Source organism: Plecotus auritus (genome assembly GCF_963455305.1).
Source record: "Plecotus auritus genome assembly, chromosome: 2".
In the NCBI taxonomy this organism is placed as follows: Eukaryota; Metazoa; Chordata; class Mammalia; order Chiroptera; family Vespertilionidae; genus Plecotus; species Plecotus auritus.
In genome coordinates, this window is record NC_137771.1 from 3035578 (window position 1) to 3166654 (window position 131077).

General features: G+C 61.4%; 6 protein-coding genes across 21 annotated transcripts; 2 read left to right on the top strand and 4 right to left on the bottom strand.

Annotated features, from left to right (window-relative positions):
* The first annotated feature begins 1705 nt into the window (after positions 1 to 1705).
* On the top strand, positions 1706 to 33985 carry ESPN (espin). Of its 2 annotated transcripts, XM_080656760.1 has the most exons (15): positions 1706 to 2168; positions 6356 to 6549; positions 15395 to 15581; positions 15702 to 15884; positions 16011 to 16142; positions 18730 to 18931; positions 20551 to 20819; positions 23305 to 23463; positions 23554 to 23749; positions 24914 to 24940; positions 26049 to 26194; positions 26291 to 26554; positions 31156 to 31235; positions 31317 to 31328; positions 32857 to 33985. In XM_080656760.1, exons 1-15 carry the CDS (start codon positions 1875 to 1877, stop codon positions 33002 to 33004), a joined length of 2493 nt encoding a protein of 830 aa, XP_080512886.1. In that variant the 5' UTR covers positions 1706 to 1874; the 3' UTR covers positions 33005 to 33985. The 2 variants fall into 2 exon arrangements, with proteins under 2 accessions (XP_080512886.1, XP_080512885.1); XM_080656759.1 differs by lacking the exon at positions 32857 to 33985 and having other exon boundaries at positions 31317 to 31763.
* On the bottom strand, positions 33976 to 39171 carry TNFRSF25 (TNF receptor superfamily member 25). Of its 3 annotated transcripts, XM_080656781.1 has the most exons (10): positions 38603 to 39171; positions 37995 to 38115; positions 37734 to 37868; positions 37216 to 37383; positions 36761 to 36839; positions 36072 to 36127; positions 35869 to 35976; positions 35300 to 35337; positions 34714 to 34894; positions 33984 to 34555 (listed from the first exon to the last, which is right to left on the bottom strand). In XM_080656781.1, the coding sequence occupies exons 1-10, from the start codon at positions 38642 to 38644 to the stop codon at positions 34245 to 34247; spliced, it is 1239 nt and encodes a 412-aa protein (XP_080512907.1). In that variant the 5' UTR covers positions 38645 to 39171; the 3' UTR covers positions 33984 to 34244. The 3 variants fall into 3 exon arrangements, with proteins under 3 accessions (XP_080512906.1, XP_080512907.1, XP_080512905.1); XM_080656780.1 differs by lacking the exon at positions 36072 to 36127 and having other exon boundaries at positions 33976 to 34555; positions 35300 to 35334; positions 36777 to 36839; XM_080656779.1 differs by lacking the exon at positions 36072 to 36127 and having other exon boundaries at positions 36777 to 36839.
* Positions 39172 to 39349: 178 nt separating this feature from the next.
* PLEKHG5 (pleckstrin homology and RhoGEF domain containing G5) lies at positions 39350 to 85963 on the bottom strand (the record flags this gene model as incomplete). Of its 10 annotated transcripts, none has more annotated exons than XM_080656755.1 (22): positions 85857 to 85963; positions 63274 to 63347; positions 50185 to 50314; positions 48478 to 48580; positions 48046 to 48106; positions 47627 to 47718; positions 47100 to 47236; positions 46694 to 46761; positions 45984 to 46178; positions 45713 to 45901; positions 45279 to 45374; positions 44652 to 44702; positions 44187 to 44336; positions 43727 to 43837; positions 43441 to 43590; positions 43222 to 43359; positions 42952 to 43071; positions 41757 to 41889; positions 41546 to 41661; positions 41262 to 41455; positions 40089 to 40865; positions 39350 to 39828 (listed from the first exon to the last, which is right to left on the bottom strand). In XM_080656755.1, exons 1-22 carry the CDS (start codon positions 85921 to 85923, stop codon positions 39819 to 39821), a joined length of 3162 nt encoding a protein of 1053 aa, XP_080512881.1. In that variant the 5' UTR covers positions 85924 to 85963. The 10 variants fall into 10 exon arrangements, with proteins under 10 accessions (XP_080512881.1, XP_080512875.1, XP_080512880.1 ...); XM_080656749.1 differs by having other exon boundaries at positions 46694 to 46839; positions 85857 to 85962; XM_080656754.1 differs by lacking the exon at positions 85857 to 85963 and adding an exon at positions 64182 to 64287 and having other exon boundaries at positions 46694 to 46839.
* Positions 85964 to 86886: 923 nt separating this feature from the next.
* NOL9 (nucleolar protein 9) lies at positions 86887 to 101530 on the bottom strand. Its single transcript, XM_080656761.1, has 12 exons — positions 100966 to 101530; positions 99965 to 100184; positions 99013 to 99140; positions 97176 to 97311; positions 96971 to 97067; positions 96138 to 96235; positions 95062 to 95223; positions 94609 to 94906; positions 94169 to 94280; positions 91955 to 92132; positions 90610 to 90743; positions 86887 to 90053 (listed from the first exon to the last, which is right to left on the bottom strand). The coding sequence occupies exons 1-12, from the start codon at positions 101416 to 101418 to the stop codon at positions 89904 to 89906; spliced, it is 2166 nt and encodes a 721-aa protein (XP_080512887.1). The 5' UTR covers positions 101419 to 101530; the 3' UTR covers positions 86887 to 89903.
* Positions 101531 to 102028: 498 nt separating this feature from the next.
* ZBTB48 (zinc finger and BTB domain containing 48) lies at positions 102029 to 109635 on the top strand. Of its 3 annotated transcripts, none has more exons than XM_080656762.1 (11): positions 102029 to 102165; positions 102682 to 103375; positions 103827 to 104068; positions 106274 to 106385; positions 106941 to 107033; positions 107539 to 107625; positions 107802 to 107956; positions 108355 to 108491; positions 108569 to 108733; positions 109139 to 109227; positions 109299 to 109635. In XM_080656762.1, exons 2-11 carry the CDS (start codon positions 102689 to 102691, stop codon positions 109587 to 109589), a joined length of 2058 nt encoding a protein of 685 aa, XP_080512888.1. In that variant the 5' UTR covers positions 102029 to 102165; positions 102682 to 102688; the 3' UTR covers positions 109590 to 109635. The 3 variants fall into 3 exon arrangements, with proteins under 3 accessions (XP_080512888.1, XP_080512889.1, XP_080512890.1); XM_080656763.1 differs by having other exon boundaries at positions 102686 to 103375; XM_080656764.1 differs by having other exon boundaries at positions 102042 to 102165; positions 107560 to 107625.
* Positions 109636 to 111147: 1512 nt separating this feature from the next.
* On the bottom strand, positions 111148 to 121181 carry KLHL21 (kelch like family member 21). 2 transcript variants are annotated; one of them, XR_013959954.1, is made up of 5 exons: positions 120049 to 121181; positions 117433 to 117838; positions 114035 to 114107; positions 112545 to 113184; positions 111148 to 112502 (listed from the first exon to the last, which is right to left on the bottom strand). XR_013959954.1 is itself a non-coding variant. In XM_080656766.1 (4 exons), exons 1-4 carry the CDS (start codon positions 121067 to 121069, stop codon positions 112888 to 112890), a joined length of 1797 nt encoding a protein of 598 aa, XP_080512892.1. In that variant the 5' UTR covers positions 121070 to 121150; the 3' UTR covers positions 111148 to 112887. The 2 variants fall into 2 exon arrangements, 1 of the variants encoding a protein (XP_080512892.1); XM_080656766.1 differs by having other exon boundaries at positions 111148 to 113184; positions 120049 to 121150.
* Between the last annotated feature and the right edge of the window lie 9896 nt (positions 121182 to 131077).

The window sequence follows — 131077 nt, forward strand, 5'->3', positions numbered from 1 at the left end:
CTCTCTATCCCACTCCCTTCCTCTCTGTAAAAAAATCAATATAATATATTTTTTTAAAAAGAAAATAAATGTACACTTGAAACCTATTGATTTTATTAACCAACTAGAGGCCTGGTGCATGAAATCGTGCATGGGTGGGGTCCAGCCAGCCCACCCCGATCGGGACCCAGAGGCAGGGACCTCAGGCGGTTGGCAGGCCAGCCCTGCCCCCTGGTCAAACTCCCAGTCAAGGGGGCAATTTGCATATTAGCCTTTTATTATATAGGATGCCACCCCAATCGATAATAATAAAAGTGTAATATGCTAATTAGACTGGACGTCCTTTCAGACGACCTTCCGGACGAAGCCAGGGCTGGGAGGGAAGCCTGGGTCCCGGGTGCCAGAGGGAAGCTGGTCCTGGCAGCGGGGGGAAGGAAGGCTTAGGCCTACTCTTGCACACATGTCATGCATCGGGCCTCTAGTAGGTTTAATAAAAAACAAAGGCAAGCCATGCGACTCAAAATAAACTAAAATAAAAGCACAATGCAGCAACTTGTTCTAAGAAAAAAAAAAATAAAATGTGCCAACATTAAAAAAAAAAAAAAAGACTCCTGGCTTCCCTTGTCCACAAAGCAGAGCGGCCACAGGTCCCATGGAGGGAGCAAGGCCGGTCTGGCCAGGTGGACGTCCCTGGAAACCCATCCCCACACGGGCACAGCGCCTCTGGGGTACTGGGCTCCTTGGAGCTCCGAAGTCATCGCACAGCGCCACCAGGTGGCGGCCCCGGGCATGTACGCGTGGCCGCCGCAGAATCCCACGCTCGGACTCCCGCGGTTCCTGAAAGCAGCTGGACTCGACACTGGAGCGCTGACCCGAGCCGCTGGCTGGGCGCTGCGGGGGACAGCCCAGGGCCAGGCCCCTTGGGGCGGCAGCGAGGAGGCGGGGGAGGGGAAAGACAGGGCACAGACTGTTTCAAAGTCACAGGACGTGCCGGCTCACTCCCACGGCTGCGCAGCCCCCGCCTTCTGGAGCTCTTCCGCGTGTCCAGCCGGCCGTGCCTCCCTCCAGCTCCGGGAAAGGGCTTCTGGCCACGCAGGCGGGATGGTTTGGTCCACGTGCTCCCCTGGCCAGCTGCCCTCCTGGCGCTTCCGGCGCCCTCTGTGAGGGTCCTGCCCCCCTTCCCTGGTGACTGCCCTGTGCACCTCCCCACGCCCTCAGCCCCTGCATCCCCGCTTTCCCTTCTCTCCACGTGGCAGCCACGGGCCCTCAAGCTCTGGGTTAACTCCCCACCCAGACAGCAGCTCCTGGTGCTCCCTGAACCCACCCTCTGATCAGCACCCTGAGCGCACCAGGCCCTGTCCCGCCCTGCTGCCGGCTCTGGGAGCACCTCTTGGGGTCTGGTGGGCTCCGGGGCCTGAGGGCCCAGCACCAGTTGCACCCACTGGGGCCTGGGCCCAGAGCCCAGGGAATTGGGGCCTGCTCCTGCCTCGGGCTCTGCCCTTGTGGTCCCCCTGCCTGGACACTCCTGTTACCCCAAACCCAGCCCAGGACACTCCTCAGGGGGACCTTTAGGAGTCAAGTCCCTGCTGCCTGTCTCCTCCGCCAGGCCAGCCAGCCGCGGGGCGGGGCGCGGGGCAGGTGGGCGGGACGGAGGCGGTGCGGGGGGCGGGCCCCAGGCTTAAGCCCGGGCCGCGGGGGCCGGGACCCAGAGCGCCGCGGAGGCGGAGCGGAGCGAGCGAGGTACCGCGGAGCAGGAGTCGGGCCGGCCGCCGCTCCGCCTCCCAACCCGCTGGGCCCCCGACGGCCGCGCCACGGACTCTCCCGGTGCCCCAGGACAGGCGCATGGCGCCCAGGGGAGCGCGCTGAGCGCGGGGCGCGGCGCCGCGGGCGGCACGATGGCCCTGGAGCAGGCGCTGCAGGCGGCGCGGCAGGGCGAGCTGGACGTGCTGAGGGCCCTGCACGCCGCGGGCCGCCTGGGGCCCTCGCTGCGGGACCCGCTGGACGCCCTGCCCGTGCACCACGCGGCCCGCGCCGGCAAGCTGCACTGTCTGCGCTTCCTGGTGGAGGAGGCCGCCCTGCCCGCCGCGGCCCGCGCGCGGAACGGCGCCACCCCGGCCCACGACGCCGCCGCCACCGGCCACCTCGCCTGCCTGCAGTGGCTGCTCTCGCAGGGCGGCTGCAGGGTGCAGGTGGGTCCTCGCGCCCCCGGGCTGCCCAGGCTTCCTCCCCTAGAGAGTCTGGCCTGGAGCCCCTCTAGGCTCAAGCGTGGGTGGGGCTGGCACCTCCCCACTGAACCTGCGTCCAGCTCCTCCCCAGGGCCAGGGCGAGGTGGCTCCTGGGTTTAGTAAGCACCAGGGCAGATGCCCGTCAGGTCTTGGCCGCTGCTGGGTGAGCACCCAGTTGGTGAGGAACCAGAGGGGCTGGGGCAAACCACTGACTCAGGGGGGCCGGGAGGGTCGGGGTGGGGGCACGAGGGCCTGGACACAGAATCATAAGCCCATGTGGGCCCCCCCATCAGGTCTGGGGGGTGGGCCACGTCTTACAGCCCACTCCAGGCTGAGAGGCGGGTGTCCCCAAGGCTAGGGCGTCTTCCTGCCCCAAGGCCCCCCCTGGTCTCTGGTCCCCAGCTGGTGGGAGCCTGGCTCCTTCTGAGCTGGGGGAGGAGGCCGCTCAGGCCCTGCTGTGACTCTCCCGCTGGCCATAGAGCACCAACAGGTACTAGGCCCGGGGCTCAGGGGCGCTCCCGCACCCCCTGGAGCTGCCAGTCTGTGGGGCAACACACAGCAGACCCACAGGCTAAAAAGTAAGTGAGGTACCACCAGGCACTGCAGGGTCACGCGATGGAGAGCCTCGGGGAGCTGTTTGGGCGAGGTGGCCGGGAAGGCCCCTCTGAGGAGTGACTGAGGAGGAGGAGGAGGCAGTGGCCAGGTGATGATCAGACAGCTCCCACCCAGCGCAAGGAACAAGAAGTGCCCAGCTCTGCGGCTCACACGTCCCGTCCTGGGAGGAGCAGCAGGAAGGCCAGGTCGGGAGTAGGTGAGGGTGCAGAGGCCACCAGGGCCCAGAGGGTCTCAGAGGCTGGAGTCAGGAACCTGGAAGGTGTTCCGGCCGCTGGGACCACTGGAGGGAGGAACCAGACCTTTGGGCTAGACCACTGGGTTCCCTGGATGTGGAAGAAGAGGCAGAAGCAACTGAGCTGGAGGGCTGTGCCCTGAGGGTGGCCAGACCCCTGCCCCCCTTTTGCCCTCAGCATGGCACCCCCCCACTTCCGCCCTTCCTGGGAGATGGCCCGGCCTTATCTCCGGCTCTGTTATCGGAGTTCCTGGCACGTGGTCCCTGCCCACTCTTTGGGGAGGTGGCGTGCCTCCCTGGTCCCGGTGTCCAGCCCTGGCCGGAAGCCTGCCTCGCCTCTGCAGAGGAGGCGGAAGAGCAGGTGGCCTTGTGCCCGGCTTATCGCGGCTCCGGCCCTCGAGCCCCCGGGGGCGGAAGTGTGGGGGGAGGATGACCTCCATCCTGGACCTGCTCAGCCCAGAGAGATAAGCAGATTTAGGGTGCCGGCCACAGCACACGAGGCCGGAGCTTCAGGGACAGGCCAGAGCCCCTAAGCCCGGGTCCTCTTCTTACTGCTACCCCCACCCAGAGGCCAGAGCCAACAGGACCCCCTGGAACTTCAGCCCCCCGGCCCCCAAGGCCAGGAGGAACCGAGGGCCTTTCTCAAGAGCAGGGCTCGGCGCATACCTCACCGTGGTCCTGCCTGGGTCACCTCTAGCCAGCCCTGTCCCCTGGGCTCAAGGGACACACTGAGCCAGACTGGTCCCCCCTGGGCATTCCAGCACCCAGAGGGTCTCAGCGTCACCCTCTACTCCTGGCGTTCACTCCTGCCCCCTCTGCCTTCCTCACTGCCCACCTCCCTCCCCACCTCCCTCCTGGCCACAGCCAGTCCACCTGCGCTGCCCCTCAGCCTCGAGGACTACCAGCCAGCCCTGGGCTCCGTTCCCTCCAGCCCTCGCTGCCGTTCACCTTTCTCACAGGAGCCTCTCCTCCCGCTGCTCAGCCACACCTGTGCCCACACCTGTGCCCACACCTGGGCAGAGGGGCCCCACTTCCCCGATTCTAGTAAACCATGCCCACGGCTCACTACTGCCCAGCCCAGCGCCCTCTCCCCTCCGTTGTCCCACATCCTTGGCGTTGGGAGCGCGCTCTGTTCCAGAGCCCATGTGCACCCTCCCAGCCGCCAGCCAGCCTCGGCGTCTCGGAGATTGTCCTCCTCACCCAGTCACGTGTGCAGCACCTGCCACCCCCTCCCACGGCAGGCACACACCTGGATGTTCACAAGGACTCATGGGCACGTCTGACCATTGCCCCACTCCCTCCGGGGTGCCTGGGAGCGGGCTACCGCCATTGGCTGACTGCCCAGGCCCTGCCCACTGCCCCACAGGGAAGAAGGCAGCCTGGGGGCAGGGCGTGGGCTGGGCTGGGTGTTAGAGGGGCACCAATTGGAGAGCCTTCCCATGTGACACCCGGGGGGTGGCGGGGCAAGCGTTGGATGCAAAAGGTGCCCCTGATCCCGATGCCAACCTGGTGCAGCCCCCACAGCCCACCTGCCTGGCCCAGCAACTGTCGCTCCCTCACCCACGTGTTCCTGAGCATCTGGGCGCCAGGCACGGGTCTCGGCCAGACCCTGGAGCGCCTGCGGGGACAAGGGTGCCGCGTCCTGAAAGCCTGCGTTGTGCGGGCATCTCAGTCATGGCCTGCAGTTCTCAGAAAGCCCACGGGGCGTGGCTTCATGGCGCCACTTTGGACCGCTAGGTGCCCGAGGACAGAGCTGCCCCAGGGCCGGAGGGATGCGGGAAGGGCCTGAGCCAGAGATGGGGCAGGACAAGCCTGTGAGATGCCCTAGCTGGTGTGGCTCAGTGGACAGAGCGTTGGCCTGCGAACTGAAAGGTCCCAGGTTCAATTCTGGTCAAGGGCACAGGCCCAGGTTGTGGGCTCCATCCCCAGTGGGGACTTGCAGGAGGCAGCCATGATTCTCTCTCATCGTGGATGTTTCTATCTCTCCCTCTTCCTTCCTCTCTCTCTCTTCCTCTTCCTCTGTCTCTCTCTCTCTCTCTTCCTTCCTCTCTGAAATCAATAATATATATATATATATATATATATATATATATATATATATCCTATCTAATAAAGAGGGAAAATGCTAATTGACCATCACTCCATCACAAAGATGGCTGCACCCACAGCTGAGGCCAAGTTCCCATAAGGAGCCTTAGCGAGCAATCAGCAGGGACCTGAGGCTATGCCCTCCCCCGCCCCTGTGGGGCTTGACAGGGGACCTCAGGCCATGTCCCCCACCTGGCAGGGCTTGACAGAGGACCTCAGGTGGCGCCCCCCACCCGGCAGGGCTTGACAGGGGACCTCAAGGTGCGCTTCCCGTCCTGGTACTGGGCTAGGGGACCTCAGGCTGCTCACCCTGCCCCGGTGCCAGGCCGGGGGACCTCAGGCCTTGGCCCCTGCCCTGGCGCCAGGCCAGGGGACCTGAGGCCACACCCCCTGCCTGGCAGGGCTTGATGGGGGACATCAAGGTGTTCTTCCTATCCTGGTGCTGGGCTAGGGGACCTCAGGCTGCACCCCCCACCCCAGCACCAGCCCAGGGGACCTGAGGCTGCGCCCCCCTGCCTGGCAGGGCTTGACAGGGGACCTCAGGCCATGCTCCCCACCCAGCGGGGCTTGACAGGGGACCTCAAGGTGCACCCCCAGTGCTGGGTCAGGGGAACTCAGGCCGTGCCCCCCGCCCAGCAGGGCTTGATGGGGGACCTGAGGCTGTGCCCCCCTGCCGGTGGGGCTTGATGGGGGACCTCAGGCCATGCCCCCCACTCAGCGGGGCTTAACAGGGGATCTCAGGCCATGTCCCCCACCTGGCGGGACTTGATGGGGGACCTCAAGGCATGCCCCCACCCCAGTCTGGGCTGGAGGACTGCAGGCTACACCCCCCGTCCTGGTTCTGAGCCAGGGGACCTGAGGCCATGTCCCCTGCCCAGTGGGGCTTGACAAGAGTGGGACTAGCCATGGTCTGGATCTATCCCAATGGGGTGGAGGGCGGCCGGGTCTGGGTCTCACGCGATTTTGAGGCGCATGTGGGTGGGCGGGGACTTGATTCTGGGTCCCGTGGTGGGCTCCAGACTCTGACAGGAGGAAGGTTTTCATAGACATTTTACTAATTTTCTTTCATCTCTGACACTTCTATTATAGAGAAAGGGCAAATAGCAATATTAGATTATTTCCTCTAATTAATCCCTTTTAATGTGCACGAATTTCGTGCACCGGGCCACTAGTATATATATAAAGACTGTGGGACTAACAGGCCCTCCTTCCACAGGACAAAGACAATTCTGGTGCCACAGTCCTGCACCTGGCTGCCCGCTTCGGCCACCCCGAAGTGGTGGACTGGCTGCTGCGTCACGGTGGTGGGGATCCCACCGCAGCCACAGACACCGGCGCCCTGCCCGTCCACTACGCCGCCGCCAAAGGAGACTTCCCCTCCCTGAGGCTTCTCATCGGGCACTACCCTGAGTAAGGACGCCCCTCCCGGGGTCTCGGGGTGGGGCCGCCGGGGCTCGGGTGCTTGAAGTTTGCCATCCCCTCCGGCATCTGGGGGAGTGGCCGCTCCTGGGTCCAGAGGGCCAGGCCAGAGGCAGCTCCTGCCCAGCCAGGATGCCTCCCCTCCTGGCAGGCTCCCTGCCACTTGCCCCAGGCCCTGCAAGCCCCGGGCATCCAGCCCAAGGTCCCTTGCTCCCCGGGGTGCTCCCAGGCTGCAGGGTGCTCCCTCCAGCCCCAGCCTCATTGGCTGCTGTGCTCATTGGCAAGGCTGTTGTAAATGGGGGGTGGAGGGGCGGGGTAAGAGCATCTCCCAAACCCGAGTCAGGAAGGCGATGGAGGAGGAGCCATGGCACTTACCCAGAGGTGGAGGGAGCGGGCTGCCCACCCAGACGCCACCTCCCAGCCCCACAGTCCCACAGCCCCCGCGCCAGGCCATCCACAGAGCAGCTGCTCATTTCCTGTGGCCCCTCAGCCCAATCCCGATACTGAGGTGCTGGGGTCCCCCTCCGCAGGGGCCTCTGCTGAGCAGTGGGCTGGGACTCCGCGGGGCAGGTGGGGCAGGTGGAAGAATGGGGCTCAATGCACAGCAGGGGAGGCGGGGGCGGTCCTAGGGAGGAAGGGGGCCAGGTCTTCAGCAACTGGGGGAGACAAGGGGAAAGCCACCCAGACACGGTCTGAGGGGGGCCCCAGTGGCCCTGGGCCCTGACAGGTGGGGTGACCTCTGTCAGTCCAAGTGGGTGCCTAGGATGTGAGCAGCCTCGGAGGACCCGGCCTAAGCACAGCCACCAGGCGGGAGGGTCACCCCTGGCTCACTCCTGAGGCACCTGCAGGGCCGCCGGCCACCTGCTGCCCCTGGGCCGTGGGCAGGGTGGCCGTAGCAGCAGCCTCGGGCCCAGGCACGTTGGCGTGGGTGTGGGCAGCCCTCAGGCCCGGCTGGGTGCGGTGACCTGGCCAAGCAGGAGGTTCCCTGGTCTGGTCAGTGGGGGACCAGCAGGTGTGCCCTCGGACCAGGGGCCACGCGGGCACGGGTCTGCGCCACTGTCGCGTGAACTCTGCTTCTGGACAAGCTGGGGTTCGGGCCAAGTCGAAGGTGGTGGGATTGAGGGCAGGAGGCCCCAGAGACTCATGAGAACGGCTCCCGGCCTGGCACCATCAGCACCCGGGGGTGGGGGGCTGGGAGCAGCCCTGCGACATGGCCCCACCGAGGCGACTCCGATGCTCCTTCCCCTCCCCCCAAGTAACAAAGAGGACACGGTGCCCTAACTGGTTTGGCTCAGTGGATAGAGCGTCGGCCTGCGGACTAAAGGGTCCCAGGTTCGATTCCGATCAAGGGCATGTACCTGGGTTGCGGGCACATCCCCAGTGGGAGGTGTGCAGGAGGCAGCTGATCGATGTCTCTCTCTCATCGATGTTTCTAACTCTCTATCCCTCTCTCTTCCTCTCTGTAACAAATCAATAAAATATATATATATAAAAAAAAAACAAAACAAAGAGGACACGGGGTCCTGTGAGCGGAGGGACGGCTATGGCCACCCTCCTGCACCCACCAGCCTCCCCCTCGCACATAACGGGACCCAAAAGTCAGGCTGGCGGCGACGCCAACCTAGCCCAGCAGTGAACTGGGAGGGCCCTGCCCGCCTCTGGGCGTGCTGAGGAGGACCTGGGGCGGGGGAGCCCCAGGCTGAGCCCCTCCTCACCAGGAGCCTGGGGAAGGCTCTGGCTGTGCCATGGGACAGCCTGGGGGCTGGGAGCCTTGGAGACACTGACCCCTCCCAGGCCCTGCAGGTGTGGCCTGGACTGATGGCTGCCAGCCCCCAGGAATCTCAGGGAGGTGACAGAGGGCTCGGCTCTATCCTGCCCACCAGCATGTGTCCTGGCTGATAAGGAGGTGCTTTTGTGTGGTCACCAGACAGGGCTCAAGGCAGGAGGGGTGGCTGGGAATTGTGGGGGGCACTGCCAGGAGAGAGGTGTAGACCAATGCCCACCCGCTGCCTATAGGGATGGAGACTCCTGCTCCCCCAGTCTGGGGAGCCCGGCAGGGAGCTGGGGGGGGGTGGGGGGAGGGAGAGGCTGCAGGGCACAATCGGGGGCCCAGGCAGCCGGCTGGAGGCACAGCGCCCGCCCACCCGTGAGCCTGGCTGCTGTGGAGCCTGTGAATTATTCACGAGGGCTCAGCTCTCCCTGCGGGGGAGGGCGGACGGGCTCCCAGCCCTACCGGGGAGAAACTCGATCCCACCCAGGGAGCTGTGTGGCCTTGGGCCATGGCAGTGACAGCTTCAAAGGAGCAGGAGAGCTGGAGGTGTCCGGGGAGGGCCCAGCTAGTGCACGGCTGCATTAGGGGGCATGAGAAAGGGCTTGAGACCCCAGGAACACCCTGCACCCCCACCCCACCCCTCCTCCAGTCTATCCCAGTCCAGAGGCCAAGGAATGGCCCCAGCGACCTTGGGGTCTGCTGTCCCGGGGACCCTCCCTCTGAGCCCTCTGCAGAAAGGGGGTCCCTACGCTGGAGGCACAGAGGTGACAGGAGCTGGCTGGGTCGTCCCTCCTGGCCAGGAGCATGAGTGGCTGGTGGTGGGTTCCCACCAGTGGGGACAGGCTGGGAAATGGGAGGAGCAGGGCCCTCAGGGCGCCTGACCACCTGCCGGGAGGGTCCTGGGGCCCAGGAGCCACCAGGCTCAGCCAGGCCCCCTCCCCCCACCTGAACTTGAAGGCTGGGACCTTGGGGGGTGGGCTCTGGGCCCAGGTCAGAGATTGGAAGTGCCCCGGCCAGGAGCCAGGATAGGCTAGTGCAGCCGTGGGCAAACTACGGCCCGCGGGCCGGATCTGGCCCGTTCGGCTGTTCTATCCGGCCCGCGGAGCCGAAAGAGTGGAGGGTTCTCTTGCTCTCCCCTCCGCTCCTTTACTTTGAATTTATATTAGTTCACACAAACACTCCATCCATGCTTTTGTTCCGGCCCTCCGGTCCAGTTTAAGAACCCATTGTGGCCCTCGAGTCAAAAAGTTTGCCCACCCCTGGGCTAGTGCCTCCCAGAAGCTGGCACCAAGCACCGGTCTGAGTCTTACAACCACCCCAGGCAGCCCTGTAATCAGCCCGTTTTACAGATGGGCTCGGCCCGCTGTGCTAGGCGAGAGTCTAAGTGCCAGGGACACTTCTCCGTGCCTCGCGGAGTGACAGGTACAGAAAGGGCGTCTCGTGGCCAGCTGCCTGCTGAGGTCCCCTGGCCACCCCTCTCTGTTCTGTCTCCCACTCCCTCCGGGCCTTTCAGGTTTGCTGGGGACTCCTGGCTGCTTCCACAGCCCCGCTGGAGGGGTTCAGGCAGCCCCCCATCTTGAGCAGGGAGCCGTGCGGCTCACCCCTCAAGGACCCCAGGGACTGTCTTGTTCCCCCTTCAAAGGTAGAGGCTCTGCCCCCACCGCCCCACTGGGCCTCTGCCCCCACCCTGCTGGGCCTCTGCCCCCACCCCGCTGGGCCTCTGCCCCCACCCCACTGGCCCTCTGCCCCCGCCCCGCTGGGCCTCTGTGTCTGCCGCAGGCAGTGAGGGTTCCTTTATTCTGTTACCACGCCCAGGTCCACCCGGGGTGCTTTGCTGAGGTCCCTGGGCAGCAGGGCCTGCGTGGAGCCTGGGCTGCCACATCCACACTGGGGACCCTGACCCAGCTGGAGGCTGAGAAAGGAGGGCCCTGGCGAAATAGGGGGACCCCTCTCAGTGGGGACAGCCTCCACCTCCACCAGCAACGCCTGGTCCACGCCCTCAGATCTGGAGCCGGGTGGCGGCTCGCCCTGCCCTCTTCCTCCCAGCTCAGCGCACCTTTGGGGACCCATCAGTCTCCCCATCACTGACAGGGAAGCCGCCTCCTTACACGGCCCAGCGACCCTCACGCCGGTCCACCCTCCCCTCCAGCTGCTCTCCATCGCCAGCTCTGCTCCAACAGGCCAGCACCCTGTGGCCTTCGCCCTGGCTGTTCCCTCCACTCAGAACTCTTCCCCACAGCGCCCCGCCCTCCTCAGGCCTCTGCTCCTCTTCCTCTTAGCACAGCCTGCCTTGAGCGCCTTCAAACTGTAACGCGCCCCCCGACACGCACTCCCTCCCCGTCTTCCTGCCTCATTCCCCAGCACCCCATGGCCTGGCATTGCATTTGTGCACCCCTGTGCGCCCCTATGTCTGCCTCCCGACCAACGAGAGCAGACCTCGTCTTCCCATCCGGTGTGCCAGCGCCTGACACGAGTAAGTTTTTGTTAACTGGGTAGGGAGTCTGCAATCCAGCTGTTGTCCAGCTCTCAGTATGTGGAGGCTCTCAGCATGTGGAGGTCAAGCCGCCTGGTCCATGCACAGACCCAGGAGTGGGCAGAGGTGGGCAGGGTGCAGACTCCAGGTGCAAGCTGGAGAGAGACGCGCCTCGGGGCCAGGTAGCCTTCCAGTCTGGGAAGTAGGTGGCCTCACCGGGGAGAGAGTGCACTGAGAAAGGAGGCCCTGGGACGCCCCGACATTTGGAGGTGAGGCAGGCTGAGGCTGAGGACCCAGCACAGGCAGGTGTTGGGGGAGGGGCACCGTTAGGCAGTGGCCAGGTCACGTGAGGATGGGAACACCTCCAGGGTTGGTAGCATGGCCCAGCGGGTGGCGAGGGGATGGCAGGTCACCCTCCCGTCAGGAAACACAACGTTGCAAAGCTTCCTCTTCTGTTCTCTCGCAAGAGGCATAGAGAGGCCAGAGTCCAGGGGTGGGCAAACTTTTTGACTCGAGGGCCACAATGGGTTCTTAAACTGGACCGGAGGGCCGGAACAAAAGCATGGATGGAGTGTTTGTGTGAATGAATATAAATTCAAAGTAAAGGAGCGGAGGGGAGAGCAAGAGAACCCTCCGCTCTTTCGGCTCCGCGGGCCGGATAGAACAGCCGAACGGGCCGGATCCGGCCCGCGGGCCGTAGTTTGCCCACGGCTGGGCCAGACGGTTATCACGCCCACTTGCCATATGTGGAAACTGAGGTCCAGAGGGTAAAGAACTCACGGGCCCTGTGCAGTGAGCTGCAGAGACAGGGGGGTAAGCGGAGGCCAGGGCAAAGGGCAGGGGCTGGGAGGGGGATCCCCTCCCCAGGTTGTCCCTGAGGCTAGAACTTGATGGGCTGGATCAGGGTGTCCCCTGAGACCCCACCCCACCCCTCTAGGCAGTGACTCTGGCTTGGTGAGGCCTGGATGCCCCCAGCCAGCAGCGCACCCCCCAGGGACACGGGGAGGCGGGGCCTAAAATGCAACATGGCACCAGGCGGGTGCCGAGGGCTCTGAGTATGTCTCCCCGTTGGATGCCGCCTCCACAGCACGATGGCTTGGAGAAGCCAACACACAAGAGGCCAGACCTTGGCGCAGCCTGGAGGGCTCAGCCAGGTCCCTCCCTCCCACACCCAGGTCCTTCTCTGCCTCTCTCTCATGGAGTGGCCTTAGCCTCACTTTCCCCGTCTGAAAAAGGGGAACAATGCTAACACCTCCCTCCGAAGGTCACTTTACAAGGACAAGAGGAGAGAGTGTATCATGATGGTCCCAGTGCTTGGGACAGAGAAATCATTCAATAAATGGTACCGGCTACCACTGTTACCAATGACGATCATTGCCACTCCCATTGGAAAGCCATCTCTCCATCTCAATTCATCCTTTCTCTCCTTACGCTCATGTGGGTTTTTTTTTTTAATATATTTTATTGATTTTTCACAGAGAAGAAGGGAGAGGGATAGAGAGTCAGAAACATCAATGAGAGAGAAACATCGGTCAGCTGCCTCCTGCACACCTCCTACTGGGGATGTGCCCGCAACCAAGTTACGTGCCCTTGACCGGAATCGAACCCGGGACCTTTCAGTCCGCAGGCTGACGCTCTATCCACTGAGCCAAACCGGTTTTGGCCATGCGGGTTTTTATAGCACCCGGGGACGTGCTCTGGCCTGCGGGCTGAGGCAGAAGAGGGTAACAGGGCTAGGACCCCCTTGGCCACCCTGGCCCAGCAGCGAACCTGCCCTGTGTCCTGGGGTCTCCCAGGCTGGAGCTGTGCCCCCCAAGTGGGGACCCTGAGCACAGAGGCTGAAGTGCTAACAGCAACGGTGACGCGTTGAGTGTTTACTGAGCACTCCCTGTGCCCCCGGGACTCCGGCTGAGAGCGCCCGCCGGTGGCCAGGCAGGAGGCCGAGGGCACAACCGCCCCCTCCTGCCTGGGTCCTGCTCCGTGCCAGCTTCTCGGGCCTTCTCAGGCCGGCTGGGCACCCCCGGGTCATGGATACCTGCCAAGCGGGGGTTGCTGGGAGGGCAGGGCTCCTGGCCGGTCTGGCGCCCCGCGCTGTGTATGTGCCTCGGGCATCCCCAGAGAGAGTCCCGTGGGCCCTGGGTGGGGGCCCCCTCCAGCCTTCCATGCCCAGGACCCCAGCACTCGCTGTGCCTTGGTTACGGGGTGAATAATTCAGGCCACTGAGTGTCGGTCGTGAAATATTAAACAGGCTGTTACTGACGCACCGGCATGTGAATGCGTGTGTGGGGGCGACGCTGGCACTGGGGCGTGGAGGCCAGTGGCCTCGGGCCAGTGTGTCGCTGAGACGAGGCATGGGTCTCTGTCGCCGTGTGTGCTGTGTCGGCTTGTGGGCACCACTCTACCCCTGACGCTGTGCGGGTGACAGAGGGCAGCCAGGCCTGGTCCCTGCTCCTCCCCAAATGTGTGAAGTGCTGGCTCAGCATCAGCCCCAGCCAATGGCAAGAGCCCACACCAGGAGGAAGGAGCGCTCTGGGGTCAGGGGTCAGGGAAGCAGACAGAGGCCAGGGTTTTAGGGACAGGGAGAAAGACATCAGCTGGGCGTTGGTGGGGGGAGTGAGAGGGAGGGGCCAAGTCATGTTGGCGGTGACAGGAGGGGGAGGGGTGGGCAGATGGAGGAGGAGTGGGTGGCCTGGTGCCTGTGTTAATGGGCAGAGGGGCTGGGGGTTGGACGAGGCAGGGAGGGCGTGGATGGAGCGGGGGGGGGGAGCATGGGTTTGATGAAGTGAGTGGATAGATGGGGGAAGAACTGCCCTTCGGGGGCACAGCGTACTAGGGCACAGCACCTACCCTGAGTTCAGAATCGCCGGGGCTGTTGGTGGGCAGCTCCTGGATCTGGGCCTAGATTGTGGTTCCACCTAGTGCCCAACTCTGGTAACTGCACCCTGGGCTGTCCATGACCCACCGAGAAGTCAGAAACACTGAGGGTCAGCCAGTGGCCCTGCCAGCTCCCCTCTTCCCAGCGGCACTCCAGCTTGTGGGGTGAGTCCCCTGTCCCCCAGTAAGGACCCTCTGTGGGAGCTGAGGGGCAGAGACAGGTGCAGGCAAGGCCCCAGAGAATGCCCTCTCTCCACTCCCTGTGTGCCTACTGTGTGCCTACTGTGTGCCAGGTGCCGCATCGCACAGACAGATGTGCACTCACTCACATGCCCCGTACAGCTGTGTGACCTCAGGCTGCCACAGCCTCTGAGCCTCAGCTGCCCCTCTGCCGATGGGAACGCATCGGCCCGCAGGGCGTTCAGTGACAGCCTGCCTGCTGACTTCATAGCACAGCGCCCGGGAAGGGCTCAGTGGATGGTGGCCTTCCAGAGGGTTGCCAGGTTAACAACCAGGATATCCAAACAAATTTTCATTTCAGATGAACAACAAACCAAGTTTTAGCCGAAACCAGTTTGGCTCAGTGGATAGAGCGTCGGCCTGCGGACTGAAGGGTCCCGGGTTCGATTCCGGTCAAGGGTATGTACCTTGGTTGCGGACACATCCCCAGTGGGAGGTGTGCAGGAGGCAGCTGATCGATGTTTCTCATCGATGTTTCTAGCTCTCTATCCCTCTCCCTTCCTCTCTGTAAAATATCAATAAAATATATTTAAAAAAAACAAAAACCAAGTTTTAGTATAAGTATACCTCATACAATATTTTGGATACACTTATAATTTTTATTTTTAAATATTTTTTATTGATTTCAGAGAGGAAGGGAGAGGGAGAGAGAGATAGAAACATCAATGATGAGAGAGAAGCATCGATCGGCTGCTTCCAGCACGCCCCCTACTGGGGATGGAGCCCACAACCCAGGCATGTGCCCTTGACCGGAATTGAACCCGGGACCCTTCACTCCACAGGCCGCCGCTCTATCCACTGAGCCAAACCAGCCAGGGCCACATATATATATGTTTTAAATGATTTGTTGTTTATCTGATACTCAGACTTAACTGGGCAGTCTGTGTTTGCCTGGCAACCCTACCTTTCTGTTCTCTGGGAACTCAACCTTCTGGGGGAGGCAGGGGCCACAATCAGTGATGTTCAACCAGGCAGGACAGGTGTCCACGGAGTGGGGCCAGGGCAGCATGGGGCACAGGGGTGAGAGCGGTCTGCCCTGCCTGGGAGAATCAAGGCAGGCCTCGTGGAGGAGGGATTTGTCCTGAGTCTTAAAGGGCAAGGAGGAGGAAAGGACATTCTGTAGGGAGAGAGCAGGCGGTAGATATGGGACTTACAGGGACAGTGAGTGGCTGAAAGGGAGGGAGAGGCCCGGTCAGGCCTTGGTAAGGGGTGGGCATTTCGCCGAGGGCAGGGCCCCGCTCAGTCCCAGGTGTTTTATAGGAAGGAAGGGCTGGGGGAGGAGGGGCAGACCAGAGGGGCCCTGAGGGCGGCTGGCACAGGTCTGAGTCCAGAGGAAGCCAGGAACAGCGCGGCCTAGTGACTAGGTCCCCGTGGACCCACCCTGCCAGCCCTCCAGGGTCCCCGGAAGGGACGAGGGTCTTGAGAAGGTTCGCAGGGGGCGGGTGCTGAGAGCCTCCGTGGGTGCTTCCTGTTCGCAGGGGAGTGAATGCCCAAACCAAGAACGGTGCCACGCCCCTGTACCTGGCGTGCCAGGAGGGCCACCTGGAGGTGACGCAGTACCTGGTGCAGGAGTGCGGCGCGGACCCGCACACGAGCGCCCACGACGGCATGACCCCGCTGCACGCGGCGGCACAGATGGGCCACAGCCCGGTCATCGTGTGGCTGGTGAGCTCCGGGCGGGGCGGGGCGGGGCCTGGGCGGGGCGGGGCCTGCACGGGCGGGGCGGGACCAGTAAGGGCCTGGCGCCCAGCCCGCGCCCCTCTGTCCCCGCCCCCTCCCGCCCAGGTGAGCTGCACCGACGTGAGCCTGTCGGAGCAGGACAAGGACGGCGCCACGGCCATGCACTTCGCGGCGAGCCGCGGCCACGCCAAGGTGCTCAGCTGGCTCCTGCTGCACGGCGGCGAGATCTCGGCCGACCTGTGGGGCGGGACCCCGCTGCACGACGCCGCCGAGAACGGGGAGCTGGAGGTGAGGGCGGGGCCGGGGGCGGGGCCGGGAGGGGGGCGCCCTCTGCCGGCGCCGCGCGCTCAGCACAGCCCTGCCCGGCGCGGGGCGCGGGCTAGCGGCGGGGGTGCTCCCTGCGTGCCCCTGCAGTGCTGCCAGATCCTGGTAGTGAATGGCGCGGAGCTGGACGTCCGCGACCGCGACGGATACACGCCCGCTGACCTCTCCGACTACAATGGCCACAGCCACTGCACCCGCTACCTGCGCACCGTGGAGACCCTGGTACGCCTGGCCCTGCGCGCCCCCATCTCACCCCAGTCCCGCCCTCGCGCCCCCTACAGGTAGGGTTTGTGAACCGTGTTAGCACCGAGGAAGCCGGAGTGCAGGGACGCGGAGGCCCTTGCCTGAGGTCACACAGGGAGTAAGGGCCCCAGGCCATTTCCCCAAGTGACTTCTCAGCCGGGACCACTGGTCACTGAGGAGTGGGGGGTGGAGGCAAAAAGGTCAAGAGAAGGAGGACCAGGGTCGTCCTGACACGGGTGAGGGCTGGGAGAAACCACAGGACACATTCGAATGGGCCGGTTCAGTTCATTCAGCTGGCCACAGCCCGCATGGACGGCTCACTTCATTCTCGCCACCGTCCTCCGAGGCAGGGAGGGTTCGTGTCCCATTTCAGGGTAAACTGAGTCTCAGGGAGGCCCACGCTCGCAGTGTTAAGCGGTGGAGCCCAGGGGCCGGGCCCAGAGCCACCTCCTGCCCACTCCACTGCATGTAGCTTCTTCGGAGCTCCAAGCCCGTGCTGTCCTTTTAAGTCACTTCAGTCTGGTTACACGCCGGCAAGGAACCCAGCGGGACCTGAGCGCAGTGTGGTGGCTTCTGTGTCAGCCGCTGCCATGCCTGCTTTGGGACAAGAGGGAGGAAAGAGGGGAGGGCTCCCGGAGGCCAGCACCAGGGCGCTGACCAGCTCCCAGGGCAGCCTGGCCACGGGAGGGGCTGCCGGGGAGAAGGGGGTAGCCCCCTCCCTGTGAGGCCACTTGGGGCCACTTGGTCTTGGGGACTCGGGAGCACAGCAAGGCCCAGGATCAGAGATGAACTGGACTTGAGGAGGCATCTCCCCCGGAAAGGGCCACACAGAGGGAGAGCGGGCCAGCGCCGGGCAGCTAACAGGGCAGACACTGTGGTCTTTGGGCACCAGAGGTGAACTCCTCCCACTGAGAGTCTGGGTGGCAGAGCCCCACGTCCACTCCCGACAGCAGCTGCTCCGTGAGCACCCGGGACCGCTCCTCGCACCTGACGCCGGCAGGCACCTGCCCGGAGCTTCGGGGTGTGACCTCGGTCAGTCCCCATGGTAGACTAATAGTAGATGCGCGTGGCACTTACCGGCCACCATGCCCTGGCACTTCACTCACGTTTAACATCATTTTTACAACCTAGTGGGCAGGCAGTACTGTTCCCCATTTCCAGGTGAAGGAACTCGGCTAAAAGAGAGAGCAGTTACTTGCCCAAGTCAGCAGCTAGTAAGTGGAGGAGGTGACATGTGAATCAGCGTCCCAGGCCGCAGAGCTCGTGTTCCGAACCTGTTATCCGCGGGGTCAGGCCTGGCGCTCCCAGTGCCCACTGCTATCAGCCGAGAAAAGGGCATCTAGCCGAAACCGGTTTGGCTCAGTGGATGGAGCGTCGGCCTGCGGACTGAAGGGTCCCGGGTTCGATTCCGGTCAAGGGCATGTACCTTGGTTGCGGGCACATCCCCAGTGGGAGATGTGCAGGAGGCAGCTGATCGATGTTTCTAGCTCTCTATCCCTCTTCCTTCCTCTCTGTAAAAAATCAATAAAATATATATTTTTTTTAAAAAAAGGGCATCTTCAGCTGCCCCGTGCAGCTCCTGTGGGTCCCCTGGGCTCCTGGGGTAGGCAGCAGGGATGCCCCCCGAAGTGTGTGGGGTGTGGGGCCCGGGACCCTCACTCAGGTGGGCCCGGTGATGGAGGGGGCAGATCCCAGCCGCAGCGGATGCTGGCCCAGAAAAGGCCAACCGGCCCCAGAGCCCCTCATTACAGGCCAATGAGCGCGGCTGCAGAGCCGTTACCTGGTGCCGGCCTGCCTCCGCTCCCGGGGGGCCTGTGACACTTCTCAGGCAGGCGGGCGTGGGGCAGGGAGGCGCAGGCCTGGGCAGAAGCAGCGAGCGAGCAGGCAGGCAGGCTTGCTGGCAGCAGAGCAGCATGGGCAACGTAAGCAGGGCCCCCACCCCAGCCCACGCCCGTGCCAGGAGGGGCAGGTTAGGGGCGGAGTACGGACAGTGGTGGGGGGTGGCTGGCTTGGAGGCCTCAGCTTCAGATGCCCACCTAGCTCAGCTGGGCCACCCCATGCCCCTCTCTTTCCCCGAGGGCCCTGTCTGGAGACGGGGACTGGTGCTGGGATTTGCCTAGTCGGGCCAGGAGACAGGGCTTGCTGGCCAGGTAATGGGGGATCAGTCCTCCCTGCAAGCTGGGGGGCCTTGCACCCTTCCCCTGCCCCCAGCTGCTGCCAGCACTCTCACCAGCTGCAGAGCCTGGGCCCGCCCGAAGGTGCACTGGAGCCCAGGCCCTCTGCCCATTGAGGAGGAAGAAAGTGGCTGCCCTGTGGCTCTCCCCTTGGGGTGCACCCAGGGCCCCCCTTCCCTCAGCCTCTCAACCCTCCTGAGCAGGGAGGGGCCAGGAGTAGGAGTTTCCCAGGAACCCAGGGTCCTACTGCTGGGGGGCGGGGCTTGAGTCTTAGCCCAGAAAGGGCAGTGGCTTAGCCAAGGTCACACCGCGAGGGCTCTGAGCAGGACCCTGGCCCAGAGCTCCTGGCCTTGGGGGCTGGCTGTCCTCACGCCTCCGCTCCTTCTGCGCAGAGTGTGGAGCACCGCGTGCTGTCCCGGGACCCGTCCGCCGAGCTGGAGGCCAAGCAGCCCGACTCGGGCATGTCCTCGCCCAACACCACCGCGTCAGTCCAGCCGCTGAACTTCGACCTCAGCTCGCCCACCAGCACCCTCTCCAACTACGACTCCTGCTCATCCAGCCAGTCCAGTATCAAGGGCCGGCGCCCCCCGCGCGGTGAGTGGACCAATGGGAAGGGGGGGGGCAGCCCTGGGCCAGCTCTGCCCACAGCTAACCCTGGAGGCTGCCCAGGTCACCAGGAGAGGATGCTGCTGCTGGTGAAGGATAGACACTCATGTTTGTGTGTCCCCATCACAACAGACATGTATATCCACACATTTGCACATGCACCTCGCACACGATATAATATCCTTACTCACACATGCACAAACTGTCCCCAGAACTTACACACTCAAGAGTGCACACTTGTGCCCTAGCTGGTGTGGCTCAGTGGATAGAGCGTCGGCCTGTGGACTGAAGGGTCCCGGGCTCGATTCCGGTCAAGGGCACATGCCCGGGTTGCGGGCTTGATCCTCAGTCGGGGGCGTGCAGGAGGCAGCTAATCAATGATTCTCTCATCATTGATGTTTCCCTCTCTCTTTCTCCCCCTTCCTCTCTGAAATCAATAAAATATATATATTTTTTTAAATATATTTTATTGATACTTTACAGAGAGGAAGGGAGAGGGATAGAGAGCTAGAAACATGATGAGAGAGAAACATCGATCAGCTGCCTCCTGCACACCTCCCACTGGGGATGTGCCCGCAACCAAGGTACATGCCTTTGACCGGAATCGAACCCGGGACCCTTCAATCCGCAGGCCAACGCTCTATCCACTGAGCCAAACTGGTTCCAGCAAAATATATATATTTTTTAAAAGAGTGCATACTTGTGCCCTGACCGGTTTGGCTCAGCCTGCAGACTGAAGGGTCCCAGGTTCGATTCCGGTCAAGGGCATGTACCTTGGTTGCAGGCACATCCCCAGTAGGGAGTGTGCAGGAGGCAGCTGATCGATGTTTCTCTCTCATCGATGTTTCTAACTCTCTATCCCTCTCCCTTCCTCTCTGTAAAAAATCAATAAAATATATTTTTTAAAAAGAGTGCACACTTGTACGTGTGTGCACACAATATACAGATATGAATGCACAACCACATATTGAGCTGCGCAGATATACACACACGTCTACACTACACACAGGCACACAACTCTCCATTCTGTACCCTGGATGTGCTCACACACACCCCATGTCCACAGCCTAACACAGCCCATTCATAAACACAAAGCCTGTGTACTCACGCACTGTCACACAACATGCACAAACGCTCACTCCGAAGCCAGACACGCACGCACACACGCTGACCACACCCTGAGCACGGGGACCTCCACTTGCCATGCCTGCTTCGTGCCACCAGGTGGTGGCTGCAGAGATGGCGGGCACCCTGAAAAGACTGGGTGTGGCATCCATATCCCTGCCACCTGCCCTGCCAGATCTGCCTGGAAGGCAGCCCTCCCCCTCCAGGTGGCTCAGTCCACGGGCACACCTGGAGCCCACAGCCCCGGGGCTCCCACCCCAAACCCGGGTGAGGTCCATGAGGTGTGGCCTTTCCCCGGCAGGTGCAGGGCTGTGGGAGGGCAGGGCCAGGACCAGGGCGGGGCCACGCTGGGCTGCACCCCTGAGTCCACTACCCACTTGGCAAGTTGCTTGTGGACAGTGGAGGGTCTCAGTCCTGCGGACAGCCCCTCTGCCAACTCGCAAATCCAGCCTCCCCGCTCCTCCCCCTTACCCCCCTGCCAGGGCTTCCCAGAGCCAGAGCTGCAGAGATACAGAGCTACATGGACATGCTGAGCCCGGAGCTGAACCTGGCCCAGGGCAAGATGGAGAGAACCACAGCACCACCGCCACCCAGCTTCCCGCCGCCACCCCCGCCCCCAGGCACCCAGCTGCCCCCTCCCCCACCGGGCTACCCAGCCCCCAAGCCCCCCGCAGGGCTGCAGGCAGCTGACATCTACATGCAGACCAAGAGCAAGCTCCGCCACGTGGAGACCACAGGCTTCCGAAAGGAGGTAGTGAGCCTTCGCCCACCGCCTGCCTCTCAGCGCCCGCTGGTGGGGGTCGTGGAGGCCAAGGACTGCCCGGCTCCTGGGCACCGGACAGCGGTCCCTGGGCCAGTGGCCTGTTCAAGAGTCCATATTCCTGGCAGCCCCGTGGGGGCTCAGGGCTGGGCACTGGGGACAGGGAGATGGGTAAGACCAAGCCGCCGCAGAGCTGGGGGGCAGAGAAGGGCCTAGAACATACACCCAGCCAGTGGGGCCTCCCGGGGCTGGGTCCCCGCCACCGCTCGCACAGAATGGCAGGATAGTCATGGAGTGGCACTCAGTCGGGGCTGACCCCCGGTTTGGGGCTTGAGGCCGGGCAGTGAGGTGAGGTGAGTGAGGTGGCGGGGCCAGGCCTGAGATGAGTCCTGGGGAGAAGGGGAGGAGTCCCGTGTGGGCGTGTTGAGTGCCAGGTGCTGGGGATGGCAGGGCCTCTGGGGTCCTGGCTGAGGCTCCGGAGTGGGGCTGGGGATCAGACGGCTGGGCTGGGGGTCAGTCCTGGGCAGAGAGGCCCAGAGGGGCCCTGCCTACAGGCCCAGGGGACAGAGCTCTGGGAGGAGGGGCAGGGGCGCCCTGAGCCCTCAGGTTGTGGAGTGTGGGGCGGAGGCCCCGGAGGGTCCTGACCTTGCAGGTAGTTTTCTCTCAAGCCCCAGGCAGGCCACTCCAGGGCGAAGCTAAGTAACCAGTTCGCACAGGTGACCCGGTCACCCAGCAGGGAGGGGGCGTTATCTAGGTCTCCCCCCCACCTTCCGGGCTAGCGGGCCTTCCACTGTCCATCTGCCCCTACTCACTGCCGGAGGAAGAGGAGGGGGGAGCAGGGGGGAAGGCACGCCTGCACAGTGGCCGCACCGCCCCTCTCGTGCCACCCCAGACCAAGCTCCCAGCCGGGTTTCCCTTTCATCCCCAGAAGGTGCGGGCCCAGGACTTTCCCGCCCGGGCTTGTGGGCCCTGCCCAAAGCCACAGGACAGGTGGCTGGCGCTGCCCCTCCCCTCCCTGAGCCCGAGCGCCCGGACCTCCGGCCCGCTCCCCCTCCGGCGTGTGCGTGCCAGGCCGCAGGCTCCAGCAGCTCCACAAAGGCCCTTTGTGCGCCGCGGGCCCCCAGCCCCGGCCTGGCCGCCTGGCCGCCACGGAGCAGGGTCGCGGCTCTGCGCCCGGGGCTGCAGGGGGCGCGAGGGGCGGGCCGCCTGGGAAACAAATCCTGCGGTGTCCCGTTTCCTGCAACGTGAGCCGGGTCAGGCGGGGCGGAGGGTCCAGGCCACCGCAGGGACAGGGGCTGGGAGGTGGAGGGGGACAGCCCCCGCCCGCGGACTCGGCCTCCGGCCCCACTGCCTCTGGTCCTTTCAGAGCGGGGCTTCGTGGGGGGCAGCTGCGACGGGGCGGGCGCTAGCTGTCACCCGAGCCGCCTCGTGGCCCCTGAAACCCGAGGCTGGGGCGAGGGTGTCGGTGTCGCTTACGCGGATGGCGATGGTTTCCAGATGCGGCCTGGAAGGGCGGGGGCGTGACCCCGAGCCCAGGGGGCTACATGGGGGAGGGGCTCACTGTCCGCAGGGAGGCCTGGGTATTCTGTTTCGGAGGATGGAGGGGAGGATGGAGGGATGGAGGATGGAGGGATGGAGGATGGAGCGGAGGGATGAAGGCCGGGTGCTCGGCAGCACCTAGCGGAGGAGAGAGGCACAGGGGCGGGGTCACATCTGGCCCGCGGGCGGGCGTGGTGTGGCGGCCAGGTGTGCGGAGCCGGCCAGGTGTGGCGAGCCGTGGGCGCCCCCGTTGCATCCCCCACCGCCGAGGATTGGCGGGCCTGGGTGATGTCAGGACGACAGAGCTCCTAGGCGCTCGGAGGCGCGGGCTGGGCTGTAACCTGAGAGGAAGGATCAGGTAGCGCAGGTGTCGGGTCCTTCCGCCCCCGCCGCCAGGTGCACAGCGGGGGCCACCGGCACAGACAGAGGTAGGAGCAGCCCCAGCCTCGGGCTGGGCAGCCGGGGCCCTGGGCAAGCAGGAGCCGCCTAGGACTCGGGTTCTAGAGAGGGCTCCCTCGGGGCGGATCCCCGCGACAGGGTTCGGCGGAGACTTGGGGCTGGGCGGGCCGGTGAGGGCGCTGGGACTGGGGTGCGGCTGAGGCTTTAGCGCCGGCTCAGCGGGGAGCTGCCCTTCTCCGGCTCCCCCTGGCGTCTGGGCTGGGCCACCCCGCCCCTGGGCCCGCCCCTTCTAGCCTCAGTGGGGCCTCTGCGCCCCTTGGCCGGTGCCCAGAACACCACCTCCCTGCAGGGCCAACCGAGCCTGCCCTTCCACCGGGGCCCCGTGACCCTCGCCCCATCCCCGCTCTGAGAACGGGAGGGTCTAGGAACGCGGCCGGCTGCACCTTCGACAGCCGCGGGCAGTGACCCCGGGAGAGGAAAAGGGGGGGGTGGGAGCACAGGGACCCGGCCTGGAGCCCACGCCCCTGTCTCTCCGCAGCTGGGCTCCCGCGCCGGCCACAACGGGCTGCGGAGGCAGGACTCCGGCCGCAAGCCCCGCGCCTTCAGCAAGCAGCCCAGCACGGGGGACTACTACCGCCAGCTGGGCCGCTGCCCCCGCGAGCCGGCCGCACGCCCGGGCATGGCGCACAGCGAGGAGGTGCGTGCCCGCCAGCCCGCACCCGCCGGCCGCCTCGGACCCGGCCGGGCGTCCCGCTGCTCACTCGCTGGCCCCTCCGCTCCCCCGCAGGCGGCGCTGCTCCCCGGGAGTCACGTGCACAACGGCTGCGCGGCGGAGCCCAAGCCGTCCAGGGAGCTGCCGCCCCCGCCGCCGCCGCCGCCGCCCCTGCCCGAGGGCCTGAGCTCGCCGCCGCCCGCTCCGCCCCTGCCCTTCGAGGGCGCCGGCCCAGGCTGCGGGCAGCGCCGCTCCTCCTCTTCCACCGGCAGTGAGTAGGGGCAGGTGGAGAGTGGGAGGCCCGCTAGCCCGGAACGGGGGGGGGGGGAGACCTAGACAACGCCCCCTCCCTGCTGGGACTGCCCCAGCGCCCCTTCTTTTCCTACTGTTCTTCCTGCAGCCCCTCCCCTAGGGGGAGGCTCTGCCGTGGCAGGCCTGGCTGTGTGGCCTGGGGCAAGTCTCTGTCCCTCTCTGGGCCTGCCTCCCATCCAGTGGGGAGGCCGCCCGGGTCTGGTGGCGGCTGCCTCCGCTGAGCGGGAGCTAGAAGGGAGCTCTGAGAAGCAGAACCGACTTCAAGGAGGCAGGGCTGCGGCCCCCCTCCTCCCCGCCTCCCTACGTCCCAAGTCAAGTCTCTCCTAGCCCCGTTCTCCGGGTCCCCAAAGCTAGCCTCAGCCCTGAGCCTTTCCCAGTGCATCACAGACTTCCCAGCCAGATCTCCCTGGGGCCCCAGCCAGCGAGGCCTGGCTATGGGGACAAGGCCAGTGACCCAGCATGCCTGTCCCTGCTGGTGACTGCCTGGCCTCCTTTGTAAGAGCTAGACCGGTGGGTGACCAGTATTCCCGAGTTTCTCTTCCATCGTGTGGGGCAGTCGCCTGCACACGGGGCTGCTGGAGGTCCGGAGGCGGTCCCAGCCCAGCCTGGCAGGTGCCTTCCTCGCCCAGCCACTCAGGGCAGGGACCATTAGGGCACCGTCCAAAGCTTCCTCTCCCTGACTAGGATGCAAGGACACAGGAGGGTCCCCTTGTATTGCCTGGGGTTCCTAGGGAGCCCCAGCCCCTGCAGACCCCAGCTCAAGGTCAGTTCCCCCCTCTGCAGCCTGGAGCAGGCCTGCGGCTAGGAAGACAGGGGAGACCCTGCTCCAGCCCAGTGCCAAGACGGAGGGGCCCTTGCTAGGGGACGAGGGCTGTGGCAGCCCCGTCCAGCCCTCGGGGCGGCAGCAAAGCTGGCAACTGAGCAGACCACCCTTGTGGACCCCAGGGCAGCCCCAGCCAGGGTCCGATGGGCTTGAAAGTTCTCCTCCCCTCACTCCTCCTCTCCACATCTCCCTTCCCCGCTCCTGCCCGCCCACCCCTCTCTCGCTGTCCCTGCTCTCCCAGCCTCACCCAGCCCCTCCCTCTTCTAACTCCACTGTCACTTCTCTCCTCTCGGTCTCTAGAAGTGAGAGTCCTGAGGCACAGGAAGAGTGAGTAGCTGCGTTCATGCTCCCGGCTAAGGCGCGGGGTTGGGGGCAAAGCAAACGCTCAGGGAACGCAAGGCCACAGGGACCAGGGACTTGAGGGGCGGGCAGAGCTAGGGGCCAACGGCCGGCGAGGGTCCTCAATGCCACAGCGGGGGGCCTCTGCCCTCCGCCTCCCCCCACCTCCCCCCACCACACCCACATGTACAAATCCGTGGCCTGGCTGATGGGGCTGGCCCCATACCTTTCCCTTTTCCTCCTCCGGACACTGTGCTCTGGAAGCCACAGCCGAGGCAACCCAGGAGCTGCTGGCCTGTTCCCCTCACCCAGCCGGGACCCCATCCTTGGGCTCTGAAGTCAGCCCTCCCCAAACCCCAGTCACCTCGGCTGGCCGTGAAACATGCAAACTCCCGCCGGACATTTGCATGCCCCCGCCTGGCCCCCTTCCGGGCGGGCGCCTCCGTGTCCTCAGGAAGGGCGCCGCTGTCCCGGGGCCCCAGAGCGGAGAGAGCCGGGAAGCGCTTTGCCATAAGTGTGCTCCGGGCTTGCAACCAGTGTGTCTGCGCGTCTGTCTGTGGGTTTGGGGGCGGGGCTGGCTGGGTTGTGGTATCAGGGTTCCTAGTCCGAGCGGCCAGAGAGGCTCAGGCGACTCAGTCCAAGGGTCACTGGGCTTTGCTGATGCGAGAGGGCCAGAGGCAGACTCCGCCCTGGCCAGGGGAGCCAGGGAACCGGGGGGACAAAGGTCGGGGGGCTGGTCCCGGGTTGCGTTTTGGAGTTAAGCAGTCAATGCGCGGGGTGGAGACGTTCACTAGAGCCCCCACAGCCAGCCCACGAGCCATCATGGACTCCCAGGGGCCTCCAGGTGGGGGCCCCACACCCCGGCGTGAGTAGGGCTGGGAGAATGGTGGGGGTGCACGACTTCCAGCCAAGGACCTGGCTCTGGGGTCCCCAAGAGCCGAGCCACCCGCCAGACTTGGGATCTGGAATGCTGCCCCCTGGGCCCGAGGGAAGGCTCCGATCGCCTCCTGACTTGGGGAGGGGACAGCAGAAGGGCAGGACCCCCCCAGCCCCCCACCTCACCCCTTGCCAGCGCCTCCTCTCCTGCCTCCCCCAGGCACCAAGTCTTTCAACATGATGACCCCAACCGGTGACAACGCCGAGCTGCTGGCTGAGATCAAGGCTGGCAAGAGTCTGAAGCCCACACCGCAGAGCAAGGGTCTGACCACCGTGTTCTCCGGCAGCGGGCAGCCGGCTTCCCAGGTAGGTAGGTGGTCCGAAAGGGCCCAGCGCCGGCTCCCCGCGCGCCCGGCTCCCCGCGCCCCTGCCCGTGCTCAGCCCCGCCACTTCTCCCCACAGCCTGACGCACAGCTGCCGCCAGTGTCACCAGCACCATCCCGGCCCCGGAGCCCCACCCCGCCGGCCGCAGGGCCCCAGCCGCTGCTCAATGGCAGCTTGGCGCCGGCGCCGCCCGCCACCCCCGCGCCAGGGGTGCAGCTCGACGTGGAAGCGCTCATCCCCACGCACGACGAGCAGGGCCGGCCCATCCCCGAGTGGAAGCGCCAGGTGATGGTCCGCAAGATGCAGCTGAAGATGCAAGAGGAGGAGGAGCAGAGGCGGAAGGTGGGCTGGGTGGGGCTTCCCACAGCGCCCTGGGGTCTGCACCTGGGCCCACAGCCCCTCCTCCCAGCACCCCAGCCTGCAGGGCCCTGCAGCCTCAGGCAACTCCCATGACCTTGGGGGGAAGGCAGCCTGGGACCTTGTAAAAATGCTCTTCTGGTTCAGGAGCTCTGGTGGGGTGGAAATTCTGCAACAGCCTCAGGGTGAGGCTGACCATGCTGTCCCGGGACCACACTCTGAGTAGCCAAGAGGCTCTTGGTCATAGACTGGCCTGGGCTCTTTCCCTGCATTTCCACCTTCCAGCCTCACCCAGCCTCAGTTTCCTCATCTGTAAGATGGGTTGATCATCACTGGCTGGCAGGATGGTTTGCCACTGACCCAATGAACATGTTCCCTGGGCGTCGTTCGTGTGCCACACATATTGTAGTCTCTTGGGATTCGTGGACTCTATCAAGGTCTGCTCTTGAGGGGGCTGCAGGAGTGGGGCAGAGGGCTCAACCAGCAAGCAAACACAGCACCTTCGTGGAGTGATAAGTGCCCCCACATAACTGGGCTGTCTCAATATGGGCATCGCTGTGGTGGAGCATGCAGAGGATGGGGCAGCCCTAAGCCCCCCATCCTGTTTGGGCTGGGGGTGGTGGTACGGAAGGAGACAGTGAGGTCTCAGGTAGACTTGGAGATGAGAAAGTGGCGGACGGGAAGCGTGGGGCAAAGAGCAAGCAGGCGGGAGAGGGGAGGGCTGGGAGTCCGTGGGCGTGGCTCGGTGACTGTACTATGGAAGGGAAGGGGTAGAGCTGGGGAGGGGGCGGGTTCCTGAAGAAAACGGACTTTCTCCTGCAGCGGTGTGTAGTCTGGGAGGGGGTAAGGCTGGGAAGTGGCATCATTGGATTTGTATGTGGGGATTGTGGTGGGTCAGGAGGAATGGGGAGGGCTGTGAAGAGGTGAGGGCAGCCCTCCACCCTCCACCCTCCAGGCTGGAAATTGCAGGCCTAGAGGTCAAGAAAGGCGAGGGGAAACTAAGAACAGCCTGGCAAGCCGGGCTCTGCAAACTGTATTATTATTAACGGGATGCGAGGGGGTGGGATCGATAGATTTCAGAGAGGAAGGGAGAGGGAGAGAGAGATAGAAACATCAATGATGAGAATAATCATTGATGGGCTGCCTCCCACACGTCCCCTACTGGGGATGGAGCCCGCAACCCAGGCACGTGCCCTGATTGTTATCCAAACCGGGACCTTTCAGTCGGCAGGCTGACGCTCTATCCACTGAGCCACACCAGCTAGGGCGAGCCTCCTTTAAGAGCCTGTCGTTGGGACTAAAACACTGACATCGTGGACAGAGAGGGCTTGGGCCACAGGATGAGAAGGGGTCATCGGAGTGGGGCGAGGAGAGGCCTCTTTGGGATCTGGCCTCAAAACCGCAGAGCTTGGATGAGGTGGGAGGGCCGCCCTGCGTCGCAGCTGCAATGCCTTTTGCATGTTCTTCGGTGGTGTAATGAGCAACCAAGCCAGGCACGGAGCCGTCCGCCCGCCCTGCCCCTGCAACAGCACCCAGCGACCGGCTGTGTCCCCGCCAGCGACCAAAGTGGACCCTGCCCAGCGCCCGGAGCGGCGGCCTGGGCTGAAGCCTCACCCAACGTAATCGCTCGCCCGCCCGTCAGGCGCGGCTCGTCCCTGCAAACTCAGCCCCGCGGAGCCATTACACCACCCGGGACATGCAAAGGGCGCCCCCCGGCGGCCGCTGCGGGAGCTGGGCCAGAGGGAGACCCGCCTCCCTCCCCTCTCTTGTCTTCCCCGCCTTAGCTGACTTCCGCCAGCTCGTGCTGCTACCCCCGCGAGGGCTGGAGGTACTCCCGCGAGTACAACGGCATCCTCGGGCCCTTCGGCGAGCTCATGACCGAGGCCGACATCCTCCGCATCGAACAGCAAATCGAGAACCTGCAGGTGCTGCACAAGGCGCAGAAGCTGGAGGCGCGCCTGAAGCAGCTGGAGCTGGAGCTGGAGCAGCTGCTTCCCATCTCAGCCGCTCTGTCGGCGCCGCGCTTCACCGTCGACCCGCGTCGCATGCACGGCCGCGCCGCCAGCCTGCCCGCCTGGTGCAGCAAGATCTCCACGCTGCTCAAGAGCATGGCCACGCTGCTGGCCGCGCTCGGCGGCCGGCCCACGCACCTGGCCGAACTGCTGGCCGCCGACACGGGCCAGCCGCTGGCGCCGCTGCCCGATGCGCCCTGGCGGCCAGGCCCGCTCTGCCTGGGCCGCTCGCACTCGCTCAGCTGGTGCCGCGAGGCCGTGGCGCGCGAGATCCTCGAGTGCGGCGTCTCCGTGCAGCACCTCCGCGCCACCTACGAGCTGCGCGCCCAGGGCTCCGCGCCCCCGCGCAGCCCGCGCCGCAAGTTCTCGCTGTCCCCCGGCGCCCCGGGCCGAGAACCCATTCTCGAGGAGGACTACATGGCGGCGGCCAGCCCCGGCGAGCCGAGTGCCGCCGCCTCCAACAGCCTGCCGCCAGCCCAGGAGCCGCTGGGCTACGAGGACCCGGCCGAGGCGCCGGGCCGCCAGGCGGCGCTGCCCGAGCCCGAGCTGCTGGCGCGCAGGCCGCCGCTGCCCACCGAGCTGAGCGGCGTCCAGGACTACATCGACCTGCGCAAGGAGCGCATCGTCTACCTCTTCCTGGAGCACTGGCGCAAGTGGACCTTCGGCGGCCACGGGCGCCAGGCCCAGGCGCGCCTTCGCAGGCTGCTCCCCCGCGTGGTGGCCGCGGGCGCCGGCCCCGCCCCCGAGGTCGCCGAAGCCCCTCCGCCACCGGCCGGCGAGGGCCCCGACGAGCGGCTGCAGCGCCTGCTGAAGCAGCGGCAGGTGGTGGGGAAGCTGCTGGGCCGCTGGCGGAGCCTCCTGCGGCAGGTGCCCCCGCGCCAGGCCCGCAGCCCTGTCCTGGCGCACGGCCTGTACTGGCCGGAGCACTTCCTGCCGCCCCTGGACGGCGGCGCGCCCCCGCGCTACGACAGCCTCACCCTGGACCTCTTCATGCTCGGCTACTTCCAGCTGCTGGAGATGGGCCTGAGCCGCGAGGAGCGCAAGTTCCGCCACTTGCTGTGCTACGAGATGTTCGACCGACTGGGCAGCCACCCGTGGGAGCTCATCCGCCGCTTCCACCGCGTGGTGCTGGAGGAGGTGGAGGCTGGCCGGCGGGGCTGGAGCGACGGCTTTGAGGATCTCAGTCAGCAGTTCTTTGGAGACGGCCCGGACGCTCAGCGGCCTTGGGAGGAAGAGGTCGAGAAGGAGCAGGAAGAGGAGAAAGAAGAAGAGGAGGTGGTGGAGGTGGAGGAGGAGGAGGAGGAGGAGGAGAGGGAGCAGGCCCAAGAAGCTGCTCCAGCTCAGACAGACTGGCCAGAGGGGCAGCCGGAGGCCCGGGCCCCCGCCCCGCAGCCCCCGTCCCCCGCCCCGCAGCCCCCGTCCCCTGCGCCGCAGCCCCCGTCCCCGCCCCCGCCCGCCGAGCCTCCCCCGTCCTTGGACCCTCCTAGTTCGGAAGCCCCCGCTGAAGACCCCCTGGAGCTGTTGTCTGAGATGGGCGAGTTCAGCAACGAGGACATCTGCCGCTACATCGACCGCAGCTTCTCCTTCTGGAAGGAGAAAGAGGCGGAGCTTTTTGACATCTGAGCAGCAGAATTCAGAATTTCCCCTCAAGCATCTTAGCCTGGGCCTGGATATCTGCCTGGATGCCTGGATGGTGCGCTCCCAAGCCAGAAGCGATCCAAGAACCCTGGAGGGTGGCCTTGGAAAACCCAGGAAGCGCAGGACCAGGCTGCCCGGCCACTGAGGTCCCATCATGGCCGGTGGTGGCGAGTTGGCCGGATAGGCCAGCGTGGCACAGGGCAAACCAGGAGTCCCCTCTGGCCCTGCAGCCTTGCCTGGCTCCGAGCGGAGCCAGGAGGAAGGAGCAGCCCCTCTGAGCGAGGGACTGTGGGTCCCCCTTGGGGCTGTGTGGCTCTCCACCTCTCTCTGGATTTCACTGGGGTTCACAGCTACCTCATTGGTTGAGGTCCGGGGAGCCAGTGTGCAGTGTTCCGTGTGACGTGTTCTCTGTAACGTGCGAGTAATAAAACTCTTCGCTCTGAGCTGCCTGTGTTGGATGCCCGCCCCCTCGGTTGTAGAGTTCATGTCTACTCCATTTGGGAAGGGCCTCACAGTGGCACCAGGGCCCAGCCGGAGCCTCTCGGAGCGGGCAGGGTCTGCGGGGGCCCAGGTGTGGGTCTGCCTGAAGATTGTGGGTCACAGCCGTGGGGCCATCTGTCTACCTGCCTGTATGGGGAATCTCATTCCCTGCTCTCACCGCCTGCACTGGGCTCTGACCATTCTGGTTCTGGCGCCGCCTCTAGGACACAGGCCTGAGTTACAGGGGGCGAGAGGGACCTCCTGCCTCTCGCAAGGGGGGTGTGGCCAGGCTCCTCCATCCATTTGCCCTATAGGAAGGTATCAGAGGGTCTCTTCCTGGAACTCGGTTTGTGTCCTGTAGCCCCTAACTCCTGCAGGTCCCCCCAGTTGGAGATGCACGCCCTCTTGCCCGCACCTCCCAGCCCGTGCTACCCTGAAGCTTTGTGTGTGTTGCAGGAGGAGGAGGAGGAGGCCCGGCTGGCCAACATGCCTGCCTGGAGGCGGGACCTTCTTCGGAAGAAGCTAGAAGAGGAGAGGTGAGCTGGGATCTGGCAGGGTGTCTGGATCGTGTCCCTGAAGTGGTGGCACCAGCTAATGCTGTCTCCTTTTCCTTCTAGGGAGCAGAAGCGGTGAGTGAGGGGCAGATCCCAACCTGCCTCCCCTCCTTTGCCCCTTCATCTAGTCCCATCTTGAGCTCATCCCCTTGTCACTCGGCCCTGTAGCGCAGCCTCTCTGCTCCCAGTAATGCCACCAGCTCCCCCCATAACTAGACCGGTCCCCAGAGTCTAGCTCAGCCTTGGGCAAACTACGGCCCGCGGGCCGGATCCGGCTGTTCTATCCGGTTCTCTTGCTCTCCCCTCCGCTCCTTTACTTTGAATTTATATTAGTTCACACAAACACTCCATCCATGCTTTTGTTCCGGCCCTCCGGTCCAGTTTCAGAACCCATTGTGGCCCTCGAGTCAAAAAGTTTGCCCACCCCTGGTCTAGCTCTTATGCTGTAATGACCATGTCCCCAATTACCCAGCCCCTCTCTCTCATTAACCTAGCCTTTCTGCTCAGTTTAAAAAAAAAAAAAAAAAGATACAGGTGAACTTAATTTTCATAGTATGTTTTAAATATATTTGTATTGATTTCAGAGAGGAAGGGAGAGAGAGATGGAAACATCAATGATGAGAGAGAATCATTGATCGGCTGCCTCCTGCACCCCTCCCCCCCCCCACTGGGGGTCTAGCCTGCAACCCAGGCATGTGCCCTGACGGGGAATCAAACCTGACCTCCTGTCTCACAGGTAGATGCCCAACCACCAAGCCACACCAGCTGGGCTACAGTATATTTTATATAACTCGACACATCAAAATTCAGTTATATAGTTCAATGATTATAACGTTAATTGAAGTTAGGTATTTCAATATATAATCAATATAAAATGATTGATGAGACGTCCTACACTCTTAAATCTAAGTCTTTGTGATGTCATGAGCATCTTATGGCTGCAACACTCCTCAGTCCTAACATTTCGAACCCTCAACAGCCCCATTTGCTCAGTGGCTACCTTGTCAGCAGTGCAGCCCTAGCCCCCACACTTTTGTGTTGGTGGCTTTTTTTCCTGGAAAACAAAAAGTGCTTTGTTTTTCTAAATTTATCTTTATTGTTGAAAGTATTACAGATGTCCCCCAAACTCCCCCATTGCCCCACATTTTAACAATTTGTCCATAATTACCCAGCCCCTGTCTCCCATAATGTGGTCCCTCTGCTCCCCAGAGTCCATCCTCAAGCCCCAGTAACTCAGGTCCTCACCCCAATAATCACATCCCCCACCCCCATAAGCACCCCTCCTCAGCCTCAGCCACACTGTGATCAGCACCTGTTCCAGTCACTCCCCAGCCAGCAATAACCCAGCCACAGCCTCTTGCTCACCCAGCTCCTAGGAGCGCCCCAATAACCCCAATCTGTCCCCAGCAATCCCCTCTGCCTGCCTCCTACCCCGGGCCCCAGCCTCCAGTCCCCTAGCACCTCTGCCCCTAGAAGCCACTGCCCACCCTCCCGCTCATTAGTCCCTCTGCCCTCAGTGGCGCAGCCCTTGCCACCACGGAGCCCTCGAGGCGCCTGGGCCCCCCTCACCCTTGCCGTGGTTCTGTCCCGACCCCCGGTCTAGAAAAGAGGAGGAGCGACAGAAGCAGGAGGAGCTGCAGCGGGAAAAGGAGCAGTCGGAGAAGCTGCGGACGCTGGGCTACGACGAGACCAAGCTGGCGCCCTGGCAGCGACAGATCATCCTGAAGAAGGGGGACATCGCTAAGTACTAGATGCTGCTTCCTCCCGCTCCTCGGGAGCTGGGGGCGGGGTGGGCGGGGAGGAGGCGGCCCCTGCCCCAGCCTCCCCAGCCCGGATGGACCCGCTGGGAGCCATGCCACCCCCCTCCGGCTCGGCACCCCCTCCCCTGACCCCCGCCCTCGCATCCCCAGCCCCGGAAGATGCAGGAGCGCGCCCGCCCGCCCGCCACAGTCGCCCAGAAAAAGTGCCCAAGTTGTTGACGCAAAAGATGCTGCTTATTTGCATGGCTATTTACATATATTTGCATGTTCGTTGAATGTCAACGTGCGCAGAGCTCTTCCCAGCCCCGTGGGTGGTGACTTTGTTTTCCTGCGGGACCCGTAGCGGCGGCGGCCCCCTCCCCCGCACCCCGGAACCCGCGTCGCTGGCACATCCTGGGCGGAGGCCGACCGGGCTCGGGAAGGGAAGGGGTTTTCCTGCCACCCTGACCTAGATCTGCGCCCGGCCCGCCGGCCCGTTTCCCATCCCCGCCGAGGGCTTCCTCTCAGTCATTTGTTTACCAGAAACGATAAAAACTGCCCGTCCAGGCGGCGTTGCCGCTCCCGGGCCCCGCCTGCCTCCTCCCCAGCCAGGCCCCAGGCCCTCGCCCCTTTCACTGCAGGGGTGGGGTGCCTGGAGGACGAGGGGCCCTGACCCCGCCTCTGACTGCTGCCTCCCGGTCCCGCGCCCCCGCCGGCTCGCACCCCCATTAAAGCTCGCTCAGACGCCCGGCCTCGCTCACGTTCACTCTCGCTCCCCATCGCCGACTCCCTCTCCCTCCCGGGGTCCCGGGGTAACGGGGCAACCACCGCAGCGGAGCGGGAGGGGCGGGCCTGGGCGCAAGGGCCACTCTGGTTCCCGCCGTGCGTCCCAGACTCTGGCCGGCAAGACTCCCGCCCTTTCGACGCCCCGGGAAAGGGCCACTTCATACCCAGCCCCGTGCAAACACGAACCTGCAGCTTTTCTGAATAGATTTAATACCACAGCCTCGGCCCCCTCAGGCTGAGCGCCCGCCCAGCCCTTTCCCACCCCGTCCCCTCGTTCCCCGCTGCCTTTGCCTTAAGCAGCCCCCAGGGGCCGGGCAGGGCAGGGTGAGGCCGGCTGGCGCTGCTACGCAGGGCCGTGCCGGAGGCATACATAGTAAGCGACATAAAATGTCTACACGCGTAAGTAACAGTACTTAGGGCTTCTGCAAGGGCCCTCGGGGCCCCCGGCTGACGGGTGGGCCCCGCGTCACGGGCCGCGCTGCAGGCGGCTGCGCAGGTCCTCGGCGCAGCCGTCCAGCCCCATGCGCTCCAGGGCCGCGTAGATGGCGCCCAGGCCCGCAGGCTGCTGCTGGCGCCAGCGCTTGAGCATCTCGTACTGCTGGTCGCGGAAGCGGCCCACCTCCACCTCCACCGCCTCGATCTCGGCCTCGCGCAGCCCCAGAGTCCGCACGAACTCCTTCCAGCGCCGCGCGGGCACCGCGTCCATTACATCGTAGAACTGCGGGCCCAGCTGCAGCGTGGCGGCCGCCGAGCCTGCAGGGGGCGCTGGCGGCGGGCCTGGGGACAGACCAGAGAGACCCTGGGAACGCGGTCTGCGGCCGGGGCAGGGAGGTCCTCCCCGTTAGTTAGGGGACGGGACGGGAAGTGGGCAAGTGGCGCCCCAGGAAACCGCAGCTTTCACCTGGGACTTGGGCGGGTGGTGTGAAGTCCCTTACCCAGAGCTCCGCTGCGCAGCTGGTCCCAGGACCATGGCACCTCCGCGCCGGGCGCTTCCTGGGTCTGGGCGCAGCCAGGGGTCCAGCCGCTGCCTACCAACTGGCCGGGGCAGGCTTTCTCACTGCCGCTGGGTGGCACCAGAAGGATGTGGGCGCTCTCGGGGGGTAAGAGGTGGGTGGTCTGGAAGCCAGGAGGGGCCCCAGGTCAGCCCTGCAGGCCCCTTTGCTGGAGCCTGGCCAGCAAGCTCCCCCGGGGTCCCCTCCGGGCGGGCCATGTTCTCTCACCCGCCCCGTGGAAGAGCTGTGTCCTCTGCTGGAGTCCCAGCCCCTGCCCTTGCCATGGCGGCATCCTCCCCCTGAATGGTGGGCTCCGTTAACCTGAGGACCGCAGCCTCCTGAGCGCCACCGCCCCAGGACAGGCCCCGTGCTGCCCTCATTCCCCGATAACTCGGCACACGTGTTTGTTAGGTCTGCTCCATGCCAGCCACGCCCTGGGCGCCGGGAGTTCTAATAAGGCCCGACCTCTGAGCTCCGGAAGGCTGAGGCCCGAGTACTCGCTCACCCTCGTCCAGAACATGCTCCTCACCTGCAGGGTGGTCAGGACCTCCATCCCAGCTCCATCTGCTGAGAGACAAGAGAGTCTAACCAGCAGTCAGGCAGGGCTCCTGGACCTGGATGCTGGTCCAGCTTCGCTGGGGGTCCCCTACCAGTGGTCGGCAAACTGCGGCTCGCGAGCCACAGGCGGCTCTTTGGCCCCTTGAGTGTGGCTCTTCCACAAAATACCACGGCCTGGGCGAGTCTATTTTAAAGAAGTGGCGTTAGAAGAAGTTTAAAAAATTGGGCTCTCAAAAGAAATTTCAATCGTACAGTTGATATTTGGCTCTGTTGACTAAGGAGTTTGCCGACCACTGCCCTGCACACACACCAGCACTCCCTCGTTCCCTCTGCATCAGGGCTGAGTGGGCTCTGGCTACCCATCCTGACCCCAGGGTCCTAGGAGTGTGTGCATGTGTGCGTGCGTATGCACATGTGTGGTGTATGCACACATACGTGGGCATGCATGTTGTGGTATGCACATGTGTGGTTATACATGTGAGGTATGCACACACGTGTGAGTATGTGCGTGTGTGCGTGTGCGAATGCGCATGCACTTACCAGGAACCATGGGCTTGCAGGGCTGGCAGCGGCGGTACGTGTAGGTCAGGGTGGCACCGAGCACCAGTGGAACCACCAGGCCTGCCAGGAGCACCTGGACCCAGAACACTGGAAGAGCAGTTGGTGGGTGCTGGGTGTAGCCACCCCCAAGCTGCCCTGGGCCCTTCCCAGCTCTCCCGCTGTGTCCCCAGCATGCCACCTACTCTGCCTCCAGCCGCAGGCAGCCGCGCAGGGCTCAGGACAGCTCCAGACGGCGCTCCTGCAGGGGGCGGGGAGTGAGGGCCCACACGGCGGGCTGTCCAGGCTGCCTGACATCTCCCTCCTGAGGGCCCCTCCCTTCCAGGCCTCTTCCCTGGGAGCCTCGCTCCACCCAAGAATGTTCCCGAAGTACTGCCGAAATGCCCGTGTCCCAGTAACTAGATCAACAACCAGGATTTATCGAGCTGCTTCTAGACCCGATTGAGGGCCGCTAGCATGTCAGCTCCATACGGACCAGGACCGCCTGTGGTGCTCCCTGCTGTATCCCCAGCACCTGGAAGGGTGTCTGGAGATGGCAGGTGCTCTGGGGGGGACCTACTAACGCCCCCACGTTCAGATGGGGAAGCCACACATTGGAGTGAAGTCGCTTGCCCAGCATCCTCCAGGGAACAAGGGGCGGGTCCTGAATCTCAGCCCAAGCTTGCAAACCACCAGTGCCCCTCTGTACGCGCCAAATCCTCCTCCTCACTACTGCAGGGTGCTTCTTTCCTGGCACAGGTGAATCCACGTCTCCCTTTACGAGTTTGCCTGGAGGGGGGCCCACCCACCACAGGACCAAGCCCCCTCCTCCCTGCCCCTGGCCCCACTCTGCTCCCCGCTCCCCTCCCCCTGCCCAAGGCAGCCAGGAAGTTACGTGGGGCAGGACACACAGCTGTTGCCATGTTCATAGAAGCCAGGCAGGCAGGCGCCACATTCAGTGTCTCTGCTGGAACCTGCAGACCAAGAGACTGGGAGGGTCAAGGTGGGAGAGAGGGAGGCGGGGGGGGAGGGAGGGTCAAGGTGGGAGAGAGGGAGGCGGGGGGGGGAGGGTCAAGGTGGGAGAGAGGGAGGCGGGGGGGGGAGAATCAAGGTGGGAGAGAGGGAGGCGGGGGGGGAGGGTCAAGGTGGAAGAGAGGGAGGCGGGGGGGAGGGTCAAGGTGGGAGAGAGGGAGGCGGGGGGGAGGGTCAAGGTGGGAGAGAGGGAGGCGGGGGAGAGAGGGAGGCGGGGGGAGGGTCAAGGTGGGAGAGAGGGAGGGGGGGAGGGTCAAGGTGGGAGAGAGGGAGGCAGCGGGGGGGGGGGGGTCAATAGCCCGTGCTGTAGGTACTCACAGGGCACCCGCGTGTGGCGGTGCAGGGCCCCACAGTCTAGGCACGGGTGGCAGAAGAAGGGCAAGCCGCTGATGCAGTGTGGGTCCAGGCACTCCCTAAACCAGCCCGGCGGGCACCCACACCTGGTGTTAGCCACTGCCGAGCAGTTCTCCAGGGCCACCTGGGAGGCTGGTGGGGGTGCAGGGAGACGGGGGAGCAGAGGCAGTTAGGGGCAGAGACCACCCCCCAGAGGTGGGACAGATCCCCAGAAGAACAGAGCCGGGATAAACCAGAGACAGGGCCACCCCCAGAGAAAGGGCAGCGCACACCCCACAGGCCAGGCCTGAGGTGTGTGCAGACAGGACGGTCGCCGGGAGGAAAGGGCGCAAAGGTGCCCCGAGGCAGGGTCGGGGAGAGGGGCCTGAGGGGGGTGACCACAGGCCCTCGCACCCTAAGTGGCCCAAACCAGCCGCTTCCTTCAGAAGGAGGCGGGCACAGCCTGTCCTCCGGGCCCCCACCAGACCCCAGCAGCGCCTCACCCTGCTCGTCACAGGCCTGGCAGCGGGCACAGTTGATCTCGTGGTGGTGCTCCCGGGCCAGGAAGGTGCCCTGGGCGCACGGGACGCAGGTGGCATTGCCACAGGGCTCTGTGCAGCGGGCCGCTAGGTACTGCCCTGTGGAGCCCAGGCTGGGGTCAGAGAGTCAGAGGGGCCCCTGCCTTCCCTCCCCCCTTCCTACCTGTGCTCCCCACTTCTCTCCCAGCCACCCCTGGCCTGCCCCTCCCACCAGCAGCCACTCACCTGCGGGGCAGCCCCTGCAGCAGAGCGGCCCGGTCCTCTTCTGAGAGCCGTGGGCACAGTCACACCTGGGGCTGGGAGTGCCGCCCCGGCCCTGGGCGCCCAGCGGGAGCAGGAGGAGGGCCTGGGGGACAGGGGCTGCTGGCTCCTGCGTGAGCACGGCTTCCCCACGCGGGGCCTCTCCCTGCCCAGTCTCCCCACCTTCAGAGGCCCTGAGATTTTGCCCTCAGAGCAGCCTGCTTCTCAGGTTCTTGAGCAGAAGGGGTGCCCAAGGGTTGGGGATGAGACAGGGAGACAGGCCAGGCTGGGCAAGCGGAGGGCCCCCCCACCAGCGGATTCAGGCAGCCCCACCCTGCCCGAGGGACGCTGCTCTCTCTCCCGGGCCCTCCAGACCTCTGGGACCCTAGCAGGGTGTTTCCTCTCGTAGGAAGGGCCCGCCCTGCCGGAGCCTCTAACTAGGTCAGAGGGGAGGGCCTGCCCAACCCCCAGCCAGTCTGGGAGCAAGATTCAGGTATTGGCTAATCGCGGGGCCCCTTCCTCCCCGCGCAGATCCAGGCCCAGAGACTTGAGGCCGCCCCCCACCCCACCCCCACCCCCGGATCCCCACTCACTGCAGCCACCACTGCCGCCCAGCGCCGGAGCTGCTGGTCCATGGCCCGGTGCCGCGCCGCTCTGGGCCCTCAAGCGGGACTGGGACGGGCAGGCCAGGCGTGTGCCTGCGGGGGCTTCCCCACTCTGCCCGCCCTGCCCACCGCAGTTCCGGCCCAGCACCCAGCCGCAGGGCCCGCCCCCTGGGAGCCTGCCTTGGGGGTGGGGGTCGGGGAACAGCCCCAGGGGCCCTGGAAGTGGAGCCCTGACCTGGGGAGGCTGTCCCCAGCGCCCCGGAGCTCATGGCCTGCGGGCAGCAAGGTGCACAGAGGGCAGGGCTGCCCTGGTCCCCACGCCCGGCTTCCGGCCTCAGCCCTGAGACCACCACTCCAGGGTGAAGGAACTGCCTCCACGGGGTTTCAGAGCCAGGCCCCTCCAGATACTGTAAGGTGTGGGTGCAGGGGCCCCTCCCCTGGAGAGGAGCCCCAGAGAGACTCCCGGTGAGCCCACGCCAGGTCGCCCACCCTGGCCTAAGCTCGTGGGGCAGCTGAGGGCAGGCACCATGTGGGACTCCAATGGTGGGCCTCATGGCTGTGTCAGAGGATGGGTTGGTTTTGGGGTGTTGGTCTGGTGGCCTCTGCCCCCTAATTCACTGCTGCTCCCCACGGTCTCTCCCCCGGTGCCCCACCACAGATGGGGGGACCAGAGCTCAGTTGCCCTGAGTCCTGAAAGGGATGGGTTCAAAAGCAAAGGACTCCTTCCAGTGGAGTATGTCAAAGTCTTTATAAAAGAATCAAAAGCTCAATAAATATGCGACTTTACAGCGAGCCCTGCGGGCCTGGGAGGGAGACAGAGGAGAGGGCCAGGGACTGTCCCACTCGGGGCCAGAGGAGCGGAGGGGTGGGTGGCCCTGGAGTCCAGCGCGGTGGGAGCTGATGACTTCAGGGAATAGCGGACGAGGAATCCCGCTGGGCAGGCGCGGGGGGGGGGGGGGGGGGGCGGGAGGGCAGGTTAGTGACGGTGAGGACTGTGGGGGCCATCCTGAGCCTGGGCCTCTGCCGAACCCGCCTCCATCTCCATCGAGTCTGGCCCAGTGCAAACGGCCCAGTGGCGGCAGGGGTCCTGCCCGGCACTCGGCTTGGGCGCACACAGGCAGCAGCTGGAGCGGGGGCCGCACCCCCCCGGAGGCCTGCTGTCTGCTGTCCGTGGTCAGTGGCACCCTTGGGGGCCTCCCTCTGCTCAGACCTCCCTGCAGGGGAGGGGAGGGGAGAGACAGTCCTTCCTTTGCTGATGCCACTCGGAGGGGCTCCAGCCACCCTCTCCTCCCCACTACAGTTCAGACACCCTCAGCCGAGCTCTGGGGCGGGCCCCGGGCTCCCTCTTCCTCCATAGCCCTGGGTGCCACCTGCTCCAGCCATAACAGCGCCCCTACCCGCCCCCAGGGCTCAGTGCCCCCAGTGCCAGCACGCTGGGCCACCTGCGCTCGCCACCCGGGGCCAGGCCACTCACGAGGCAGTGAGCGTGGAGTTAAGCAGCAGGGTGGTCCTGATGCGGTGGAGCTGGGCCAGCGTCAGCTTCCTGTGCTGGGCAGAGATGCCAGGGGGCGGCTCAGGCTGGACCCTGCGGGAGGCTCCCGAGGGCAGCTCTCTGCTCCTCCTGGGGGGCCCCTCAGGCTCCCCCGCCAGGCAGGTGGTCCTGCCCTCCATCTCTGACGGCTGGGAGCCACTGCCGGGGCTTGGCGCGCCCCCGCAATGCCAGCGGGGCCCAGCTTCGTGAGGGGAGCCCCGAGTCCTGGTGCCTGTGGCTGTGGCAGCCAAGCAGAGTTCCGACAGGCTGCGGCTGGGGGCTGGGGGCGCCCCCTGGGTGGTGGTCCCTGCCAGCAGCTGGAGGAGGCTGGCCTCAGATTTGGACTTGAGCAGGTGGGGCAGGCGGGGCAGCAGCTGGACAGGGGTGCGGCGGCGGAGGCGGGGCGAGGGCGGGGGCGAAGGGGCTTGTGGCAAATCTAGGGGCCGGGGCACTGGCTCCGCCGCAGGGGCTGGGGTGGCAAAGTCTTGCAAGGAGGTGGGGGAGAGGGTGCCGTAGGCGGAGTCCATGGAGCAGGAGCGGCCGTCCCCGGGGCCCAGGGCCAGCAGCTCGCTGGTCGGTGTGACGGACGAGGCGGTGGTACTGAGAGACATCTCGTCCGACTGGGAGCTGAAGGGGCCGCCCTCGAACTCGGGAGAGGACAGCGTCTCCCCGGGCTCCACCACCACCATGGCCAGGGTCTCCGTGGAGCCGTCCGAGGCGCTGCGGGCCGGGAAGGGAGTCAGCCCCGGCCGGGCACAGCAGGGGTCCACGGCCTCGGCTCAGAGATGGCGAAGTGGCACGGGCCCAGACCCCCCAGCTCCTGTGCCCACAGCGGACATCAGCATGGCATCCATCCCCATCACGGACTCTCCCCATCTCAGCCCTCAGCTGGCTCCCGGCAGCTACTAATGAAGCGGAGTTGGCGGTCAAGTTGAAAATCCTTTGCCAACCCCGCCTGTGGCTGGGGCTGTAGCAGCCAAGGTCCCACACCAGAACCCACACCCGCTCCCCGCCGGGTTCACAACGTGAAGCCTTTCAGAGAAAGGGACTGGAGCCGGGCCCTGTGCCGTGTCTGCGGCCTGGGGATCAGGAGCTGGGGGTCCTGGGCACGCGTACCAGTGCTGGGAGTCCAGGCTGTTGCTGCTTTTGCGCAGGATGGTGGGGGAGCTGGCGGCGGAAGTGCTACTCTCCCCACCCTCCTCTTCCTCCTCGTCTTCCTCCTCGTCCTCCTGCTCCTCCTCCTCCTCCAGGCTCTGCAGGTGCTGCTGGCTGCCCCCATGCTCCTGCGCACGCAGCTGCTGCAACTGGTTCTGCAGGCGGGGGCAGCGTCCACAGGGGCAGGTGGGCTGTGAGCCACAGCCCCCGCCAGACCGCCCGCCCTCCGCCCGGCGTTCTCTCACCTGGGCATTGTAAATGGAGTCCACCCAGCCCCTGCACAGAGCCTGCCCACTCGCCTGGAACGTGTAGGCCCCCACGGCGCTGTGGAACTCGTTCAGGTAGATGAGGAGAAAGGAGCCTGCTCAGGAAGGGCTCGAGTCAGTGTCAGCCAAGACCACTGCCTGCCGCTGCCCATCACAGCCCTGGCCCAGGGGCAGGGGGCGGGCTCCTCACCAGGGTCCCGCAGCTCCCGGCACACGATCTTGTCCACCAGCAGTGGTGGCCTGATGACCTTGGTCCGCTCGGCCTTCTTCACTGCCTTGGTCACCAAAAGCAGGTCCGTGAAGAGGAAGCAGTACACATCCATCTGGGGGACAGGGGGAGCAGGAGAGGCCAGGGGTCAGAGCCAGGGTCCTGGGGCCTCAGGCAGGGACCCTCCGCCTGTCCGCTGCAGCGCCCTCTCCTGGGGGCACTCAGACTTTGTCAAACACCTTCCCTGCCCCGACGGCCGTGAACATGAGAGCAGAATTAAAAGGAAGAGCAAGCCCTAGCTGGTTTGGCCCACTGGATACATTGTCAGTCTGCGGACCAAAGGGTCCTGGGTTCGATTCCGGCCAAGAGCACATGCCCAGGTTGTGGGCTCGGTCCCCAGTGTTGGGGAGCGTGCAGGGGACAGTCCACTGCTGATTCTCTCATCATTGATGTTTCTATCTCTCTCCCTCTCCCTTCCTCTCTGAAGTCAATAAAAAAAGAGAACAAGATGATTTTCTTTCATTGAGCTATAGACTTGTGACTTATTTAAATTAAAACTTGATATTAAAGAGGAAAGGGCAGTAAATTTTATTTTATTTTTAATATATTTTTATTGATTTCAGAGAGGAAGGGAGAGGGGGAGAGAGGGAGAGAGAGAGAGAGAGAAACATCAATGAGAGTGAATCATTGCTTGGCTGCCTCCTGCACGCCCTCTACTGGGGATCGAGCCCGCATGTGCCCTTGACCAGAGTGGACCCCGAATCCTTCAGTACACAGGCGGACATTCTACCCACTGGGAGGTAACTTTAAAATCCTGACTTACAGGCTCTGGGCTACATGATGCATGACGGATTACTAGCTCAGTGCAAGGGTCTGTTCCGGGCCTGCTAATGCAGTGTGCCCCTCCCTACCACCAGAAACCACGTGGCATCAAGTGGGCCAGACAGGCACCCATGGGCTGTGGCCATGCTGCTCAAATTGTAAAGCGTAAACTGCAGGCAGACAATCACCCCTCAGAGACCACAAGGTCACTAGTTCTTGAATCACCGCCCAACTGACTGGGCAGCTGAGAACCACTGGCTCCACCCAGGAGGTGCCCAGGAAGGGGTGGTCCAAACCTGCAGGGCCAGCGGGGGCGGGGCAGGGGCCCTGCCCACGGGGTGGCCCCTAGAGTCACCTTGCTGTCCTTTCCCTCCTTCATCCGCAGGCTGCCCTCCAACAGCAGCTGCCGCGTCTCCTCAGGGGAGGCGCCCGGGATGGGCGCCGTCAGGTCCAGGTGCAGAAACTCCTTCAGGAGCTGGGGAGAGGGTGCAGGTGAGGGGGGAGGGCGCAGGTGAGGGGGTCAGGGCTGGCCTCCCAGCTCAGCCAGGAGTCCCCACGCGAGACTCACTCCAGCACAGCCCTTCTGCCAGTTTGGCCCCTCCTCCCTCCCGGCAAGGCCGCCCACCTTGTCCACCTCGTCGTTGCTCCCCTCCACCGCCTCGTAGGCGTCGATGCGGCTCACCACGGCCGCCAGCCGCTGCCGCTCCTGCCGCTGCCGCATGCACGCGTTCACGTGGTGGATGAAGCGCTCCACGGAGCTGATCTGGGGGTGGACAGTGGCTGGTTCAGGCCCAGGGTCGGGGAGAGGCCCCAGCCGCAGAGGGAACCATGCCGCCCTGGTTACCATGGTGATGACGGCCTCCTTGGCGCGCGGCTCGTCGGTCTTCCTCAGCACCGACTTGAGCAGCAGCGGGTACTTGGTGAGCCGCTGGTGGGGCTTGGCGAGCATGTCGCTCAGCTTCAGCCGCTGGCACTGCTGGTGCTTCTCGGCCCACTGCGGCGGGAGGGGGCGGGGCTCAGGACAGGCCCCGCCCCGATTCCCAGGCCCCGCCCCCCTGCCAGCTCCTGCGCACCAGCAGCCAAGGTGGGCCACCTGCGCCCCTGCCCCCAGCCAGCCCGGCCGCCCTCACCGTCACGTAGGCCCGGAAGAGGTCGTTGTCGCGCAGCAGGCTGCGCATGTACTCCATGCAGCCCTCCTCCTCCATGCAGTACCGGATGTAGGGCTTGAAGAGGGAGCCGAACTGGCGCAGGGAGGAACACACACCGGTTACCTGACGCCCCTGCGGGCCGGGTCCTGCACAAACTCTCCCTTACTGCTCTTTCGCGACCACCCCGCAGGTGACAAGCCTATCATCCCTCTTTTCCGTGCGACAAGACAGCCTCTCGGCGGGCGTGACCCCCTCGGCCAGGTGGCAAGGGCAGACGGCCAGGCGGGGTCAAACCCGGGCGACCGACTGGGAATTCCTCGCCTCTGACCACTAGGAATCGGGCGGGGCCCCTACTCCCAGGGAGGTGGGGTGAGGAGCAGATGAGATCGGCGCCCCAGCCCCGCTGCCGCGTCACCCCGCCCGGGGCGGGCTGGGTCCGTACCATCTTGAAGCCTTTGAGGAGGTCGCCGGGCTGCAGCAGCGCCCGCGTGCGCCGCGCCTTCTCCACCATCGGCGCCATCACACTGCCCCACAGCCCGCGGTGCAGACGCGCGATCTCGGGGATGTTGCTGAACAGGCGCTCCGCCTCCACCTGGGGGTGGGAGGTCCGCTCGGCCCCGCCCCTAGCCTACCCGACCCGTTAGCCCCGCCCCTAGCCTACCAGACCCGCTCGGCCCCGCCCCTAGCCTACCCGACCCGTTAGCCCCGCCCCTCCCAGCCCCGCCTTGGTTCGTCCTCTTTCTTCACCCCCCTCCTCCATCCCCGCCTTCTGAAGCCACGCCCCACGCTTCACCGACTCCACTTGTAGGTCCTACCCTCTTCCAGCCCCGCCCCATCCGTCTCCACCCCTGCTTAAGCCCCGCCCCCACTACCCCATCCCAATCCCCTCCCCCAGGCCCAGCCGTACCTCACACAGCAGCCCCGCCTCTTGCAGGTTCAGGAGGCAGCACAGGAACAGCTGTGGGGGTACGGGGCGCTGCAGCTTGGGGGTCCCAGTCCCGACTCCCCACCCAGATTCTTAGGCTCCCCTCTACCCCTCACGCTTCCCAGGAGGCTCTGAGGCACCCAGGGACAGAGAGGGTTCAGAAAACGCCCAAACCCCATGGCCCGCTGGAGGGTCGCCCTGCCCAGGCTCCACGCTGCCCTGGCTCAGCCTCTGACTCTCAGCTCAGAGGGGGCCTTCCTGAACCCCCAAGCCCAGGCCAAGTGCTCCCCCGGAGATCGAAGTCCCTGCATACACATTCCCCAGTGCCTACCCACTCTGTCTCCGCGGCTAGGGGGTGGGTTGCTGGGCACCTAGCACGGCAGGTGTTCGGGAATAGCCGCCGATCGAGTGAATCAAAGCGTGAGGCCTGCGTTCATTCAGCTCCACCCACTAACCCGCGGGAGGCCCTCCAGGTGCAGCCCTTCTTGCTTTCCTCCCACTTTGTGGCCTGGCAACAGGTCCTTCTCAAAGGCCCTAACTCTGCGGCGGGGGAGGGGGGGCACCCAAAGGAAGCAGATGGGGTGGCTCTGGGCCGTGCGCCCCACTCACGTTAGTGATCACCCGCAGTTTCTTAATGTAGGAGACCTCCGTGTGCAGGAGCTCCCACACGGCCTCCTGCTGGTGGCACTGCCTCCGGGTCAGCTTCTGTGGGAAAGGCGGGTCAGCCAGCAGCCGGTGCAGGGACAGCCAGGGAGGAGGAAGGGGAGCAACCTTGCATGTAACCTCCTTTCCCCCCCCCGCCCCGGTAGAGACCCAGGGGTCCCCCAAGTTCCGGGCCCTCCTCTACCACTGAGACATCTAAACGGCACACTGTGATTTCACTTTGCCTCCGTCTCCCTAAAGTGGGTTAATGATGACAACAGCTTAACAGGGCTGTCCTGGGAACATCCTGTCACTGGGTGCTCAGAAGGGCCCCACCACGTGGGGGGATCATGTTGTCCTTTCCCCAGAAGAGGGAGGCGGCGGCTGTGGGTGGCACCCACCTCATGCCCATCAATGAGGTCCCGCCAGCTGTCCTCCAGCCACAGGCAGGCATCATCCTCATCCTCTTCCTCGTCCCCCTCCTCTTCCCACGAGTCATGGTCGAAGCGAAGCCTCCGGGGCAGCCGGGGCAGCCCAAAGAGGCCGTAGGCGTGCAGCTTGCCCTCCAGCTGCTCCATCTTGTCCACCTCCTGGAAGGAGACCAGCGTCAGGGTCAGGGTCAGGGGGCAGGGTCAGCCGCTGCCCTGCCCCAGGGCCCACGGGACCACATACCCGGCCGAAGACGCTGGCACTGGGGCCCGAGCTGAAGAAGCCGCTGAAGCGACTGGCGGCCCGGTTCTTCCAGCTGTCACTGCCGCCGCTGCTGCCAGTGGGCAGCGAGCAGCTGGAGGGCGCGGGGGGCTCCTGCCCAGGGATGCTCGCCTCTCCCAGGAACTCTGACATGTTCTTGCGGCGGCGGCCAGGGGCCTGGCCAGGGAGGGGGGTCAAGGCCAGCCCTGCCCTGATCCCCACAGCCCCGCCCCATGGGGGGTTTCCAGGACCTCAGGCCAGGCTGTGACGTGGGAGTGCCACTGCTCCCAGGACCCACAGGTGCTCTGGGGGTGGCAAGATCCAGACACAGGTGCACCTGGACCCCTCCCAGCCTCCCAGCCACAGCGCAGAGCCGGCGGGGAAAAGAGTCACACACACTCAGTGCACTTAGGAGCACAGCTCCAGAGGATCCATCACACACACACACACACACACACACACGCACACACACAGTCAGTGACACGCAACACCTGCTTGTACACACACACACACACACACACACTCGCTGGGCACAGGCAGACTCTCAGAGACAGACCTACCACCTTAGATCCAAAAAGGGCCCCCTATTCCCAGAGCCAGCCCCGTTTTCCAGAAGGGGAGATTAAAGCCCCAAGCAGGAGCAGTGAGGGCCCAGCAGACCTCCCTGGGGCCCTTCCCACCCTCCTCCTCACCAGGATGTCCAGGCTCTCCCGGCGGCTCTGGGGGTCCGTGCGCTCCAGGCCCGGGGGCCCAGCTCCAGCTGGCCGCAGGATGGGCAGACTCAGGGACTTGGAGTCCTTCACTCCCTGCTCCACCTTCCCCTCGTCCCCTGGCCTGGCTGGGGTGGCATTGGGGGCCAAGGAGAGGTCCTCAACACCCAGGTCTGAGGAGAGGGGGCTCAGGTCCTCTCTCCCCCAAGGATCCGAACCAAGGCCGAGCTGCCCTCCCGGAGGCCCCACCCTGCACCGCCCAGCAGACACCTGTATGGTAATGAGCCTGCTCAGGGCCATTGCCAATGGGAACCTGAGCCTGGGAGAAGCCTCATCTCCAGGAGGCCCAGCCAGGCCCCAGCCATGCTCCACCCAGCCAGCTGCTCACCTTTGACCCGCAGGTAGTGTCCCCCGAACCTGTAGGCCTCGAAGGTGAGGGACAGGGGTGTGTTGGACTGGTCCAGGTAGATGTCCACTTTGCCCAGTGCGATGCCCTTCCTTTCAAATATGGGCAGCAGCACCTCCCTGCCGCAGACGGGAGCTGCGTCTGTTAGGGGGCAGTCACACCCCCACCCTACCCAGGGCCCCAGCTCCACCCGCCTTCCCAGTGGATAAGGGAGCACCCACGGAGTCACACACAAGCACACGGACACACAGGTGCGTGCGCACACCCACACACACCACAGAGGCGTGTCCTGCACCTAAGGGCACACACTGTCCCAGGCCCATCCACACCCAGGGCCGGGGCCACGCACTCAGGGTAGGACTGCTCACACAGGTGCACAGGCCTGTCACACCACAGGGGTGGGTCTTCCCACAGGTGAGGGTCATGCTCACAGGCCACCACACAGACACACACAGTCATCTGTGCAGGAGCCTGACCCTGGCCCCAGCCCACTTCCCGCCAGGCCCTACCCCAGGGACTTCTTCTTCATGGCCGGCACAATCTCCATCTCGATGTCTACGTTCAGGTCAAATTTCAGGGTGAAGCACTCCTTGCTTGGGTCCTGAGAGGACATGGGTCTCAGCTTCTGTGCCCCCTTTTCCTGCCTTCCCCACCCCAGGGTCTAGAAGGGGACCCCCAGCAGGGGAGTGACTACAGGGAGTCCCCAGCCGCCTGTGTCCCAGGGAGGCCGCCGATGTCCCCGAGACCCGAGGGAGGCTCTCCTACAGCATCCCCCCGCCTGGCTAAGGTGGGCCGTGCTGGGCCACAGGGCAGGTGGCGAGGGAGGGACACACCGGGCCCACCCCTGTCCCGGAGTTCAGAGCGGACAGGCCCAGGCTCGGGGATGAGGCAGAGCCTGCCGGCCCTTCTGCCAGCGGGGGCCCCTTACATCGGTGTGTCTCCTCCTGGCTTTCTTCTTGGAGAGTTTCAGGCCTGTGCTCTTCCGGTCCCTGCAGGAAGCCAGGGAGGACAGTGGTTGGAAACACAATTGTGAGTGGGCCCTGGCTGCCTACCCACACCTCCAACACACACCCCAAGTGACCAAGTAACTCAGGTGCCCTCAGGCCGGCTAGGGCCCAGGAGCGGCTGTGCGCCCTCTGGCGGCCACCACAGGAATCACACCCAGGGGCACCTAGCCAGGTGAAGCCTGGGGGCTGGCCCAGGCTAGGTGGCCACCTCCAGGAATCAGGCAGCCGCAGAGACAGGGAGGGGTCTCCAGTCAGCCCCTCGGAAGCCGGAAGCCGCTGGTCCCTGGACCTTTGATCTCAGACCCAGCCTTGGGACCCCGCAGTGTCTTCTCGCCCACCTTCCCCTCACCTACCCTTTGCCATCCACTGAGCCGTCCTCCTCCTCCTCCAGGTCCACTGCAGGGCTGGTGCGTGGGGGGCATGACCGCGTGGACACGTTCCGGGCCAGGACAGAGCCTTTAGGGTAAAACGGAGTGGGTTGTGCCCTGGCGGGTGTGGCTCAGCGGATAGAGCGTGGGCCTGGGGACCGAAGGGTCCCGGGTTCGATTCCGGTGAAGGGCACATGCCTGAGTTGCAGACTCAGTCCCCAGTGGGGGAGGAGCATGCAGGAGGCAGCCTACCAATGATTCTCATCATTGATGTTTCAATCTCTCTCCCCCTCTTCCTTTCTCTCTGAAATCAGTAAAAAATATATTTAAAAAGCAAAACGGAAACAAAACGGTGTGCTTGTGCCTGCTCCCTCGCTGGCCCCCTCCCTGACCCTGTGGCCCGCCCCCCAACTAGCTAGGGCCCTTTGGCTCTGTGAGGAGAGGTGCTCGGTCACTGCTCCGCACTGTCACCCCCAGATTCAAAAAGACACAAGGGCCCCAAGGGGACACTGTAGGCGATGCCCCGCTCTCAATACAAATCCACCTGCGGCCTCGGTTTACCCTTCTGTGAAATCAGGGTGAGGGAGCCAGCCTCTGGGGTTACTGCAGGAAGGGTCATCGGTGTGTCTCCAAGGTCCATGGCTCTTTCTCTCAGGCCTCCCCAGCCCCACCCCGCGGCCAAACCCAAAGTGCCAGGGGGCCTGGCAGAGGGGCAGAGTCTTTTTGTGCCTCTGACCAGCTGAGAGGGAGACAAAGGCTGCACCCCAGCACGGCCAGTTGGCAGCGGGCCCGGGCCAGGTCCCTATTCAGCAGGAGGGGTTTCTTGTTTCCGGCTACAAGTCCCTCTGACCTGCCCCCCCACTCCCACCCCCGCCGCCGGAAGATCTGCCCAGAAGTGCCCTGGCCGAGGACAAGAAGAAGGGACCTTCTCCTCGCTGGCCCCCGTCCAGGCGCAGGGCAGCGTGGAGGTGCAGACGCAGCCTCTGGGAGAGACAGGTCTGCTCCCGAGATGGGGCACAACCCCCAGCCCTTTCTCTTGTTTAAAAAACTTGTAGGGCCAGGCCGGTGTGGCTCAGGGGTTGAGTGTTGACCTATAAACCAGGAGGTCACGGTTCGATTCCTGTTCAGGGCACATGTCTGGGTTGCGGGCTCGATCCCCAGTGTGGGGCCTGCAGGAGGCAGCCGATCAAGGATTCTCTCTCATCATGGATGTTTCTATCTCTCCCTTCCTCTCTCTGAAATCAATAAAAACATATTTTAAATATATTTTTATTGATTTTTTTTATTGATTTTTTACAGAGAGGAAGGGAGAGGGATAGAGAGTCAGAAACATCGATGGGAGAGAAACATCGATCAGCTGCCTCCTGCACGCCTCCTACTGGGGATGTGCCCGCAACCAAGGTACATGCCCTTGACTGGAATCGAACCCGGGACCTTTCAGTCCGCAGGCCGACGCTCTATCCACTGAGCCAAACCGGTTAGGGCTAAAAACATATTTTAATAAAAAACAAAAAACTTGTGGAACAAAAGGGACCGAAACATACTTGCATTTTATAATTTACAGTCAACTCTTGTCCTTCTGACGGCTCTGTCATGGTTCACCCGGGTACAAGACACGGTGCCCCCAGAAAGGGGATGTGGGGCAACCCTAGGAACTCCAGGGCCAGGCTGGGCACCCCGATCTGTACTCACCTTGGGGGGGCAGGTCGAAGCGGACGTGCCCGTCATAATGCATGGCGCTGTGGAACTTGCTGTCACAGGCTTGGCAGAGGTTGAGGGGTCCCCGGCGGTGCAGTTGCTGGCAGTCGGCGTGGTGGCATACCTGTGGGCGAGGAAGGGAGGTAGGCTGTGGCCAGACCTCTGCCGGGCCCAGGGGGGCCTCTGGCCCCTCAGGCGCTGCCCTTCATTTCCAGCCATCCTTTCCCCACGGCTGCCTGGTGCTCGGGAATTCACTCGACAAACGTTTCGCAAGCACTTACTCTGTGCCACTCTGAGGGATGCAGAGAAACCCCACGCCCTGCCCAGCAACGCAGCGCCCAGGGGCAGCCTTGGAGTAAGTAACCAGAAGGCGGGGGCAGCCAGGGCCTCTTCCTGGGGCGCAGGCAGGAAGGACACCCAGAAACGGAGTTCGGCAGCGCAGTGTCTGAACCAGAAGGCCCCCCGCCTCCCACTCGGAGCCTCTGCCCTCAGTTCTATGGCCTCGCTGGTCCTGAACCGCAGAGCCTGCCCGACTCCTAAGCCAGGAGGGAAGGGGTATGGAGGTACCAGGGACAGACGCTGGCGCTGGTGCCCATGAGGGATCCATGCCGTTGCTCAGTGACAGCCAGGCCGCATCTGCACTTCCCCAGCCTCTAAATGGGTGCTTCTCCGTACAGGAGCCCATCAGGGTTTGCACATGCATTTGGTTGTTGGGTTGTTCCTTTCAGAATCGATGCCCTGTCCTGGCCCGGGGGCTCAGTTGGCTCAGTCCTATACACGAGAAGGTTGCAGGTTCGATTCCCGGTCAGGTCAGGGCACATACCTAGGTTGCGGGTCGAACCCCAGCGGGACCCGTACAGGAGACAACCATCGATGTTTCTCTCTCACATGGAGGTTTCTTTCTCTCTGTCTCTCTCCCTTCCCTTCTCTCTAAAAACAAAAATAAACAAAGAAACATGTCCTCAGGTGAGGATTTTTTAAAAATTGTTTTTAGCCAAAACTGGTTTGGTTCAGTGGATAGAGCGTCGGCCTGCGGACTGGGGGGTCCCGGGTTCGATTCCGGTCAAGGGCATGTACCTTGGTTGCGGGCACATCCCCAGTGGGAGGTGTGCAGGAGGCAGCTGATGGATGTTTCTAACTCTCTATCCCTCTTCCTTCCTCTCTGTAAAAAATCAATAAAATATATTTTAAAAAAATGAAAATAAAAATTGTTTTTAGAGAAGAAGTACCCGATACTTTTTTTTAAAAATATATTTTATTGATATTTTACAGAGAGGAGGGGAGAGGGATAGAGAGCTAGAAACATCGATGAGAGAGAAACATCGATCAGCTGCCTCTTGCACACCTCCCACTGGGGATGTGCCCGCAACCAATGTACGTGCCCTTGACCGGAATCGAACCCGGGACCCTTCAGTCCGCAGGCCGACGCTCTATCCACTGAGCCAAACCGGTTTTGGCCCGATACTTTTTTTTGCCTGGGTGGGGGGCGGGGGGTGTCTTTTGTGACACAGGTGTTTGTTACTCTCACCCGAGGATACTTTCCATTGGTTTTATAGAGATTGGACGGGAGCGGGGAGAGACAGACAGAGAGAAACACTGATGTGAGACCACAGACTGCCTCTCACCCGAGCCCCAACCAGGGCTGGTGATCCAGCCTGCAAGTGAGGTACGTGCCCTTGACCGGATCGAACCTGGTACCCTTCAGTCCGCAGGCCGACGCTCTATCCATTGAGCCGAACTGGCCAGGGCCACACAGAGTTTTGAAGTGGCCAAGCAGGGAGTGCCTCAGGTGACTTTACAGAGGACAGCAAGTTCCCCAAATGACCTGGCACGTGGGTGCGCTGAGGCCACGCTGTCTTCCAGGCAAATCGCCGAGGGGCAACCTTTTGGTGCACAGGACGACACTCCAACCACTGAGCCACCCCGGCCAGGGCACATGGCTCCAGATCCCAGGTTTCCACCACACTCCCGCCACTGTCACCACCACCGCCACCGCCACCGCCACCGCCTGGTGCCTGAGAGGGAGCGTGGAGGGGGGCTGGCCTGGGTCAGCCGGGCCATGGAGACAAGAGGAAGTCGCTGCTTGGGTTCCTGCGTCCCTCACTCCGCCCCTGGACAGAGGCGTGGCTGGCAGGACACTTGCTCCCGGGGCACTGGCCCCAGGCAGGCGCTGTGACCATTCTGGCCCAGATCCCGAGGCAGCCTTCAGCCCCTCCCTCGGCTCTGAGGTCAGGCTGAGGGCTCCCTTCAAGCACAGCAGCTATTCTATCTACTTCACCGAAAGGAAGTGGGAGAACCACAGGCCTCAGCCTCCATCCGCCTGCCCATCTCAGGGCCCGCCTTCCCACCTCGGGGCCCACCTGCCCCCCTCGGGGTCCGCCTGCCCACCTCGGGGCCCGCCTGCCCACCTCGGGGCCCGCCTGCCCACCTCGGGGCCCGCCTGCCCAACTCGGGGCCCGCCTGCCCACCTCGGGGCCCGCCTGCCACCTCGGGGCCCGCCTGCCCACCTCGGGGCCCGCCTGCCCACCTCGGGGCCCGCCTGCCCACCTCAGGATCCACCTGCCCACCTCGGGGCCCGCCTGCCCACCTCGGGGCCCGCCTGTCCACCTCGGGGCCCACCTGCCCACCTCGGGATCCACCTGCCCACCTCGGGGCCCGCCTGCCCACCTCGGGACCCGCCTGCCATCTCGGGGCCCGCCTGCCACCTCGGGATCCGCCTGCCCACCTTGGGGCCCGCCTGCCACCTCGGGATCCGCCTGCCAACCTCGGGGCCCTCCTGCCACCTCGGGGCCCGCCTGCCCACCTTGGGGCCCGCCTGCCCACCTCGGGATCCACCTGCCGACCTTGGGGTCTGCAGGGCGCGCTAACAGAGGGTCTGGCTTTGCCCCAAAGAATCGGGGAAGGCACCTGCCCTCCTTTAGCCCTTCTCCCCAGGAGGCCCACAGCCAGCTCGGCAGCCCCCTCGCCTCTGAGTCCAGCCTGGCACAGGGCCCCCTGACCCTGTCCGGGCCTCTCCACATTGCCCTGACAGCTTCATTTGCTGGTGCCAGGCCTGCCTCCGCCCCCATCACCAAACCACAGGGTCTCCCACAGCTCGCTCCAGGGGTGGGGTCTCCCCAGAGCGAAGGTGGGGCAGCCCCTTCCCCTTCCCTCAGACCAGGTGCCCAGGGCCCCCTTCCTCTGCCCACCATTCCGCCCTCTGAGGGCATGGGGCAGGGGCAGCAGGGCCCAGGGACTCAGGTTCCCAGGACTCAGTCCAGAGGGGAGAGCCCGCGGGGGCCACAGACACTCCACCGGCGGCGGATGGACCAGAACTTCACCAACACCGAGGGGCCCTGGGGAAGCAGGTCAAGGCCGCGCCATGGGGAGGGGGCGCCAGAAGTGCCCTCCCTCCCTCCTCACCCGAGGGCGGGGCCCGGCAGGGGTAAGGGGTGTGGCAGGGCCTGGGCAGAGGAAGGGACGGGGAGGGGTGCGGGGGGCAGGGCCTGGGCCCCAGCGGTGCGCCCGGAGGCAGCCCAGACACAAAAGACCAGGCTGGGCGATCCACCTCCGCCTCCAGGCCCCCGCGATGGCGGGAGGGGGCGCACTTCTCAGGGTCCCAGCCCCCCACTTCCCCAGGTGAGCGCCTGGATAGGGGGCCCGGCTGCTGCGTGCGCCGTCATGCCCTGGAGACGTTCCCCAGGCCGCCCCCCTCCCCGCGCCCCTACCTGGCCTTCCCTGTCGCGGGCGAGACCCCCGGCCCAGCAGGGCGCCGAGTCGCGGGAGGGCACCCCGGGGCCGGGCCTGGAGGCCGTGCGGCGCCCGGAGACGCCGGGCCCGGTCCCCATGGCGGCCGGAGGAAGCGGCGGTGTGCGCCGCGGGCCGGACAAAGCGCGGAGCCCCGCTTCCTGCCATTGTGCGGCCGCGCCCGCCGGCCGAGCGCTGGGACCCGGGGGACAGCGGGGGGACGGAGGGGGGTAGGATGGGGGCGCCGGGAACCCCGCCCGCCTGCCGTGTCCGGCCCCGCCTCCGCGCTGACCCCCAGCCTCCACCCCGGAGCCAGGTCCTCGGCTCAGTGTCCCCCTAGGACCTGCTTCTCCCGGGGGAGCTCCCCGAATGCTGGTGGCAGAAGAGGGGGGGCCGAGACAGGGGCACATTCCCCTCCGGGGCTCAGACCCCGCGCCCCGTCCAGCGCCGGGGCACCCCTCTCCGCTCTGACCTCCAGCTTCCCAGCCACATCCGGAGCCGGAGGCGGGCCGCTCCCTCTGCCCGGGCCACGCAGCGGCGGCCGGGGACCGCAGGTGCCGCCGGGGAGGGAGGAAGGCGGGGAGCAGTCCTCTGGGAGCCCCCGAGGGAGACGGGTCAGGAAAGCCCCAAGCACACCTCGACTTTCCCCAGGTCCCCGCGGCTGCAGCGGGGTGCACCCACGTGCCCCGCCGCCAGGGGGCGCACACGGAGCCCGAGAAGCGGCCACCAGGATGGGGTGTGGTGCTGGGGTCCCTATGGCAGGGTGTGTCAAAGCGCGTTTACACTGATCCCCAGGAGGTGGGGGCGGGCACTGTGGCCTCCATCCAGAGTGTGGGGACACAGTGGCCTGAGTCCACAGGCAGGACCGGGATGGCGGCTTCTGGCTCTGGGGTCCTGGAATGGCGCTCCTCGGTCCCCATGGGGCGAGGGGAACATGCCACCACCAGCCCACCACCCCTCAGACAGCTCCTCCTCAATCTGTTCCCCCCGGAACCGGGGTGAGGGGGGCCTGCCTCTGAGCATGGCCCCGAGGGAGGCCCCAGGGGCTGCCTCCACGCCCAGAGCCTCAGTCCCTCCCTGTAACAACACAGGCAGCCCCTCTGAACACTGAAGCCTGATCATGGCCCCCCCCCACACACACACCCTTAAAATCCTCCAGTGGCTTAGAACAGATCCCCCACACGGCCTGACTCCCACCTTGCCTCCGGGCGAGTCCCGCACGGTGGTCCGCCATGCCGGCCTCCTCCCTCCCTCCGGCTCACCCAGCTCAGCGCTGGCTCCACAGCCTGTACCCCTGACTTTCCAACGGCTGGCACTGCGCCCCAACCTAAAGGCCACCTCCCCGGCGAGGCCTCCGCCCTCCTCGCCAAAGAGAGCCCCTCGCTGCCATTCCCAAGCCCCCACAGCACTGACGGCCACCTGAAGTTACTTTTCTGCTTTGGCCACGTTTCCTGCCGGAGTGCCCTGTACAGAGGCCAGAGGCTCTAGGCCAGGGGTGGGCAAACTACGGCCCGCGGGCCGGATCCGGCTGTTCTATCCGGTTCTCTTGCTCTCCCCTCCGCTCCTTTACTTTGAATTTATATTAGTTCCCACAAACACTCCATCCACGCTTTTGTTCCGGCCCTCCGGTCCAGGTTAAGAACCCATGGTGGCCCTCGAGTCAAAAAGTTTGCCCACCCCTGCCTAGACTCACACTGCATCCTCAACTCTCCCCCGGTCCTGGCACACAGTAGGTGCTCGGTGCAGACTGGATGACTGGGTGAATGAAGGCAGAGCTGGGTCTGCATGCCCGAGAAGGCCATTGCCCCGGGAAGTCAACAAAGGCCTGACCACAGCTGCTCTCTTTCCTCCTGGCATCCGTGACCGTGGGCCTGGACAGGTCAGTTTCCACCTCAAATCCTGGTGGTGTTGCCAGGCCCGCGGCCCCTGCTACCACCCCACAGGCCAGCAGCGGAGCCCTCCCAAGTGCGAGGCCTGTGCCAGGAGTTTGGGGCAGCAAACCCTGTTCACTCTCCTCCAAGACCCTAAGGCGGAGATGCTGTCACTATCCCCATTTAACAGACAAAGACACTGAGGCTTGGGAAAGTGGAGTAACTTTCCCTAACGTCACCAGCTAGTAAGTGGGACAACGGATGCCTGTGCTTGGACCACGGTCTGTCTCCGGCACAGGGCAGCATGAGGTGCTTCAAGACTGGCTAAGTGGGGGTTGGGGCAGCAGTGCCTGAGGTCCACCCCCTTGGGGACAGGGCAGATTCCAAAGCCAGCTCAGGGGAACCCCCTGGCCTGGGGTAACCAGGTCGGACCAAACGGAGACCACCAGGGCAGGCCACTGGAAGTCACCCGAGTGGCCAGGCCCCGGCCACCCCGGGTCATGCTCCAGCCAGAGAAGGAGCTGCCCCAGGCCTCGGGTGCCGGGTTAAGGAGCCTGCGGAGGTGGGAGGAAAGGCGGCCGGCCCTGCACCAGGAGAGGGGGTGGCCCTCGCGGATTCCTGGTTCCACCTCTCCCTACAGAAATAGTCCAGCCCTAGTGCAGGCCCAAGAGGTCCCAGCCTCTGACTCGCTGGGGAGGGGCCCTCCCAGCCCAGCCCCAGCTTCAGGCTCATGAGTCAGGACCGGCTTGTTGAAACTGATACCCAGAAACCAGATGCTGGGGCTGATGAATAATGAAGTCTCCAAGGCAGGAGCCCCCTTTCCACTCCCCCCTAGCACCACCTCCCCAGCCCCAGAAAAAGAGGGGCCTGTGGGCATCCCCACCCCCACGATGGCTGGGGGCCCCTCCGGTCTGCCGTGGGAGAGGGAGATCTCTATCCGGGGCAAGGTCTGTGCTCTGCCCACAGCAGATGAGCCTGGGATCAGGGAGTTGGGGCTCCCTGGCTGGAGGGACACCCCTGCCCAAGGGCTTCCCACTGGGGCTAAGCTCCCCTGGGAACCTACCAGCCCCAAGGCCCCATCTGGCACTTTGGCGATCCAGGGGTGGAGGCTGCGTGCGTGGGCAGGTCCGCCAGGGCTGGGCCTGTTCTGCCAGGCTGCCCTCCTCACTCCCAACGGCCTAGCCAGCTCCTCCCTTCCCCTAGGCCTGCACCTCACCCCTTGTCCTCTGGGCCCTGGGCCCTGGGCAGTGCTGGGCAGAGGGCAGGGGGGTAGAGAACCCGTCCTCTGGAGATCTCCCTCTCCCACTGGCCAGGCCTCTGGAACCAGCGAGGCCCTTCCTCCCCAGAGAGCAGTCTGGCTGGGGTCCAGCGCCAGGGAGAGAGGCAGAGGCTGTGGTCCTGAACTCCTGCCCTGTCCCTGCTCAGATGTGCCTGAGCCTGGAGCCCGGATTTGAGCATGGCAGCCAGCGCCTTCCCCTGGCACCTTCTCCGGCCCCAGACAGAAGGCTCCTGGGGAACGCAGGGGGAGAGGACATGTGCGGGGCTGTGAAAATCTGTGCTGGGGAGCGGGGGGCGGGGGGGCTAACACTGCCCTTGCCCATCTGTGCCAAGCAGGCGCTGGTCAGTTCTTAGGAATTTTCCGTCTAGGATGGCTGCTGGGCCCTAATGTGGGGCTGGACCCTGGCTGAGGGACAGAGGAACTGTAAAATCTGCCCAAACCTGGGGAAGTGACTGGGGAATCTGGGGGCCCAGCGACCCCTGTCTGCCATTTCCCAGCCTTGGTTAAGGCGGCAGGGCCTGGCCAGGCTTCTCTGCTCCCCTCCCCTCCTCTTCCCGCAGCCACCCCACTGACTGAGGTGCCTCTGGCGCCCCCTGCTGGCCTCCAGTTGACTTTCTGCCTGGGACCACTCTGATCCCCAGGCAGGGCAGAGTCCACAGGCCTCCAGCCCCCCCACAAGGCCCCCCCAGCAACACACTTCATCCGTGGGCTGGGACGCCACAGGGTCCTCCAGGCCCGACCTCGGGGCCGTATCTCAGAGCAGATTGCCCCCTAGAGCCACTGGGGGGGCGGGGGCAGGCCCTTGGGCCCATTCCACCCCCAGAGGTAGAGCCAGTGGCGCCCACTGATACCCACCTGCGGGCCTGGGACTGCAGGGGACTTTCCACTCCGGGTCTGTTCATTGATTTGGGGGGAGACTTGGCACCCGAACTTACCCCATCCGGACCCCAGCTTCCCTGTGAGACTCACCTAGGGACATGGGTCTCCTCCCCTATGTCTGGAACTCAGGCCAAGAATGTCAAATTCCCTTGGGCACACAGGGTGAGGGGTACCGGAGCCGTGGGGCACGGCGGGATCAGAGGATCTGTGCCGGCTTGGGGCGCCACACATAAGGGAATTACGGTAGACGGCCCGGGCGCTACCACCTGGGCGGGTCGGGATGTACCATCATGCACCCGGCTGGGATGGGGGAGGCCAGACCCAGGTGGCAGACCTGACTCGGCCCAGGGGATGGCAGGAAGCCCAGCTGGCGCTCAGGGAGTAATCTGGGGTCCGGCCTGCAGGGAGCGGAAGGGGGGGGCGGTTGTCACTGTCCCCAAGGGGGCTGGCCCTTTACAGATCTCCGGAAAGCTCCAAGTCCCTAGCCTTTAACCTGGGCTTCAAGACAGGAGCTCGCCCATCCTGGGAGGCCCTGCAGCAGGAAGCTGTCTTGGCCAGCGAGAGGGGCCCCGGGGTCCAGGCAGAGCCCGCTCTGGGAATCGCCCCAAGCCAGGCTCGCTTCCTCTCCACTATAAATGGCTGGATTCGGAACTGCGCCTCTACGGCGCCTGCGAAACCCGTCTGGCCGTCTCTGTGTCCCCCCTCTTTTTTCCTGGCTCACGCATGGCTGCAAAAGGGGCCATTCCGCCCTTTGGCGGTTCCCTCTCTGCTAGGAACTTGGGGTGCAGGCGGGGCATGGGGAGACAGGGCACCGCTGGAGAGGCAACAGCCTTGCCCAAGCACACTTTCCTCCTTCTCCTGAGGTGGGTGCAGTGACCTCGGCCCCAGGGCAGATCCTGGGCCCCCCTGCATTTTCCCAACCACAGACCACACCCCTCAGCCCTCACCAAGCCCCTTGGAGCCCTCTCATGGCTGGGGCTGCCTTCCTGGGGGCTGGGTCCACACCAGGGCAGCTGACCTTAGCCTGGTCACATGGATTGGGTCCTCTGTCTCTCTCTTGGGCCAAGTACCCCAGGCCTTCACCTGTGTGTCTCCCCGCGCCCCCCCCCAATTACTTAGCCCCGTGGTTGGCAAGCTGCGGCTCGCGAGCCACATGCGGCTCTTTGGCCCCTTGAGTGTGGCTCTTCCACAAAATACCACGGCCTGGGCGAGTCTATTTTGAAGAAGTGGCATTAGAAGACGTTTAAGTTTAAAACATTTGGCTCTCAAAAGAAATTTCAATCGTTGTACTGTTGATATTGGGCTCTGTGGACTCATGAGTTTGCCGACCACTGCCTTAGCCAAAGCCCAGGAGTTCCAAGGGCATTGCTTCTCTGGTCCTACCCCTTTGTCTGGGTTCAGACTGGACTGCCACCGTCTACAGCTGACCAGCATCTAAAAAGACCAGTTACCTCCGGGGAACCCCAGAATCTGGCCACAGTCAAGGGCTCCCTGACCTCCACCTCTTATCCCCAAGAGTGCTTCACGGGAAAAGAGGTGACCACCTCTCCCATTATTCACTACATCCTGCTCATTCTTCCTCCACAGGGACCTCAGACCCACCCCTTCCTCCGCCCTGTGTCCACGGGTCTTCATCTGGCCGCCCCTCCCCTTGGCGCGCGCACACACACCCTCATCCCTGCCACCGCACAGCCCATTGTTCAGCAAATCTAGCTTCCACCCTCTCCGCTTGAATACTTCTGGGCAGGGGGTGCTCACTACCTACCCATCGGGGAACAGCTTCAGTTGCTGCAAACTCTGGCCTCTGCTGAACCCAAACTCACCTCCCTGCCAGGGCCCTTGGGAGCCACGCGGAACAACAAACCTCCCTTTCCTCCTGACAGCGCCTCAGAAACGGGAGGCGGAGGACAGACTCGGCTTGACCTGCCCCTGGTTAGTCATTTCACCCCCTGCGTCCCCGTGTCCTGTCTGGTGGAGGTGGGGTGGGGCCTACTGCAAGGAAGGGGTGTGAGGACCAGCTGGGGTCCCCTGGTGAAGCCGGACACAGGGCCCCCAGCTGAGTAAGAGGAACCAATTCTCTTTGAGGATGACGCCCTGGGGCCACTCCAGGCACTCCCAAGCTTCTGCCCCCTCAAACGTGTTAGCCCAGTGTCAGCCCTCTTCCATGTCTCCGTCAACAGACGTTGACCAAAGAGCCCAGCTCACGGGGGCCAGACACTGTCCGGCTGGTGGGGCCCTTGCCGGAGAATGGGGACCCCCATCACATCAACACGGGCCCTCCATGAGGGAGGGAGGAAGAGAACACTTCCCCGGCTCCCCAGACTCTGAGCTCCACCTGCCCTTGGAACAGGACAGACGTACCACAAACCTGTGTCCACGGGGCGGGATTGGCCAGGGTCTGGGACGGGACCCCGGGTGTCTCAGGTCTTAGGGAGGAGAAGGAAAGTGCGCCTGAGGCCTGGGGGTCCCTCGCCCTCGGTGCGGGGTGAGCACGTGGTCACGGCTGGCATTCTCTCGAACACCTACAGCGCGTTTTAGTCCTCAGCACAACTCATCCGGAAACCGAGGCTGAGAGAGATGGAGCGACTTGCCCGGGGTCATGCAGCTGGGAAGGAGTGGGCTGTGACTCCGGAGGTCACAGATGTGGGCTACTCTACACATCCTTTAAAAAAATCCTCACCTGAGGACATGCCGGCCAGGGGTCAAACCATAAGCTGGGTATGTGCCCTGATTCTGAGTCTCGTGCATAGGTTGATGCTCAACCAACGGAGCCTCTGGCCGGACTACACAGCTTCATCCGAGGTCCCCCAGGCAGCCGCTCCATCACGGTGCTCCCATCCAGCTCTGCCTCCCTCTCCCCATCCCCCGGGCCCTGCTCACTCCACAGCCCCAACATACCGCCCGCTCACTCAGCTTTCCTCCACCTCATAGCTCCGCATTCCTCAGGATGCCAGCCCTCAGCGTGAACTCCAGGGGGAGGAGGTAGGGGTGGGGCAGCTGATTCATCTCAGAAGCCTCAGCACCCAGGAGAGATTCAAACAAAACCTCCAGGGTGGGCCCAGAAGCGGAAGCGTCCAGCCCTTGTTGAAAGATGGCCCTGCCCCAGGGCAGCCTGGGGGCCAGTTGGGCAAAGCGGAGTCCTCACTTCCGTCCTCCCCCCAGGGGGCCAGGATGTCAGCTCCAGGAGGGCAGGACCTTTGTTTCCTGGACACCTCCAGGGTCTAGAACCAGCTGATGCTCAAAGCTGATTTGGTGGATGAATGAATGATGTCATCTCCTTCAAGGAGCTCATATATCCTGCCAGCCGTTCCTAGAACAGCCAGAGGGGAGGTTCTTGATCTCACTCCGGGCCAAGCTAGCCGTGTGGTGTGGGCAAGTCCTGTCACCTCCCGGACCTCAGTTTCCTCACGTGTCATGAGGGAATAACAATGCTTTCCTCCTGAAGTTCTCATAAGGGTTCCGTGAGGGCCTGACAGCCCACCAGCGCCTAAACGTGTTCAGTCAGCGGTGGTTATTATTATCAACAACAACAGGATATTCTTTGCTCCTCCTCTCACCCTCTCCTCCAGCCACCCCATCTGCTTCCCAAGAACTGCCTCTGTACTCCTGCCTGGGGCAGTTCCCCCTTCCTGCTTGCCTACGGATGTTTTGACTTTCACCAGAGGCCACCTCCTCCAGGAGGTCCTCCCTGACTAGCCCTCCTCCCTCTGATCACTCAGGTCCCTGAGGCGAGTCTGTGTGCCATTTGCCCCAAAGTGGGTCCCACCAATGACAGTGCTTCAGCTCTTCCCCCTGCAGGCTGGGCAACCCTCGGGCTGCTGAAGCCACGGTCAGCACTCACTGCCGAGTTCCAGGCAGGCCCCGGCTGGGCTTCAGTTAGGACCTGTGGCTGCAGAGGTCCCCCACTTGCTCTGAAACCGGCCCTCATCCACAGGCCTCACCTCTGCGCAGTCCAGGCCCTCCCACCCCTGCCCCTGCCCTTGCTCCAGGATCTGCCCCAGGGGCAGCTGCCCACAGGAGGGGCCAGGACAGTGTGGCCTGGCCCCTCTTGTCACGCCTCGGGGTCAGGCAGAAGCCCCAAGGCTGTGCAGGCCCCTGGCAGGTTGGACAGCGAGTGGGGTAATGAGGCCAATGTGTTGCCAGGAGCCCCCATCTGGGAGAGAGGCGACCTGCCAAAACCAAAGCGCCAATGCCAGGCACCATCCGTGCCAACAGATTGTCTGAATCACAGACACCCCCTTGCCTGGTGACTACGGCAACCGGCAGCCTCCCCCTCCGCTCCCACCCGAGAACAGTCCTCCGCGTTCCTTCTGACTGTTCCTTCTGGCCGTGGTCCTCCTGTGCAGCCTGTACGCTGTGTATCTGCGCGGGGGGGGAGGGGGGGGGAGGGGGAAGGCAAGGGACCTGGGGGAGTGGCATTTTTAATTTCCTGCAGCTGGCAGAGCCGAGCTACTCCGGGCTCTGGCATTGCACAGATCTGGGCTCTGGGTTCAAATCCCAGCTCCACCACATCCCAGCAACATGTCCCTGGGTGAGCCACTACCTCCCCGAGCCTCCGTTTCCCCATGTGCAAATGGGAACAATGACAGGACAGATCTCAGCCAGAAGGAAGTGACCCTGAGTCCTCTGAGCCCGAGCCCCACGCAGGAAGCAGTGGCAGTTACCACCTGTGGCTCAGATGCGTGCTGGGAGGGGCGCGACATGGGCTCACACCCTGGCTCGGTCTCTCTTGAGCCGCAGGGCCTCAGCCAAGTCACAGGCCCTCTCGGAACCTTAGTATCTTCATGGGGAAACGGGGCCACGATGTCTTCCCAGCCGGCTCCCCCCCAGCGGCACATACGGCGCAGAGAGCGCGTGGCACAACGCCCGGCCTGTCAGGGGCAGGAGTGCGGCGTCCTGTTGACCATGATTCCCCCTGCTCCGGAGGCCTGGCACTCCGGGACCAACCTGTCCCCCCCTTTGTCCGTCCCGGGGCCACAGCCGCTGTCCCAACGTGTCCCTGACCCGTGCCCAGGCCTGATATTGCAGGGAGGGTGCCAACTGGCACTGGAACAGAACCTGGGGGGGGGCTCCCCCCTACAGAGTCTCAGCTTCCTCATCTGTGACATGGGGCCACGGCGCCTGTCACCCCAGGGCTGCTGCACGAACTGCAGTACAGAAAAGGGCTTTGGGGCACCCCTCCGCCTCCGAAACCAGCCCCCAGGTCCCTACCCACTGCTGAGCCCAGGCGCACTGTGGCCACCCAGCTGCGCCCTTGCAGGGGCCTGGACAGAGAGGCCGGTGAGCGCCCTGCCCCGCCGCAGCCCCCCCTGGCCTCCAGCTCCCTACCTTGGCCGCCCGCCCCTTGTCCATGCAGTCGGGGTTCTGACAGCGCAGGCCCTCCTCAGCCAGGCTCCCGGCATCTGCAGGGGAGAGAGCAGGAGGTTATCAGCGGGGTGGGGCCCAGGGAAGGGTGCACCCCAGGCCCGGCACCCAGGGCCCCAGGAGCCTCCCCAGCGGAGGATGGGTGGGGCTGTCTCCTCAAACCTCCCTTCAGAGGAGGTCAGTGTCCCTTTTCTTTTAAATGCCAGCTTATCTGCTCGGGAATCTGTGCAGAGTCCTTTCTCCTGCCGTTCCCCAGGGAAACTGTCCAGATTCCACCGGGAGAAAGCCGCGCCGCCCTCTGTCCCACAGGTCTGGGGTGGGGGGAGGGGCGCTGCTCCCAGACCTGGTGGGGCCCCTGACTTCCTGGGGGGTCCTGCAGGACTGCTGGGGGGGGAGGGGGACCCCAGGGGTCCAACAGCCATTCCTACCCCTGCCCTCCACGTCACTATGCATGGACGCCCCTCAAAGGCCCAGAGGGTCCCCCTTACCCACTGTCCATCTCTGACCCAGAACTTGGCCCCCTCCAAGCTGCCTTTCCTAAAAGAGCTGGGGTGCAAGAGCGGAGGGGGCAGGGGGCTGCCACCCTAGACAGCGGGCAGGGCTGGGGGAGAGGTGCTGTGACGCGAACCCCAACAGGGGGGCAGGGTTTGGACCCCGCCGCCCCGATTTCGAGGCCGGCGTCCACCTCCCGCCTCGAGCAGGCCTTCCCCAGAGGAGGGGGCGACCGAGCGCCCCACCGCGGAGGGGAGGGCACGGGCCAGGTCCCCCTCGCTCCCCGCCCCCCACCGCGGCGCCCCTGCCCCCCCCCTGCCCCGAGCTGGCGCGAAGGCGCGGGCCTGCACGGCGGGCGCGGCCAGGGGCCCCGCACTCACCCATGGAGCAGGCGCGGGCGCGGGGACGCGGGCAGGCGGGGGGCGTAGCGCGGGCCGGCCCGGGGGGCGGGGGAGCGACGGCGGCGGCGGGGCGGGGCGGGCGCGGGGAGAGGCCGGAGCGCCGCGGCCGCGGGACCCTCGGCGGCGGGAGGCGGGGCGGGGCAGGTGGGCGGCGGGAGGAGCTGGACGCGTGGCTCCGCCTTCGGGGGGCGGGGCTCGGAGCCCCGGGCTGGCCCCGCCCTTCCCGACTCCCCCGCCCCGCGCCCCTCCCCCGCGGGGTTAGCGTCTGCGGCGAGCGCGCCGAGCTCCCCACCTCGACCCCCTTGGAAATGTCGCGGGTGTGACCGAAGGCTGTCCCTCCGCCCCCCTCGGCCCCCGGCCCCTCACATGGAGCCGGGCCCCCCCCCCCGCCCCCCCGGTTTGATGGGTGGGAGACATTTTCTGTCTCCGGGAAGGGGGATCAGCATTCTCCTTGCTGTTTCCCCTGGTCCAGAGGGGCTCCCTGCGCCTCACGCCCACCCCCAGGAGACACCCCCTTAGAAATGCGTCGGGGGTGGGTCAGGCCCCATGAACGGGCGTGGGCTTGGTGGCTGCTGCCGGAGTACTGCCATCTCTGCGCTGGCTGGCATTTAGAACTTCATGGAAGTACCAACATGTACAGAAGCGCAGCTATCATGGGCACAGCTTGGCACACACGTGCTCACAACACAGCCAGCAGCCGGTCAGGAGGCTGGGCATCCCCAGACCCCCTCCCACCCCAGGTTGTCGCCAGAGACCCAGGCATGGGAGGTCCAGTGGCCGGTGGCACCTGGGTCCCTCTCCCCAAGGCTCCCTTCTCCAGGGACCCCTCAGCCAGAGCAGGGTGCCTGCCTTACAGGGGTCAGCCCTGGGGACTCCCAGGTGGCCCAAACCCAGGCCCCGCCCTCAGGACTTTGGGCAGAAGGAACTGTGTGGGCCCCACAGTTTCTGGATTCTGGATTCACTCAGCAAACACACATGTGCCAAGCCCGGGGCGGGCCCTGAAGGGTCCCTGGGCCAGTGGTCCTGCTGGCCCCACCCAGGTCGCCTGCAGGAGGTGGCTGGTTAAGGCTGGTGAAGGGAGGGGGCAGGGTCCTTTTTTGTTTGTTTGTTTTGGGTTTTTTGGGGGAGCATTCTCCACCATCTGGGTTTCCATGGAGAACTGGGCCCCTCCGTCAGCTTTGGGGGTAGGGGGGCAGTTTCCCCACACACCCTGCTTGGGGCCTATCAAACTCCACCAGACAAGATCTGCATCTTTTGACTCCAGATCCCTGGGTTCTGGAAACGCTGGGCATGAAGTCAAGGTCATATGCCCTATGCCCCAAGAGTTTGGGGTTCTGGCTCTAAATTCTGTAGGCTCCAGGCTACTTCCTCCCCCACAGGGTCTGGAACTGCCTTCCCTGCTCTCTAGGTCCCACCATGACAGCCACTGCAGGGCTGGACACCACAGCCACCCCACAGCCACCCCGGGTCGTTGATGTGTGGGGTTTGGACGTTCTTCCAGGCACTGGGGCTCTACCCAGCTGACCTCTGGCCTCTAACTTGGTTTCAGCCCCTCCAAGGTGCTCAGCCTGCTTTCTACACCCTCCTCTCCAGACGCTGGTCCCAGCTCCCAGCTCCCCTGGGACCCAGCCTTCCCCAGGAGGCCTGTAGCTGAGCTTCCCAGAGACTCCAAACCCAGGAAAACCGTGAGGACCCTGGCAGCCCCCGGGGCAGGAAGGGGGCCTTTGGGGACTGGGGAGGCTCAGGCACAGGAACGGGTCTTCCCCACCAAGGCCTGCCGGGAGCCGCCCTCTGGCAAGCTGCTCCCCTCCAGCCCTGCAGAGCGGGTGGGCCTGGTTAGGGGGGACATGTGGTACCAGGGGATGGCATGACTGGGACATAGCCGCTGGGGTCCCAGGTAGCCGCCTGGCCTCGTGCAGCCAATTAGATTCACTGTCCTGGGAACTTGAATGGAGACAGACGACTTCTGGGCCCTGGAACCCTGAGATCATGGAAAGTCAGTCTGAGTGGATACAGAACCCTGCAATTGTTGGGGAGCAAAAATGAAACCCACAGAAATAGCTGGTCAATGGAGAGGGCCCTCGAGCAAAGAGCGGGGCGGAGAAGGCAGCTCTGTGCCTGCCCTTGCTTCCCCCCAGCTCCGCGCCCCCGATTTTTTAAAAATGTTTTTTTACTGATTTCAGAGAGGAAGGGAGAGGAAGAGAGAGACAGAAACATCCATGATGAGAGAGAATCATGGATCGGCTGCCTCCTGCCCGCCCCACACTGGGGATCAAGCCCACAACCCGGGCATGTGCCCTGACCGGGAATTGAACCCTGACCTCCTGGTTCCTAGGTCGACGCTCAACCACTGAGCCCCACAGGCCGGGCTGCCCCCTTTGACTGGAGTCAACCTGAGCAGGTGTCTGGCCACTTGTCCTCAGCCAAGCCCCAGGCAGACCTGCAACCCTGAACTTGCCCCACCCGCAGGGTGCCAGCGGCCGGCTCCCTGGGTCTGGGTCTGACACAGCCCAGCTGCCCTCCCGGCTCCTCCAGCCCCCATGGTCCCAGGGAAAGCCTAGCCCCCCAGCCGGGCAGACAAGCCCCTCGCCAGCTCTGCCCACCCCCCGCCCCCATCTTGGTCACAGGGTGCCTGCCCCTCAACACGATCTCCCCCACAACTGGCGACCGGGCGCCTGGGCAGATGCCGCCTGCAGACATGTTTGCTTTGGCTGAGCACGGCGCTTCAAAAGAATTTGAATGGGTTGCCAACTCCGAAAAGTCAGATTTCACATAAAAATCCAGATTTCTGGCTTCTCTGGACAAACCAGAGGAGCCTGGCAGCTCCGGGCCGTGGTGTTTGTGATGGCTCCGGGTTCTGAGCTGTGTCTGCCTCAGCTGCCTCGGGCTGACACACACCCTTCACCCTCCGCGGCCCCCTCCACTCCCTGCCGCCTCCCGGAGCCCCTCGGCAGGTTCCTCACTGCCTCTCCCGGGAAGGAACCGAGCTCTGACCTTGGCCCACTCTTCCTGGTTCTGTCCCCTGCCCCCCGCCGCATCCTCCACATCACCCGCCACTGACATCCTGCCCGCCTCCAAGGCCCAAGTCAAAGGCGGAGAACTCAGGCCCCAGGAAGGCCCGGCTGCCTCAGCATAATCACCCTCCAGACTGGCCTCTCCCTCCTCGGCCCCCTGCCCGGGCGGCCCTTTGATTTGACCTATTGCTTTAGTTGTTGCTGTTAATCCTCACCCGAGGATTTTTTTTAAATATATATTTTATTGATATTTTACAGAGAGGAAGGGAGAGGGATAGAGAGCTAGAAACATCGATCAGCTGCCTCCTGCACACCTCCCACTGGGGATGTGCCCGCAACCAAGGTACATGCCCTTGACCAGAATCGAACCCGGGACCCTTCAGTCCGCAGGCCGACGCTCTATCCACTGAGCCAAACTGGTTTCGGCCCGAGGATATTTTTCCATTTATTTTTTCTTTAGAGAGAGTGAAAGGAAGAGGGAGAGACAGAGAGAAACATCAATAGGAGAAAGACATTGATTGTTGCCTCCCACACTTGCCCCGACCTGGGCCAGGGATCGAACCTGCAACCAAGGTATGTGCCCTTGACTGGAATTGAACTCAAACCCCTTCAGCCCTCAGGCCAACGCTCTATCCACTGGGCCAAGCTGGCCGGGCTACCCTATGACTTTTTTTTTTTTAAATATATTTTATTGATTTTTTACAGAGAGGAAGTGAGAGGAAGAGAGAGTTAGAAACATCGATGAGAGAGAAACATCGATCAGCTGCCTCCTGCACACCCCTCACTGGGGACATGCCCGCAACCAAGGTACATACATGCCCTTGACCGGAATCGAACCCAGGACCCTTGTGTCCGCAGGCCGACGCTCTATCCACTGAGCCAAGCTGGCCGGGCTACCCTATGGCTTTTGATCTATCTTCCCCACCAGGTTGCGCCAGGAACACCGCCACGACCATAGCTCTGCCAAAGCTCACACCTGCAGGGCCCTCCGGCTTCCATGCTTGGTCTCACCCACCGCCTGACCCTCTGCAGCAGGTCTAACCCCAGATCGCAGCCACTGGCTGTAGCTGCTGAGCATGGGCAGTGAGGCGGCTGCACACTGTGCTCTGTATGCACACTGGATTTTCAAGACTGAGTGCAAAAAGGAAAAAAAAAAAAAAAAAAAAAAAAAAAGGAAAGGAAAGAATGTAGCCCTGGCTGGGGGCTCAGCTGATTGGCACATCGTCCCGCACACCAAAATGCTGCGGTTCCATTCCCGGGCAGGGCACATACCTAGGTTGTGGGTTTGATCCCCAGTCAGGGCAAGGATGGGAGGCAACCAAAGGGTGTTTCTGTCTCCCTAAAACCAATTTAAAAAAGAAGAATCAGCCTGGCCGGCGTGGCTCAGTGGATAGAGCGTCGGCCTGCGGACTCAGGGGTCCCAGGTTCGATTCCGGCCAAGGGCCCATGCCCAGGTTGTGGGCTCGATCCCCAGTATGGGGCGTGCAGGAGGCAGCAGATCAATGATTCTCTCTCATCATTGATGTTTCCATCTCTCTATCCCTATCCTTTCCTCTCTGAAATCAATAAAGAAATATATTTTTTTTAAAAAAGAAGAATCTGCCAAAACCGGTTTGGCTCAGTGGATAGAGCGTCGGCCTGCGGACTGAGGGGTCCCAGGTTCGATTCCGGTCAAGGGCATGTACCTTGGTTGCGGGCACATCCCCACTGGGAGGTGTGCAGGAGGCAGCTGGTTAATGTTTCTCTCTCATCGATGTTTCTAGCTCTCTATCCCTCTCCCTTCCTCTCTGTAAAATATCAATAAAATATATTAAAAAAAAAAAAAAAAAGAAGAATCAGTCCAGCCGGCATGGCTCAGTGGTTGAGCATTGACCTATGAACCAGGAGGTCACGGTTTGATTCCTGGTCAGGGCACATGCTCGGGTTGTGGATTCGAGACGGGGCCTGCGAGAGGTTCTCTCTCATCATTGGTTCTCTCATCATTGATGCTCTAGCTCTTTCTCCCTCTCTCTTCCTCTCTGAAATCAATAAAAAAATATTTTTTAAAAAAGAATCAACCAGCCAAAACCGGTTTGGCTCAGTGGAAGAGCGTCAGCCTGCGGACTGCAAGGTCCCAGGTTCGATTCCGGTCAAGGGCATGTAACTTGGTTGCGGGCACATCCCCAGTAGGAGGTGTGCAGGAGGCAGCTGATCGATGTTTCTCTCTCATCGATGTTTCTGACTATCTATCACTCTTCCTTCCTCTCTGTAAAAAATCAATAAAATATATTAAAAAAAAAAAGAATCAACCAATGAATTAATAAAATAGGTGGAACAACAAATCAGTGTTTCTCTCTGTCCTCTTTCCCTTCCTCTCTCAAATCAGTTTTTACAAAGCCTATCTAATAAAGAGGGAATATGCTAATTGACCGTCACGCCCTCACAAAGATGGCGACGCCCACAGCCAATACGGAAGGAATATGCTAATTGACTGCCATGCCCTCAAATATGGTGGCACCCACAGCCACAAGATGGTGGCGCCCAGTCCCCTCAGTCCCGCCGAGGCGGCAGGTGGGTGACAAGGCTGAGCCCACCCCCAGGTGGGTCTGGCCACTCCATGCGCCTGCCTCCGGAGTCCCCCAGTCTCCTCAGCCCCCCAGCCACCCAGGGCCACCTGAGGCTCAGGTATAACTAAGGGCTGGCTGAGGCTTGTGCTGCCGGCAGTGGCAGCAGCAGAGGTGTGATGGGGGCATCGCCTTCCCCTGATCGCCGGGTCACCTCCTGCCCCTGCGGGCTCCCAGACTGTGAGAGGGGGCAGGATGGGCTGAGGGACCCCCCCTCCAGTGCACGAATTTTCATGCACCGGGCCTCTAGTTAAAAATAAAAAGAATCAGCCTATGAAAGTATAAATAAGTGGAACAACAAATCGAAGAAAGCAGAAGCTCCCTGCCCACCACCTCCCAGCCCCAGGCCTGGCCCCGCAAAGGGTGCCGCTCCCAGGAAGCAGCTGTGGCCTTGAGGGCCCCCTCCCACGCCAGCCCAGCCCCCCGGAGCCTCTGCCCGCTGCGCAGCTGCTGCAGGCTGTGCTGGGACAGGACCCCTCACCAGGGCAAGATTTGGCCACATCTGGCCAAAAGCCAGAAGGGCCTGTTCTGGACAACTGTCACTGGCCCCGGAACCATCCGCCCCTCCCCACTCTGACACTGGGCCAAGCGACATAGGGGGCCTAGGAAAGAAATGTGGTCCCCTTCCAAGCCCCCGGGGCCTCTTGGGGCAGGACTATCCGGTGGGCAGAAGGGGGCACGGGCCATGGCCTCTGACGCTTCCCTGCGTGGAGACCAGAGCCATCGCTGGCATCGTCCCCCTGAGGCCTGGAGACTCCAATTATTGCCCTGCCGCCCACAGCCCTCGGCTCAGTGAGGAGAGGTGGGTGGACACATTCAGAATTCCTTCCTGGGGCCAGAGATACTGTCCACCCGTTCCTGCCCCCAGGCCTGGAGCCAGCGGCCACTTCCTCTGGCTGAGGCTGCCACGGGCACCTGCCCTTTGTCCACCACGGGCTCCCTCCCCAGGCCACTCAGAGGAACCGAGAGTGGCCAAGGGGAACAGGAACTGGGCTGCAGAACCCGGGTGTGAGGTTCCGAGTCAGGACAGTCACTCTCTGGGCATGAGCCCCACCCCCATCATGGGACTCGCTGGCACCAGGGCTCACCACCCACCCTTGATGGGCCCAGGCCAGGGACCGGCTGGCTGCAGAGGACAGAGCCCACACAGACAGCTGTGTGCCTGGCTCACCCCCAGCCTGCCTCAGCTCACCCGGGCTGCTCATGCGCCGCGTACCCACCACCCAGCGTGTGCTGGGGCCTCCCTCCCAGCGGATGGAGTGGGCACGGGACACACGGTGAGCAGGTGGCTCTGAGGCTGAGGGCCTCACTCACCACCCTGCTGAGGGGACACGAACAATTGTCCCCATGTTCCCCAAATGTGGGAAATGTGACTGCATAATTTGTGGTTGTGGGGGACTGTGTGAAAAAAACAAAACACGGATTATCCCCACCCTCAGGTGGGCATGAAGAGGCCGGGAGCCAAGGCCTTCAGAAGTCTTGCACAGGACAAGCCCCCTCTAAAGGCTCGCTGCACAGTGGATAGAGCGTCAGCCTGCGGACTGAAAGGTCCCAGGTTCGATTCCGGTCAAGGGCATGTACCTTGGTTGCGGGCACATCCCCAGTAGGAGGTGTGCAGGAGGCGGCTGATCGATGTTTCTCTCTCATCGATGTTTCTAGCTCTCTATCCCTCTCCTCTCTCTTCCTCTCTGTAAAAAATTAATAAAATATATTTTAAAAAAATAAATAAATAAATGCTCGCTGCGGCGGCTCCGAGGGCGCAGGGACCGTCCTGCCTGGGAACACAGGAGCCGCCTGAGCGGTGGGCCATCCGGGCAGAGGCCCAGCCGGAGCAGAGCCCGGCTTCTCTGGATGAGGGATGGAGGGAGACCCAGGAGACCAGGGCACAATCTGAGGGACCGGCTAAAGGACTCAGGCCAATCCCTGGCCTGTGAGGACCTTGGCCATCTCACCTGCCTCGGGCAGACGGACCTGCCAGGGGAAGCAGGACAAGCAGGACAACGGCAGGCGGGCTGCAGGCCTGGGGCAGGAACTGTGTGCACCTTTCTCTGGCCCCGGGAGGGATGCCGTAGCGGCCCCCAGGCACACTGCCCGCCCCCACCTCTGCTCCTGAGCGAGCTTTCCGCAGCCCGGCCGGCCACCCCGCCCGCCCCTCCTCCATGCCCTGCCCAGCACCGCGGCGCCTCCTCACAGTCCTGCCTCCTCAGCCCCTGCACCCGCCTGGGAAGGTGCCCGGTGCCCCTGGGCCCGGTGAGCGCTATGCCCGCCGCCCCCTGCAGCCGCGAGACAGGAAGCAGAGGGGGCTCGTCACACAGAGGACACCTCAGTCTCCCTCCGTGCCCCACGCGGTCCCCTTCCGTGGGGGACCCCGGGCCTACTCATCACTCTGCCCCTTGTCCGCAGGGAGGGTCCGGAGGGCCCACCCAGCCAGGGGACGCTGCACCGGGAGAGGCTCCCGCTCCTCCCGCCTGGGCCCCCTCCCTCCCCCCCCAGGAGGAGAGACCCGAGGCCCAGACCACCCCAGCCAGCCGCTGCGGGGTCACCAGCCGGAAGCCACGTGCTCTGCTGGGCCGCTGGAGAGCTGGCAACAATAACATCCCGCAGGGACTGTGCCTGCTCTGTGTCACCCCAGCGAGTCCTCTCCCCACCCAGGACGCCGCTGGCATCGTTTACGCGGCTTTCCCAACACCTCCCAGCTGGGAGGAGGCCAGGTCGGCACCCACATGCGGTCTGTGTGCCTCAGTGTCCCCACGACCTGTCCTGCCCTTCCAGGGCCTTCACCTCGCTGTCTGCAAGGGCCTGATGGGGAAATGACCCATGTCTGGGCCTCGGACATAAACGGCCCAGAAGACCTCGTCACCTGGAGACGGAGGCAGAGGCAGAGGCAGAGGCAGAGGCGGAGGCCCAGCCTGAAGGCCGGCGCCCTGGCTGCCCTGCTCAAGCCCAGCCGTCGGGGCCCACACTGCCCGGCCCACCGGCTGCCGAGGCCCTCAGGGTCCTCATGCTGGCCCCCTTCCTCCGCCAGCCGTGGCTCTCAGGAGGGGCTGAGCGAGTGACCGGCAGCGGCATGTGCACGGTGCCGGGCCACAGGCTCCGACCCAAGGGAGGCGGCCAGGTAGACCAGGTGGGAGCCCCCTGACAGCCCCCCTGGGAAGGGGCCCCCACCTACCCCCGAGGTCCTCGATGATGTCCAGGGTGGAGCTCCACGAGAAACGCTCCACGGCCCCCAGCTCCAGCCCGGCCAGGGCGCTGGGCAGCGCCTCCAGCTCATAGGCACCCCGCTTCTTCCAGTAGAGAAACATGCCGAGGCCCAGGGAGGCCTCCCCACCAGGCCCGTGCCCTCAGAGGCGGGGCGGCCCCGGGGACCTGGGTCCCCGAGGCCTGGACGCCATGGGCACAAGGGCTGCAGAGGGGCTGCAGGCCCCCGGGGGCTGGCCTGGGGCCGGGAGCTCGGCCTCCCCGGGGAGGGAGCCTGCTGGGAGCGGCTGGGGGCCCGGAGTGACCAATGGCCGGGCCCGGCCCCACACAAAGCGCCTTTCTTCCCCTCCTACAGCATTTTACAAATTTCCACTTCCCGGCCCCCTCAGAGCCCCCACGGAGGGGACGGGCCGGCGATGGGGACGCAGAGGCCCTGAAAAGAGTGCGATTGTTCCGCGGTCTCTTCGCTAGGATGAGTTTTCAGAGGAGAAAAATGTGCTGCCCCAGGAGCAATCCCAGCCCGCTGGCCCTGACCTCTGACCCCAGCCCCAGCCCTGGCTGGCCCCTGCGGGGTTCCTCAATGCGGAGAGGAAGCACCAGGAGGGGGCCGGGGAGTGACCCCGGAGCTGTCCTCAGCTGCCCCCTCAGGCACCGTCCCCGGGAAGCTCGAGGCAGGTGTCCCAGCTTTGCTGAGCAAAGCTCTGGAGGAGGCCTCCGGGCTCAGAGGCCTGGCCCTCAGGCTGCCCGTGAGCCCCGAATCTGCCCTCTGGGCTCTGGTTGAGGGCCTCTCCCCTCCCCAGGCTGCCCCCCCACCCGTCTCCCTCCTCGGACGGTGTCACCCACACCAACGGCAGCGCCATGCAGGGAGCCCGGGGCAGGAACTCGTGCAAACAGCCTCTGGCCCCGTCAGGACGGAGCTTCGGTGCCCCCTGCACTGTGGGCGGAGGGTGGGAATGGAGGGTGGGGTGGGGGCAGGAAGGTCGGAAGGGCTGGCAGATGGGGGGGTATAAGCCACCCAAAAAAGAACCCTAAGAAGAATAAAAAGTCCAGCAATGGCCCTAACTGGTTTGGCTCAGTGGATAGAGCATCGGCCTGTGAACAGAAAGGTCCCAGGTTCGATTCCGGTCAAGGGCATGTACCTGGGTTGCGGGCACATCCCCAGTAGGGGGTGTGCAGGAGGCAGCTGATGGATGTTTCTCTCTCATCGATGTTTCTGACTCTCTATCCCTCTCCCTTCCTCTCTGTAAAAAATCAATAAAATATATTAAAAAAAAAAAAAGTCCAGCTATGCAAAGCATGGAAGTTACCAGTCAAGTTATTCCAAAGCCCTGTGAAAACTGCACACTTGTATGTAGTTAGAAATAAACATGAAGACTGATGGCTGCCCTGGGCGAGACCTCTGCCCTGGTACTCAGGAAGGCCGGGCCTGCCACTCCCCGGCCCCCCACAGAGGGAGGACTGTCCCGCGGTGCAGATGAGGAAACGGGCTCAGCGAATGAGCTGCGGAACTTGGATCTGAACCCAGGAGCGTCTGGCTTCAAAGACAAGTCGGGGGCCTGGGCAGCCACCTAGGGGAGGAGGCTGAGGGGTCAGAGGGCAGCGGCCTGGCCTCATGAAGACCCGGAAATGCCATGTTGCTGAGCCGCCTCTGTCTGACCCTCTGTGCCCCCCCGCCTGCCAGGGCCCCGAGGAGCTAGCCTGGCGTTGGGGGCTGAGCTGGGGCAGAGGAGAGCACCCCACCTTCCAGACGCCTGGCGACAGGGAGGCACGAGGTCCAGGCGGGGAGAGCTGGCAGCAGAGGGCTCTGCCCTCCAGGGGGGTCGCCCAGGGCCGCGGGGGTGGGAGGGGGTTGGGTGGCTGTCTCGGCAGCCTGCTCACCCCTAGCTGAGGGCTAAGGTGCCAAGAGGCAGCGGAGTAATTCAAACCATATGCCCGCCTACCCTCCCCCCGGGCTCGGAGCCAGGGATGGACAAACGCGGGCTCCTTGGTCCTCGATCTCTGGCACCCACGTGGCCTGGGCTTGAGCCCACAAGAGGCTGGGGGTGCCCCCCTCGTGTTCATGGGCAGTTGGCCAGTGTGGGGGTGTCAGGCCGAGCTTGGGGAGTGAGACAATGTGTCCCCGGCAGCCACGGCCCCGTCTCAGTGCCCACCCACCTGAGGCCAGTGCTGCAGAGTTGGGGGTGGTCCCGGAGCAGTGACCCAGCCCCAAAGCCCCTGTGCCGGACCTGGTGGGGCCGCTCTGGGTTATGGCTTCAGAACAGCCAGCCCCAAGGCAGCCTCAGGTGTGGGGGGGGTGGGGGAGAGGGTGGGGGGGTAGCAGCAATGATTCCTCCCTACCCTCAGCTCTGGGGTGAACACAGGAGCCCCTGCCCCTGCACACACCCAACTACCGAGGCCAGCGGTGCCCCTCCCTCCCCGCTCGCAGGATGCATGCGCCCCATCCCCAGGTTCTCTGTCCCCAAATGCTCCTCCTGCTTCCCACCTCCCCGCCTCGGCTACTGCCAGTCCTCCGCCCGGATGTCCCCTCGGCGCCCACAGAGTCGCCCACTCTCCTCTGTCCAGGCTGGAGGTCCCCAGCCCCGCCTCCCTCCTTCCTCCCGGGGTGCACGAGGGAGGCCTGCAAGCCTGCACTGGGCTGGGGGAGCCGGGAAACTAGAGCGCTGGCGCTGGCGATGCGGCTCAGACATGGGGTCCCTTCCCCGCGGCTGAGACAGCGGGTGGGCATGGCTGACCTGCGCGCTGCTGTGTCTCCCCGCCCCCCCCCCCCCCCCGACCGGGGCAGAGCGATGACAGCTACGCTGACTCGGGCCAGAGGCCGTGCTGAGCGCGGTTCATAGGTTCTCTCCTTTAATCCTCACGTCAGCCCATGAGGCAGGCGGGACTGTCACCCCAGGACCAGGGTGCAGAAGCTGAGGTGGGACAGAGGGCGGGGGTCACTTGCCCAGGGCCACCCAGAGTTAACAGGGCGCAAGGCATAAGCCACACGGCCTGGCCTCGAAGACACAGTCCCTGCAGGTGAGCGGCCCGAGGCCCGAGTTAGTCAGGGTGGTCCAAGCTGGGAGCCCAGCCTCCCGGCCCAGGCCCGCTCTCCTGCCCCCTCCTCCTGCCTCCTCTCAGCGGAGCCAGGAGGCCACTGGCTCGGACCAGGACAGACAGAGGGACGCGACCTGGAGCGTCGGGGCTGCTTAATCCAGGGCCTGGCAAGCGCCTTGGGCGAGAGGAGGGGCGAGCCTCTTGGCAAGTCAGCTATTTCCTTGAGGGCGAAGCGCCCCGAGGCTGGAGGGGACCCCAGGCAGCTGAGTGAGGGGCTGGAAGGGGAACAGGTGGCCTGAACCACCCTCAGCGCCCCCAAAAAACTCCCCTCCCCCCGCTGGTGTCTCTCAGCTGAGCCCAGACGCCTCCCCCAACCCGCCCTGGAGACCCCTTCCCTGAGGGCGGCTCCCAAAGGGGTGGGGACCAGCTGAGGGTCCTCCCTGGGCCTCCCTGGCTGGCAGCCTGAGGCTCTGATTCCACATCTGCGCGGGGTTTCGGAGGAGCCCCCTCTGGGCGGCTCCCCGAGATCCTGCTCACGGGGCTACGCCGGGGTCTGGCAGAGAGCAGGGGACGCAGACTTGGGGGGCGGTCCTTGCAGTCTGAAAGGGGGCCTGCCCCTCTCACTCCCTCTCCCAGGCAAGGTCCACGTCCACCATGACCTTCTGTGGTCCCCTGAGCCCCCCAGGAGCTGGCGCTCACATCCTTTCCTCCTCCTGGCATTTGGGGAGGCCTGTGTGGACCCCCAGGGCGGCCAGAGTGCCAGCTGTGTGTGTGTGTGTGGGGGGGGCTGGGAACAGACTGGTGCTGACAGGCAGTGCCCAGTGCCAGCCGCCAGCTCGCGTGAGAAGCAGCCTCGCGGCTGGGCTGCGTTAAGTGTTCCCAGGTGGGGCTGCAGCCGCCGACGCCAGCCCTCCCACCCGAGGCCCATTATGTAACCCAGCCCCCTGCCGCCAGCCTCTGCCTCCGCCGGCCAAGCCCGAGAGGACGGGTCCCTGACCGCCTCCCACCCTCCACCCAGCTCCGGGGAATGAGGAGACTCTGTCCCCACCTGCCAGGGGTGCTGGCAAAGGACCCTCCAGGACCACAGCCTGGTGGTGGCCCTGGGGGGTGGAGGCCAGAGCCCGGCCAGCAGGCAGTGTGTGTGCCCAGGCTGGCACCGGCAGGAGGGTAAACAGTGGGCCTGGTGTGGGTGGCACAGACCCTTCCTTGCAGAGCAAACCGTTCCAGAGACTGGAAACATGGGCCCGAAACCTCGGCCACCTGTGGGCCCATCTATGTGGAAGGTGCGGGTAGAGATCTGGGCACAGCTACCTGGCCTCAGGCCAGCCCGACCCCTGAGCATCAGCCAGCCCGAGCCATCTCCCCACAACCCCCCGCCCCCAGCCCAGGCTGCCGTGGCCCTCCACCCACCAGACCGGCTGCACTCCCAGGCAGGGGGGCTGAGGCGACCCCACGGTCCCATGCTGCCCACATGGCCTTATTTTCAATTAGAGGCCCGGTGCATGAACATTCATGCACTGGAGGGGGGTCCCTCAGCCCGGCCTGCCCCCTCTCACGGTCAGGGAGCCCTCAGGGGCAGGAGGCGACCCGGAGATCAGGGGAAGATGACGCCCCCATCCACCTCTGCTGCTGCCACTGCCGGCAGCACAAGCCTCAGCCGGCCCTGGTTACCTGCTCCTCGGGCGGCCCTGGGCGGCTGGGGGGCTGGCTGCCATCTTGTGGCTGTGGGCACCACCATCTTTGAGGGCGTGGCAGTCCATTAGCATATTCCCTCCTTATTGGCTGTGGCTGCTGCCATCTTTGTGAGGGCGTGAGGTCCATTAGCATATTCCCTCTTTATCAGATAGGATTCCATTCTCCCTGGAGCTGGGACCACGTCCAGGCACAGCAGGGCTCAGGCCTGTGGTTGCTGCTCTGTCCCCCGAGTGGCTCCTGCAGGCTTCTGGTCTGAGGCCCCCACCCCCCGAAGCTGGCCACCCCAACCCTCAAGGTGTGACTGTGTAACCCAGCACCGTGGCGTGAGCCCCGTGGCCAGGGCAGGGAAGCCCGCACTGCTCTCATCCCCTCAGACACAGACGTTCCGGCTGGGCCAGGGACCCTGTCTGAGTGCTCTGTCTCTGGCTGTGGCTCCTGGTGGGCACACAGTAGGGACACTGACATTGCCAGCCTCCCTGTGTGCCAGGCCCTGTGTGCCAACGATCCTTGTCACCGTGTTATTTTATTTTATTTTATTCTAGAGAGGGAGGAAGGGAGACAGAGAGGGAGAGAGAGAGAAACATTGACTAGAGAGATACCAAATGGTTGCCCCGCCCCCTGCACGCACTCTGACTCCCAGTCGAACGTGCAACCCTCTAGTGCACAGGGACAACGCTCCAACCGACTGAGCCAGATGGGCCAGGGTGGGATCACCCCCATCTTACAGCGCAGGAAGCTGGGGGTCCGGCAGGAGGCGGGTGGGGCCGCAGTCTCCCCACCATGCTCCGTGCCACCTGCTGCTCCCTCCACGGTCAACACATTTCAGTTCCATGGGTGCCGGGGTCCAGTCAGAGGCCCTTCTGCCCACAGCTGGCAGCACCCTGACCTTGAGTCTGGAGCGCCTCCCTCCCCCGGGGTCACTCTGGGAGCCCTTCCAGCTGGGACAGTCTCCCTGACCCTCAAGCCCACTGGCCACAGGTCTCAGGAAAGTGGGTGCCTCCCTGGGCTCCCTGAATGTGGGGGACAGCCAGACAACAGGCCCCGCAGACCCAGGCTCCCTGAATGTGGGGGACAGCCAGACAACAGGCCCCGCAGACCCAGGCAACGATGGGGTGGGAGGTCCAGTCACTGTTCAGCATCGGGCCTGACCACTGTCACCTGCCATTCACCCACCACAGCCCGGGACAGGTGCAGCCCGGGCCGGGCTGGCCGCCGAGCAGCTGCCCACGCCATTCTCGGCTCTGCCTCTAGAATGCCCCGGCCCTGGCCCCGGCTCAGGCCACACCATCCTATCTGGGGGCCCGCCTTGCCTCACTCTCGCCCCTGCCACGTCAGCCTCCGAAATGCAGCTTGGCACCTGGGTTCAGATCCCAGCTCAGCCCCTGCCAGCTGTGCCACCTTGGGCAGGCTGCTGAGCCGCTCTGGGCCTCCGCGCCCTCACCTGCGCAGCCGCGACCTCACGGGGTGGCTGTGGGTCCGCTGAGTTGACTGCAGCAGCCGCCTCACCTTCAGGTTTGCCCCGGCGCGGGCACGGAGGTCAGTGTCCCCCAATCACAGCAAACATGAAAACCTGCAAGTCACTGCTCGGGCGGAACCCCTGCTACCCGCCCTGGCATGGCCGCTCACACCCTCGGGGCCCAGCCCCAGCCACGGCTCCCGGCGGGTCAGTGGTGTAGAACCCACCCTTGGGCCCTCGTTCTGCTGCAGGTGACACCCTGGAACAGTGGGGTCTCGGCTCCGCCTGGACTGGGAGCCCCCTGAAGGCAGCTGCTGGCTTCGTTCTCCCCCGAATGCAGGCCCAGGCCCAGCTGGCCCAGCTGGCCCAGGCAGGAGCCAGAGAAATGCTTGTGGACTTGAACTTGGATCAATTCTCCATCATCTGTTTCTCGCCAGGGCTGACTTCCCAATACCTGAAGGCGTGGTCCAGCCGGGCTCACCACAACCTCAAAGGCCAAGGTGGCAGGGCTCCCTGCCTCCAAGAAGGACCCGCTCAGAGGGCAGCCCACAGGCCTGGACGCCAAGCTTGGGGTCAGATCTACCCCTCCACCCCCAGGAGGAGCCGAGACCCGGGCTTGACCCGGCGCTCCGCCAGCCGGCTGCCGGCGCTCCCAGCCTGGGTGGGGGAGAAGGGGAGAAGGGGAGAAGGGGAGAGGAGGCCTGCTTCCCCAGCGCTGACTGTGGCTGCGGCACGATGGCCACGGTCCAGCCTCCCTGCCAGCCGCCGGCCGCCGCCGCCTTTTAAACCTGGCCAGACAGACGGAGAGGCTGGGCCTTCTCCAGGGCCAAGTCTGTCCGAGGAACAAAGGCTTCTGGGCCAGGCCCCTGACCACAGGGGAGACAGGCCAGACACGCAGGACAGCTGAACTCCAAAATGGCCAGCTCATCGCGGGAGCACCAGTCCCGATGCTCAGGGACTATCGTCACCGCCCCCCCCCCGACACCCCCCGCAGAGGCCCAGGCCGCCCAGAGAGGACCCCCGCCCCCCAGCCCAGGATGCGGCCCAGCCGAGGGAGGCGGCTTCTGGGCAGGGCAGCTGCTGGGTCTCAGCCTGTCTGGGTGCTGTAGTGAAGGCGGGTCCTCGAGGTCCCAGACAGGTACTGACTGGGCCCTATTCATCTGCATCTTAAGAGAAATCAAGCGGGTGAAGGGCAGAGAGCGACTGAGTGTGTGTGTCTGCATCTGCACGTGCACATGGCTTTGGACGGTCCGAGAGGAAGATGACGAGCAGAGGTGGGGCCGTTGTCTGGGAAGAACAGCATCTCAGGCAGCAAGTGCAAAGGCCCTGGGGCCCTGGGGCCTTGAGGCCCAGTCTGTGTTCATGTTAAAGGGACCGGCTGTTCCATTTTGCCCCGGACGGGGAGGCTTCCCCGCACACTGGGATGTCAGTTCTGTTCTTTTTATTATTATTATTTTTATTTATTTATTTTTTAATCGTTTTTTTTCTTTTTTCTTTTTTTTTTAAAATGTATTTTATTGATATTTCACAGAGAGGAAGGGAGAGGGATAGAGAGCTAGAAACATCGATGAGAGAGAAACATCGATCAGCTGCCTCCTGCACACCTCCCACTGGGGATGTGCCCGCAACCAAGGTACATGCCCTTGACCGGAATCGAACCCGGGACCTTTCAGTCCACAGGCCGACGCTCTATCCACTGAGCCACACCGGTTTCGGCAAGTTCTGTTCTTATTTGCTTGTTTGTTAACCCTCACCAAGAGTATTTTTCCCACTAATTTTCCAGACTAAAAGGGAGGGTGGGAGAGAGGGGAAGAGAGAAACATCGATGTGAGAGACATATTGATTGATTGCCTCCCCACTGTGCCCCAACCAGGGCCAGGGACTGAACCTGCAACCCAGGTATGTGCTCTTGGTTGGGAATGAAACCGCGACCCTTCAGTGCACAGGCCGATGGGCTAATCACTGAGCCACACTGCCCAGGGCTGGAATTAAAGTTTTAAAACCAGGAGGGGTTGGTTACCCTATTGAGGGGGCCTCCAGGAGGCCAGTGTGGCTGGAGCAGGGTCAATGGAGGGGGGCGGGCGGGGGAGAGGAAGTCAGGCAGGTGACAGCGCATCAGGGCCTGGAAGGGCCTATGAGGACTGGGCTTTCATTCTGAGTGAGACGGGAGCCACTGGAGGCTTCTGCAGAGAAGGGATGTGATCGGACTCCGTTGTTGAAAGGCTGCGATCACAGAAGTGGCTTTGGAACAGGGGGGACGCGAAGGGCGTCCTGGGGACGTCCTGACCCTTGTGGCTTAGATGCCACAGGAAGCCTCTGTCCCACCTCATTGAGTCTCCAGCCACAGGAGACAATGCGGCTTCAGCGGAGACGGCTCCCTGCAGGGTGGGCTGGGCAAACGAGCCCACCTTCCAACCTGGGGAAAAAGCGCTGAATGAAAAAACATTCTTCAAAATCTTACAAACGTCAAAGCGGTCAGAAGGCAGAAGAGGAGGCCCAGGCGGTTCTGCTGACGGTCTTGCCTTCACGGGGTCTCTCTGTCCTGAAGGGAGAGCGGGAAGACCGAGCTTTGGGTTGACTGGCCTTACGGGTCTAGGGAAAGGAGCTGAAAATCCCCGAGCCTCGGGCTTGCGTTGGATCAAGGTCTTCACGGACGGGGAGTGTCTCCAGGCATACGGCGCAAGCACATGCAAACCCTCCAGCATCCCAGGCCTCAAATAACTTTAAAAATACAATGTCCTGCCAAAACCGGTTTGGCTCAGTGGATAGAGCGTCGGCCTGCGGACTGAAAGGTCCCGGGTTCGATTCCGGTCAAGGGCATGTACCTTGGTTGCGGGCACATCCCCAGTAGGGGGTGTGCAGGAGGCAGCTGATCGATGTTTCTCTCTCATCGATGTTTCTAACTCTCTATCCCTCTCCCTTCCTCTCTGTAAAATATCTATAAAATATATTTTTAAAAAAATGCAATGTCCAGCACACAGTCAAAGATGACTAGGCACACAAGTAGATAACACCCCATGGCTGAAAGCCGACAGAAACACCCCCCGCGAAGGAGAGCCTGGAATTATCACACAAACTCAGCTACCCCTCACCTGATCTCCACGATGACTGAGCGGCAGACACTGCTATTATCTCCTTCCGAGATAATGAAATGGGAGCCCAGGGAGCTAGTGATTGTCTAAGGCCCCACAGCCAGGGAGCAGCAGAGCTGGGATGCAGCGCGGGCCGGGTGCCGCTGTGACCTATGCCCGGCATCGCCCCGCACGCCCTCCGCCCCGCACGCCCTCCGCCTCCAAAGTCCTAGAGGCCTGATGTCAGAGCCTGCAGCTGCCCTTGCACCTCGGCCGAGAGCCACAGCGTTTCAGGAATGGGAGTGGACAGAGAAGAGGAATGCCTGGGGTCCATGTCAGGGGACACCTGCCCAGCCACCCACCCTCTTCTGTCGGGGACAGGCCCATGGGAGGTGATGACCAGACAGAGCACACGAAGGGCCAGAATATGGGCTGATGGGGAAATAGAGGCTTCTGGGTGATGGCCTGGGGCTATCGGTTACAATGTCGCACCTCCCCACCCCGCAGCTCCCCTTCCGGGAACTGGTTCTCTGGGTGCTGCCTCACAGGGGCGTGAAGGGAGGGGTGAGGGTGCTCCCCGCGGCCGTTCACAGTGTCCACTCACACAGGGCCGGTGGGAAAAGTCAGGCATATCCGCATCTCACAAAGCCATTAACAAAACGAGGTAGGTTTTCGTGTACTGGCGTTTTTAAAATGTCTAAAATAGAGTATTAATGGAAAAAAGCAACTGTAAAACTGCATACTTTCTACTAGTTCAAAAATTTTACACGCACACACACATGTAACATGTGTGTGATATTCATGGGGAAACATCTGGAATACAACTGGAATGAACAGGAAATCGGAGGACCCGGGGCTTCATTCTCTAGGTACTGTTTGAACCCCTTATAATGAAAACACACCGGTCGGAGAAGCCGAAGCGAGCGCGCACGTGTGTGTGTGTGTGTGTGTGTGTGTGTGTGTGTGTGTGTCTGTGTGTGTGTGTGAGATTTGTCTCAGGCGTCCTCAAACTACGGCCCGCGGGCCACATGCGGCCCGCCGAGGACATGTATCCGGCCCGCCGGGTGCTGCTGCCTGTCCTGCTTAGCAGCCGACTCGTCCCGGGCCCGCAGTGCGCATAGGAATTTGTTCATAGTTTTTTTTTTTAAACTATAGTCCGGCCCTCCAATGGTCTGAGGGACAGGGAACTGGCCCCCTGTTTAAAAAGTTTGAGGACCCCTGGAGATCAGTGGTCGCCACTGGTGGTCCTGAGGTCCGGAAGGGCGGCGACCACAGGTCTCTATGCTAACCAAGGGCGCACACGACCACCTGGCACCTGCATTCCTGCGATGGCTCCTGACTCTTCAGCTCTTTACTTGCCAGACTCTCCTCCCCACACTTCCCGAGTCCACTGGCCAAACTGCTACCGAACAGGGGTTTCCTAAAAGGCAAGCAGACCCCCTGCGAAAACTCTTCAGTTCTCACTGCCGCCAGCGTGGTCTGGAGTCAGGTGCTCCCCCAACCTCTCCACCACCCATCTCTGCCCCCTTCCCACAGCCCCCCATCCGTCCTCGGAATGTCAGCCCCGTCCCACTGCAGAAACCCCCTGCCTGTCATTCTCTCTCCCTGAAGTGCCTTTGACCCCCTCCCCCCCGCACCCCCCCCCTGACTTCAGTTTGCCCTGTAGGTGATGTTACTGCTCAGAAAACGCCTACGATCTCGGTGTCCTAAGAGGGTTATCATTCAGCTGTGAACTCATCACCCCACAATCACTGTGTTTTACACGCAAACGACTTCTCAATTCCTGTTTACTATCCCTTATCTCTCATTAGTCACTAAGCTTCTAAGACGGGCATTTACCTTGTTCACCAGCGTCTCCCAGCCCTATACGATGCCTGACAGTAAGTGCTCAATACGTCGGTCCCACACTGGAGGCCAGAGTTCGATTCCCGGTCAAGGGCACGTACCTGGGCTGCAGGTTTGAAGCCCGGCCAGGGCCCGTGCGGAAGGCAGCCAGGAGATGTGTCTCTCTCACATCGATGTTTCTCCTGCCCGCCACCCCCCCCCCCCCGCCCCCGCCCCAGCCCTTCTTCCCTGCCTCCCTCCCTTCCTCTCTAAAAACCATGGGAAAAATACCCTCGGGTGAAGATTAACAACAAAAGTGCTCAATAAATATTTGTTAAGTGATTAAATAACTATGACACACTCACATTTGTCAAATAAATAAATGGCTTACAGACACGATCAAGCCGAAGCAGAGTAGGTGGCCATTTTCTGCCACCCACGTGGCAGGTATGGCTTGGGGGACACTCCAAAAGGCCTGCAACCCGGCTCACCCACCCCTGGGAACAACGCCCCCCCCCCCCCCCCTCAGTGAGTGAGCTGTGCTGGGCCTTCAATTAACCGGACGCCAGTCACTGGGGCTCAGAGATGAATGTCACATGTCTGACACCTTCGGCACCTTCCCTTTCTCTGGCTGCTTCCCCAGGGGACCCCAGTGGCACAGGCAAGCTGCTTGTGGGGTGAGCCAGGGAAGGAAGTCGGCAGCGCACACCCCTTCCTGGGCGGGGATACCCCTGCACGGAGGGCCGGTGTGGGCGCTGGAAGAATTCTCCGTGACTCCCTGTCGGCTTCACAGGTGTGTTGGGCCAGCCACAGGTGGGGTGTAGATAATGACGAGAACGGGGGTGCTTATTTGAGCACGAAGAGGTCAGTGGCCAACGTGGCCAGGTCATTGCCCTGCGGTCAGGAATGGGGTGTCTGGGGCCGGGGCTCCGATTCTGGGGCGTTGGAAGGCTCTTTGATCCCATAAACACTCGTCCCGATTCCACACTCCCAATGCGTCATGGCGTACGGACAAAACACACCGACGGCTTGGGGGGAATCTCATGGCCCTTTTCTTGGTTGTTGCTAATCCTCACCCGAGGTTATTCTTCCCATTGGTTTTTAGAGAGTACCAGGGAGGTAGGGGGGAAGAGAAACATCGATATGAGAGACACATTGATCAGTTGCCTTGCGCACGCACCCCGATTTCGGGGGCGAGGATCAAACCTACAACCCAGGCACGTGCCCTTGACCGGGCATCAAACCCATGACCCTTTGGTGTGTGGGCTGATGGTCTAACCATTCAGCAACACCAGCCAGGGCTCACGGCGCTTTTACAAATAGCTACAAAGGCCAAGGTGAGAATCTACTCAAAACATCCCCACGAGGGGGCAGGACTGTGATGCACAGAACGTGGCCGTGTGAAGGGTCCTGGGCACCGCCCCCCCATCCCCCCCCCCCCCCCCCCGTGCCCTTCGTCTGCCAGCAGAGCAGTCCTCAGCAGAGACCCTCCCTGCTCGGCCTGCTCAGAAGACGGCGTCATCTGCGCCACCCTAGCGATGGGGTCAGGCTGAGGGCTAACCCTCACGGGCTGGGCCACCCTGCCTTCCCCACTTTCACGAACCCCCAGATCAGTGAGGGGAGCTTCTTAAAGCATCCAGACCGAGTTAGCAGGCGTGGGACCCAGTGGCCCTCCAAGCCGCCCCCCGCCCCCGGCTCCTCTCCTGGCTCAGAGCCGTCGGCCCCTCTTTCTGGACAAGAGAGGAAGAAAACATACTCACTGCTTCCCAGACGAAGGCTTAGCCAGCCGCGAGGGGGAGACCCGTACTTTGTGAGGACCGAATTCATGCTTGACCTCTGGTGGCGCCTCGCCCGGCCCTCGAGCCACGTGCCAGGCCCCCAGGTCTGTGTCCCTGTCGGCCCGGCTGCAGACCCAAGGGCGGAGGGCTTCTCCCGGCCTCAGCCCCAATCCTAGCTCCTCCGGCAGAGTCCGTCGGCACAGAAAGCCACGGAGCCCCCACCCTGGCCAAGTTGCTTCCCTCCGACGCAGGCCCCCTGGGCGCCGTATGTTCTACCATGTGGGCTTCCTGGCCGCCGTCTGCACTGCGTCTCCCCGCTGGTGGTTTCCCCCCCTTGGATTTCCCATTCCCAGGTACCCGTTCGCCCCTGGAACAGGCTCCAAGGCTGACCCCGGTTTCCGCGGGCCCAGCAGCAGCCCCGCTGGACGCCTTGGCGAGGAGGCAGGCCTGCAAGTTCGGCGGGTTCTCCCTGCCCGGCAGCCGTTCACCCAGGAGAGCAAGTCAGTTCCAAAGCGTTAGGAAAGCCCAGGCCACAGTCTGCTGAGCACCGCGGAGGCATCAGTCACCATGGCAACCCTGGGCTTCCCAGCCCAACAGTGTCTGCCGGCTCAGCTGTTTGCTTACTCAGCGCCTGCACTTCCAGGGGACCTGCTGCCCCGACTGGACTCCAAGTGCGGCTCCGTTCAGGCTGTGCCCGCCCAGCCCTCTCTACCCAACTCTTTTCCTGGCAAAACCCTGGAAATCTTTAGCTTAGCAAAGCTGTTCGTTCCACAGAGGCCCGGGCATCACGTGGCTCCTTCCCCTTCTCGGCACAGATGGCCCCGTATTTATTTCAGCCACTGTTCAGGCTCGGCCTGTCAGCCAGCTTCTCCGGGGCAGGCCCAGCCCTGGGAGGGGAGCCGGGAGCCGGGAGCGGAGCTGCTGGCACTGTCCAGAGGCAGTTACAGGCCCGACCCGGGCTTCTCTTCCTTAATTTGAGCTTTTCTGGGAGCAGAATTCTTTTTTTAAATATGTTTTATTGATTTTTTACACAGAGGAAGGGAGAGGGAAAGAGCCAGAAACATCGATGGGAGAGAAACATTAATCAGCTGCCTCCTGCATGCCCCCACTGGGGATGTGCCCGCAACCAAGGTACATGCCCTTGACCGGAATAGAACCTGGGACCCTAGAGTCCGCAGGCCGACGCTCTATCCACTGAGTCACACCGGCCAGGGCAGAATTTTCTCTCTCCTTCTAATACACTCTCCAAGACAGCCAGAAAGGAGATAGCACCCTCTCTCAACTCACATACCTGGACCCAAACAGAAAAATTAAACTGCCACCGCGTTCAGTACTGCGGGGAAAGCCGCCGGCATCTGCTGGGCTCCCCGTGTCCCCGCCCCGGCACCCAGCCCCCCCCCCCCCCAGGGTCTTATTTTCCCTGGTGTTTCTGCCATCATTGCTCCTATCACTGAAGTAATTTCCTGGAACAAAATGGTCTACGTATGTAAGGAATTACACCAACTCATGTCCTCAGAAATGTTTAATGATATGAGAGAGACGTAAGTGAAAAGAGCTAGATAGGAAACCACACACCCAGCAGGACACCAGGGTGGTAAACGCCAAACACAATCTAGAAGATGCCAGACAAGACAGCTTCATGGTCTAAGTGCGTGAACTGCTCATCCAAGTTCAAAAGCGCCAACGGAGGTTTAGGAAAAACCCCCAGGAAGGGGGTCCTTCGCGTGAGCTCTTTAGCGGGACACGTGGCCAGAACGGTTTTGAGGTGAACCTGCTGGAGGGGGGCCAGGTAAGGGGTTTCTGATTCCAACACTGCGTTTCTGCTTCGTCCCACCCAGCGTGACCGCGAACTATCCGATCCTGGTCCCTGCCTTCCAGGCGGCCGCACGCAGTCACTGCTCGCCTCAGGGCCCGGCCTCAGCGCTGCGCAGGCAGGGACCCCAGGGAAGAGCTTCCGTCCCGTCTGAGAGGGGGAACAGGCTCCAGGGAATGTCTCCCACACAACCTCACGGAGCCAGCGGTCCAGCCAGGATTTGAACTCAGAGCTCTACCATCACCGCCTGCTGTCTTACCCAGGGCACCGCCACATCCAAATCTAAAAAGCCTCTACCATCCATCCTCAAACACTCAGCACTGGTATGAAAGGGGCCCTGTACCCACATCGCCTCGCCCACGCTGGCAGGCAGACAGCCGAGGGGGTGCCACCTGTCAAAGACCCAGTGGAGGAGGCAGAGCCTCTGGGACCTCCCCACCCCCGCTGTCCCTCCCCCTCTAATCCCATTTCCAGACGGGGGCCTGGGCACCCACGGACCCCTACCCCCGGACTAACAGGTCGGGAGGGAACACGGAGCCGTCTGTTTATAAAATAAAATGAAGCCTAGGATGAGCATGTACTGCTTTGGAAATCACACACCGATGATTAAGAATAACTCAATGCAGACTCATTCCTACACACCCTGAACCACAACCGACTGGAAATAACAAGCCCAAACCACCGCCACTGGTAAGCAAAGGAACATCTACAGCCGGCCTGACCAGACCCAGGGACCCAGAGGGTCTGGCCCTCTGACCACGGCTGACAGCTCCCTCTAGTGGCCCGGTCTGCCTCCTTTACAGAGGGCCCTGGAGGAGTGTCCTTAAATGCCAGCCAGAGGGGAGGCTGAAGGCAGGCCTGGAGGCCTGAAAAGGCAATGAGACCTGCTGCTAACGACCTACAGACCTGCCAACGACCTACAACCGACAGTGACTGTTACCAAGACGCGGGGCTGGGGAAGGAGGCCAGAAGCTGACGGTGGTGGATTGTCTCACAATTACTTGCAAAGTCAAAATAGAAACATGTGTACCTGGTAAACTTCAATATAAATAAGAGGCAATGAAGAAGTTAGACCGTAAATGGTCTCCAGAATCCGAAAGTTCACCCGGGAGGAACAAGGCTCCTGTGAGAATGTGCACGCTGAGGGTCTCTGAGAGCGTAAAGGCAGCAATAAGCAGCGATTTAAATGGAGATGGTGGTAAAACCTGTGAATCCTGGGGACCTCCTTCAACATGATCCACCAGGAAGCGGACGTTCACGGTAAGTTTGAAATGCTGCCTCAGTTCAGTGTCCCGCTCTCCTCAGACGGCTCCTCTCTGCCCCCCAAAACCACCCACCTCGGGGGGTAAGGACTCGTGTGCACCAGGGAGAAGGGGACAGACTTCCACCTGGGAGAATGGCGCCTCACCAGCTCCCGCACTCAGGAGGGGCGCTCACCAGCCCAGAGCTGTCCGCATGTTCATGTTCAAGTTCAGGTTCAGCCGCCAACGGCAGGAATGGGCCCTTCTCAGGGCTGCCCTGCCAGGCCTCTCCCAGACCGCTCTGCCCAGGCTCGGTCTCGGAGGAGAAGCCAACCAGGGCAAAACCGAGAGGCACCTGGATTTGAGAGCAAGCTTTTCTTCAGCATAAAACCAGTGGATTAAAGAGAGAAAAAGAAGGTTTCTCGAGTTCAGACCTCCATCTGTTAAACCTTGATTACCTTTAAAGATGAAACACGATCTTTAATACTTGTCCCACAGGAATGGAAGAGGATGGGAGTCACGTGATCAGGGGATGGGAACGACCCACCAGCAGGTCCCCGTCCCCGGCCGGCCATCACAGGTGGGCAAGGGCCGAGGTGCGTCCCCACATCCTGTTACGCTCAGATCCCGCTGGCCAGCCTGCCTTCCTCCTTGGTACATCTTTTGGGGCCCTTGTCTCCCTATTTTCACCAAGATTCCAAGGAGATTCTTGAAGAACTTTGTTCTTTGTTTCAATGGCGTATCTTTTCCCTGCTGCTTCCTCCCTTTAGAAAATAAAGCATCATGTCTGATGAACCACGCAGCAGGTTAGGGCAAAACGAGGTCACGGAGCTTAAGAAGGGACTTAAGTGGACTATGGCTCCCAGGAGCTGTGGAGGAAACGCCGCTCGCCAGGGCGCCTTCGCAGCGCAGAGCCCATCAGTCCGCTGCCGTCAGGCCGGAGACAAAGTCGGGCTTCCTCGCTCGTTAGAAACGTCAGTGTGCCTTCCGGTAGAACCTAGCTTTTGGATGTTGTCTCTTTCTATACGTCTCCTCAGCTTCTCTTGCTCCAATTTCCCCTGATGCTCCAGGAAGTTTAATGTCATAATCTGTGGTGACGTAAGGAATCGTCCCCTCGAACCCATGCTGAAAGGAAACAGAAAACATGCAAACTCCCAGTCCGTCCCATCTTCCTCCCCCAGAAGACAGCATGGAGTCTGAGTGAGCCCCGCCCCTCCCAAGCCCCGCCCCCTCCTGAGCCCCGCCCCCTCCTGAGCTCTCTCCCCAAAGGCCCTGAAGCACTGGGGGAGCAGGGGTCAAGGTGACCGCCTCCTGCCTGTCTAGTCAGCTCCCCAAGCACATCCAACAGCCAGTGTAAGTGTGGGTGTTTCCGTCTCCCACAAGCAGGTAAGAAGGGGAGGAGCAGCCTGGCCACCCACAGGCCCTGCAGTTTGGCTTGGGGGCCACACATGCTCTTGGCCACCATGACCTTGCCGTGACCTCCCCAGGGCTGCACCTGAAGCTGGGCCTCAGCCTCAGGACGGGAATGGCTCTCCCACAGGCTGGTGGCTCACGGCCTTGCCTCTTCCCTGGCTTCCGTCTCCCCAACAATAACCTGCCCACGGCTCCCGGCCAACTTCAGGTTCTCACTCTACCACGGACACAGCCAGCTCCCTCCTGGCTGTCCCGGAGCCACGCTCACCTGGCTCTTGAGGACACACTGCGGGATGGAAATGGCTCCGACCAGCAGACAATTCACATTTCTTAGTTCTTCCGGGGGCACAGGCGTGAGGATGTGGTAAAGCCGCTTCTCCATGTCGATCCCTCTACAGATCCCTGGAAGACCCAGAGCACACGCAAATCACCCTCCGCAAGGCGCCAGGCCTCCCCCCACTCCCACCGCGGAGCAGCTTTTAAAAGAGAGTTTCACTTTCAACTGCGTTTTGCTTTGAAAATACCAAGTCGTGGGAGACGGAGCGTGGAACGCCGGGAGCCAGGGTAGCTCCTCCCTGCTCGGCTGTGAGGCAGCGAGTGGTCCTCATGCCAAAGTCCTAGACGGCGCCGGCGCCCGGGAGACAGTCTAGTGGGGCAAAGGTGACTCGACCTTCCCCTTCACCCACTCCTGCTCCATGGTCTGCACAAAGTGACACGTCTCTATGAGACGCTCTGAGAAGTACAGTACTGTCTACATCAGCAATGTGTCATTACGTAAGGACTTTGCTAATTTTGGGTCAACCTTCCAGAAGTGCTCACTGACGTTTATTGACCTCATGGGCATGGGCGCTCGGAGGAGACGGGCCCGGAGCTGCGGGTGCTGCGCGGCCAGGCCTAGACTGTGCTATGGACACGCCAGGATGTCAGGACGTGACCGCGTCGCTTGTGCTCAGGTCACTCCCGAGTGTGGGGTCCAGTGCGGGGACGAGGATGCTCACACGGGCACGGGAGGACATGACTGACATGGAGAAGCCTGACTCAGTTCAAGAACAGAAGCCGCCTGACCTGCGCGCGGGGGGGATGTGGAGAACGAGGCGAGGAGGACCCAGGGGTCGGGCCCAAACACCAGCGTGAATCTTTGAAGGACCATTGAAGGACCTACGGGGACAGGAGGTGGTGGGGGGTGCAGAGGAGGGGACCCGGGGAGACCATCAGGCCTGTGGACCATCAGGATCTCAGTTTTGGACCTGAGTCCTGGACGCCCGTGAGCTATCCAAGCAGAGAGTGAGCGCACGGGTAACACGGGCTTGGAACCCTCTGGGAAGTCAGCAGGAAGATGGACTGAGAGCCCCAGGGGTGGGCGAGCGGCCTCGAGGAAACACGCCAGGTGAGAAGGCGCCGCCAGACTTTGGGGATCCGGGATTTAGAGGGGCCGGTGACGAAGCAGAGGAAGACCCGCTTCCTGCCTGCCCGAGGCCCGAGGCCCACGGTGCGTGGAGACAGAGCAGCTCTCTGACCATCGAGCCGAGACAGCCCCACGTAGACCGGCCATCTACAGCTGGCGAGGTGGGTCAAGTTCAGTGGGTTTACAGACACGTGTCCCTCTCACTCACCAAAGCCCAAACAATCGCAGATTGGAGTCTGTGTGAGCAGGACGGGCCCCTCTGTGTATCCTCCGACATCGTCCAGGATCTTGCAAAGGCCGACCCAGCTGGCGTTCACAGCGTACAGGACATGGGTGGGGGCGACATCGGAGTGGATGACCCGGAGGGCAACGGCACTGAAAGGGACCTGCAACACCCATGGGCACCTCCCTGTTAGTTCTTTTTCTCTTTATTAAATTCTGTGACACGGCTTAAAAAACGTACACAGGTTTCAAGCGTACACTTCCATGATAATCTACTGCATTGTGTGTTCACCGCCCAGACCCCTATCTTCTTCCGTCACCATATACACGACCTTCCTTACCCTTCACTACCCCCACCGCCCTCCATTAATTCTGAGGAACTACTTTTCATTTGTATCAGCTTGACGAGCCAGCTCTCCAAAGTTATGCCTGCCAAACTGCCTGCCGAGAAGTATCTCAAAGTCTGGAAACCCAGCCAGCATTAGCTCGGGGTCACTGCTTTAACAGAGAGCCGAACCCTTGACCCCAAGGCCTTGGGCACCACCCACACGTGCTGGAAATCTGAACCAATGCCTGGAACTTTCTTGTCTAAAGAGACACATCAGACGCAGTCTGTGGAGGTCCTACAGGGGTTACAGTCGCGGGAGACTGTGAGGACCCCGTCACGGAGGTCTCTAACGTAAGAAAGCCAAAACCCACTCAGTGAGGAGAGTCGCCACTCATTCCCTAATGAAACACACTGAATTAAGACAAATGCGTCACACTCCTGGAGCTCAAGACAAAGAACTAGCTTTAATGTAACTTTCTGGGTAATCTCACCTTCTTAAAGTAGGAAAGTACTTTGTTACACATACTATTTAAATTTCAAAACAAATGTGAAATAAAAAGAAGGCAGCCCTGACCGGTTTGGCTCAGTGGATAGAGCGTCGGCCTGCGGACTCAAGGGTCCCGGGTTCGATTCCGGTCAAGGGCATGTACCTTGGTTGCGGGCACATACCCGGTGGGGAGTGTGCAGGAGGCAGCTGATGGATGTTTCTCTTTCATCGATGTTTCTAACTCTCTATCCCTCTCCCCTCCTCTCTGTAAAATATCAATAAAATATATATAAAAAAAAGAAAAAAAAAAAAGAAGGCAGGTTAAGTTACTGGCAGGTAAGTTCCAAATTCAACTGTATAGCTTCTCCAGGCAAGCAAAGCTCCAGTGAACAAACTGCCTCAGACTCTCAGGTGGGGACTGGAGGCCTGGGGCCAATCTCGCCGTCAGGCTGAGGCACATCCCTGCCGCGCAGGTCCGCCGTGCCTGCCTGCGAGGCCTCAGCCTTGTCCCCTCCACCCGACTGTGCCCAGGTCGCTAAGCTGGAAACGGGACATACGAGCGTCGCCCTCCCAGTGCCATGCAGGTACCAGGCCATTCCTGGTAATGGGCTTAGCACAGCGAGGGCTCAACACTGGACAGGGCATACAGCAGAGGGCGCATGCTCTGGCCTCTGGAGTCAGGCTGCATGACCTGCAGTCCAGCCCAAACCTTTACTGTGCCCCTTTGGGTCAGCTGACTCAGGGTGCCTGGCCTCAGTCCCCTCATCTGTAAAATGGGGATTATAACAGCCATTGTAAAGGAGGAACACAGGCTTAGAACCCAGCACAGCAGAGTAAGCACTTAGGAAATGCTGCCTGTCACTATTTTATTCTCCCATCACCCAGAATTCTAGCATTAAGGTGGTTTCTCCCCCAAATAATTCTGGATCCCAAGATACACAAATCTGGTGCTTGAATCTAACGTTGACAATGATGTGCAAGGCTTTAAGAGCGCCCCCTGGGGGCCAGGCACCACTGTGCACGCCCGTGGACTCGCACAACCATCCCACCAGGTCGGGAACTGCCTCCGCTCTACCAACGACAAGCCGAAGCACACAGCTCGGAAGTGGGGGCGCTGGAACCAGGCTGCCTGGGTTCAATCCAGGGCCACCTCTCGGGTCAGGCAGAACAGTCCCACTGGCCCAGAACCAGAGCTGTGCCCAGGACAGCACAGCCTGATGCCAGCTCTGCCACTGCCCTGGATTCCTCAGCTCCCGTCTGCAAAACGGGGAGTCACCGGGCCCACCCGTGGGCTGGTCCTGAGGGTTACGAGAGGAGTTACGAAGCGGGCAGAAGAGCGCCGCCCACAGCAGCCACAGTGGTCCCCACACCAGCTCCGCTTGTACCTGATAGGGGGTCAGGCTGTGCAGGGGACGAAGCGGCTTCGGCGCGGGGGGATGCAGCTGGCCAAGGTAACCCAACAAGGCCAGGTCCCGAAGAACTCTGTTATGCGACTCTCTGAAAAGCAGACAGGAAGTGAGGAGGCCCCGACAGGCCCACCCCCTCACTTGTCATTACGTACATCCGTTTGCCCCTGGGAACCCCCACGCCCTGCCTTTCTCTAAGCCCGTGGGACCTGGAGCAGGGAGACTCTCCTAGCGGGAGCCCACTCTGGACATTCCCACGGGAAAACGCCTGACTGCTTCCCCCCTCCCCCATCCCCCCTCCCCCACAACTGCGCTGGAGATGGAAAGTGATACGGGACTTACCGCTCTGAAGGAATTGAGGGCAGAAGGCGTGTTAAACTGAAGAAAACGGAATTCTCCAGCCATGACGGTTTACTTACCGATTTCTTGGAGTTTTTCTAAACGCAAAGTCCGACTGGACGCACATCAGCTTATGTCCAGAAAACGCCACCGGGCTCTCCTTGTCTTCGTCACCGAATTCCAAACTGTCTGCAAACTCTGGCAGGTGGAAGCCTCGGTCTCTGACCTTGGCCTTGCTCTTCGTGTACAAGCCATCCATGTCGTCCACGTAGCTGGGGGTGAGCTGCGGCATGAATCTGCTCCGGCCAGAACTGAACTGAACCACGTGGCTGGGCGACAGCAAGCGGATCAGATCGACGAGAAGCAAAAGGCCCTGATCTGCGGGAAGGAGAGGACGTCAGCGTCAGGGCCCCAGGTCATTCCGAGACAGCGCTCGGCCGGAGGGTCTCCCCAAAACGGCTCCAGCCGCAGGTCTGAGCCGGGAGCTCACTCCCACGCGTCCCTCCCTGCCCCGTGGGCCTCGGTGGCCTTACCTGTCACCCAGCCCATTGTGTTGATGATGAGAGGGGACTCTCTCTTGTAGGAGCTGAACACATACTTGATGATCTCAATGTAATTCTCATAGCTGTTTTTACAAGTAGATTTCCCAAAATACACCATTTTCTGTGGTGTCCTCTGGTGGGTGAAAGGTGGTCCTAAGAAGGTAGATAACAGGAATGAATCCATGCCCTGACCAGTGTTCCTCACTGGTGAGAATGTCGGCCCAAGCACCAATGGGTCTCGGGTTTGATTCCTAGTCAAGGGCACAGACCTGGGGTTGTAGGTTCTAGCCCCAGCCTTGGTCAGGGCGTGCACGGAAGGCAACCAATCAATGTGTCTCTCTCACATAGATGTCTCTCTCTCTCCCCCTCCCTCCCACTTTTTCTAAAAAATCAATTTAAAAAATAATAAAAACAGCTCTAGCTGGTTTGGCTCAGTGGGTAAGAGCTTCGGCCTGCGGACTGAAAGGTCCCAGGTTTGATTCCAGCCAAGGGCACATGCCCAGGTTGTGGGCTTGATCCCCAGTAGGAGGCGTGCAGGAGGCAGCCAATCAATGATTCTCTCTCATCATTGATGTTTCTCTCTATCCCTCTCACTTCTGCTCTAAAATCAATAAAGATATATTTAAAAAAATAAAAACAAAAACAAACAAAAAAAGCAATGTGGGATTCTGGTTTGGATTTTGAACCAGAAAAAGGATATTAGTGGGTAACTTGTTAATTTTGAATAAAATATATAGGTTAATTAGCAGCATTGTATCAATGTTAATTTCCTGGTTTAGACCGTTGTATGGGGTTAAATAAGATGTTAACGTTAAAGGAAGCCGTGTTTCTAACTTACCTGTGACAAAACGGACAGCAGGTCCATTCACTAAAATGGAATCCCACTAAGTGTCATAGTTTATTTTTTAATTTTTGGAGGCTGGACGGACAGTTATGGGAAGACAGTGAGTTTGGAGGGGTATGCTCACATTTATATTTTATACTTTTACATTCTTTGACTTTTTGGTTAAGTATCATCATCCTCACATTTTATAACACCAGAACATTTAGGAATCTACAATACGTACCTAGAAGCGGTTCTGTGATGTTAAGTAGAGAAATACAACCCGGAGGAGTAAATTCTGTCTGTCCCAGGTCACATTCCAAATAGTCAACGCAGGAAATACTGAAAATTCAAAAGGAAATCTTAACTAGCTTTACTATGTGGAGAGGATAAAGCAGATCTTAAGGATTTTATGTGCTATACTAGAGGCCCAGCGCACGAAATCCTGCACGGGTAGAGTCCCTAGGCCTAGCCTGCAATCAGGGCCATCATCCGTCCGCTCGCCAGTCCCCAGTCCCGCCCTACCGCCTACATCCATCCCGGTTCCCCGTGGTTCCCGTTCGCCATCCAGCGATCAGAGCCTGCGGGCTGGGGGAGGGACTGAGAGGTGGTCAATGCACCTCATAGCCACTGGTCGATCGGTCGTTCTGGTGGTTACACCGTTATGGTCGCTGACCTTTTATTATATAGGATGGTTTTGACCCACCGTAGGCAGGCTTTTGAGTGGACTGCTCAATCCATATACGATGCCTAAAGAGGACATGTGATGGGTCACAGTGTCCGTTCATAATGTGGTACACCGTCACCTTTCCTAAAACGTTACCTGTAAAAGACAGCGGGGTTGACCTACTCTGCATCTCGATGTGGACAAATACAGATGCTGAGACGCAGTGACCCTCCCCGAAGTGCGCTGACAGGCAGGTCAGCACCCAGAGCCATCGCTTAGCCGAGCTGCTGGGCAGAGTTGTAAATACTCTCTTCTGAGAAGTCAAGAGGCATCCCCGTCCAGTTTCCTAAATCCAAACGCCTACTTCACGCCCCAATTCGAGCAACCTGTCAAAACAAGAACACGCTTACCTGTTCAACAGCTGGTTAATCAGGTACCTATTGAATGTTGACTTCCCGACGTCCTGAGAGCCACAGACCAGAATGATGGGGCAGCCGTCGGCTTCCTCTGGAGGTGAGACAGACATGGCCCTAGAGTTAGCCTCTCCCCAGGGCTCTACTCGCCCGGGACTCGGGCTCCGGCGGGAGCACCCAAACTCAGCAAGGCCTCGCTCACCACAAGCGACGCTGACCAGCTCCTCCAGGGCCGAAAGGACACTCTCGGTTAACTGAAGGCCGTTTTTCTTCTTCTCTCTTTTAATGCCCACAGACCTCATGGCGAAATACTCAGCGTTAATCTGGAAAGTTGTCCTCTGCAATCAACAACATCAACTTTTATTTTTTTTTTTTTTATTTATTTATTTATTTTTTTTTTTAAATATATTTTATTAATTTATTACAGAGAGGAAGAGAGAGGAGAGGGATAGAGAGCTAGAAACATCAATGAGAGAGAAACATCGATCAGCTGCCTCCTGCACACCCCCTACTGGGGATGTGCCCGCAACCAAGGTACGTGCCCTTGACCGGAATCGAACCTGGGATCTTTCAGTCCCCAGGCCGACGCTCTATCCACTGAGCCAAACCGGTTTCGGCAACAACATCAACTTTTAGAAAAGGTGAAAACAAATGCGCCCGTTCCCCTCAGTTCTGAATTAATAAGCCTCACGCAACTGTGAGCTAAAGATAAATGTGATCCCGCCCTTTTCCAACCCCAAACCCAACCCTTGCCAACTCTCCTCCTATAAAGCACCAGCGCCTGTTCCCATCGCCTATGCTTACTTCCCAGCCGCCATCGCCCCCGAGGACACGCCCAAAAGAACACGCGTGAGAGTGATTGCCAGAAGGAAAATGGAACTGGAGGCCACAGGCGAAGAGCCCGCTGGGTATTTGAACGAAGTCAAGGCAATACCCCAAACTGACGGACAGAATAGACGCAGACAGAGCGGAAAGGGCGTGGGAGGCGGGTCCACGAAGCCTGATGGCACCCTAGAAGCACAGGAAACCGCGGGAAAGCCACCCGAGGAACGGGAGCCCACTCCCGCGGAGGCAGCTGGAGCCTGGACGGAACACACCGCTGCGTGGAAGAGGATCACGGAAGAGACCCGCCCAGGATCACAAGGAAAGAGCGTCGTAAAAGGAATGAGAATCCGCCTGGCACTAAGGCTTGCTATCAGCAACTGTGGATTCTAGAAAACGAGGGAGCAGGCCTTCAGTCTTGACACCAATGACCACGCTGTCTCGGTCTCATGGAGCCCAGTTCTTGAGAGCGTCTCGGGCTTGGACCTGGAACCGTCGCGTTTCTAACTCTATCAACTCCCTCGGTGCTGTTTTCCCACCTTGAGGCCTTTGGATCCTCTTCTGCTCAAAGCTCCAAATTTACATTTCCAACCTCTTTTCCGCATTCCAGACTCGACATCTAACAGGCACCTCAAAGTCCACACGTCTCCACCTGCTCCTGTAGTCGCCCCGTCTCAGTTAATAGAAACACCAAGCACCCAGCCATTTAGCCCCAAAGGCCAGGTTAGTCCCTGATTCTTCCTCACATCTCACCATCTGGTCTGTCCAACAATCTTATGGGTTAGATTCAATTTACGGGCTCACGGGAGGCAATTACAGTAAAAACTGGACCTTAGGGAATTATTAACAGGGCCAGCAAAATACACAGGTGAGAAAAGAGAGCGGGGAGAAGGTGTAAGTACATCGAAAGTACTCATTCACAGTTTAGAGAAAACGTATACCGTCTCATGTTAGTAAGTCAAGATACAAGATAACCATTTTTTTAAAATGCCAAAAGGCACGGAACCGACTACAATATAAACCGATGGCTTTTGCTGGGGAATGAAACTAAGGATATACCTTTCTGCAGGGACTATTTTTACTGAGCACACGTATCACAACCTGTAGGACGTACAGCACAAGAGGCTGACCTCCGAGGGGAGCACGCTACACAGTCACGTGACATGACTGCTTTGGCGAAAGTAATTTGCAAGACTCTGAATGAAAACTGGTTTTACCTCTTGTTCGAAAACGTAAGATAAGCCTGGATGGCTGGTTATGAAGTTCACAGTGGAGTTTTTCAGGTTTTCTAGCATCACAATGGAACACAGAGGAGAAAAGTTCTTCATCAACCAACACCTGTCATCTGTAAGAGAAAATTAAACTACCTTACAAATAGTAACTCCATTAAACTCCATGCCCTTTAGGACCGCCATTTCCTCGGCTAAACTGTGAGCTTTTTGAGGGGAGACATTGCACTTGAGAGCCTTTTTCAGGAGGCCGTCCTGCATGACAGGAACACACCTGGGCTGAGCAGTCAATCCAGGTTTGGTACCTACTAGCTGTGTGGCCGTGGGCAACCTTTCTCCTCTGTAAAACGGTGAAAACAATATGATGAGAAGTCACTCTCAGGACTTCTGAGGATATATTTAATTAACTAATTATTTATTTTTATTAATCCTCACCTGAGGATATTCTTTCCATTGATTTTGAGAGAGAATGGAAGTGAAAGAGGGAGAGAGAGAAGGAAGCGGGGGAGACATGGATGTGAGAGAGACACATCAATTGGTTGCATCCCGGACCTGCCTGGGGATCAAGCCTGCAACAGTGGTATGTGCCCTTGACCAGAATCGAGTCCAAGACTCTTCAGTTGGGGGGTGGGGGGTGATGCTCTAACTACTGAGCAAACCAGCTAAGGTAGGCTGTTTAGAAAGGAAGGGAGAGGGAGGGGGAGGGGGAAGAGAAAAACAAACATCAATAGTATGTGCCCTGACCAGGAATGGGACACCCCCCCCCCCAAATCCTTTGGTATAAAGGATGATGATCCAACAAACTGAGCCACCTGGCCAGGGCTGTGAGGGTTTAAGTAGATCTAGTCACGTGGGCAATGTCTAGGCCATCGCACACATCTAAAAGTTATCAGCCTCATTCCAATACATCCTCAGTCGATGATCCGGCACTTCTCATTACCCCGGTTAAGATGAGCTCGGAGCAAAGTTCGGGCTTCTCTCTTCATCTCCTTCTTGCTTTTCTCAGGCATCGAGTAATGAACAGCACTGAGAGCCAGGCGAGAGTGGGTGTAGGTAGAGAAGACTTCTTGGGAAGGCTGGCCTTGGCTAATGGTGAAACCGAACACCTGCACCTGGCCATAAAGGCAAGTGACGCGACAGGTCCCGCTAAAAGTAAAAACCTCACAGGGGAAGAACAAAAGAAAAGAAATAACATTATGGATGCTGTTACTAATGACTGCATTTTCTAAAACTTTCATTGCTAGTTACATATCAAAAGGTGGCAGGTTTCTAAATAACAGGATACGTTGTAGTGGGTGACTTTCAGGTACTTAATGTTTTTGACCTAAGATCACATCCCATGGCAGCTACAGACAGCTGGTGAACATGAACACAGGAAAAACAAGGGGGTCCCAACGAGCCCAGCTCTGCTGTCCTTAAAAGGCTCTCTGCCTGCCAAGGTTCTGCGTTGCTGGCTTTTATTTCCCTCCTGCATTGGAGGGGGGCCTCCCAGACCAGAGTCCAAGTGAACAGCAGGGACCCTGCAATCAGGCTGCGGGGGTTCGGGATCCTACTAGTGTGTTCTTTTGGGAAGTTACCTAAGCTAATCCTCAGTTTCTTCCTCTGTCAACATTCTCAGCAATCGAGGCAATGACTCCAGGTGAGCTGGGAGTATTACATGGGTTCATACAACCAAGACGCTCAGAACACGCAGAGCCTGACGTTACTAGGCACCCAGTAAATGCGACCTATTACCAAAACCATCGCCATTAAAGTCCCTTTCGGCTCTGAAGACCGACATCACCCAAAGCAGAGTCCTTCTTACCCTCTGCTCAGCACCTCCGTCTGGAGGACTATCTCGACTCCCACAGAGAAGCCACGGTCTTCCCCGGGCCCGCCACCCCGGGGCTGCGTCTCCGCCCTCCCGCTCCGCGCGCCGGACTCTCCGGGCGCTCGACTCACCTGTTCCCGCGGCAGCAGCAGCAACGCGCGGCCCGGGCCGGCCGGACGCAGTGGCGGGATGGGGAGGTTCGCGGGGCAACTCGGGGCGGTGTCCTCGTCCGAGGTCGGGCTGGAAGCCCGGCTGGGGGTCGGGCTGGGGACAGGTCTGGGGACCGGGCTGGGCACCGCGGTCTTGGGCCTCGGGGCAGCCGCCGAGCGCGACACCACCCAGCTGCCCTCCCGCCAGTCCGCGCCGGCCGCCTGAGCCTGCAGCAGCCGCCGCCGCAGGAGCTTCCGGCCGCACCAGCGCAGGAGCCGGAGCCGGCGGCGGGGCCGGCGGCTGAGGATGAGCTGGGTCCGGGTCTTGCGGGATCGCGCCCACGTGGAGCGAAAGGGCCCCCGCTTCTGCAGCTGCAGGGTGTCCGCCATGCTGGTCGCCGGCGCTGGCGGCGCGAGAATCTCGCGTGATCTCATCGCTCCGCCCCGCAGCCCGTGGAGCGTCGGAAAGAAGCGGCCTGGGAGCGGCGGGCGCCCTCTGCCGGCGGTCCTGAGCCTCCGCCGCCACCTCAAAGGCTCCTGCCGGCCAGCGGGGTGTCGGGGGCAGCGCCTGGGCTACCAATAAAGAGGAGACATGTGCCCTGGCCCGGTGGCTAGGCTGGTTGGCTTGGCATCCTGTGCACCAAGAGGTTGCGGATTCCAACCCTGGTCTGGGCGCCTAAGGGAGGCAGAAACCATTAAATATAATCCTCGGGTGAGGATTTAAAAACACACACACGTGCGTCTTGGTTGCGCTTCCAGGCTGGGCGAGCGTGAGGCGCTACCTCTTCAAGCCTGAAAGCGCAGCGGCCGGCAAACCGCAGCCAGAACCTCAGGACTTGGCCAGAACCAGAGGAAACCCCCGCGCCCAGCTTGACGTTGCTAGGCAGCTCTGGGAGGCGGCCTGTAACGGAAGTCCAGGGCCTGGCCCCGCCCCATTTCCCTTTCTCATTTCATTGGTCGTCTTCTTCGTGGACCCGCCCCCAAATGCTAGCGCTCAAACCCTGCGCCTTTAAGGTGTTCCACTCGGCGGGCGCGGCTTGACGTCACGTCCGGCGGTGGCTACGGCGGCGTCTCCGCTCCGTACTGTGGGCTGGGTACACACTGCCCGGGCAGTTGGCGGGTGGGGCTGTGGAGTGGACGCGTCTGGAATCGGTGGGGCCGGCGCAGGGAGGACCGGCCCGGGTGAGAAGGGCGGGGCGCGGGCGAGAGAGGGAAGGGCTGCGGCCGCCTTATGTCCGGCCGCTCGGGAGCCGTGGGAGCGACGTGGGCTTCGCTCACCCGTCTGCAGCCGCCGCCCTCCGCTGCTACGGGTCCTCTCGCTGTGCCAGGCCGATCAGTTCGTGCTGATCCGCTGCTCCTCTCTTCACACTTCAATCCCTTCCATCAGCGCCCCTTGACGACCCTGCCCCGTGTCCCACCAAGCCATGCCTCGTCCCCCCACCTAGTCCCCTTGCGCCCCGCCACCCACTCTCTGGCCAACCCTAATATGGGCTGCTCACCGGGGAAGCCCCCGGGGAAGCTTTCAGTCTGTTCCTGTCTCTGCATGCACACTCTGGTCTCGATCTGAGCTCTCGTGGTGCTAAATGTGACTTTGAGTAGAAGCCACCTCCCCTCTCCCACTTCGCAAATGCAAGGGCTTTCTCTTTTACCCCTGGGTTGTGCTGGCCAGGATGTCACTTCTGCCTTCCTCCCCTCCAGACAGATCATGGATGGTTCCTTCATCCAGCACAGTGTGAGGGTCCTGCAGGAGCTCAACAAGCAGCGGGAGAAGGGCCAGTACTGCGACGCCACCCTGGCCGTGGGGGACCTGGTGTTCAAGGCCCACTGGAGTGTCCTCGCCTGCTGCAGCCACTTCTTTGAGAGCCTCTATGGGGTTGGCTCCGGGGGCAGCGTTGTCCTCCCTGCTGGCTTCGCTGAGATTTTTGGCCTCTTGTTGGACTTTTTCTATACTGGCCACCTCGCCCTCACGTCAGGGAACCGGGATCAGGTGCTCCTGGCTGCCAGGGAGCTGTGTGTGCCAGAGGCTGTGGAACTGTGCCAGAGCTTCAACCCCAAAACCTCGGCGGGACAGGCACCAAGTGGCCAGAGTGGGCTCGAGAAACCTGCCCCCCGGGATGTGAGCAGCCACCCCAAGGAGCTAGCAGGCATGGAGGAAGAGGAAGCTGCAAGGGCTATGGGTCAAGTCCCCAGGGATCAGGAGCCCAGCGGCAGCACCAGCCCTCAGAGGCCCCAGCTTGGTCTCCCTGCTCTGACTGAGAGTCCGTCCCTGCGGGGGAAACTCAAGCAGGCCCTGAAGCTTTGTCCCCCAGAGGACAAGGAGCCTGAGGATTGCAAAGTGCCCCCAAGGCCCTTGGAGGCTCAAGGTGCCCAGCTGCAGGGCAGGAGTAATGAGGTACTGCATGCAGGGTGCTGGAAATGGGGGCAGTGGGTGTAGGGGGAAGAGATTGACACTTTTCTGGCATAAGCTGGACCCCAAGGTAGAATCTCTGTTATGTGGGTTTAAAACAGGCTTTTGCCAAACACAGGAAGCTGGCTTTGCCCTGCAGCCTCAGCTGTCCGTGGTTGCCAGCTTCTTGGCGTGGAGTGGGCAGCATCAGGGTTGCAGGTGCTTCTTCCCCAGGGCAGTGAAATCCAGCCACTTCCAGTTCCCCACAATGGAGCCCCTGCCTTGAGTGCAAGATTCTGATGCTGTCCGTCCGGGGCCCTGACGGGAACGGTCACAGGCCTGGGCACTGGTTGGGGATGGGCCTGGGCGGGCCTTGGGATGGAGCTTGCTGCATCCACCCCAGGGGCCCTGCTGATTCGCGGTGACATGCCTTCTCCTCCTCCTGCCTCTTCTCTAGTGGGAAGTGGTGGTTCAAGTTGAGGATGACGGGAATGGCGCCTGTGTTTCTGAGACGGAGACTGTGCTGACCAGGAGGAAAGCAAACGTACTCAGAAAGCCCTGCCCTGCCGAGCCAGCCCTGAGCGCAGGCGCCCTGGCAGCCGAGCCCCCCGCGAACAGAAAAGGTACAGCGGTGCCGGTTGAATGCCCCACATGTCATAAAAAGTTCCTCAGCAAATATTACCTAAAAGTCCACAACAGGTAAACACTCCGTTTTTCTATTTGCTTTTCCTGTCTGCCATTCCCATGTCGGGGGAGGGGGCCTGTGCTCCCCACTTCTGGGCCATGTAGGGCCAGGGGCTCCGTCTCAGACCCACATAATAAGGGAGTGAGAACCTAGCCTTGGGTCGGATCCCTTCCTCCCCTCCTACTGTGGGCCCCCTGGTTGGAGAGGGTTTGTGTACATCTGTCAACAGCTCCGCCCTCCAGCTGGCTTCTGCCAAGGGGGTGAGGAAAGCCCCCGAGGCCACACATTAGGTGTTTCTGAAGCCTGACAGTGCAGGCTTTGGGCCAGGATGGTAACTGGCAGGACTGGTGCTGCCTGCAGTTCTGGGGAAACTGGCCCCGGGGTGGCAGTGGAGCATGAGGGACCGTTGGCTAAAGCTGTGGGGTCCACCAAGGAAAGCAGATGCCACAGGAGCTGTTGTAACGGGAAGTAGACGTGAGCACAGGTAAATGGCGTCAGTCCCTCAGATGTGCCAGCCACGTTTCAGCTCGGCCTCCACCCGGCGCTGCTGCTGCATTGGGCGGCGCCAGCCTGGAGCCTTCCCATCGCCGCAGGGGCTTCTCTTGGAGGGCGCTGCTCCAGATACTCCAGGGATGGCACCGAGGTGACATGCCTTCCAGCCCTGCCACTCTCTAGCCCAAGGCATCACTGGTCCACCTGGTGCAATTTCTGGCCAGATTGGGCCACACGGGTTTTCTCAGTATGACACTCTGGGAAGCCACTGGCGACCGGCAGAGTTGGAGGAGGGAGGAGGGAGGGGCCTGTTCACCCCCCTGCTTTGGGGCAGCTGCTGCCAGTGCAGCCTTTGGGGAAGTCCAGTGTGGGAGGCACCCTGGGGTGACCGCATCTGCCTGGCCACTCCCCCATGTAAGCACTGTCCCATGCCCCCTTGGGCTGCAGGGGGTGATGGCCTCCTGAGGTCCTTGGGGTGGGGACAAGGACAGTGGCAGAGGACGAGAGGAGCGGGCAGGTGGCAAGAGCTGCGGGTGCCGCTCGTAGGCTCGGAGGTTAGCAGTTGCCTGCCAACAGCCGACGAGACTGTTCCGGGTGCTTGGGATCCTTAGTGAACAAAACGAAGACGCCTTGGGGACCTTGCCCTCCACTGGGGCAGCCCAGGCTGCTCTCTACCAGACAAGTCCCTTCCCAGGTGGAAGGTGGGAAGTGCCACGGAGAAGAAAGGATGGTGGGGCCAGGCCTGGGGAGCTCAGGGACGGGTCAGCTTGTAGTTTGAAAGGAAGATTGAGCAGACTCGGAGCAGGTGAGGAAGGTCACCGAGCGGAAGCTGGGCGGAGCTCAGGCTGAGAGAAGAGCCAGAGCGGGGGCCGTGGGTGGGGGTGGGCCAGTGGGCTGGCGAACACTATGGCAGAGAGACCTGGGAGTGAGGCCAGCAAGGTAGGGGGCGTGGCAGCTGTACCCCCAGGCCTTTTCTCAGGGGAAATACGAGGCATTGGAGATGCTGAGCAAAGCGGCGCTGAGACCTGCCTCCTTACGGCTCCTCTGCTGGCTGACGTGTAAAGCTGCCGGAGGCTGCTGTGGGGTCCAGGCTGCTGTGGGGCCCAGGCTGCTGTGGGGCCCAGGCTGCTGTGGGGTCCAGGCTGCTGTGGGGCCCAGGCTGCTGTGGGGCCCAGGCTGCTGTGGGGTTCAGGCAGGAGGCTCAGGCCAGGCCCAGGGCCCTGTGTGGCCCCACCAGGGGGTTGCCGGCGGGGAGGCGCAGTGGTCAGTTCTGCTCGGTGACCTTCCTCACCTGCTCGGAGTCTGCTCCATCTTCCTTTCAAACTACAAGCTGACCCGTCCCTGAGCTCCCCAGGCCTGGCCCCACCGTCCTTTCTTCTCCGTGGCACTTCCCACCTTCCACCTGGGAAGGGACTTGTCTGGTAGAGAGCAGCCTGGGCTGCCCCAGTGGAGGGCAAGGTCACCGTTTTGAAGGGGGAGCGCACACAAGTTCCGGGCAGACTGAGTGGTTTCTCCAGGGAATCTGGACCCAGAGACTGTTTCCGCCCTCAGAGAGATGGGCACGGCTCCGGGCGGCCCTGGGCTGGAGCTGGGCTGGAGCTGGGCGGGGGGAAGGTTTCCCTCTCCACCTGCAGGTTCACCAGCCGCGTGGTGAGAGCCAGAGGGGGCACTGGGCGAGGGGGAGGCGCGAAGTCGCTCAGCCCCACACCCCCTGTGGCTTCTGGCAGGAAACACACCGGGGAGAAGCCCTTCGAGTGCCCCAAATGCGGGAAGTGCTACTTCCGGAAGGAGAACCTCCTGGAACACGAAGCCCGGAACTGCATGAGCCGCTCCGAGCAGGTGCGTGTGGGCAGGGGCACGGAGCCTCCTGCTGCCCTCGGGAGGCCCCGCAGACCAATGGGGCGGTCAGCGCGAGAGCCGCCGGGTCCCTGGATGCCGTCAAGCTGGCTGCCTGGTTTACAGGTGGGGACACAGGTCCCAAGAGTGGAAGGGACAGCCCAGGAGGCATTTGGGGTTTGCCTGCCAGGCCCCTGGGCTTTGGAGAAGGGGTACCTTGGTGGGGGGCTGCCTGCCACTCCCTTCACCCCCCTGGCGGGCCATGTGGTGGGGCAGCCACGTCCTGCCCTTGTCTTCCTAGAGGCCTGTGGCCAGGGCCAGGGGCTGCACGCAAGGCCGCTAAGCCCCTGCCCGCAGCCTGCCGGGTCTGAGGGGCCTGGTGTGGAGGGTTTGAACCGTCAGGCTCAGGGCAGGCAGATTACGTGTTCCCTCTCCCACCCTAGCGGCCCCCTCCTCGGGCAGACTCCTCCCAGCAGCGAGTGGAAGCCCGGGCAGAGGCCGCCGTCGCCGGCAGAGGCCCCCGCTGATGCCGGCCCTGCTTGCCCCTCACACTGCCAGGTCTTCACGTGCTCCGTGTGCCAGGAGACCTTCCGCCGGAGGATGGAGCTGCGGGTGCACATGGTGTCCCACACAGGGGAGATGCCCTACAAGGTCAGGCTCGGCCTGTCCCCAGGACCCCTCCCACTGGGTGCCTCCCCCTTGCAGCTTCAAGGAGCCCCGCCTTCCCTGCCCATCCAGTGCCCCACACCTTAAGGCTGGGCCCCTGGTCCTTTTTGGGCCCTTGTTTCTTCCCATAGAGGGCAGCTCCGCATCCCTGCGGGTATGGCATGGGGCGCCCTCCCAGCGTGGGCGTCACCCAGGTCAAGGGGCCTTCCAGTGTCTCTGGCTGGGTCCTGCCCTCTGTCCCCCCACCGCCCAGGGATGGCCGGGTTGGGGTGCCCTGCCCTCTGTCCCCCCACCGCCCAGGGCGGCTGGGTTGGGGTACCCTGCCCTCTGTCCCCCCACCGCGCAAGGCGACCGGGTTGGGGTGCCCTGCCCTCTGTACCCCCACTGCGCAGGGCGGCCGGGTTGGGGTGCCCTGCCCTCTGTCCCCCCACCGCCCAGGCGGCCGGGTTGGGGTGCGGGCTGCCTCAGGTGCCTGCGGCCTGTCTTCCAGTGCTCCTCCTGCTCCCAGCAGTTCATGCAGAAGAAGGACTTGCAGAGCCACATGATCAAGCTGCACGGAGCTCCCAAGCCCCACGCTGTGAGTGCCGGGCGGTGCCGAGGGCTGGGCCAGCGCGCTCAGATGCTGGGACTGGAGCTGCTCCGGGGGCGGCCGTGCGGTTTCTGCCATGCGGGGTGCCCAGGGGGTGCGGGCTCCCGGGCAGCCCCGCCCCGCCCTCACCCTGCTCCCTGTGTCCGGTCCCTTCGGCCCTGCAGTGTCCCACCTGTGCCAAGTGCTTCCTGTCCCGGACAGAACTGCAGCTGCACGAGGCTTTCAAGCACCGCGGAGAGAAGCTGTTCGTGTGTGAGGAGTGCGGGCACCGGGCCTCGAGCCGCAACGGCCTGCAGATGCACACCAAGGCCAAGCACAGGTGGGGGCTGACCCGCCTCCCCCAGGGTCTGGTCCGGCGCCGGCTCCAGGCCAGCAGGAGGCCGGAAGGCAGTGTGCTTACACAACGGTCAGAGTGCCCTCCACGCTGGGGCGCCTGCAGGGGCATCAGAGGGCCGAGCAAGTTTGCCAGGCGGAGAGGGGGAGGCGATTCCAGGCTAAGACAGGCTCTGTACCTCCCTGGGCAGGAGTCGGTGTCCCCTTGCTGGCACTGCCCAAGCCCTCCTTCCACCAGCTGCTCGGCGAAGCCTCGGCCCCCCAGAGCGGCTCAGGCCGGCTCAGACCTTGCTGTTGCCTTGGCTCGAACCTGGGGGCTCTCGGCTGCAGTGGAGTGAAGGGGGCCCCTTCCCTGGGTGATGGCCTGTGTCCCCTCCCGGACAGGAACGAGAGGCCCTACGTCTGTGAGTTCTGCAGCCACGCCTTCACCCAGAAGGCCAATCTCAACACGCACCTGCGCACCCACACGGGCGAGAAGCCCTTCCAGTGTCACCTCTGTGGCAAGACCTTCCGCACCCAAGGTGAGGCAGGCCTCCCCGTCCCGTCCCAGAGGGGAGTGTCCCGGGCCGGACCCCCGCTGACTCGTCTGGTCCCACAGCCAGCCTGGACAAGCACAACCGCACCCACACTGGCGAGAGGCCCTTCAGCTGTGAGTTCTGCGAGCAGCGCTTCACCGAGAAGGGGCCCCTGCTGCGGCACGTGGCCAGCCGCCACCAGGAGGGCCGCCCCCACTTCTGCCAGATCTGTGGGAAGACCTTCAAAGGTACCTGACCCCATCCTTCCGGGGAAGAGGGCCCGGCGTCTGCACTGCTTGCGCACCGGAGCCGGGGGGCTCCCCTGGGAGAGGCCGGGGCGGCCGTGGCTTTCCCACGCTCCTCCTCCGCAGGGACCTCTTGGTGGCGGATCTCCCAGTCCCCAAGGAAGGTCTGGGGGTTGCCATCCAGCAGTGATAACAAAGCAGGGCTCTCGCATTTAATCCTCGTCTCAAGCGGGAGCGGGGTGGGGGCAGCTCCCGGGTCCTGTGCAGTGGTGACCTCGGGAGGCACTGTAGGTGGCAGGGCCCCAAGCAGCGGTTGAAAACCCTGAGGACTCCCAGCTCAGGCAGGACCCGCCACCTCCCCGTTTCCTGCCCCTCTAACGCCTCTCCTGCGGGCCCTGCCCTCGGCAGCCGTGGAGCAGCTGCGTGTGCACGTCCGGAGGCACAAGGGCATGAGGAAGTTCGAGTGCACCAAGTGCGGCTACAAGTTCACCCGGCAGGTAGGCCTGGGGTCACCTCCTCCCGCCCCCCTCGGGCCTCCCAGCCCAGCCCTGAGCCCCGCTCCCCCCAGGCCCACCTGCGGAGGCACATGGAGATCCACGACCGCGTGAAGAACTACAACCCGCGGCAGCGAAAGCTCCGGAACCTGGTCATCGAGGACGAGAAGGTGGTGGTGGTAGCGCTCCAGCCGCCCGCCGAGCTGGAGGTGGGCTCGGCCGAGGTCATCGTGGAGTCCCTGGCCCAGGGCGGCCTGGCCTCCCAGCTCCCCGCCCAGAGACTGTGCGCGGAGGAGAGCTTCCCGGGCGTCATGGAGCCCTCGCTGCTCATCGCCGCTGCCATGCCCGAGGACTGTGACTCCTAGCCTCCACCCACGGCCCCGCCCCAATAAACCACACGGCTTCACACTCCGTTCAGCCCCTCCAGCAGTCTGTCCCAGCCCCGAGGAAACACGCCGGCTGAGCCTCTGCACCTGAGCCCAGCCCTTCCCACCTGGTCAGACCTCAGCAGGGGACACCCTGGCGGGGAATTCTGGGGGCCAAGCTCTGGCCCAGGACAGTAATCCGTCTCCCACCCCTCGTTCAGTTGGTTGCAGCATGGGGAGCGGGGAACAGATCCCACAGGAACATGCCGACTTCCCTGAACCCTGGGGTCAGCCAGCCCCCCATCCCCACCCCACTCCGTGGCCTCACTGGTTCAAGGCTCCTGCCCAGGGAGGGTGCGGCCCAGGGAGGGTGCGGCCGAGCGTAACTGGGGCCCGAGGAGGCCGGCTCGGGGCTAAGCAGCTCTGGACCCCAAGGCCGGTTAGGTTGTCCAGGAGGCCTGGGCGCAGACAAAGCCAGCCCAGAGGTGAGAGGTCCCCTCCCTGTGACGGGGACAGGAGTGGGTGCTGCTCGTCACGGCGCGGGAGGCATGAGTGCTGACCTGGGACAAGTTACTAACCGCTTCGTTTCGCTTTTTATGGAATTAGTAACAGCACACGCTTCATAGGTGGGATTAAGTGAGAGAGCCCCCATTTTGCTATCACCTTCCCTGGGTCTGGGGCTGCTCTCAAGACGGCTCACTCTGAGCCTGGCAGCTGGGGGCACCAGCAAGAGTCCAACAGGCCAAACCTGCAGCCTCTGCGTCCCAGCCTGAAGTCAGTGTCGCCTCTGCTGCAGCCCCCGCCCTGGGGAGGCGGCAGCCTGTACACCTCCAGCTGCCCCCAGGGGGAGTGCTGTTTGGGAGGTGGTAGCAATGGTCGTGACACACACACCTGCCTCCGCCCCTGTGATCGTGAGCCTGAGTCAGGCCCGAAGACCCTTCCTGGAGGGTTCCTGAAACAGCCCCGCAGCATGCTAAGTCCTCCTGGGGTTTGAGGAACCCACCTCACCATCCTTCACTCCTTGACCACTGGGGAGCTCAGGTAATGAGCTCAAGTGCGATGACTGACACCAGATTATGAGCTGCCTCGAAAGAGTGTTAAAAAGGCAAACTATGGCCTCAAAACGCCCCTTCCCAGCGCAGGCACCGGCCTTTTCCCTGGGTTCAGAAGGGCCTGCTTTTCAGCAGAGGTGAGTGCTTCTGGGCCCCAGGAATCAGTTCTTCCCGGGCACCCCCACCCAGGTCCAGGTTCACCCACTGCAGAGAAGATCAGGCTGGACTGGGGGAGGGGCAAGGGCGGAGTGCCCACAGGCAGGCAGACAGGCCAATAGCAGCAGGTGGGGGGGGGGGCCTGGACACCCGCCAGCTGTGTCCTCACACCTCATGGCCTCCTCCACTTCACACCTTGTAGTCCTTCAAGATGAGAAAGGGCCTGGGAAACTGCCCCTGGCCTTAGCATGAGCCCTGGCATGGCCCTCTGCCCCTTGCCCAGCACCGGCCGCCTCACACGTGGCCTCTGGCCCAAGGTGCCAGCAGAGTAAAGGCAATGACACCAAGTGTATAGGAAACATTTTTATTTCAGAAAGTATTGAAGGCGCCCTAACACCACCTTCCAGCACTCTGGACGTGACGTTTGCCTCCAGAACAGACAATAAATACGCACACCCACCCGCCCTCTGGGACTGGCCTGGGTGCCCACGGGGGAGGGTGGCTAGTCATAAATACAGAATATGTTGGGTCAGCATTAACTTAATGCTCTCATAACTTAATTTGTCTTGGAGACTGAAAAAAGGGTGTGCCCCCAACACACACAGTCCCACCCCGAGCTGGTCCAGCCTTCTGTCCCCAAGTCAGTACATTCATCTGCAAGTGGTGGGGGCTTCCCAGCCTGAACCCCGTGCCAGGGGGGCCCCAGGGCAGGGAGCACACGTCTGAAGGCTCGTTCTAATCCCGACCCCTACATGCCCTCCCACGGTGCCTGACCTCACAGTGGGAAGGCCCCCAGGGGGCTGGGAAGGGCTGGCTGTGAGCTGTGGCCACCCAGCACGTGTCTGGAACACGAGGTCTAACCCACTGCGATGAGCACACACAGCAGCACCCAGCCAGCAGCCCTGGAGGCCACAGGCTTCCTCCCAAAACCGGTGCCACTGGCCAACGCAGGGTCTTCGGGGGCATTTGTGAAGCCGCGAACCCCTCTTCCGGTGAGCACACACAGAAATGGCCGCTCAGCAAACACTTCACTTTGTCGCCCAAGAAGATGCAAACACCTTCCTCACTGGACGGAGACCAACTCCAGCAAAGCTACGGGGGGGCCTGAGGGACAATCCATGAAAACACTCACACTCCCCCAGGAACGTGCCCTGAGCCCTGGGCTCCAACCTCCTGGATTCCCCGCCCCAACCCGCCCTGCAGAGGCCTGCAACAGGTCACAGATCACTAGCCCTGGTTCCCGCCACCTCTTAAGCCCCAACTGCCTTTCACACCTTGCAACCGACCACGAAGCCACACTGCCCGGGGCTGCTCCCGAGGCAGGGCTCCCGACCACAGGCAGGGCAGCTCGCCTGGCTGGGCTTCCAAGGCCGGCTCCCAGCACCTCCCGGGAGGAGCCCGACCTTACACCTGCAGGCTTTTACCCACCGCATTGGGTCGAACGTGGAGAGGCCTCTGAGCCAGGGCGGAGGGCGGACATGCCAGCTGGTGGGGTGGGTGGGAGGGACCCCAACATCAGGCTCCGCCCCGGTGCACGGACACACACTCGGCAGGCCCGCTGGGCTCCTCCAAGGCCACACCCGTCCCACTGCCCTGCACCCCCGGGTCTGAGCTCGGCTGCTGGAGGCCCCTCCCTGGGGGGTATTTCTGTGCGCTGCCCCTTTCATCCGGGGAGACGGCGCGCTGGGATGCAGCCATCGCCTGCCTGATCCCCAACGCGGCCCGCAGGAAGGCAGGCCTCGGCCACTCTCAGACCCCCTCCACTCACACCCCAGAGTGGCTCTCCTCCCCCGGAGCTGGGTGCAAGGGGGTGACAGTGGGGAGGCGGGGGTGCAGGGGTGGTGGCCTGTTGGAGCCAGACACGTGTCGGTGAGGAGGCAGCTCTTCCTGGGCCAAGGGAGGGCCGTTCACAACTGGCGTTGACCCCGCAGCTGTGACTCAGGGTCTAGATGCAGAGGGTCCAAGCGTCGGCAGCCCAAGAGCCGGGTTCCACCTGGTGAGCCCAACCTGTCCTCAGCACGAAGGAGGGGGTCGCCGCCCCCGAGGTGCTGGGTTACCTGCATCGAGGCCCTCCCTGGGCCAGGCCGGGGCTAGTGCAGCTCGTCGGGGTGCTGCGGGGGCGGCCGGGGCTGGCCCACGTCCATGTCGCTGGTGCTACTGTCTAGCTCAAAGCCACGTCCACCCAAGGGCGTCTGGGGCATGAACTGGCGGAAGATGCTGACGCTGCCGTGCCAGAAGGTGGGTTCTGGGAGCCGCCCCACCACGCTCCAGGCCCGAGTCTCAGGGTCATAGGCTTCTACCACGTCCGAGAGTTCAAACGTGTTGTCATATCCCCCCGAGACGTACAGCTTCCCTCCAAGGACGGCCAGGCTGCCTCCCACGTGTACCTGGGGGTCAAGGGGGACAGGTGAGTGGAGGCCAGTAGCCAGGGCCTGGCAGAGCCCCCGCAGAAGGGAAGCCAGCACCCGTCCTACACCCCACCTCGGAAAAGGGGCTCCACACCCAGGCCCTGCGGTGGTCAGGGGGCTGCAGCGGCGCAGTCTCCCTGGGAGCAGCACTGGCCTCTCCGGCAGGTGCGACCGGTCCTCCCACCTGACAGATGGGGACCTGAGCCGCTGGGATGACCCGAGACTAAGCGCCGAGCCGTAAGGCTGGACCATCGTCTTCCTCACACTTGCTGTGAGTATGTGTAGCTCACTTTGGGGAAAAACATAATTTCTTAAGGATAAAGATGTCACGCTGTGATGTTGTAAACTGTGGCGTGTGTCACGCAGAGGTGTCCTGAGAGCAGGTGTGGAAATGTTAAGGAAGACAGAAGAGATGCAGGTGGTGTAGGTGGGTCTGGGACTAAGGAAATTTGCCCACGTGGCCGGATGCCGCCCCTGCCTCGTGGCTCCATGACGCTGTCAGGCTCGGCACCTCACTCCTCATGGCGCAGAGAGAAGGCGAGACCCGATCAGGCAACAGCACCAGCACCGAGTGGGTGCCCTGCTCAGAGCACACAGCAGGCGCTCAATAAGTACATTGCCAAGGTCAGCCCCCAAGACCTCCTGTCTGACCTTGTCCCCTCTGTTGTCAGCTTGCTCACTGTACCAGCCACACTGAGCGGAGACCTTGTTCTAGGAACCAGGCTCGCCGTGCCCCAGGGCCTTTGCACGTGTGGCCGCTTGTGAACTCTCTTCCCCAGCATGCTCTGTGCCTCGGGGCGGCCCGTGCTTCCCATGCGGGCAGACTTACCTGATTCATAGATGGGATCTTGTCCCATTCGTTCTTCCCGGGGTTATACACATCCACCTCGGCGGAGTCGTCCCTGTGGAGGGGAGGAGGGGAGAGTGGGTGGGAGGGACTGAAGAGGAGGGTCCTCCAAGCCCCTCACCTTTGGGGACTTCTTTGGTGCCATCTGACAGCGCATTACCTAGTTGGACTCTAGCCCTGCTTTCAGGCCCCGCCACCTCTGGCCTGGGTTCTGAGGCCAGAAGCCAGCCTCTCTCCCTAAACCGGAAGATCACACCCTCAGGTGCCTAGCCCTTTCCCTACCACCCAGCACCCAGCACGAACCCACTGCCCTCCCCGCTGCAGCCACACTGGCTTCAGATCTTTAACTTATCGGGGTTCTTCCCCCCCCCGCCTCCTACTCGTCCTTCTGACTTGGATTTGTGCCACCTCTTCAGGACAGTCTTCCGTGGCCGACCACCCGATCACGCACTCCCCACGTGGCCCGGACCGATCCTCGACCACTGCCCTCACCTCTGCTGTCAACCCCTTACCCCACCCCGTCCACTGCGCATCCTCAGCGCACAGCAGGGTAACCACGGCTACCGGAAGGAAGGTGCCCCCGAGCTACCCTTCCCTTTGGGGTCACCCTGACTTGACACACTCCTGACCCCTGCATTAAAGGCTCCAAGGCACAGCCTTGAAAAGCAAAGCCTCTCCCCAAAATAGAATGATCGCAGACAAGGCCAGACAGTGAGAATTGTAGGCCCTGCCCCAGCGGCCACGGGACCCTGTAAACAGAGGGGCCGGCTGGTTCCAATCAAGCTTACTCCAGGGTCGCAGAAATCTGCCAGTTCACACTTTTCACGTCATAAAACAGCTCTCTTGCCCGGCCGGTGTGGCGCAGTGGTTGAGCACTGACCCAAGCACCAGTCGGGGCACATACCCGGGTTGCGGGCTTGATCCCCACAGGGGGTTGTGTGGGAGGCAGCCAACTGATGTCTGGGTTACCTCTCCCTCTCCCTTCCTCTCTCTGAAATGCATAGAAACCTATTTAAAAACCAACAAAATAGCACTCTTGCTTTGATTTCCCCCCTCAAGTTACTTCAAAGTGCAGAAGCCACTCCCACTCTGTGGCCCGCACACACCACGGTCATGAATCCTGGAGCCAGCGGGCTGTCCGCCCCGAGCAGACGCACACGCTGCAGCCAGCTGGGGCCAGGCTGGACAGTGCTGCCAGCCCCTTGCTCTGCAGGGCCCCCAGCCAAGGAGCCGCTTAAATGGGGACACAGCTGGGGAGGGTGACTGGGGGGCGGGGGGGAGCCTGCTCACAGCCAGGATGGGAGCAGGCATGGGATCAGGCCCCAACACAGCAGCCGCCTCCCTGGGGAGACACCTTCAGGAGCTGCCCCACGGGTGGCGCTCCGACCAGGGGGCGTGTGGTTCAGGAGGCACCCAAGGAAATGACAGGGTGGCTCTGCGACAAACATGCAAGCACATCAGACCCGGTGCTGCCTGCACTCAGGTGGGTCACGGCCGGACCCGAGGACCACCGGCTGCCTTTCCGGACCACTCACTCTCTCAGCCGGGCTGGGGGGGCGGGCGGGCAGAGCTGGGCCCCCCTTCCCCAGCCCCCCCCCACTTAGGTAAACCCTTACAAAGGCTAACAATGCGGAGGCACCCACGTGGGGCGGTTGGGTTACGACAAGTGACTGAGACCAGGAGGAGGTGAGCGCGGACGCGGCCTTGGGCACACCTTGCCCTGGGACCACGGGGCGGAGGACGTTCTCAAAGGCACGCAACCCGGAGAGCCTGCAAGAGGCTGGCGCTCTGCTAAGTTGTATTTATAGCCTCTCCACCCCTCTCGGAAGACACCCACCCCGACTTCAGGGAGGGAGAGCTGGGTGAAGGGTCAGGTGGCGTCTATGAGAGGACGCGGGGCTGGCAAGATTCCAGGGCTCTCTCAGAGCAGCCCCCAGGCTCCTGCACACGGAGACGCCTGGCCCCTCGGCCACGTGCAAGCAAGGCCACCTGCCTGAATGCGCTCACCGGAAAGCCCGGGGAGCAGAGGGGAGCGGCAGCTCAGATGGTTTGGGGCTTGGGGGTCGGGGGGAGCTTCTGAGGCTCCCAGTTCAAAGCCCCAGCCGAAGGGGGACAGAGGGGACACTGGGGCATGGTGCTGTTCATACCATCCCCGTCCCTCCTGGTCCGTATATGCAGGACGGCTCCAGGCCAGGGAGGGGAGCAGCAGGGACACAGCACACAGAGGCTGTGCGCAGGGGGTGCTGGCCCCGGGATGCCCACCTGCCTGAGGCGGTGGCACGTGGCTGTGACTAGTCATCGAGACCTGCGGGTACTGCCATGCTGCAGTGGCGCCACACAGCGACCTGGGCATCCTCGGTTCACACCTTGTACGACCACGTGAAGCCTGTGGCAGGAAGTCCCCTACCCCGGAGGCCTTGCCGCCCTCTGTGAAACGGGCCGACAATGGGGCCCACCGCATGGGGGTCACCATGCCAACGCCCAGGAAGCAGGCAACACGGCGCTCAGCAAGCGCAGGCCCCAGCGGGTGCCCCCACTGTCGTCAGCCCCCCAGGCAGCAGCCTGCTCAGCACCGGCTCCCTGCCCGGTCCAGAGCGGCCGCGGGACCTTGGACAACAGCATTCGTTAGGCCAGAGTCAGGGGCCCTCCCGGTGCCGGGCCAGGCGGGGAGGGAACAGACAGACCCAGAACCGGCAGAAGCGCGCTGGACACGAAAGAGGGGGCGGGGCAGTGCAGCCACCTGGCCGCTGGCACCTGGCGGCAGGCCCCCACCGGCCTGAGCGGGGTGGACACTCTGCTCAGTGAGCAAAGGGTCGTTCTGTCTAGACCACAAGTTCCCCAAGGTCCCGAGTGTCCACAGTGTCCCCTGGTCTAAGGTTCAGAATCCCTCAGACAGGACAGGGTCCTTCCAATGAAGGCTGTGCAGGAACAGCTGGGGCCTTCGGGGCTCCCCCAGGTGGAGGTCCAGGCCAAGGGCTTTTCCCATTTAGCGCCTCCAGGGGTGGGCAAACTTTTTGACTCGAGGGCCACAATGGGTTCTTAAACTGGACCGGAGGGCCGGAACAAAAGCATGGATGGAGTGTTTGTGTGAACTGATATAAATTCAAAGTAAAGGAGCGGAGGGGAGAGCAAGAGAACCGGATAGAACAGCCGGATCCGGCCTGCGGGCCGTAGTTTGCCCACGGCTGGTTCCCTGGAAGGACCCAGCTCCACCCCCGGACCCCTTCCCTAGGGAAACCTAGAAGCCCCAGAAACCCCCGTCAGCACAGAGGCTGCAGGTCAGAAAGACCAGCCCTGGATCCCAACCCGAGGGCCCCGTCTTCGTGGCGAGAACCGGGACGATGCGCTTCGCACGGGGCCTGGGCCCCGGGGGGACTCACCTGATGAAATACATGAGTCCGTTCAGGGTCACTGTCTTGGGGGCAAACGACCAGGGCGGGAGCTGGCCACAGTCCACCAGCGACCACAGGTCCGTGTCCGGGTCGTAGCACTGCATCACCATGGTCTCCTTGCCGGCCAGCGAGCCGATGGCGTAGAGCCGGCCGCGGCAGGCCGTGGTGGAGCAGTTGTCCATGGGGTAGGTCATGGGCTGCAGGGCCTCCCAGGAGTCGCTGGCGTGGTCGTAGCGCTCCGTGCTGTCCGCCGCCACCACGTACAGCAGCCCGTCCAGCACGGAGGAGCTGTGGTACTCGCGGGCCTTGAGCATGGGCGCCACCTCCGTCCACTCGTTCACGCTCGAGTTGTACCTCCACACGCAGTCGTACAGCCTGGAGCCGTCGGACCCACCTGCCGGGACAGGCACAGCCCAAGAAAGAGTCAGTCCCCGCCCGCTGGGGTGAGTCACCCACCTACGCCTTCCGGAACACCCCAGAGGGCATCTCCGGGGGAGGAATGAACCTCCCCGACGTGGATGTAAACGCATGACCTCCCGCACCAATGCCTGGGCCAGGGGCTTCCTGCTGCACCGACCACGGCTCGCGGCCCGGGCGCCGGGTTCACGCCACTAAAACACCGCCCAATCTGTGGGCCAAGCAAAGGCCCTGGGGCCACCGTTCTAAGTAAACAACCTGGGTCTGGACCCCACGTACACACGTCAAGCACCTCAACTGGACCTGGGCATCAAGTCTGAGTCGGTTCTCCTGGGGACACGGCACGGGAGTGGGATGCACAGGGACTGGTTCCCCAAAGTCGAGGCTGCCTGGCCACCCCCTAAGCAAGGCTGTGCAGAAAGAGCCGAGAGGAAATCCACTTCACGGCGCAAGCAGGAAGCCAACACAGAATGTAATGCCCGAGGGGGCTTCCGAGCCCCAGTTCCTGATTTAGGAAAAACCCATCAAGTTGTACAAACACAGGGCGGGGCAAGAGCAGGTTTACAGTGGAGTCCACTTTCCAATACAATAACTAATAAATAAGGACAAGAATAAGCTTTCACACGCCGACAACTGTAAAACTACTTTCCCCACTCGGCACACACAGACTCTTCTGTCTACGTTTCCAAAAAGAACCGAAATAAAATAAGCATCGAAGGCCAACGGCGCTGACTGTAATCATGAAGTAAACAAGTCCACCCAGGACCCAGGACCGCGACTGACCCCAGGGTGAAGGGACCCCAGGGTGAAGGGACCCCAGGACCCAGGGGCTGCATTCCCTGCCCCGGAGGCTGGCGCCACAGGCAGCGCAGACAGGACATTCTATCCGGCTGGTGGCCCTGAGCTTTTTAAAGGGAGAGAACAAGGCGGGTAGACGTGTGGGCCGGTGGCGGGCCTTCTTCCTTCTACGGGAGAACTGCGCCCCGAGGCAGCTGAGGCGGCGCCCTCTCCCCGTGAAATTCCCGACAGGCAGCTGCCTGGAAGGACCGGCCACCTGTCTAAACCCCGAGGATTAGCTGCTCAGCTGAGACACTTAGGAAGGGCGTGCAGAGTCAGGGCCAGTCTGACCACTTTGGAGAGTTCCCCCGCCAAGCTTGGGGGGGGCGGGGGCGGTTCCCAAACGCAGGGCCGACCTCAGACTGCAAAGGGCATTCTGGGGGGTGGCAGCAGAGGCTGGACCGGAGCTGCAGGTCAGGAAGCTGTGGCCACAGACGGGAGTGTGTCCTCAGGCCGGGAGGCCTCCCACTTGTCAGCTCAGAGCCCGCAGGGACACTGCCCGGCTCAGAGCGGACTTTCTCCCGCGTGCCAGGCCCAGCCCGCAGCGGGCGGAGTGCACACCCAGCCGGCTTCTTTCCTTATATAGCCCTCGCGGAGACCACCCCTCCTCACCGCACGAAAGGAGGTAGCCTCCTGTTTGAGCCAAGATTTATCCTCCATAAAAAATGTGGGAGAAGCCCAATGTGGACCCGCCCAGCATGACTCGGCAGTGTTTTGGGGTGTGAGCCAAGTAACTGCAAGAAAACCTCTCAGCATGTGACTGTGTTTACAGTCATTGGGCAGAGAGCAGCCTAAACACCATGTGACCCACAGCTCGCAGCCCAGGTGCAAGGCCAGGGGAACCCCGTCAAGGGTGACCAAATGCCAGCATCCACGGCCTGGAGGCCGGGCTGGGAGAAGGCCCCGGGAGGGGGCAATGGATGTGTCACAGGGCGTCGGCCCAGGCCTGCCGCCGGATTCCCTAGGGATAGAAGAAAGCACCCATTGTGCGGGGTGAATGCCCCAATCTCTTCCAACCAAATGGGGGGAGTGGCACTTCCTGGGGAAAAGAGTGGGCTCCCCAGAGAGGCCCCGCAGCGCGGGAAAGAAACCCACAAACAGCAGCTGGGTGTCCCGCTCACACAGAGGCCCTTCTTTTAGGTGGAGAGTACCGGCTTAGAAGAGAACCGCAGGCCAGCTTGAGGGGAAGGGGAAGGGGAAGTGCCCGCTGGGCGCGGTCCCCGGTCCAGGTTCTGTGCGTTTCTCGATAAGGTAGGCTTGCTCCCACAGGGGCGCAGGAGGCCAGCCCCAGAGACCCCTGCCGGGGGAGGGGGGGGTCGGCCAGCTCAGCGTCCTGACCAGCCCACTCACCCGTCACGTATATGTCGTTGCCGAGCGCCACGATGCTGTAGCCGCCGCCCAGGTGGTCTGGGAACTCGGCCAGGTAGCGCCACTGGCCCGTCTGCGGGTTGTAGCAGTCGACGGTGACTAACTCGTCGCAGTCCTGGTCGCAGCCGCCCACGAGCACGAGGATCTCGGCGAGGCCGGTGGAGGGGCGCGGGCGCATGCGGGGGCAGGGCCCGCGGTCGTGGCGGTCGTAGCGCGCCGCCTGGAAGTCGCGCGCCTCGCGCAGCAGGCGCAGGCAGGGCGGGCAGCAGGCCACCAGCGGCTCGGCCTCGACGTGCGCCAGCAGGTAGAAGCGGCGCACGAAGGGCAGGCGCACGGCCTCGAGCAGCTGCGGCCAGTGCGCGGCGCGGCGCGGCGGGTCGGCGCGCACCCAGCGCAGCGCCAGCTGGTAGGCGGCCTCCTCCTTGGGCACGCACAGCCCGTCGTCGCGCAGGTAGCGCAGCAGGCGCGCCAGCGGCAGCCGCTCCAGCTGCTCGGCGCCCAGCTCGCCCACGTGGCGCAGGATGAAGCGCTGCGCCGCGTTCGCCAGCCCCACGCAGCTGAAGGCCTCGGCGAAGTCCTGCATGTCCAGGCAGTTGGCCAGGTCGAGCTGCTGCTGCAGGAAGGCGCCGCACGCCTCCTTCACGGCCGGGAACTGCAGCAGGTCGGCGGCGCGCAGCAGCGGCTCGGCGTTGTCGCCGCTCACGGCCACGCGGCCCGTGTAGCTGAAGTCGAGCAGCAGCTGCAGCATGTCGGGCGGCACCCCGTGCAGGCGCACCCGCTCGGCGCGGCTCTCGCGCAGCTGCCCGGCGAACATGGCGCGGAAGTAGGGGCTGGCGGCCGCCAGCACTGCGCGGTGCGCCGGGAAGTCGCGCCCGCCCGCCGCCTCCAGGGTCACGTCCAGGAACTTGCGCTCGGCGCGCAGTTGGCTCAGGCCGCGCAGCAGGCTCAGCGCGTGCGCGGGGTCCGAGAAGGGCAGCACGGCCAGGGGCGCCGGCCGCTCCATGGCGCCTTCGCTGCGGGGCGCGGGGCCGGGACGCGCTACCGGGGAGAGGCCGCGGCCGGGGCCAGCGGGAGAGACGCGGCGCGGCCGGCTCAGCTGCTATAAATACGGCCGGGCTCCGCGGCCTCCGGGGGGCCGGCCTGGGAGAAGGCGGGGCGCCGCCGGCACCGCCCACTTAACCCCTCGGGGCCCGGCGCCGCCCGCCCCGGCGCTGGCTCCCCTCCCCGCCCCCGCGCGCCCGGCTGAGTCACCGCCGCCTGCGCACGTCCCCTCTCCGCCCTTCCGGGGCTTCCTGCGGCCTCGCGCCGACGCCCGGGCCGGGCCGGCGGGTGACAAGTGTTCTCTCCGGGGGTGGCCCTGCCGCGTGCCGGGATGGGGGCCCCCCGGGCCTGCCCACGACCCACCCGGGCCCGGCTGCTGAACAAACCCGGTGGGGGCGAGCGCGGCGCCCAGACTGCATCACCCCTTTCGCGCCAGACTTCCAGCTGCGTCCGCCCCCAGCCCCAGGCTGCTCCGCACAAAGGCTTTAAAATTTCTTTTATTTCACTAGTTCTGAGGGTTGCTAGTTAACCCTACCATGGGAACATTTTCAAACAGCAGGATCTTTGCAACTGGGGACCAGAGCATGAACAACTATACGGTTTTGAGTGACTTTTTTTCTTGGCTCACTATACGGGGCCAGATGCCAGGAATCCGCTCGGCTGTGTTCCTGCAGGAGTTTCAAACTTGACTAACGCGGTCATTAACTTTCGTCAGCATCGAGGCGCAGTTTCAGTTTCCGATTCAGACTCTGGTTCCGGAGCTGCGCTCCGAAGGGGGCTGGCCTGCTCTGGGTTTGGACACCCGGCCCCCCCAACCTTTCTCCTCTTCTGGCGATGGACGTGGGGAAGGCAGAAGACGGAGGGTAGGAGAAAATCCTAAGGGTATACTATTAAACAAAAAAACGAAAGCACTAGAAAACAATTCCGGAGGGAAAAAAGCAGTTTTCCTGTTCCAAAAGGGGACACTAGGGGCCCCGGGGACAGTGCATTCAGCTCAAGGTCAGACAGGAGCCTGCCTGCCTTAAAAAGCAGGAATGTGGCCCTTCAGAAGCATCAGTCACTGGGGTGACGGAAAGAGAAACCTGACTTATTTAAGAAAGGAATCTGTCTTATTTTGGGTCCAATAGCCACAGTACCTGGCCGGACTGCGTTTTCCACGCGAGCAGATGAAAGGGGTCCCTCACTTGGAGAGCGTTTTCCTTTAATGTGAGTTTTGTTGAGTTTTAGACAAGATCCCTGTTTCGCCTGCAGCCCTCTGGTGTTGCAGATGAGACCTGGGTTTTGTATTTAATAGTTTCCCACCCCCTTGCCCTGTGAGCTTCACAAAAAACATTCCTGCTCTAGCCCGTTTGGCTCAGTGGATAGAGCGTTGGGCTGCGAATGGAAGGGTCCCAGGTTCGATTCCCGTCAAGGGCACAAGCCCAGGTGGTGGGCTTGATCCCCAGTGGGGGACTTGCTGGAGGCAGCTGATCCATGAGCTCTCTCTCCCTCTTCCTTCCTCTCTGAAATCGATAAAAATGTATTTAAAAATATACATATTCCTGATGAGTCCTCCAGCCTGCACCGGGGAGTTGCTGTCATTTCTTTTGCTTCCAGCCAAGCGTGCACAGCTTTTGCGAAAGACATCTTGTTTTCATTGCGGGTCTGCAAGGAGAGCTGCAGGCTCTGCCCTCTCCTCCCTCTCTCTCTCTCTCTCTCTCTCTCTCTCTCTCTCTCTCTCTCTCTCTCTCACCAGGCCGCCATGAGAACGTTTCTGGTCTCACTTCCAGCATGGGAAGCACAGGCCTGAGTAAGAAAACAGTCAGGTACCAGCGCTGCCCGTTGCCCATAGATGGACTGTTCACACAGCTAGTAGCGGAGGCAACAGCATTCCTGGGCCCAGGAGCCTGGCCAATCGCTTCCATGCACCGGCTCTGTGACACGCGAAGTCTGAGTAGCCAGGAAGTGGGGTGTTTGTAGGGAAAAGTACCAAGGTCCCTCAGGTCAGACAGAACTCCCCCACCTGGCGTAAATCGTCCTTCCGAAATCAGTCCTGTTTCTGTCCTGAAGAACTGAGTCCAGTTATGGGTTATTTCGGCAAATCACGTTTGAGTCTGACTGGGAAGAATAACGTCGATATTTATTGAAATGGAAAGATGTCCATGCTATAGTCACAAGTGAAAAATGTTACCCAGCCGAAACCGGTTTGGCTCAGTGGATAGAGCATCGGCCTGCGGACTGAAGGGTCCCGGGTTCAATCCCGGTCAAGGGCATGGACCTTGGTTGCGGGCACATCCCCAGTGGGAGGTGTGCAGGAGGCGGCTGGTCGATGTTTCTCTCTCATCGATGTTTCTAGCTCTCTATCCCTCTCCCTTCCTCTCTGTAAAAAATCAATAAAATATACTTAAAAAAAAAATGTTACCCACAATATGACCCAATTTGTTATGTTCAGATGCTTACAAAAAATTGTGAGGGTAACATTTTCTCTAGGTAGTACTAAATATATAACCTGTGTATTAAAGAAAGAATAAAAGTTCAAAATAAAATTTAAAAATTCAGTTATTAGGGGGGGAAGTTATATTATTAAAATCTCAGACCTAAGAGACAAGTATTTGAAACCAGGTGGGTATATTTAAGTCAATAAATGAATGTGGTTAGAAAAGAAAGGAACAGATTTAGACTTATCAGCTGTTTGGAATTTTTAATAACCTACCAACCCAGGTGTGCTATTTAGTTTTGTGTTTTTTTTCTCTCATCAATCTCCTCTAAGTTTAACACGGGAATGTGGGAAATTCACTCTCATTGCCATATGACAGTGTGACAGATACAGTCACCAAACTGTATTAATTAAGGCAGGCGTCCTCAAACTACGGCCTGCGGGCCACACGCGGCCCGCCGAGGACATTTATCCGGCCCGCCGGGTGCCGCTGCCTGTCCTGCTTAGCAGCCGACTGGTCCCGGGCCCGCAGTGCGCATAGGAATTTGTTCACAGTTTTTTTTTAAAACTATAGTCTGGCCCTCCAACGGTCTGAGGGACAGTGAACTGGCCCCCTGTTTAAAAAGTTTGAGGACCCCTGAATTAAGGAGATGTACATTCTTTAGACAGCACCCAACCCCCTGGCCGGGTTGGAACACTACTACTAGTATTGTTTGGTGGGGAAGATGTTAACATTTGCCAAACAAGCAATAGTTTCTGTTTTTTCCAGGTTTTTTTTCTTCTTAAGATTTTTAAATTGATTTTTAGAGAGAGAGGAAGGGCGAGGGAGAGAGAGAAACATTGATGTGAGAAACATCTATCAGTTGCCTCCTGTATGCTCCCTGCTGGGGATCAAGCCTGCAACCCTGGCATGTGCCCTGGCCGGGGAATCAAACCAGCAACCATTTGGTGCACAGGGCGATGCCCAAACAACTGAGTCACACCAGCAGGGCGATTCTTTCCAGCTTTATTGAAAAATAACTGACACAAGCAATAGTTGGTGGGGAAATGTTTGTATTTTTTTAAAAATATATCTTATTGATTTTTTACAGAGAGGAAGAGAGAGGGATAGAGAGTTAGAAACATCGATGAGAGAAGAGACATCGATCAGCTGCCTCCTGCACGCCCCCCACTGGGGATGTGCCCGCAACCCAGGTACATGCCCTTGACCGGAATCGAACCTGGGACCCTTCAGTCCACAGGCCGACGCTCTATCCACTGAGCCAAACCTGTTAGGCCGAAATGTTTGTATTTAATGGTTAAACTTCAGCCATGAAAGTTTACCTTTCCTAAAAGGAGGAGAATCATCTTTGCCTAAGTAACTCCTTTATGATAGTGTAATTTAACAAAAGATGGTGCTATTCAATTTTAAAAATCCAAACTACTTCATTTTGATATTTATTTTTAAATTGTTATTTGATTTTAGAGAAAAGAAGGGAGCGAGAGGAACACTGACTTGTTCCACTCACCCACGTACCCACTGGTTGACTCCTATCTGCGCCCTGACCCGGAGATATTTGAATTCTAATTTTAGGCAGACAGGACAAGAAGTGACTGAGATCATTTTAAAGGCTGCTGTTATTTTTTCTTTCTTTTCCTTTGGGGACATTTGGGAACACATACCTTAGCATTTAGTCAAAACCAGACTGCACCTTTTCTTCCTATTAGACACGGATTTTTTTCCTGATTCTGGGCTGCCTACGGTGTGGGGTGTAACACACTTATTATACATAAACTTTTTTCTTTAAGGAATTTTATAGTATTCTCTATCCATTAAGTGCATTGTTCTATGTAAATGAGATACTATAAGCGAAAATATTTAAGGTGTTTGGCACACAGTGTTGCTATTAATCTTCATATTTTTTCCTGTATGAACCATAGGAAATGCATTTGAGCCTTACCTCGCTGGTGTGGCTCAGTAGACAGAACTTTGGCCTGCGGACTGAAGGGTCCCGGGTTCCATTCTGGTCAAGGGCACATGCCCAGGTTGCGGGCTTGATCCCCAGTAGGGGGCTGTGTAGGAGACAGCCGATCACTGTCTCTCTCTCTCATCATTGATGTTTCTATCTCTCCCTTCCTCTCTGAAAGTCAATAAAAATATATTAAATGAAAAATAAAAATAACTATAATAAAATAAAATAAAATAAAAATAAAAAGGGAGGGTGTGTGGATAGCCCTGAAGAATATCAGGCTAGGTGGCAGGAGTGTTTTGTGTTTTTTTTTTTTAAATGCATTTGATTCTTCTATGCATCGTTTACTTTCCTGTATAAGAAAAGTTGACAGTATATAATTTAGGAGTTATTTATTAATGGTTTTATTTGTTTTAATCCTCACCCGAGGATGTTTTTCTATTGATTTTTAGAGAGAGTGAAGAGAGAGGGAAGGACAGAAACATCGATGTGTGAGAAACATATTGATGGATTGCCTCCTGCAGGAGACCCCAGGCCAGGGAGGAGCCTGCAACCTGCAACTGAGACGTGCCCCTTGACTGGAAGCCAACCCGGGGGACCCTTGGGTCCGCAGGCCAACGCTGGGCCCAAAGGGCCAGAGTTATTTATTTATTTTAGAAGTAAGTAGGAATTGACTGACTGCAGCAAACACACACTGAGGGAGCGCAAGGAGGAAGGGCATGCACAGCAGCCACAGGAGAGCTCCGGCTGGGCCGCTTTAGCACACAGGGAAGTGGGAGAAAGGGGGCCTGCAGACAGGTTCAGGGTCCCCCCCATGGCTCCCCTGGTTGTAAGTCTCATGGGGTCCCTTAGAGGTTAGGGGATATGTGCCTGGGGGGAAGGAGAAGGGGAAGCGGGTGGCATGGGCGTGCTCCCTGGAGAGAGAGTGCTATTAATGGTTTTAAGTTATATTAATACAGTAGTCAAGGTACTAAAAGTTGAAATAATATTTTGATGAGTTTTCATTCTTTCCTTCTCCTGGAAATGGAAGTGAGAAAGGCAGGAAACTGAGGGTAGAAAAAAAAATTGCGTAAGAATAGACTATTAAGTCCTGCCAGTAGCTCAGTTGGTTAGAGCATTGTCCCCATAGGCCAAGGTTGAGGGTTCGATCCTGGTCAGGACACGTACAAAAATCAACCAATGAATTCATAACTGAGTGGAACAAAAAAGTCCGTGTTTCTCTTTCTCGCTCCCTTCTTTCTCTCAAAAAAACCCCACAAAAAAACAAAAACAAAAAAAACACACAAAACAAAACAAAACAAAACAAAAAAACGAACAAAAAGCTGAAACACCAGAAAATAATTTCAGGAAAAATAAAACCTTGGTTATGGTCATACCCACACTCAAACATGGGAGGCACGAACCTTCCCTGAATGTTCCCCAATGAATGCAGCGCAGCTAGTGAGATTTAGGAAGGTGGAGCTATATTTGGTAACCCAATTAAAATAACGACATTCTCAAGTTACTTACTGGGAAACCGTGGTATTCTTAGTATTTTTAAACTTGTCACAACCTGTGCTAATGTTGGCTTTTTTCTTCCTCTTTCCTAAGTAACAATAATCATCGGAGAATTAGCATTCAAGCAGGAGGTGTAATTTGTTTTTTAAAGCAAAAAACAAACAAAAATCATAAACTCCAAGGATCTGGCTAGTGTGGCAATTCTAGAGTTGCCCTGGAGCCCGGGAGCATGGCAGCATCCCCGAGAAATAAACAATCTACTGAAGACACCTACACCTGTCCGACCGAGAGATCCGCTTTATTACCCACACTTTATGCCGTTGAGTGTGAGTCAGTTACTGGTGTTATAGTCCTTTTTTTTGAGTCTAGGGCAGCTGTGGGCAAACTACGGCCCGTGGGCCGGATCCGGCTGTTCTATCCGGTTCTCTTGCTCTCCCCTCCGCTCCTTTACTTTGAATTTATATTAGTTCACACAAACACTCCATCCATGCTTTTGTTCCGGCCCTCCGGTCCAGTTTAAGAACCCATTGTGGCCCTTGAGTCAGAAAGTTTGCCCACCCCTGGTAGGGACTGGATGGTAAGTATTAATTCTTTTTTAGAAATATTTTCTTTATTTTTATTGATTTCAGAGAGGAAGCGGGGGGAGAGACAGAGAGAGAAAGTTAGAAACGGCAACGAGAATCATTGATCGGCTGCCTCTCCCCCCACTGGGGATCGAGCCCGAAACCCGGGCATGTGCCCTTGACTAGAATCGAACCTGGGACCCGTCAGTCCGCAGGCTGACGCTCTATCCACTGAGCCAAACCAGCTAGGGCTAGAAATATTTTCAAATATTTTTTTTTTTTTTTCAAATTTTTATTAAGGTATTATATGTGTACATATCTTACCATTGCCCCCCACCCCCACCCCACTCCCATACATGCCCTCACCCCCCAATCAAATATTTTTTAATATATATGTATATTTTAATTTCAGAGAGGGAGGGAAAGGGAGAGAGATAGAAACATCAATGATGAGAGAGAACCATCGATCAGCTGATTCCTGCCCTCGAACCAGAAACTAGGGCATGTGCCCTTGACCGGAATCGAAGCCGGGACCCTGCAGTCCGAAGGCCGACGCTCTATCCACTGAGCCAAACCAGCCGGGGCGGTAAGTATTAATTCTGTACCTTCTCCAAAGGGTGACATTTCTAAGGGAAATCAAAGGAAGGAGAGACAAAGAAGGTCCTTCTCCGTGACGTTTTCTATTTCTTTCTTTTTTTTTTTTTATTTTATTGATATTTTACAGAGAGGAAGAGAGAGGGAGAGAGAGCTAGAAACATCGATGAGAAACATCCATCAGCTGCCTCCTGCACACCGCCCACTGAGGATATGCCCGCAACCAAGGTACATGCCCTTGACCGGAATCGAACCCGGGACACTTCAGTCCGCAGGCTGACGCTCTATCCACTGAGCCAAACCGGTTTCGGCATGACGTTTTCTATTTCACTAGAGCAGCAATTTTCAGCTGGTGTGCCACGGCACGCTGGTGTGCCGCAAGAATTGTGAAAGCATGCAATACCCGCCCTGGCTGCTGTGGCTCCATTGGTTGAGCGTCTTCCGATGCACCGAGAAGTCACCAGTTCAATTCGAGGCCAGGGCACATGCCTGGGTTTCAGGCCCGATCCCTGGTAGGGGGCGTGCAGGAAGCAACCAATCGATGTTTCTCTCCCTTTCCCTTCTTCTCTCTAAAAATCAGTAAAATAAAATAAAATAAAATAAAAAACACATAGTAAAAACAAAACAAAAGATGCAATTACCTATTTAGTCAGAGGCTGATCTCTTTTCTCTTAGACTGTCAAAAAAGTAACACCCACCCTGGCCGGTGTGGCTCCGTTGGTTGGGTGTCATCCAGTACACCAAAGGGTTGCCAGTTGGATTCCTGGTCTGGGCACATGCCCAGGTTGCAGGTTCCATCCCTGGTGTGTGTGTGTGGGGGGAGGAATTAGGTGCAGGAGGCAGCTAATTGATGTTTCACTCTCACATTGACATCTTTCTCTCCCTCTCCCTAAAAATCAATACAAATATTTTTTTCAAGAAGTGACAATAGCCAATACTGTAATAGCTGTCTGGTGTGAATGCATCAGAATTATACCTATTATTTTTTGTCAGATTGGCAAAAAATACATTTTTTGGGTGTGCCACAGAATTGTAGTGGTTTATGAGCGCCATAAAACGAAAAAAGGTTGAAAATCGCTGCCCTAGAGTGTCAGGCAGGGAGATAAGCAGGTAGTCCTGGTCACATCCATGTGCTGAGAACTACTATTTACTAAGAACTTCAGGAAATAGCTATTGGATACCTAGTGAGCAAGAGTGATCACTGTCCTGTGAAACAGTCCAAGTTGGGGTTTTTCTTTCCTTCGTGTGACTGAGTGGCCCCTGCGTTCTAGGCTGTTTTGTCTGACATCCAGCCATTGTTATGAACAAGTTCTTTATTTCAGTTTCTTAACGGAGGCGGTGTGTTAATGTGCATATCGTAAAAAATGGTTTCATAGGGAATAATGATCAGTTAGAGAAATTCCCTTTTTGCCCTGGCTGGTGTGGCTCAGCTGGTGGGAGCATTGTACCGTGCACCAAAGGGTGGCGGGTTCGATTCCTGGTCAGGGCACGCAACCAGATTGGGTACCAGAGGCAACCAATCCATGTTTCTCTCTCTCCCTCTCCCTTCCTCTTCTCTAGAATAATAATAATAATAAATTCCCTTTTCTCCCCTTTGGATTCCACCTGTAATTCTTCTTTGGCATCTGTACTTTTAAACTACCAACAGGACAGAATCCTTCGTGGCCCTTCTTCTTCAGGCAAACCAAGATGCTCCTGGTGAACCTGACCCTGGTGATTAAGACTCAGACTCAGGAGGAACTAAGGCAGTGGAAGGACTCAGAACATGTGAAATCCCTTACATAAAAACTCAGTAACTTTAAATAATTGTGCCTATGTTACAAATAATAAAAGTAAATAAAATAAAATAAAATAAAATAAAATAAAATAAAAAAGCCCTGACTGGTTTGGCTCAGTGGATAGAGCGTCAGCCTGCAGACTCAAGGGTCCCAGGTTCGATTCCGGTCAAGGGCATGTACCTTGGTTACGGGCACATCCCCAGTACAGGGGGTGTACAGGAGGCAGCTGATCGATGTTTCTTTCTTTTTTTTTTAATATATTTTATTGATTTTTTACAGAGAGGAAGGGTGATAGATAGTCAGAAACATCGATGAGAGAGAAACATCGATCAGCTGCCTCTTGCACACCTTCTACTGGGGATGTGCCCGCAACCAAGTTACATGCCCTTGACCGGAATCGAACCTGGGACCTTTCAGTCCGCAGGCCTACGCTCTTCCACTGAGCCAAACCGGTTTTGGCTGATCGATGTTTCTAACTCTCTTGCCCTCTCCCTTCCTCTCTGTAAAAAATCAATAAAATATATATTAAAAAAAAGGTGTCAACGTTGTTTCCACAGACCAAGCCCAATGTCTATTGTTATCTCACTAGCTTTGTAAAGCGCCTAGTCAGTGCCTGTTCCTTATCACCTCTGGGGAGCCCTCCAATCTGCCCAGATATTGCTGAAATAACGTTAAAAAATAACCATAGTAAAGTACCACCTACGGAGGCCAGTACTACCCTGCAATCTTTAGAGCGTAGGAAACTGAGGCTCAAGGAAAGTATTTCTAGAATAAACCCAGCCCCTTAGCCACTAACTTTCTATCAGAATTCTCGTAACCACCCAACTGGCCAACCCACCAGCATTCACTCCCTCCTCGGAAATCGTCTTATCTGTCGGGGGCCCTTCCAACCATCACGCTGATTTCGTGTATCGGAAAGTCAGTTTTCTGATTTAAATTTAAAATGTTACCTTACTCCTCTTTAACATTAAGTTTTTGTCTTCGAAGCTACAGAATATGCTACCGAGGCATCGGCATATAGATTTTTTTCTTTCAAAAATGTATAATAATGTCAGGCCTCCTCCTGGTCCTTGGATCAGAGGAGTTCATTTTCAACAAGGTGTTCACGGCCAACCAACCTCCAACATAAAAGTTGTAAAATACGCTGCGTCGCCGCACTCACTGCAAACGCCT

Bases quoted from the DNA above. Each gene is read 5' to 3' on its own strand.
- ZBTB48 (XM_080656762.1), top strand. From the start codon at position 102,689: ATGGATGGTTCCTTCATCCAGCACAGTGTGAGGGTCCTGCAGGAGCTC. The intron at 108,492-108,568 runs GTGAGGCAGGCC...CTGGTCCCACAG, and splicing joins CAAGACCTTCCGCACCCAAG to CCAGCCTGGACAAGCACAAC. The intron at 109,228-109,298 runs GTAGGCCTGGGG...CGCTCCCCCCAG, and splicing joins GCTACAAGTTCACCCGGCAG to GCCCACCTGCGGAGGCACAT.
- TNFRSF25 (XM_080656781.1), bottom strand. From the start codon at position 38,644: ATGGACCAGCAGCTCCGGCGCTGGGCGGCAGTGGTGGCTGCA. The intron at 38,116-38,602 runs GTGAGTGGGGAT...CCTGTCCCCCAG, and splicing joins GGGCGGCAGTGGTGGCTGCA to GCCCTCCTCCTGCTCCCGCT. The intron at 34,556-34,713 runs GTAAGGGACTTC...GTCTGTCCCCAG, and splicing joins GCTGCGCAGCGGAGCTCTGG to GCCCGCCGCCAGCGCCCCCT.
- KLHL21 (XM_080656766.1), bottom strand. From the start codon at position 121,069: ATGGAGCGGCCGGCGCCCCTGGCCGTGCTGCCCTTCTCGGACCCCGCG. The intron at 114,108-117,432 runs GTGAGTCCCCCC...TCCCCTCCACAG, and splicing joins GGACTCATGTATTTCATCAG to GGACGACTCCGCCGAGGTGG. The intron at 113,185-114,034 runs GTAAGTCTGCCC...CTTGACCCCCAG, and splicing joins AGATCCCATCTATGAATCAG to GTACACGTGGGAGGCAGCCT.
- NOL9 (XM_080656761.1), bottom strand. From the start codon at position 101,418: ATGAGATCACGCGAGATTCTCGCGCCGCCAGCGCCGGCGACCAGCATG. The intron at 100,185-100,965 runs GTGAGTCGAGCG...TTCCCCTGTGAG, and splicing joins TGCTGCTGCCGCGGGAACAG to GTTTTTACTTTTAGCGGGAC. The intron at 97,312-99,012 runs GTAAAACCAGTT...TGTTGATTGCAG, and splicing joins CTTACGTTTTCGAACAAGAG to AGGACAACTTTCCAGATTAA.
- ESPN (XM_080656760.1), top strand. From the start codon at position 1,875: ATGGCCCTGGAGCAGGCGCTGCAGGCGGCGCGGCAGGGCGAGCTGGAC. The intron at 2,169-6,355 runs GTGGGTCCTCGC...CTCCTTCCACAG, and splicing joins AGGGCGGCTGCAGGGTGCAG to GACAAAGACAATTCTGGTGC. The intron at 26,555-31,155 runs GTGGGCTGGGTG...TGTGTGTTGCAG, and splicing joins AGGAGGAGCAGAGGCGGAAG to GAGGAGGAGGAGGAGGCCCG.